The sequence below is a fragment of the Notechis scutatus genome, chromosome 1, assembly GCF_049901735.1.
Source record: "Notechis scutatus isolate UNSWTSFEM ecotype Mainland chromosome 1, rNotScu1.2, whole genome shotgun sequence".
NCBI classification, from domain to species: Eukaryota; Metazoa; Chordata; class Lepidosauria; order Squamata; family Elapidae; genus Notechis; species Notechis scutatus.
This window is the reverse complement of record NC_142009.1, coordinates 107,312,577-107,456,755: the sequence shown is the minus strand read 5'-3', so window position 1 is coordinate 107,456,755 and position 144,179 is coordinate 107,312,577. Positions and strand designations below refer to the sequence as shown.

The following is a 144,179-nucleotide window of genomic DNA, read 5'->3' as shown; positions in this document are numbered from 1 at the left end:
TCAACTGATCCACAGCTATGGAAGAAAGTTTAGAAACAACTTAACAAAAAAAATCAGTAGAAAAGGATAACATTCACAAATAAACAAACAACATGATGATATCACATTAAATTTGAAAGTTATGACTTTCATTTCAACTTATCGTTTCAAAAAAAATTGAGTTGAAAATTAAGATGATCAGCCACGATTTTAAAAAATGTTTGCTACAATTGTTTACTAAAAATTGTTAAATACTGAAACTGAAGGCAAAGCTGAATATGTTAAATAAGTTATCAAGTACTTAAATTAGGAGTTCTTTTAGTCTGGAATATGGAATATGACACAAAAACTTGTCCTCCTGTAAAAGAACTTTCAGTATTTCAACTTGTTGCTCAAAAACAGAAATTGCTTCCAAGAATGGGCAAATCCTACAGACTTCTCAACATACTATTAATACAATCTATGCCTCAAAACCATCTGAGTTACTTTGATACTTAATGAAATACATGAGATAAATAAAACCTGTAATGCACCTCAATCAAAAGCTCAAGAATATTTTTAAAATTGACATTTTTGGGATATTTCAAACATGTAAATCACAAACTAGAATTTCCATAAAGCCACATTTATGGCTTCATTGAATACTCCTTAAGAAGTTTAAATGATATTTGATATTAATCAAAAAATTAAATTTGTGGTGCATTGGAAAGAATACATTCAAAGAATGTACTTGAAAGGACGAACATCAACTTTCCTTATACTAGAGGTGCAAAGCCTTTTGAGGACTCACTGACCTGTATGATATGGACAGGTGATCATTTAGCATATGTGGGATAATGTATTAATGTCTACTAATAGATTTATAAGGAAATGTTTAAATGTTAAAGATGTTAATGTGATATTGAACTACTGTATATACTAAAGTTTCTAGAAATTCTATACTAGAATTTCACTGTTTATCAGGAATGGTGGTTGTACACAGCAAGCAGCACACTGAAGAGAAGAAATATATTAACAAATTGGAAAATTAATATTATTCAATTGGTCAAGGAATGGTTGTTGAAATTTTATGATTTATCTGTTTTGGAAAAGACAATATTCTCCACTAATCAAAAAATGCTCTCTCTCTCTCTCTCTCTCTCTCTCTCTCTCTCTCTCTGTGTGTGTGTGTGTGTGTGTTTATGAAAGCCAGTGAGTTGTAGTGTTTAAGACGCCAGACTAGAAACATGGAGATGGTGAGTTGTAGTCCTGCCTTAGATACAAAACAAGCTGAATAATTTTGTGCTGGTCACACTCTCTCAGACCTAGAAAGGAAGCAATAACGAACTACTCTGAAATTTTGCCAATAAAACTGCAGGCAATTGCCAAGAGCCAACTGGAAGACACTCAAAGATACAAAAAAAGATTCATATTTTCAGCTTACATTTTTATTTTTTACATTTTCTTTTTCCTTTAAAATTAATGATTGTTTTATTTTTAAAAAAATGAAAAACATTTTAAAATGTAATCATTGCACAAATTAAAAAAAATAATTAAAATAAAAATAGAATTCAGGGAATTGGAGCATATAATGAAAGATTATTAACACATTTCACAACCTTCTGAGGACTGTCTTACTTAGCTGCAATATGAAGCAAGCTCCTCTTCACACGTCCAAATGCATAATTGACATCAAATTTTGAATTTGACAACAACTCTGAAACAGATCTAAGACACATTTTAGTTAGTGAGAGAGCTGTATTTTCAGCTACTTTTAATAGGGACCAGATGGCTGTTGTGTATGACACATCACTGTAAGCCAAAGAAAACAAGAACCTCACCTTACTGCTCAGTTTAAAATTGAATACCCAGCTGAATATTAATTGCATCACTGGAATATTTAAAAACAGGATGTGCAAATGTTCCTTTAATTGTTCCACAGCAAATTTTAAGAGGCGTTGATTGCCGTGAAATATACCCACCTACTTAATTATTCTCAGCCCACCCTGTAATCCAGACAGCCTCAATATTTTCAGAAATTGTGGCACACATCATTAGTTATTAGTATTAAACATATACACTGCTCAAAAAAACAAAGGGAACACTTAAATAACACAATGTAACTCCAAGTCAATCACACTTCTGTGAAATCAAACTGTCCACTTAGGTAGCAACATTGATTGACAATCAGTTTCACATGCTGTTGTGCAAATGGAATAGACAACAGGTGGAAAGCAGAAGCAGTTAGCAAGACATCCCCAATAAAGGAGTGGTTCTGCAGGTGGTGACCACAGACCACTTCTCAGTTCCTATGCTTTCTGGCTGATGGTTTGGTCATTTTTGAATGCTGGTGGTGCTTTCACTCTAGTGGTAGCATGAGATGGAGTCTACAACCTATACAAGTGGCTCAGGTAGTGCAGCTCATCCAGGATGGCACATCAATGTGAGCTGTGGCAAGAAGGTTTGCTGTGTCTGTCAGCATAGTGTCCAGAGCATGGAGGTGCTACCAGGAGACAGGCCAGTACATCAGGAGACGTGGAGGCCGTAGGAGAGCAACAACCCAGCATCAAGACTGCTACCTCTGCCTTTGTGCAAGGAGGGACAGGAGGAGCACTGCCAGAGCCCTGTAAAATGACCTCCAGTCGGCCACAAATGTGTATGTGGCTGCTCAAACGGTCAGAAACAGACTCCATGAGGGTGGTATGAGGGCCCAACGTCCACAGGTGGGGGTTGTGCTTACAGCCCAACACCGTGCAGGACATGTGGCATTTGCCAGAGAACACCAAGATTGTCTGATTCGCCACTGGTGCCCTGTGCTCTTCACAGATGAAAGCAGGTTCACACTGAGCACATGTGACAGACGTGACAGAGTCTGGAGATGCCGTGGAGAACGTTCTGCTACCTGCAACATCCTCCAGCATGACCGGTTTGGCAGTGGGTCAGTAATAGCGTGGGGTGGCATTTCTTTAGGGAGCCACACAGCCCTCCATGTGGTCGCCAGAGGTAGCCTGACTGCCATTAGGTACCGAGATGAGATCCTCAGACCCCTTGTGAGACCATATGCTAGTGCGGTTGGCCCTGGGTTCCTCCTAATGCAAGACAATGCTAGATCTCATGTGGCTAGAGTGTGTCAGCAGTTCCTGCAAGACGAAGGCATTGATGCAATGGACTGGCCTGCCCATTCCCCAGACCTGAATCCAATTGAGCACATCTGGGACATCACGTCTCGCTCCATCCACCAATGCCACGTTGCACCACAGACTGTCCAGGGGTTGGGGGATGTTTTAGTCCAGGTGTGGGAGGAGATCCCTCAGGAGACCATCCGCCACCTCATCAGGAGCATGCCCAGGTGTTGTAGGGAGGTCATACAGGCACATGGAGGCCACACACACTACTGAGCCTCATTTTGACTTGTTTTAAGGACATTACATCAAAGTTGGATCAGCCTGTAGTGTTTTTTTCCACTTTAATGTTGAGTGTAACTCCAAATCCAGACCTCCATGGGTTGCTAAATTTGATTTCCATAGATAATTTTTGTATGATTTTGTTGTCAGCATATTCAACTATGTAATGAACAAAGTATTTAATAAGAATATTTCATTCATTGAGATCTAGGATGTCTTATTTTTGTGTTCCCTTTATTTTTTTGAGCAGTGTAGTTAGAATAGGTGTTCCAACAAGGTATGACCTGATGAATAGTCACAGCATAAGATCAAAGGAACATACGCAGTATACTTAAGTGACTATGAATCTGAGAAATAATGAGAGGAGATAAAGGATATCATGAAAACCCAAGGAGAAAAAAAAACTCCCCAAATTTCAAGTAAGATTGAGGTCATTTTCAGAATAAGCTATCGTAACAGCCAGAATGAAAATAAAAAGAAAAAAAGAAAGCACGATGGAATATAGATTTTCAATAGCAGTGAAGAAAGGACAAAACAGACCTCTTAATCAACAAAAGGAAGAATATAACAAAGAGAGAGAGACATCTTTTAAGAACATCGGAAGAACCATAAGAACCATAGGTTTTGAATGAATACTCAAGGATAATCACAGAAGAGATTGGGCAATTGCCCGTTTAAAGGAAGATAGAGCACTTTCATTAAAATCCTTTAGAAAAAGATTATAGAATGATGTGTTGATAGATAATATATTTGGGAAGTGATTTAATTGTACAGGAAAAAGGACAGCTAGCAAGAGAAAAGCACAGACATAGTTAAAATGCCCACTGAACTGTTTAAGGACTTCAGAGGCAGCACCTGATGTACTAACATTTTATGTTAATAAATACAGAACAAGACTGTGGCCAGAAAATTTAAAGACCAGCCAATATATCTGTACTGGAAAAACAAATGCAAGAGAATGTATGGATTATTGAATTCATTTAAAAAAAATAAGGTTTTGCTTAAGATATTTAAAAAGACGAATAAAGCCAAACATGGAAAGAAAAATGCCAAATGAACATGTGTGTCATGTTAACAAATGATGAACTAGAAAAATGTGATTATACTTGGCAAGGCTGAAGAAGTAGAAGGGAAAGAAAATACTGTAGATAAGGTAGATAGATTCAAAAGGGTTATGGGAATAATGTACACTGTTGGAGATAGGCTGATAGAGCAAACATTTATTCATGCAGTCACTAGGAAATGAACCCAACATAGTTACAAATATTTTTCATTCATTTTCCTCTCTCTGTTTCACTAATAGTGCTTAAAACAGTTCTACAAATTTTCTACTTTATATAGGAAACATCACTATAAAAGTTCTAGTTTAAATGTATTTATGGGAAACATTACTACACCCAAAACAGTAGTATGTTTTTTTATAAAATCTACCCAGTTTAATATGTATGTATACATTGAGAAAATAAGAGCAATGTGGTTCTAGCTTGCTTACCAGCAACTTTATTAGGTTATCACCTTCAAATAACCAGTTGTGAATAATTGCTTCATTTTTAAAAAATGAAATGAGAAAATATAATTTATTCAACACTGACATTTTCTTCAAATTTGGCTCTAAAGTTCTTGTAACACTTTTCTGGATTGCAAGCAAAAAACATTTAAAAACTATCACTTTTGTCAACTCTATCATGATTAAGATGGAAATATTTCATAATTCTAAAAGTAAAAAATGATATCAAACAAAAAACAGCGTTAGACACCAATATTACACCTCCATTGTATTAAAAAACAGTTCTTCCTGTGATATGCCTGAACAAATTTTCTTAAAGAGCTGCTTGTGAAGACTCACCTGTGTTGATCAGCCATAACCATTGGCATTAACGTGTAAACAGCAGTTTCACTATCTGTGTAGAAAATAAATTACAGCTATAATACATGTTGAAGTATAAAATGACCTTACTGCTTTGACAATATTGTAGAAGCAAGGAGGAAGTTTTGTCTGTACAAGTTTCCTTGTTACAGAAAGTAAACATAAATGTGTTAGTCAGTATGGTGTATACAGGATATTTGTACATTCTTCTTTACATAGTATTTGTCAAACAAGTGGAGCTTCTTTCCCATTAGGTACGCAGGGAATTCTTTAAATAGCATTAATACATTTGAAGCTACTTCACTCAGCAACTCAACAACATCCTCATCTCGAAATACTGTATTTCTGAAGAAGCAGTAAATAAAATGATAGTATTAACAAAAAAATAGAACCAAATGTGCTTCAACTATTTATCAACACGAATAATCTGAGCACAAACAGTGCAGTAACAATAACATTATTCCCTGGTAAGGAAAAATAAAATGAAAATTACATAGAAAGAGGATGTAAGGTTGACTCAGCCTTCCATCCTTCCAAGGTCGGTAAAATGAGCAAGTTGTATATAGGTCTAAGTGCTATTGCTATGTAAATTGCAAGTTAAAATGACTAGTGAATACAGAAAAATAATAATAAACTGAACTAGCTAGACCGCATGTAAACCTGTTGATGGCTCTCTGGGCCTGGGAGAAAGGATTTTCAATCATGTCCTCTGCATATTTTAAAAGCAGCCAGCATGCTTGCTGCTGACCTTCAGAAATAATTTAATATTGATTTATCCCAGAAGCATTTGGGAAATGATTCAATCCCCATACTATTTATGGTACTGTTGTTTTTATATTTCGTGCCCATTTGCGATTATCTACTGTGTATGTTCATTTTCTATTATGAACACTGAGAATTGCTTGGAATAAAAATACAACAAATAAAATTTTGATATGGTGTTATCTGCTATAACTCAGTCTTGTGCCATTAAAGATAATGACCAGCACTTTCAACTGGGCCCAGAAGCCTCCTGCTAACCAATGCAGCAACTATAACATTGGTGAAATTCTACATGGATCAGATTGTCCTACCCATAATCTGGTCACTGTATTTGTACCAGCTGCAATTTCCAAGCCCTCTGCAAAGTGCATGACAGTATCCATATGAGAATGATCAGGGCTTAAGTTACCATTGCCAAGGCATCTTGGACCAAGTAAGGGCATAAACAGAACATGTACAAAGTGCATTCTGGCCAGTTTCCACCTGCTGCTTGGGCAGCAGCCCAGAGTCCAAGTCACAAGCCATCTCCTTCAGGAGAAGTTCAACCCTGTCCAAGGTGCCAGGACAAAGGTTATTGAATTGTCTGGGACCTTACTGCCAAATACCAAGCTTGTCTTGGTTGACCTGAATGTGATCCTGTTTCACTCCTACCAGATCTTCACAGGCTTTAGCGCAGGATTTCCATACCATCTCTGGCTTGGTCCAGAGTGACAAAGCCTAACTAGGGGTTATCAACATATTGATGACACTCACTGCAAACTGATGAATGATCACACCCAGCAACCCTTTAAATTTGCAAATTAGATTAAGGAGAAACATGATAGCATATTGTCCTAACATTTAAATGCTTGCAAGAAGGGGCACAGCTCTGTAGAAAGAGAATAGAAATGAAGAGCAGGACAAAGGAGAAGAGGTTGAAATTTGAAGTAACATTCAGGCGTCATATCAAAAATGACCTGAAAATTAAGTCAGTATAGTAATAGCTACTTAAATGAGCAAATGAATTCCCATGGCTTGAGGTGTAAAGATAGCTACTAGCTTGAATAATTAGTAGAATAATTAGCAGATTCCCACTGCAAGCAAAGCTTCAGGCTACATAACCATAAAGAAGATCCTTTCCAATTCATTTATTCTTTGGCACAAGTTCCGAACTTAACATCTATGGAGATTCTCAGTCATCCAGGTCACGGTTGCCCCAAAGATGCTTTTTCAAGAGGCAAATGGACTTCCTGCTTTTTCTTTGAAGACGTTTTGCTTCTTCATCCAAGAAGCTTCTTCAGCTCTGACTGGATGGTGGGAAAGGGATAAAGAAGTTTCTTGGATGAGAAGCGAAAAGTCTTCAAAGAAAAACCAGAAAACCCTCTTGAAAAAGCACCTTTGGGACAAGTTTCCGAACTTCAGCACACTTTGTTCTGACTTTGCCTGGCTGAGAAGGAATTCCTGATGTATTTGATCAGTAAGTGGAAGAAAAGGAAAGGAAAAAGCTTCAGGTCAACCACTTCCCTTCAAAAAAAGCTTTTTGCAACACTTGAGTGTATTAAGGCGTCTCTAGTTTTCGAAGGAAGTACTTTTCCTCCTAGATCTCTCCCCCACCCTTTCCTTTTCACTCCTTCCTGCGATCCTCGACCTGCAAGCCACAACAGAGCAACCTCGCATCCACTGTCCCCGTAAGGGCGCGCTCTTACCCTCCGGCAGCTCGATAGTGCGGGCACGACGCAGGGACCTGGTGAGACGGTTCAGCTGCTCCATGGCTCTCTCCATCCTCGGAGCCAGGTCTCCTCCAACGCCCTCGCTGCGGCCGCCTTATGCCCGGCCTCTCATGCCGAAATCACGGAGCCCGTCAAGCTCAGCCCATGGCCGGCGGCACCACTAAGGCTAAACACAACCACGCTCGCCCGCCGCCGGTTCCTGGAATTCGAGCGCTTCTCGTCTTCGCAATACGCATGCGCCGAACGCCTACAGCAGGGACGCCATAGAGCTAAGTCAAAATAAACGGGACCACTCCGGAGAGGCGCATGCTCAGATAAGATCAAGGGGGTGAGGAAAGCTTCCGCCCTCAGTTCGTCCCAAGCTCCCTAGTCTAAAGTCTTGGGCGGGACATGCTACATCATGACGTATATATAGGTTATGATCCAAGCGGTGATACGGATACCATAATTCACCAAAGGAATCATCATAATTGCAGCGTGTATTAAAGCAGTATTTTTCAAACTTGGCAACTTTATGTGGACTTTGGCCTTCAAATTCCTCAGCTAGTTGGCTTTATGCAAGATTTTGCTAGAGTTATCAGACCCGTAGAGAACAAGTAAATGGCAGCAAAGAATTAGGAGTTTCCGTATGGTTTCGTTGTTATCTAGTGGTGGTCCAGATTTTTGCAGCCAAATTCATTGTGTGAGAAAGGAGTTTTTTCAGAAATTATAGCAGTACATACTAGCCTTAGAAAAGAATACACTGTATTTATCTCATAAATGTTGCTTGAGCTTCAAGCTGCATGTAGGAACGAAGGGATGAGAGACCCTTGGTATGTTCAAAAACTGGTTTTAGCTAGAATTTTTTGGCAACTAGAGACAAATCCTAGAAACTAATCGTTATTAGAGATAAATTGTAAATAGGGCAGGGGGGAATGTATTTTTAGGCATCTTGGATAGACTTTAACGGGCTGAGTACTTAGCCTATGAGGAAAGGGTGGGAGGCAAATCTGTGAAGGTGATAGGGAATATAAAGAAAGTACATTGATGGCTTAAGGTGTGTCCACTGTACCTGCATGTACATGATACACTCTTTGCAATATAGTGAAATAAAAAAATTTTTATAAGTTTTGGTTGGTAATCATTTCAAAACCTAGACAATGAATCTCACAATTGTCTACTTCAAGTTCTTATGATGATGTAAGGCAACTTACAAATAGATTTGTAAATTTGATACACCTAAGCTAAAACTATTTAAATCACATAAAGTTGTAGCATGATTTAGGCAATACTATACAAGTCACTTTGGGCACTAAAAAACAAACAACTTTTTCAACTGGATTAAAATATGTATGAAAGGCAATACTACAGGCATAATGCCAGTCACATGATCTGAGCTCTTAGCCTTAGGAAAGATCTATTCTGCAGCATCATTAGAACAAGGGAGATGTTTTTTCAGTATTTTTTGTGTCAACAATTTCACTTGCAAAAGAAGAGAATGTTGGAGTTATCTTATTTCCAAGGTAAACATTGCAGTTTTTCTTTTTGAAATAGTTCATTATAAGTAATAGGCTAACTGCCTTTTTTGCATGACGCATCAGTGAAGAAGTGTTATTGTAGAAAATGGCTACTTCTTCTCCTTTCATGTCCTGTAGTTCATGCTACCATATTTACTGTTTTATCCTAAAAATTAAACAACATGGCATTTCACGCTGTCTGAGGCTTTTTTAAAATAATGTACGGATTTTTTTAACTATTATATATGCACCCTCTAATTAATTTGCCTTCAGTTATATTTATTGAATGTTTAGAAATAAAAGGATAATATTTTTGTAGGTGTAGGTCATTAAATAACCTTTTTTTTTTAAAGCATCAGTGACTGATTTAATTCAACAAGTAATCCTATTGTAGTTTTCTCAAAATGATGAGGAAAATAATGTCAAGAAAGTAATAATGCTTGAATTTGTTTTACAAATAAGAAAATAAGAATTCTGCTAGATCAGATCAAAAGCAGTTCTAGTTCCCAAGCGGCCATAGAAAGGTATTAGAAGCTCATCAGGAACAAAATGAGGATACAAAGACAATTTTTCTTCAGGTTTCCCAGCACTTGATATTACTAGTAAAGGACATTGATCAGTTCAAACATGGTGCTAAGCCATGGTTAAGCTCATATAACATGGTAAGGTTGGATTATCACTGATTCTAACATTGTGGGAGAAAATGCTTGATCATCAAATTGGTGTTGATTCTTGACAATAACATACGTTTATTTTTTCTATGACTTTTTCTATAACAAAGTCTTTCAACAGTGCCTTCTTGCTGTAATTGAGTCCATCCATTTTGCTGTTGGTTGTCCCTTTTTTCTTTCCTTCCAACTTTCTAGCATTAGAGTCTTCTTCAAAGAGCTATATTCATAAAATCTGTCTGAAGTAAAATACTGTAAGTTAAGAGCCATGACTTGATTGATTGGTTGATTTATTTATTTATTTTTGACTACTCATTGTATTCTCCAACACCAAAGTTCAACTGGCAATTCTCTTTCTATCCTGCTTCTTCAAGGTCCTATTTCACTTCCATAGAGGAAGTCATTGCTTGCACAATCTAATCTTTTATTGGTAGACATATCACAGCATCTCATATTTTCCAAGGTCTTGGTTCCTTTCCTACCAAGTGGCACATTTCTGGCCTCCTAGTTCATTTACTGTTGATACTGCAGTAGTAAAAGTAGAAGCTATCCATCATTTCAGTATCTACACTGTAAACATGTCCCCTTATTTCCTTTTTATATAATCCCCAAATATAACATATTTTTTAGCAAAAAGAAGCTTCTCTCTATTTCTGTTAACATTTTGGCACATTTTCATGCTATACAATATCAATATTACTTGCAAGATAATTCTAAAATATTCTCTTTCTTTTTGTTGTTTAAGCCTATCTCATCTAGGAGCCAGAAAATACCCCCTTTTATTTTACAACAAAGCACATAATGAAAGGAACTCTGGTACATGTATTATGCAGGTATAATGACAAATTGGAATGTAGGATTGCACACTGAGTGTGTAATAGCAGGTGATTTTTCTAGATACAGTAGAGACTTATTTCCAAGCACTCAAGGGAACAATGAATCCACTTTATAGCAGACTGTAAGGTTAGTCCTAGTAGTTAATAAAAATTAAATATTTCTACTTTCAGCTTGTTGCAATTTAATTTTAAAAAGCAATGTTTCAAATGCAATGAATAAGTATCTTTTCTATAAACCTATTTGGAATCCACTCTTTGTTAATTGAAAACCATATTAGTACTCAGCTTTCAGAAGAACAATTTACTAATACTCAGATAAGATTTTTCTTTTCTTTTATAAAGCACTTGATTTTTTTTTTTTTTTTTTAAAAATAGTATGCACACAAAAAAACCTCTCTTTTTTTGAGCAGAAGTATTAAAGGGGTATTAAAATGCATTAGAAATATATATCAGTTTGAAATGAAGAACATATTGGTATGGGGTAAATAGCTTGAGAACTACACTGCACAAGCTAAGAAGAAACAAAACATGTTTAAAGGATTAAGAAGATTTTAAAATGTGAGCAGAATACGTCAGAGGAACCATATTAAGTGGACTTAACCTACTGAAGACATACTAGAACATTTTAAAATTATATTACCGGTAGTAATTTATTTATTTATTTAAAAATAGGAAAATATATTACCTGTAAAGTCTAAGAGCCTTAAGAGCTGTAGAGAGAAAGACCAGTCCATTCCCTCTTAATAATATGGCTAGGAAATAAGGGGAGCTCCTAAGTACCATATATAGCAAGTTATTAATATTTTTTACATTGCCGCTAGTGGCACTAGCATGCTATTCATTCAATTTATATGGGTATCATATAAGGGACGCGGTGGTTCAGCAGCTAAGAAGCTGAGCTTGTCAATCGAAAGTTTGGCAGTTCAGCAGTTCAAATCCTTAGTGCCGCATAACAGGATGAGCTCCTTACGTTGTTTCAGCTTCTACCAGCCTAGCAGTTCAAGCATGTAAAAATGCAAGTAGAAAATAGGCCACCTTTGGTGGAAGAAGCTTCTATCAGTCATCCTAGCAGTTCGAAAGCATGTAAAAAAATGCAAGTAGAAAAATAGGGACCACCTTTGGTGGGAAGTAACAGTGCTCCATGCGCCTTTGGCATCTAGTCATGCTGGCCACATGACCACGGAGATGACTTTAGACAGTGCTGGCTCTTCAGCTTTGAAATGGAGATGAGCACCACCCGCTAGAACCGAACGACTAGCATCTATGTGCAAGGGGAACCTTTACCTTTATAATATATTCTTTGTGTTATGTTTCCAGCGATAGTTTTCTAATGCTTGGGAATAGACTACAACATTTTATCTATCTATCTATCTATCTATCTATCTATCTATCTATCTATCTATCTATCTATTTGCTACTCATCTCGTAGTTCAGGCAACTCTGAGTGGCTTGCATCAAGATAAAACAACATGTAATAACAGTTATAAATATCAAATGGATTAAAATTACAAAAATTAAATTAAAAACAAGGGTTTGGGAAGAGAGATGGGATATTTTTTCTGTTATTGTACCAACCACATCCAGCCAGCAGCTTCTCCTTCAGGATGCCAGGTCAGCCAGCATAACCAGATTTTAAGAACTTTCCTGAAGACTAAAAGGGAGGAAGTGGATCTCACTTCCTGAGCTAAGATGTTTCAAAGCCATGGCAGGGAACATTCTTCTCCTGCGTCCCACCAGTCAAAACTCCTTAACTGATGAAGTTTGCAGTAGGCCCCTTCTACCAGCACAAGTGGGACTAGGCCAATCCCATTGGGGGAAAATGCTTCCACAGATAATCTAAACTGATGCCATAAAAGGACCTTAAACTATAACCAGCACCTTGAATTGCACCCAAAAACAGACTGGCAGCCAGTGCAGTTCACATAACAGTCGACCCTAGGAGTCTCCAAAACTACACTATTGCATTCTATACCAATTTTAGCTTCTGGATAGGGTAGCCCCATGTATAGCATATTGCCATAATCCAGGCAAAAGATGACCTGAATGAGTGCAGGGTGTTATGATCTAGAAAAGGGTGCAATTGGCACACCACATATGATGAAGATATGCAAAGCCACAACTGCCACATGCTCTTTGAGCATGAGTTGTGACTGTTGGGTATTGGGTCTATCTAGGGTAGTGCTACCCCATCCTGAACTAAAGATGATAAACAACATGTGTGAGATATTGCTGTCACTCAGATTCAGGGGTGGAATTCTACCGATTTGGTGAACCCCTTGCTTTGAAGATCAGCTGGCAGCGAACCAGTTCGCTGCCACGAGCATGCGGGCCTGCCCGTCTGCCCCTCCTCTTTCCTGTGCTTTATTCCCTTTTGTGAGAGGATAGCTGATTCGTGTGGCAGAGCGGTTTGCTCAGCTGTTTTAGTCACAGGGACTGCAGAATAAGCTAAGTATAAAACCTTTTTGAAATGCTGAGTGTGCGCGATCACCAAACCGGTTGTTATACCGGTGGAATCCCACCCCTGCTCGATTCCAGCCGCAAAGAAAGTATGGTTAATCTGGGTTGATCTGTACTTGAATAGACCATGAGGAATTTCCAGAGTTGTAAACTACACTGAGGAGTGAAAAAAGACCTCCCTAAAGGAGACAGTAGTGATACAACTGCATGGATGTGGCTACGAAGTTACCAAGCTTTCAACTCCACTCAAGAGCTTCTTTATCTTTAAGTTAATGTTACTACGGCCTAACACTGTTCTGTATCACCTTGGTCCAGGGGTGGGATTCAATTTTTTTAACAACCAGTTCTGTGGGCATGGCTTAATTGGTGGGCATGGCTTGGTGATCATGTTTTTGGCTGGGTATGGCCAACTCAACATCACTCACATTGAGGCACGCATCTCTTCGCCTGGCCTCATTACTGTGGGGATGCTGCAACAGTTGTAAGTGTGAAAAATGGTCATAAATCACTTTTTTCAGTGCCATTGTAACTTTGAATGATCACTCCACACAAGCAAATACCAGCAAAGGAGTGGGAAAAAAACTCCAGAGACGTTCCTGAGACAGGAAGTCTAGTCCTGCCAAGAATGTAATAAGGGTTAAAAGAGAGGCAGTTTCTGTAAGCAACACCAGAATGTTTCCTTTCTGCCCTCCTTACAGGATTAGGCCAGTAATTTCTTCTAACAACAGGTTCTCCAAACTGCTGAGAATGTTAATAATCGGTTTTAGCAAATAGGTGCGAACTGGTAGAATCCCACCCCTGCCTTGGCCCAAATGTGCATATCTGAAGACTCTTTATCTTCCCATCCAATTTTACTTGTATAGACCTGGACTCATGATCAATCATATTTTATTTTCTCCTTCTTTCTTTCTTTTTAGTAACTTGCCCAAAGAAAGTTTTGAAACTCAAAATCTTGCAATGATTTTTTATAATATCGGTTGGCATAACAAGATTATTGACTCCAAAGATTTTGGATGTTTTTTCCCTCATCGTCAGCCATATAGCTCTTTTTGCTTTTAATGTTCCCATATTCTATAAACGTAATAAAGTGGCCTAGCATGGATTTATTTGTTCTTCCAGCTTTTGGTTTTCATTTCTTTTTAAAAATGACTTATAATATTGCAGCCAATAACACAGATCATCTGAAAAATGCAAGTTTGGGCCTTTCTCTTTGTTTTGCTTACTTTACTGATTTTTTTTAAAAAAAATCAATTGACTTGAAATACTATCAATACAATTTCACAATGATGTCAGTGGGACCTTTGTATGCAATTAACTATTCATCTGGATGTGTTCACATTGGTGAATACTGGTAATTACAGTTCTGCTGCACTCGAAATCTCCTGTCACGGGACTCGGAATGCAAAAGAAATTTGTATCAGACCGGAGAGAATAACTCTGAAAGTCCATGAAAAGTCCTCAGACTAAAATTATTTATTTAGATAAACGTTAGAAGGCTAATTATATTAACTGCTATGCTAAGCTGTTGTGCACTGGTGTGTTTTGTTTATTTATGGAATGTGTATAATTTCAGCATATCTTAAATGGCAACCATTTTTCTCAAATTCCTCTTAAAAGCCCTATGATCCACTATAGAACAGTCTCATCAATACAATCCAAGGTTCTGTTAGCAAGTGGATTGTCTCCAGGTATTCCATGCTCAGTTAGGATTTCCCTCGTTACCAAATCATAGAAGTTCAGGCATGAGCATTTTTCATATCTCTTGTAAATGTTTACGTGTATATCATTTGTGTCATAAGGTAAATGAATTATGAACTCGGCAATAACAATGATTAAGAAGAAAGAAAAGATTACTGTCACCTTCTACATTATGTTGCAATGTTTCTCAAAATCCCTATAGCTGGAAAATAAAAATCAGGTGTCCCAGCAACCATTTTATAGTGTGGCTAACACTTAATTGTCACAATAAAGGGGCAAATGCTCAGATTATTTCTTCTTTCCCCAGTAACTAACCCTAACCCTCCAGTTGAAATTCTTGCATTGACTAAAAATTTAAAAAGAAAGAAAAAAAATCTTTGTTATATTTTTATCTAGCATTTTATAGCATGTTTTATATGTTATAAAATATTTTTAAATATTTTATATATTATATTCTATATTTTACCTTATAGAAAAATACATTTTATATTTTTCTATTCTTCATTGCCCCATTGGAAAGATGTTTTGTAAGTGAATATTACCTAAAAGTTGAAAAAGAAAGGGGGAATCATAAAGGACTTAGAATATATGAAGAGAGAAAGATTAGACATTTTCTCCTCAGCTGTATCTTCCCTCCTCACAGAGCAATGATCCTTACAGGGAAATGTTTCTCTTAGTATCAGTGGAGCCTGTTTTCTTTGCTAGGTCCAATTTCATAGAAATAACGGAAAGAGAGAAAAAAGAATGTGGAAAAAAGGTTTTTTTTAATGAGGTTTTTTTTCCCCCCTGGAAAAAATCAGGAAGCCTTAGAAAGAAAGTCCTTTCCCAAGAATACACTATTCTGCTTTTTTGCTTGTTTTAGTTCATGTGCTGGGCTCAAATAGGATGTCCTTGTTGATGTGTTAGTGTGTTTTGCAAACTGAGTCACTATGACATGAAGGAGTTTTAGATACAAACGTTTAGTCATGTAGACATTGTGACTAAACCACTGGCTTCTTTAGGGTGGTTTTTTTTTTTTTTCAATTTTCCAGACAAGCCTAAAGGCTGTCCTGTTTATGAAATCTGTGTTGTGATGGTTACATCAGGTGTTCTTGTGTATGTATTCAATATTACTATGAATGTATTGGATTCTTCCAGGCCTGGAGAATAGATGAAGTGGAAATTGTGGACATAATGCTTTGAGACTATTACTTGTCAGCAGTGTTGCCATGGACACAAGGGGCATGTCTATCAAGATTCTTTGATTGTTCCTTTGTTGTCTGAAGCAATCATTTTCATTTTCTGCTGGAAAACTCAGCTAAGCTACACTTATTTTTTACTGATTTAAGATGACTGTCATAAAGTGCTTTCCGTATAAGCTTCCTGATTACATTAGTTCCTAACCAGTACATAATTTGCATTTTGTTCATAATTAAATTTTCTTCTCTAAAGACAAATAAAGCAGACTCCATGAACACAAGCATTCTCCTGGTGCCTATTTGCTAAAATGAAGATGTAGTCTTTATGCTAGAAATCAATTTCAGGTTTCATAGAGAAGAGGCAATATCACTGAGGCTTTTTCCACCCACTTACCACAAGAGGTCAGCCGTGCTATGGTTTCCATTCAAAAAATCTACCCACAATAGTTTTAGAAATTAGATTTCTTGTTTTATATTAGTATTATAGATTATAGATTAGAAGTGTTTGATGATGATAGTGGTGGTGGTGGTGATGATGATGTTGATGATGAGAGTATTTTTTAACTTCAGTTTGAAATGAATAATAAGTACGCAGGAAAACCAGATTCAACCCCATTAAGCTATATAGATAGTCCTCAACTTGCAACAGTTCATTTAGTGACTATTTAAAGTTACATAACAGCACTGAAAAAGTGATTTATGGCTGTTTTTCACACTTACAACCATTGCAGCATCCCCATGGTCACGTGAACAAAATTCAAACACTTGGCAACTGACTCATATTTATGATGGCTGCAGTATCCCAGGATCATGTCATCACCTTTTGTGACCTTCTGACAAGCAGAGTCAACGGAGAAGTCAGATTCACTTAATAAATATATTACTAACTTAACAACTGCAGTAATTCACTTCACAACCGTGGCAAGAAAAGTCATAAAATTCACTTAACAAGTGTCTCACTTAGCCACAGAAATATTGGGCTCAATCAAGGATGGGTTTCTACCGGTTCTGTCCACCTCTGTAGAACTGGTAGCTCTGAAGAGCAGCAGACATAGAATTGGTTCTATGTCTGCTGATGTTTTTGCCCACCCGCTTGCCTGGGCTCTTACCTGATCTTTATTTCCTGATTTTTCAACTTCAGCTCCGAACAAGGCACAGCTGCAGTTAACAAACAAGAAAAGAGGGCTGTTTCAAAGGCTGCTTCTCTGCACGCAGCGTGCTAATGACGATTTACAGACGCACGGCTCACAGCGGGCAGGAAAGCTCGTAAATCCCAAACCGGTAGTTAACCCTGTCGTATCCCACCCCTAGGCTCAATTATGGTCGCAAGTTGAGGACTACCTGTATTTGGGTAAATACACATACATTTCTTATTGTGGATTCCCTAATTTGTTGTTTAGACATGTATACTTTCAAAGTACAGAGTCCTACCATGTTCTGCCAAATCTGCTTTTCCTGATGACACAGAATTTTGTTAATGCTGGAAACATTTGGCTTTTCTGATAAGATTCCTACCCCCCAAAAAATGTACTGCCTAGCTGGGATATAGAAAGCAAATAGTTGTGGAATTAAATGCTGTATTAAGTACTGAGTACCTCTATGTACCTCACCCAATCTTTCTGGCCTCAGAAATGGAGGAGGATGAGACTTTTTATAGATCATTTCTTAATTGCTAGAATTAGAGCAAGGATGCTGCTACAAACTAGACTAGTAAAAACTAGTAAAAAGGAAACATTTAAACTAGTAAAAATGAAATATCTCAAAAGCAGGAGGCACTGGCAAACTGTTTTCGTATTGCTAACAAAGGCTGTACATCACCAGGAATGATATTAAATTGATATTAGTTTGACTTCTTGAAATTCCTTCAGAGTTGGCACTTATAACATTACCCTCTCCAATTTTTTCCCTACAACAGATCTGGAAGGTAGGCTTGCTCAAAATTCATCACAGATGAACTTCCCTGGCTAAAGATGGGCTTAAATCTGGATCTCTACAGGTTCTAGTTCAAGCCATTTTATTAATTTCTCGCATTTATGTGGCCACCCACCTCATAAAAAGTGACTCTGGGTGGTGTAAAACAATCGTGAACTGCTACTCCTCATTAACTTGAAAAAGAATTTATGCTTTATGCCTCAGTATTAATTATCCTATCCTCCCACCAAGGTATATTGGATGCCTTTCTTATCACTTCCAGTTAGAATAGCAACTATTTTGACAGGGTGGGTGAAAATTGCCAGATTATGTTTCAACACATTAGAGCACTGTTTCTCAACCTTGGTAGTTTTCAGATGGGTGGACTTCAACATCCAAAATTCCCCAGCCAGCTGACTGGGGAATTCTGGGAGTTGAAGTCCATCCATCTGAAAGCTTCCAAAGGTGAGAAACGCAGCATTAGAGGGAACGAGGCTAAGAAAGACAGGGCTTTGCTGTTAATACAGATCATGGATACTGTAAAAATATTGGCAAATGGGCAGTGCTATCATAGGGTATGAAACCGTGTTCCTTTGCTAGCTACTTGTTTCTTAAGTTTCTCCTTTCTTCTTTCTTTCTTTTTTCTTTTTTTTAGGGGAAGTGGAAAAGAGCAATTATTTCACAAAAGCAATACATGAATTGGTCAGCAGTAAGAAAAAAAATCTGCATGCAAATATAGCTACTGACTTTAATTTCTCTTTACACAAGAAGAAAGTGCTTTATGACTGCATTCCTAAGCACATTTATCATGTGCAGTGAAGTTTCTGTACAAAGGAGCAAGTAATAATTATTCAATTATGCAGTGAAATGGTATAGGTTTATGACCTGAATAAGGACACACTATTTCTGACTATGGATAATATGTACTTTCATACATTTTTCTCCTTATCTGACTGGAGCTATACATTCTGTTAGAAGTTTAGCATGAATATCCCAATGTATTAGTAACAGAAGCATTTATGCATGAATAGCTTTAGTGCTTCATACTAAGGAAAGACAACATAGATGCATCAGTGGTGGGTTGGATTAAAACTGTACAGTCCACAAAAGTGTTGATTGCTGTTTAAAGGGAATGCTTTGGACACATCCTGGGAACCAGTTTAATCTGCTTTCTTCCTGTCTGGGAGGTGATCCAAAAGTGTGTCAGCATTATTTACTCTGTCTGCATAGCCAGCCTCTACTGTACTCTGTCTCATTAATGAGGCACTGAGTGGTGCTGCCCTAGCAGTTTATTGCAGGACAAACCAAGGCGAAGTGCTTGGTGGATTTCCTATTGGCAGGAATCCTTCCACAAATCGCCACAAATCTTCTGCAAATCTGGTGGAAAAAGCAAATTTTGACTGAAAGCTTCATTCCATGCTTTGGCTCCTTAAAATGATATTCAGCTGATGGTTTCTGTCAGACCTAAGTGCCCTTTTTCATTTCTTTCGTTTAAATTTCCTGCTTCTTTTATATTGGGTCTTGCCTGTTCTGTCTTTTGGAATTGTTCTGACCTGTCCTGGCTCTTATCATATCTGTCCATTTTCTTCACACCTTCTCTTCCTCCATTCAGTGACGACAGGTTGTGCTGGGGTGGCACTGCTTGTATAGTGTGCTGATGGATCACATAGAGTTGAAAGCAAAGGGGAAAGCAGGAATTGGTGGCCCCAGATGGAAGAACAAATTTGGGGAACCATCACAACCTGCTGATGTTTATGCCAATGCATTGGGCAGTATATCTGGGAGAGGAAAATATGGCTTCAAAGTTCATACTTTCTCCACACAGAATCAAGACATGGCCCAAAGTGAAGGGATAGATAGCATCCCAAGGAGCAAAGTTAGTTTTAGCCCAAATCCAGAAAGGCTGTACTGTATAGATCAGTAGTGGCTAACCTTTTGGTGCTCCTGTGCCAAAAATTTTGTGTGCGCTTGCATGCTTGCACTCGCGTGCCAGCACCCAGAAGGCAATGTGCGCGCCCCCACACCTCCTACGCATGCACGCACAATCCACCCACCCACCCACTGTCCCCTTACCTGCACTGCACCTCACAGCTGGATTTTGGCCTCCCGAAGGCTTGAGGAAGGCTTCTGCAGGCTTCTGCAAGCTTTGCAGGGTGAAAACTAGCCCCATTTCATCACTTCCTGTTTTTCCAAAAATACCATAAGTGATGAAACGGGCTAGTTTTTGGCCTACAAAGTTTGCTGAAGCCTGCAGAAGCCTTTGGGAGGCTGAAAAAGGCCTCAAACCAGCCAAAAATAAGCTGTGAGGTGTGCACATGCGCAATGAGGTAAGTTTGCCAGCAGCTTGCACGCCAGCACAAATGGCTCTGCGTGCCACCTGTGGCATGCATGCCATAAGTTCGCCATCACAGGTATATGTCAACGCTACTATAGGTATCCTCCACTACGACCATAAGTGAGTCCAACATTTCTGTTGCTAAACAAAACAGTTGTTAAATGAGCTTTGCCCCATTTTATGACTTTTCTTGCCACAGTTGTTAAGTGAATTACTGCTGCTGTTGTTAATAACAGTTTTTAAGTGACTCTAGCTTCCTCATTGACTTTGCTTGTCAGATTGCAAAAGGTGACCACACAACCCCGGGACACTGTAACTGTCATAAATATGAATCACTTGCCGAGTGTCTAAATTTTGATCACGTGACCATGGGGATGCTGCAAGAGTTGTGAGTGTGAAAAACGATAAGTCGCTTTTTTCACTGCCCTTGTAACTTCAAACAGTCACTAAACAATTGGTTGTAAGTCAAGGAGTACCTGTAAAATATTTTCAGTTCTACTCAGAAACCTATTGCCAAGAAAGTGGACAAGGCTCCCTCAGCTGTTAGTTCAGCCATTTGTATATAAGATCCATGCTCTTCCTGGCTTATTAAAGTTGTGCAGGGAAGACATGGAATTGGATCTGGGCAGTAGTTAACTCTGTGAAAAAGGATGTAGTTTCACCAGCTCTTAAAGAGATAGTGATGTTTTTTCAAAGGACTATTATTCAACCCAACCAAGCTTGGCAGTTTCACCCAGTTTCCAAATTTCCTTTCTTAGAGAAGATTGTGGAGAAAGAGGATAAGGTTAGGATTAGGATAGGGTTAGGGTTAGGGAGCTACAGAGGACCTTGGTTGAAGAGGATTATCCAGACCTCTTTCTGTGCTGTATTAGCATACTCCAAACCCTCGCAACTGATTGGTCCAGACGGACAGCGACCTGATTGGTCGAAACCCCGGCCGTGATTGGAGCGCTAAGAATCTACCGCGATTGGCTGTGCCGATCGCGGAGATTCAAAGCGCTGCCATTGGCCGCCGAGCCGCGAGCCAGCCCTATATGAAGGGCTGCCGCGGCTTGTATTTCCCCAGACTATTCCTATTCTAAATAAAGAGCTGAACTCACTAGAATGGTCTCGCGTCTCCTTCGACCCGATCTACCTCAGATCTAACACTTTCGATCAGGGTTCAGGCCAGGTTTTGGGAGTGAAATGGCATTGATCACACTTATGGGTGACCTCTGGCAGGAGTGGGATGGCAGTAGTGTATCCATCCTGGCTCTTCTTGATCTCTCAGCAGCATTTGATACCATTAATTTTTCTGGTCCGACTCCAAGAGTTGGGATATGGGGTAGATGGTACCATGTTATGTTGGTTTTCCTGCTTCTTTAGGGCTCATTTTCAGTTGGTATTGATAGACAGGGAGAGATCCAGGTTGTGGAACACCTCAGGTCAGTTCTCTCTCCTCTCCTATTCAGCAACCACATGGCACCATTGTGTGAGGTGATCTGTTGGACTGGGGTGAGATATCATTAATATGCAGATGACAACCAGCATTATCTCTCTATTTCAGGCCCCTTGAGAGGTGTCGTGGGTGTTTCTATCCCAGTGTCTGGAGGTTGTTCGGTTCTGAATGAGGCGAAACAGGCTCCGACTCAATCCTAGCAAGCCAGAGTGGCTGTGGGCATTTGGATCTTCTGGAGACATGGTTATTCCGTTTCTAGTTCTGAATGGGATGGCACTAAGATAGGTTTTTTCTGCTATAGCCCCTGACTTACAGAATATTCTCCCCGTGGAAATTAGATGGCCCCAAACCAGTTGCTTTTGCAAAGCTTTAAAAATTTGTGTATGTACCCAGGTCTGGGGCTCGGAATGTGTTAAATTTGTACTCACTGGTATTTATTTTGTGGATGTTTTTATTATTTATTTGATGAGCCACGATGGCACAGTGATTAGAGTACAGTACTGCAGGCTACTTCTGCTGACTGCCGGCTGCCTGTAATTTGGCAGTTCAAATCTCACCAGACTCAGGGTTGACTCAGCCTTCCATCCTTCCGAGGTGGGTAAAATGAGGACCCAAATTGTTGGGGGCAATAGGCTGACTCTGTAAACCACTTAGAGAGGGCTGTAAAGCACTGTCAAGTGGTATATAAGGCTCAGTATTGTTGATATTTTACTGTTTTAACTTTTTAAATAATTTTAGAATTCTAAGCCTCCAAATCACTTAGTTAATTAAACTGAATAAATAAATATTAGTCTCAATGACATCTCATGCTGCTGAAAGACCTAATATGTTCAGGAGACCCACACTCACTCCATTCAGGTCACAGTAGAGCAGCTAAGGTTTTAGGTCCTGAAAGCCACTGGTAGCATAGAATGGGGAAAGGATGATGTTGGCTATTCTTTGTTCTCACCTGTCTTGTCAATATCGGTGCGATTAGTTGCTGGTGTGAAACCAACAAACTCCTTTGATAGGAGGAAACACATCCACAGGAGAAGTAGATGAGGCTTATCCTTACACAGCACAGTAAGAACCAACCGACATGATGGCATATGATTGCATGCATAAACCATCTTTTAACAGATTAACAGAGTTGGAAGGGATCTTATGGCATATGATTGCATGCATAAACCATCTTTTAACAGAGTTGGAAGGGATCTTGTAGGTCTTCTAGTCCAACACCAAGGGTCTTCAAACTTGGCAAGTTTAAGACTTGTGGACTTCAATTCCCAGAATTCCTGAGCGAACATGACTAATTCTGGGAGTTGAAGTCCACAAGTCTTTAAGCTGACAAGCTTGAAGACCCCTGCCCTGCACCATTTCTGACAAATGGCAGTCCTGTCTCTTCTTGAAAGCTTCCCGTAAGGAAGCTCCCACAACTTCTGAAGCCAAGCTATTCCATTGGTTAACTGTTCTCACATGTGGTACAATTTACTCCGTGAAGCAAGCGACGGAGATTTCAAGTCAAGGCGTGGCTGCCTGCACAGAAATGTCACCTTTAACCATAGCGATCCCTAATATAATCCTGGTTCAGCGGATTCAAGGGTGTGCGAGTTGCGGGTCCAACCCCAACAATTAACTTGTTGTGGGGCGGGCTCAAAACGTGCTGCAGCCAGAAGACAGGGAAGTGGGACGAAGGCGTGCGTTATTTTTCTGGCAAGGAACGAGGGGCAGAGAGGGTGGGGGGGGAATATCCAAATTCACTGGAGTTTATTCAATCATCTCCACTTTCTGGATTCTCGCCCGACAGACCGACGGGGTTGAAGCTTGCGCTTCGGTACTCGGCGGCAAGCCCTCCTCAGGGGTTAAAAAGCAGCCTTCGAGGAGGCGTGGTTTGGGAGAAAAGAGAAGGGCGAAAAAGAAGCCGAGAAGATGCGCGGAGAATCCCAGCCGAACAGCCGGCATCGGAGGAGGCCTCTTTCCCGGCCGGGACCAATGCGGCACGCGGGCGAGAGACCTTATTAAGCAGGTGTTGCCCAAGCGGGTGGCTGGGCTGCGGCTCTGCTCAAGCCCAGTTCAAGCTTCCCCAGCCAGCCAAGCCTTCCCCCACCCTTTATCTGCCCATCTTCCCGCCACCGCCCCCTTCTCTTCTCCTCAGTATTTTGCTCCCTTTCTTTGGCAAGCCCCGAACCTGCTCGGCCTTGGAGTGACCATGGCGCGCGCGAGGTAAGCAAAGCCTTTCCCGCGGCCAAAGGGAGGGGCGTGGGGGGGGGAGGGGGCGCTCAAAGCGTGCTGCAGCCAGGAAGACCTGGGCAGAGGCGCCGAGAGGCGTGTGTTATTTTTCTGGCAAAAGGGGGAGAGAGAGAGAGACAGACAGACAGACACAGACACACACAAATTGCCGGTGGTCTACTTCCGGGTGTGCACCTTTATTTCCCTCCCTGCTGCCAGCGGCTGGAAGCCGACGGCCGAGTCTCTCTCTCTCTCTCTCTCTCTTTTTTTTTTTTTGCTCGCCTTTCACGGCGGGCGAAGTTTTCCTTCTCTAGCCCCCCTCTTTTTAAAAAAAAAAAAAAAAGCCGAGCTTTTTAGGTTTTAAAAGGGCAAGGTTGGAACCGATCGCCCCTTCCTTCCGCAGCGCGGCCGCCAGGGGGTGCCGTGTCCGTCCCTCTTGTGCCTTCCTTTTCCTTCGCCGCCTTGATCCGCGTGTGCGGTTTCTGCTTTGAACGTGTGAAAAGCCGGCGAAGAAATAAAGCTACGGTGATAGGAGGGGGAGAGAGGGGGAAGGCAGGGTGTTCAGGAAAGGCCACCCAAAACTTGGAGGGGAGAGTGCGAGGAAACTGCAGCTTGAAGGGTCACGTACGTGGGAAGCCCGAGTGCGAGAAGTGAAATAGTTTACATTGTTTGCGATGAGAAGGCGCGGTTGCTTGTATTGATGGCGAGTGCAAAGGATGGAATTAGTCTTTCGTTAAAGAGGCTCTTTAAAAAAAAAAAAATGCACCTCCTCTGGGTTTCTGGGGAAGGGAGAATGGGAAGGAGAAGCCTATCATTGTTTACGATCTTGTGTATAAATCGGGGTCCTCTGAATGGGATTTTAAAACGTAAGTAATGGGACGCCATCTTGGACTATTTCATGCATTAGAAAATGAACTCCGAGATCTTGCTTGCTGCTTTTTAAATTTTTTGCTCTTCCCCGACAGAACGTTATTTTTTTTTAATTGTTCCCAGAGTTGCTATATATACCGTAGTTTGTTTCATGCAGGTTATTTTGCAATAATACTATGTAGCGAGAAGTAATTCCTTGTGAAACAATGTATTTCAGATGTCTTGGAATGAAAGGGAAAAATAAAGTATCTTCAGCATATATTGTAAATCTCTGTCGTCTCTTTTGTAATCATGGTAGAAATCTAGTTAGATTAATTTGACAAGTATCACCACAAGGTACTTAAAAGAGATTATGGTGGGATTCTGTGTATGATGATTTCTTTTAAACAGAGAAAATGTTTCCTAGTTTACTGTACAGATGAATTCAAATTTATCCTGGAACACATTGTAGTGCATTTAGTTGACTTGGTGTCTTTAACAGTTGTGAATTTCCCAAAAGATTTCTATTTTTATTTCTGGCCAATAGATTATTATAGACAACAACCAAATTAAATAACCTCAGAAAAGAGAATGAAGCCAGAAGTGAATTATTATCTTAAAGATAGTTTGGCTAACAATGTGCAAGACATTAGGCATAGAACATCCAGTATAGAGATATATTCTAAGGATCAATATATTCAGTTAAAATAATGGACACGGGAGGGCATATGCTGCCTTCCAATAACCTTAACTATAGCTTAAAGGCAAAAGTGCTTAATAAAAGAAATATTGGTACTGTGATAACTATCAAATATCATTTTTCCAAACATTATTTACAATAAATATTATTAGAAAAACTACACATGCATGAACATAAGTTCCATTGTCTAATCATCCTAAATGCTTTTAAAAATTTTCTTCCCTCTGGAATACCAATTTATGTCTTTAATACAGAGCAGGATTTATTAAACAAAAAGGGTTTTTTGTGTTTTTTTCCTACAACATGTAATAAATAAATGAATAAATACAATAAATAAAAATTATAATTCAACCAAGGCAATGTATGAAAACTTTATCTGGTCATTTATAAACTGGATCTCAAAATGCAATGTTCAGAATTTATATTTATATATATATATATATATATATATATATATATATATATATATATATATATATATATATATATATATATATATATATATATATATATATATATATATATATATATATATATATATATATATATATTATATATATATATATATATATATATATATATATATATATATATATATATTATATATATATATATATATATTATATATATATATATATATATATATATATATATATATATATATATATGATTATATATATATATATATATATATATATATATATATATATATATATATATATATATATATATATATATGATTATATATATATATATATATATATGCAGAGATATAGAAGCATATGTATTTGCATAATAGCCCTTCCTACAACAGGATGCTGTATCTATGAAGTCGCTGGCCAAAGTGCTGAAGCAAGACAGCCATTTTGATCATTATTGTGTCCAATTGAAAACATTCTAAACTTTAGAAATTTTCCACTTAATTCCCTTTTTTATTTTTATATTTTCAACATGGTTTCATTTTTGTAAAAGGCAGATTTAGTTGCATGCCACATCGTATCTTATACCTTGATGCTGAACAAAGTGCTCAAATCTCTTCTGATTTTACATTAATTTGTAGAAATGGAAAGATTTTGTTTATTTTGATACATCCAACTAAATCCTCCTATAAAAAGAGGCTTTAGGCATGAACAATAACTTTTTGGATGCTGGGATTTTGAAAGACATGAAAGTTGATGTTGAGACTTCTAATAACGGATAAAGAGTTTGCATAAAACCTATATTAAAGTTTCAAGCAAATCACATCTAAAATAATATTGAAGAACTTAAAATATGGATGAGTAATTTTGTTTAACAGTACTAATTAAACAAAAATGTTATTTGAAAGCAGATCTGTACTAGTTCACTTTAATTTCCCACTTTGGTTTTTAACCAAAGGATTAAAAACAGGATTGCTTAACATCTTGTTTCTAAAAATAGAATAAATTGATCCTTGAATTTTTGAATTTTCAGATTAAAGGCAAAATGTGACAAACTGCAATAAAATCACACAGCTTATCTTAAAACCATTTTATTTTTTTGCCAAAACAAATTTGCAAAACAGTGATCTACATTATAAAGGAGCCCAATAAATGTCTGTATATTTTTCTAATAAGTATTAATATTTTATATGATTAGCATAACATCCCAATTTATAAAATCGAAGGTGGAAATTCAATTCTCTAAACTAGATTCAAAATCACACAAATGTAAGCTTCCAAAATAAATTTTCAACTACTGCATGTTTTGTAAATTTTCAAGTACTGCATGTTTTGTTTTGATATGGTAGATCAAAACCTGCACGCCTATGAAAGCTAATATTTTCCTTCACTCTAAAAGAGTTGCAAATATTAATGGTTTTCAATTTGTTATCCTATGTCATATATTAATTTTTAAGTTAATTACATCTGAAAAAATGCTAACATTTAATTTCCAGAGATGAAGTTTTTAACCAACAATTTCTTTATATATCTGTGTGAACATATTTTAAATTATGCAACTGCTTCATTAACTCAGGAAAAAAAAATCATTACATGAGGTATGATCTTTTAAACCAATGTTTTGCATAGAGTAAAACTCATAAATTTTAGGTTCCTAAAAGCAAAATTGCTTGCAGAAAATGAATAACTTAATATTGTGGACCTAATTTTAATCTTTCATTTTATATGAGAGTAGATAGAATTAAAGCCTAGTATCCTGCATTTATACAGAATTATTATATTTACATAAGTGTCATTACTATAACAAATATTACTACTGTTTATGAATTTAGGACTATTTTTCTCTTCAATAAAATATTAATGCTTGAAACACTAGATGAATATAAATATTCTGTGGGATTGTTTTTGTAACTGAAAATGTAAGATAAATAAACTTTATATAATTTAACTTGAGTTTGGGTTTAAAGTCCTTATTTTATATTTTTATTTACTTTATATTTATTTATATTTCATAGTTCTTAACCATCCATCTCCCTCAGAGGGATGCTTAGTAAAAAATAGCATAACAGAAATTAGAATAAATCATTTACTTAAAAATATGACTCCTATCAAAAATGAAATATACCCTTTCTAATAAAATATAACTTTACCGTATAGCTTATTTCTAGACATGTAATTAACCTTTTTGATTTGCAATGACCATTCAGATAAGTGCCTCTGAACTCAGTAGGGCTTACTACAAAGATCTGAGTATTGCTTTAGGTCCTTTTAGGAGGCAAACTGAAAAGTATCTGCATTTAAACATTTTTTAATGTTCATACATACTGCATTTTGGTAGGAATGATGTAATTTGATACTGTCTCAAAGACATTAATATTTTAGAAATAGATAATAAAGGACAACAATGATTTAGATGTTAATATTAAAACATAACATTAAAATATTATATTTTTAAACTTGGTCATTTTTTCTCTGAATTAAAAGAAAAATGTAGTTATGTTTCTTTTAGAAACAATGAGATAAAAACTTAAATTCAATTAATAGAACATGTTATTAAATATTCTAAAAATATTGAATGTGTTTCTCTATGTGTATTATGTTACATTATTGCATTAATTATGAGGAATTGTAGATAGGGAAATTATTTTTTCCCAGTTTAAATAGTGGAAAAAATTGGGAATAAAGTGTTTATTATGTTCAGGTTAAAAGTATGAACTGCATTTTTGACTCTGGAAATAAAGCTTCTCAACTGAGCAGTAGTACTTTGTTAAGAGAATATTCAATGATTGCATTAAATGAAAACAGAGAACTATACATAGAATAACAAATATGAAAAGAAGCATTGTTTTTAGAAAACATTCAGAAAACATCTTGGCAGCAGTGACATGATTTCACTGACAATCATCACTATGATTAAAGACAGCTGTTTGGCCATCACTATGAAAAATGATTGGACATTTATTGAAAGTAATGGATCTTATGGTGAATTGATTTTTTTTATTGTAAATTCACAATATAACTTCATTTGGATTAATCTGCTTTAATGACTTTGATAACAACATAAGAGATGATCATTCTCAGTTCTAACACATACTAAAAGGAAGAAAGTTAAAGAAGCGATACTATATCTGAAAAAGTAACACTAAAGATTGCAATCTGGCTAAGCAGAAGTATGTTATAAAATCTATTTCATGAAAAATGTTAAGAATATACATAATTCTTAATGTTCCATCCTGGTGTGAAAATCAAGTTAAATTTGGCATCATTGTATATTAAATCTTTAATTTAGATAACTCAATTGTCTTGAAATGGGAAAAAAAGCTATTCTTTATTTTTTATACTACTAAAAAGAAATTTTTAGTATCAATATCTGGCAGTTGAGAACAATTCTAGATTAGTTGAATTGTGTTTTGTTTACAAAATAAATAAAATATTAGACTGAATTTTCTTGCTTGGGAAATATATTTCAAATAGTCCTAATATTTCACTCTCTTATAAAATAAGAATTATGTTAATTCAAATAATAAAAAGAATAATTGCTATAATGAAAGATATTTTAAGTAGGTGACCATTTTAACACAGAAGTGGGAGGAATAGACAAATGGCAGAATATTGCTATAGTGTTTTATTTATTACAAAGTTTTCAAATATTGGTGAAGTTTTCCCATAATTCTGTTATTTATTTATGTATCATCTCACTTCAATGTGTGTATGATGTATGGTGACTTCATGTAATTTCAGTAAAGTTGATTTTTATTTATTTGAATTTAAACAGTAATTTTCCATTTGTAACTGATGTTTCAGGTAGCTAACAAATTTAAGCATAATTAAGACAGATTAAGGAATTATAATTTGAAATGTAATGGTATTTAAAACATCATAATGCTGAATGAAATGTTAGGACTGGACACTCTAAACACCTCCAAAATGACTCAAGAATCTTCTAATTTTACAACTGCCTTTTGAGTATTGGAAGAATATTATAATCAGGATTATTTTATTTACATTACCATGCCAGCCAGTACAATTTGAATTAGCAAAGGCTTCAAACATAACCTTATTTGAGGTTATGCTTAACTGTTCAATATTATTCTTTGATGAAATATCCAATTGAATAATGCTGCGCTAAAGACAGTGCAGACTTAATAATGGAATAAAGCAAGTCATATACGGCTTATGACAACTGCTGTATTTTGTGGAGCAGATAGACAGACATGCACATAGAGAAAAAGAGACAAAATGCAAATAATTTTTATTAATTGTCTTCTGAATATTTTCTTATTTTACTCCCTTCGCTGTTTACATTCTGCTATAGTTCAGCAAAATGATTAATATGCAGGCAGAACATGCTGCGTGGTTTGCATTGCCCAATAATGCAATCAGGATTTTGACTTCATTATTTTTCCTAGTGTCTGATCATGCCTGTGAGAAACTGTCAGTAGATTGTGTGGGTTGTGTTGCAGTTCTCATCTTTTTTTTCCTTCCCTTCACCTTATTTTGCTAGCAATGGTATCAAGGCAGGCTAGTGTAATACCATTCAAACACCAAATAAAACAAAGTGCTAGAATGTTCCAAACATTATTTTTATCTTTTTTCTTTTTTTAGTAACCTTGGTAGTATTTGCTGTAGGCCAAATTTTATAAATATCTGCTACTATTTGGACAATTTTTGTCTCTGATCTTTGGCTTCCTTTTATGTATCAAAAGGTAAACTTTAACCTGCCAAATGAAACTGAGCTGTTTCGTGGGAAATAGGACCTAGTTTTGAATTATTCAGAACAGAATCTGAGTACTGCATATTTGCTATGTCAATTATATACAGGGAAGAGATGCTGACCCTTTCTAACTGCAATTTAATTATATTTTTCTTTGTTCTTTCTAAAAAAGGGAAATACTGATGCCTTGAAGAAATTCATTTTGTAACATCAAAACATTTTCCTTATTGAAATAAAGGAATTCTGTTTCCTTATAACTATTACACACCTGAAACATATCCCAGTATCGTTGTTTGTCTTCCTATGATTAATCTTTCCTTTTTTGTTTATACTATTCAAGTTCAGTTTTGTTAACTTTGGATGAAAAATTTCTGTATGTTACCATTGTTTAATTCAAGACAGAATTGTTGATTTATAAATTCAGTCTCTAATTTATAGAATATAAAGCCTAGTGGAAAGATTTATAAAATAATTAAGCTTAGTTTCACACCATCTTTCATTTGCAAAGTAATTGAAATGGAAGGAGGTAGCTGGGATACACTTTAAAAAAAACAAAACAGAACTACCCAGTGGCTTGTCAATGTCAAAATATATTTGCTCAATTATTGATATATTGACATTTCTTAAATATGCAGGGCACAATAAGCAAACAAGCCCCATTAAGTAATGGAGTAATAGAATTAACACATTAACTTCACCCAAATATTATTGCTTCTATAAATCTCAAAAGAGTTTGAATAAAGATACATGGAAAGATTTATTTATTACCTATGTCATCTGTCTAAAAAGTATGTTCCTATTGCATTTTGCTCATATTTGACTAAAGTGAATGCCAACCGTTTCATGTATGTTTGTTGATCTGGCTTAAATATGTAATGTAGCATGGTACGATTAGTATATTCCACAATTAAAAAAGACTTTCCGCTTCTTCTGCAGTCATTCAGTTATTTTCATTAAAAGGTGAATGCCTTCTCTGGTGTTGCTTTGATGAGAGTACTACCTATTATTACATTTATTGGTTGTAATGAGTTAGGTAAGTCTCAACCTGTTAAAAACTTTATAGGTCACTTCATAGAGTCAAGAGCTGGCATTTTACAGCCTTCTAATGAGTTGTTAAACTAGAGAAGGGAGAATTAAAGAGAGGGCTCTGCTGGAATTAACATGGTAGTGACTGCAGCTCTCTGATTCCTAGGTCCTTCAGAAGACTATGAAATCCTTCTGGAAAGTTTCTTCAAATCCAGGTTAGTTCTTCTTTCACCCCACCCCTTCTCCATTCTGATTGTGTGCTTGTCTTAGCTGTTTGTTGTGAAGTGGAAATAGATACAGTAAATGAACCATAGCTTCCCTATGGAAGAAAGAAACCAAAAATACAAGGGTGCCTTAAACTTTGAAAGGGTGTGAAGCTGAAGAACCTTTCTGTGTAAGTGAAGGCTGTAAATCATGTAGCCTGGAATAGTAATGATCTGGAACCTAATCATTGTTCCTGTTTAAGATGATTCCCATTTCTGCCAATCTCACTTTCCCATGAACATTCATTCTCTTCTAGGGCACTAGAGATTCTGCTAGAACAGTACAGCAGTTGATTTTCCTACAAGTCAAATGTTATGAGCACTTATTTTTCTATTTAGAGAAAGGAAGGTTAAAAGATTTTCCTGTAAGACATTTGATATATGCAACAATAAATGAAACCTCCAGGGTTTTGTTGAGCTATATAAACACCTAAATGGAAGAGTTTTTAATCTAGATAGCATGCTCTCTTCTTTTAAACGGTTTAAATGTATTTGGAGAAGCCATACAAGCAGTACAAGTTCCTATGTTTCCTCACGAGGATGTTTATATCCAGCAGATTATCTCCCTTATTGGTCTTCTCTTTCTCCCCCTCCCTTCCCCAATGATCTGAGCATTTTGATCGAAATTGAGCTATCAACTCTTGGGTGAAAGAGGAGCCATCTTGGTTCTTTTCTTCTTTCTTCTCCATTCCAAGAGATGCATTTCTGGCTCAGCTGGCTGTGCTTCAGGCTCTAAGGCTGCCCCTTGGTTAACCGTTGCTGAAGATGACTTTCCTGCTCCTTGCGCGATGCCCTCACCCGGACGTGGGAGGAGGGCGGCGAAGTTTCAGTGGCGCATGCGCCCTGAACCTCTGAAGGTGTGTTGTTTTATCCCCCCCAGATGTTATAAGAATGAGCCCTCCTCCCCGCCGCATGAATTAAACGCGTCAAAACAAAAAGTTTTTTAATTTCACTTTGTCGAAATTTAAACACCGTCAAGATAGCCTCTCCCTTTCCATCATCTGGCCCCTTTTCCAGTCAAGAAGTTTCCGATTCTTTCGCTTCTTTTCCTTCCCACGTGGACCTCGCCCGTAAAGGAACCGGTGCAAGGCAAAACAAAGCAATACCTGAGCACAAAGCCTGGAGCAAGAATTAAGATAGAGCGAGCTCTAAGCGTCCTTATCCGAGGCAACTCCGCCTGCCTTTATGGGGAGGCGCTCATAACTCCCTCGCTCCTTTAATTGCCGCCTCCTGCCCACCGGTTCGAAGAATCCGACTTGGTCTCGCACACCTCTGTTCGCGACTGATCGGCTACCAATAGCTGGCAATCTCTACGCCTGGGCTGCAAACTCTTTCTTGCAGGGAAGGTCGAGACGGTGCCTGGGGATAAATTTTTAGGTTTTCTGAGGTGTTTCCAGGATCTCCTCTTCCCACCCACCCACCCTTTATCCGCTTCTCCTCGGCCGGACTATGAAATGAAGCCTTCCGTCCTTTGGCTGAGCCAAGCGCCCCACGAAATCGGTCTGGGACTGCAGCCTGCTTGCCGGACGCCCCGCGTCTCTCTCGCTCCCGAAGGAGCTTCTGCCCTCTTTGTCGCAAAACCACCAGTAGGAAGTGGCCGCCGGACACGAGCCACCTCTGATCGGCTTCCCTCTTGTTTTCCCCAGGGTCCAAACGCCCAGGAGTTTATGCCCCCTTCCCCCTCCCCCCGCCGCCAACCTTTGTAAAGCCGACCGGCTGTAGTTGCCCCTTCGCAAACCACTCGTCGAACTGCGCGAGTTTTCTGGCAAGGGAAGGTTTTATGATTTTTTTTAAATTAAAAAAACAACACGTATTTACCTTAAATATAGGGTTGGGTGGCACGATCTTTATTAAACCCTTTCTCCCCTTAACTGCGAGGTCTTGAATATAATTGCTGGGCAACAAGTTGCAGGGAATTCGCGGTGAGGGTAGTAGGCCTAGTTATGCCGGACTTAAGATTTCTGTTTGCAGAATCCATCGGTTTTCTTCCTCCTCGGAAAGAAGCTACAAGGCTTCTAAAACGAAGCGTTCTTTCCAGATCCTGTCCTAGAGAATGAATGAAATACGGTTTTCGTTTAAATTTTGCACGATAACCGTACTCAGTTTGGTTGTTTTTATTTTTTTTAAATAGTCCGATGAATAAACATGAACCGTAAATGAGTCCTGCTTTCTTACCAAGATCCATACATTTAGGCAAGGAGGCGGGCGCTCACTTGGTTTTGCATCTTTCTTTAGCAAGAAATCTCCGTGGGCGGGGAAAAGGCATCAGCTGATTTACCAATCCGTTTCTCTGCCGCCCTTTCCTGTTCCTTCTCCGCCTCCTTCTCGCGATCCTGAAACTCATCCTTGGCCACGAAGGTTTCCAGGCTCCTAGGATGACGATCGATTCTTGCATAATTGGAGCCCCGAGTTTCCACAACGCTGCACTTTACATTCACTCGTGGGCTCTCGCCCGACCAAAAAGTTTTGGCCTGCCATTCAGTTTCCCCGCATCCATCGATTACGGCTTAATTTCAGGTGCCTCCCCCTTCCCCGGAATCACAACAAGGATATTGCAACATTTTTTCGAGATGAGATTGTAATTTAACCAGTAGTAAGCAAAGAAAATAAGAGCTCACTCGTCTAACTTTCAACCTTTTGCTGAAACGTCCCGCGGTTTAAATGAACAGAAATAGGAGTAGCGGGGAACGTGTTAGGGGAACTTTAGAAGACTGGTTCTGGAGGTCTTAACTAGTTAGTATCTAATCGCACGAAATTCTGGGGCGCTGCTCCCATTGTAGCTACGTTTTAGCAAGCTACAAATAGGGTCTGGATCGCGTGGAGGGACCAGTCGCACCAGGAATTTCAGCATAGTTCCTCAATACACTGAAGCGGGCGAGAGGGGAAATGGTTGGCTAGAAGAAATGTCTTCATATCTGCCACACCCGATCCAATAACGGGTTGGTTTATATCGAAGTATAAGGCAATGGTCAAAACCGTGGAACACTTACAGAGTGCTTTAGTTTAAAAAAAAAACAAACACGAAGGAGCCCTGCGAGTGATCTACCTATAAGGTCACACGTTCTCCTAAGCCTCGCATTCACTTCGGTGCGGTTTCCAGGCAACCGGTAGTCCAAGCGGCAGGCGAAAGTTGGATGGGGAAGATTATTACGATTTTGTCTTAAAATGTGGCGTTTACTATGAGCTCAAAACTCCCTCCTCCCCCATTATTTAAAAAGAAAAAGAAACTGGATATAATGAAACAAAAACTGTCCCGGAACTGCATAATGCATATCAGCCAGCAACCATATGAAACGCCTGCTTTTAAATCGAGGGTTGAGACTCGAGTTAATAAAGTTGGACTTTCTCGCCACAGCCGCATTTTACTTTTGAAATGTGCCTTGGCCATTTGTGAAACAGCCGAAAGAAATCGTCTTCTCAAAGGTGTTTAAGGCGTCTTCTCTGGCCACCGTCCTTCGTGAAGTGAGCCGATTGCTTTTTCTGGATTAGAACCGCTGCCGCTGCTACTCTCCGTTTCGGAAAAGAAGGCTTTCCAAAGTCTGCAACAAAAGTCCCAAATGTATCCACACACCCGCCCGTAAAAACGGCTCTTTATCAAACAAACACACTATGAAAGCATTAGAGATAACTTCAATAAGACTTTTGTTCGGTGTTTTTATATATATATTTATATATTTATGGATGAGTGAAGACAAAGAGGGATGATATAGAAAGATAGATGGAGAAGATAGAGAAGATAGATAGATAGATATAGATAGATAGATAGATAGATAGATAGATAGATAGATAGATAGATAGATAGATGCGGGCGGCAGAAATATTATAAGCCAGCGCTATGTGGTTGGTGCCCCAAATAGAGATTGTATATAGAGAAGCTGCAGGAGATTCCAATGACAGTGGGGGTGAGAGGGTTGGGGGCGGTGAGAGAAAAGATGCTTCTCTTAATTAAGACTTTGTCTATTGACAAATAGTGAAAACGGTTGTTTATCCAGAAGAGGTGAAAAATGCAGACCCGTAAGGTTTCTCTGACGGCGCCCCCCGCTTTTTTTTCTTTCCGTTTCCATCTATCAAAGATCAGGTAGTTCCTTCTGGGGAAGGTGGCCTGAAGGAGGCTCTGCTGAAGTAAAGGTACCCCGAAGTCCTTCTCGGGGAAAGAGAGGTCGGAGCTGTACCTGGGAACCAACTAACTTAAGACTCCCACACATAACCCCTCCTGTCTGAAGCCCCCGGAGCTTGAAGGACACAGCCAAGTATCTTCTTCCCGGCCCTTCCAGAGGAGTACCGTCAAATCCCAGGCGACCGCTAGATGGCAGCCAATAGTTACAGCTTTCTGTATTTCTTCGCGACCTCTTCAACGTCCTTCCGTCCTAGTGTTGTAACCACACCGATCCCAAACCACCAACCTACTTCCCAAAATCCACCCCCACAGCAGGTGCAGCTGTCGCCGTCGGGGAAAAAAAAAAAAATCGCGCCGAGCCGTCGTTTCGCAAGTCGAGCTTCGGGGTTTCGCCGGATTGTTTGAAATAGCCTCTTTGCCTGGGAAGCAGAAGGCGGGGGAGGTGGGGTCGTCGTCGTCGGAAACTTCACGCCTGAAATGCCGATTTTTTTTTTGAAGGAGGAAAACTGCGATTTTTGTACCGTTCAGATCCTCAAGTCAGGGCAGCGCTTTTGGGGGTATTGATTTTATCGCCACATTCCTGCATGCACGCTCTGAGTTTGTGGCTAGGAGTGGGGGGGACCGTGATGTTTTGCAGGACAGGAATAGATGCGCCGAAAACATGTGACACCCTTGGTCGGACCGCTGTCCCCGACTTTAATTCTGCTAGTACTGGAGGCTTTCAAATTTCAAGGCTGGTGGGCAGTCATTTGAAAATCCGCGTGTTGTTTTTTTTAATATTGTGCAACCCGCCTGCAGCCTGTTCTTCCCTAGCGACTTTCATATAGGGCAACGCCTTCAATACTGTAATTGCATTTATGGCGTTTCTCAACTACAAAAACAAAATAAAAAGGTCCTTTAAGTCAAAAGCCTCTGCAAAACCCAACGATAAGCTTTGAACCAAAGGTCACATATCTTTGGAACAGGATGGAGCTATCGGGTTCGTTTCGCCTAAGACTTTCACTTACTACCCCGTCGACTCAGGCATTGCGTTTCTAACGTCCTCCGTGCGTATAAATTCTAATGGACAGGTGTATTAATAGGATGGTACGCACAGTTTCCAAGTTTTGCAAGTTTTTTTTCCCTCAATGGTGGTTTTAGACGTATAATCAGAGATACTACGCAGATTGACGTTTTTATAAACTTCAGTTGCTAAGAAATACTGTCCTTTGTGTTATGACGATGCTTTTGTTGTCTCGGCTTTTAGAGGGCGAGGGAAAATCTGCACAAAGTAGCGCGCAGGTGAACGCGTCAGGCAAAACCTCAAGAGAGGGATCCAGGCATGCAGCCTCCCCACAACGTGAGCAGTCAAACTTGCGAATCCATTTTACGGGGGGGGGGGGGGGGGCTTTAAGGCAAAATGACTCTTCGTTCTGAAAAGATAGCAGCCAAATACTTTCTTCGGGGCACAAGGTTCAGGGTTAGGGTTCCTTAAACCGAAAAGAAGCCAAAACTGCCCGAGCTGCAGCAAGAAACAATCTCGCCTTTGGACGGCCTGCATGCCTCAAAAGCATGTTCCATCAGCCGGTAATTTTTTTAGTTCTCCCAAATCCTTTGAAGGCTCTTTATTCTCCTTGGCAAAGAAAGGTGCAAATGTTCTTCTTATCTAGTTTGACCATCTAGCCCCTGGTAACAGGAAGGCATTTAATTAGTCAGCTCAGTCCTCTATTTCTGGTAAGTAAAAGCGTTTTAGGTTTTTGGTCTCTCCGCGTCATCTTTTTAGGAAAATCTCTTTTAGGAAAACCTCAACAAACCTTTAAACTCTTGGAAAAGCCGCGCTCTTTCTTCCTTCGAATTAAAGTTTCGCTTCTTTTCGAGCTGATTTGGAAGGAAGTCCCGTTGAATTGAGAGCATTTCTTTCTAAGCAAACGTTCCCGAGGCTGGGCTGAGACCTGCGCCCCGATCCCGATCTTCAGGGATTCTGCGCCATTTAACTATCCCTGTTCCCGCTTCCCTGCGCGCTGTTTGGTTTCGTGAAAAGCTGCGCCGGAGAGGAAACGAGGAGGGCGGGAGGAGGAGGAGGAGCGAGAGCTGACCAAAAGAAGGCGACCTCCAGCACCGAAATCACCAATGGGGAGCTGACGGTTGAACCTGCCAGAGGAATGCCGCCGTGGACAACGCCAAGCCCCCTTAAATGAGAACAATCTTGACATCGCTACGAATTAACGCGCGGTGATGTTCTCATGGCAGGAAGGTACCCTGCCCACTTCAAACGGGGCGCAAGGAAAAGAGGTTTGCACCTTTTCTCTCCCTGAAACAAACCCTTACACAGTAACCCGGGAGTAAATAGGCCCCTTTGGTTAGTCTGGAGGTCCTTTCACTGTTTGTTCAGACTGTCTGTCGCCAGGGTTTAAACCAACAACGGGCAATCTTGTGATTTCATTAATGAAAGAAAAAATACCCGAACATTCAGGACAAATTAGAGCGAGAGGGCGGGAAGTGGGTGACAGAACCTGTCTGGATCTTACAGATAATTACAGATAATCAGAGTTGGAAGGGACCTTGTAGGTCGTCTAGTCAAATCCCCCCCGCCCCGCAGGAGATTCTACACCATTTCTGTCAAATGGCAGTCCAACCTCTTCTTGAAAGTCTCAAGTGATCTAGCTTGAGAAACGGGCGGTGGGTATTTTGAGGGGAGGCCAAAGGGATTCGGGATTAATCCTGTTCGTACCCATTCCAATGGAATGCCGTACACGTGTGTGTGTTTTTATAAGTGCATACGCAGCTGCGCGGCAGAAGGCGAGCGATCCCAAGCGCAATGCCAACCAGCGGGACTCCTAAGGAAGCGGTCTTCAAAAGAGGTCCTGTTGTTGGCTCTTCAAAGGATCGGAAGTCACTTCGGCGCAGCGGCAGGGGAAAGCTCGCGGGGAAAAGTAAGATTGGGCTGCCAGCGTTCCCGGGAGCGTTCGACCCGTCATAGAGACAGAGGCGTGCACTTGTCGTGAATACCCCGATCCCTCCACCCTTTCCTTCGCCTGTGTGTTGGCCTGAGGATTCCGCTGAATTTGGAGCTCTTTGGGGAGATAGATGGCTTCTCTCCCGTGTAATTCGTGTACGGGGTCTATTAACATGTTACTTTACTCGCAGGTAAAGCCTGGACTAGATAACATTCCCATCGGAAGGGGTCCGTTTCGACAGCAATTTCTGCCCCAGCTTCATCCTTTTTTGTTTTCCGCCTCTCCTCCTGCCGGCCAGTCCGGAGTTTCCTCTTCACTGGCGAATTCTCGTTTCGCCTTTCCAGTCTCTCTCTCTCTCTCTCTCTCACCCACCCACCCCGCCTCGGGAACGATCGGCTGCCGAGGGAGGTTCGTTGGACGCTGAGCTTGCAAACTGACCTCTTATTTAGGAAGTCATTAATCACATCCCCTCCCCCGGAACAAGACGGCGGTGGAACCTGTGAAGCGCCATCCCGCTCCCTCCACCACCAACCAACCCCCCCACGCCCCCGCGCGCGTAGCACCGCTTCCCTAAATGCTTTGAAACGCTTGACTGCCTCGCATCCTGAACCGAATTGAGATGACATCGCGTTTCCGGTGGGGCTTCCCTAATGGACGAGGTACAGACCCGGCAAGGCGACTTTGTCCCGAACAGGCTTGATTGACCGAGTCTACACAAGGCAGACCTGCCATAAGCACCTTCAGACTATCAGAATTCTTTTATTGGCCAAGTGTGATTGGACACACAAGGAATTTGTCTTGGTGTAAATACTCTCAGTATACATAAAAGAAAAGATACATTCGTCAAGAATCATAAGGTACAACACTTAATGATAATTATAGGTACAATAAGCAATCAAATCATACTAGGAAACAGTCAATATAGATCGTAAGGATACAAGCGACAAAGTTACAGTCAAACAGTTCTGCGAAGTATGCAACGCGTATTTTAATGCTCGCCGATCGTTCGAACAGTTGGTGTGTTTTAGCAATGTAAACCCTATTATCAAAAGAGGCTTCGATGCTATGATTTATTCTCTGATGATATTCCACAGAGATATTTTTTTCAAAAAAAAAATCCCTTCCAACAAAAAGCACGACCGAGACGGGAATAAAATGGCAGCACTGCAATGTGGTTATTATAAAGAAAGCGGGACCCCAATAATAGATCTGCGTTTCAGGAAAGCAAATTCCGAATTAAAATGGGGGGGAGGGGATCCTAATAATTAAACCGAGGTTTCTTATTCACGAGATGTACCATATCACCAATCGTTCGTCTTGAGATGATTTAATTTGGATTCCTGCACCGAGTGGGCTTGATGATCTTAGTGATGGATTCATGACCAATTCTGTTAAAGGTTACAGTCATACGGCATATACACTTAAATGGCAGTTAGACCCATGAAGTTCAGGTAGTTTTACTTCGGGGGGGGGGGGGTGAGCGCAGGCCTCCTTGGCCCAAATTCTGCGCGCAGTTAGTGGAAAGGAAGGCGGCTGACTTCCAGGTAAATGTGTGTGCCCAGAAGAAGCAAGACTGCGCCCCCTATTTCTTCCCGATTCCAACGGGACTGCGACCAGCACGTCCGTACAACGATCCAAAGCCCACCTCCCACCCAAGTTTACATGCAGAAACCATTCCCAAGTTAAATTAAAGCCACCGATTGCCATTTAGGTTAAAATAAATAAATTAAATAAATAAATAAAGCTCTTATCGCCCGATTTGTGGATCAGCTTCCGAGCTCTTTCCGGCGGCGCTTCCCAACCTCCCGGGTCCCCCGCCGTTACGAAAGTTGCGTGGAGCGAAGGGCGATTTCTTTGCACGCGCGTCCTCCCCGCCCCCGAAAAAAAAAAAGGCTTTCGCTCCAGAGAGCGCGCTCTCTACGCTTGGCTCGCGCGAGGCAGGCAGGCCGGCCGGCGGGCTTACGTCCCGACAAAGAATTCCCCACCCTTAACCAGCGTCACACGGATCTACGTAAAGAAACGTGCCAACTCGTGGCACGGGGAGCGGATTTTCAAATTTCGTTGTTGGTTTCATAAATTATTCCGGCCTGTCAGGGCCGTTAGAAGCGCCGATTGGCTATTCGTGTTGTTGTTTTTTTGGAGGGGGGGGCAACTTCCCTCCCCTCCCTCCCCAAATCCCCTTAACTCGGAAGACCCGAGATGAAATTAGTAGTAAGAAGGCATGTAATTGAGCGAGTCACGTGCAACGGGGCCCCAGAATCGCAGCCAGAGCATGGACGGCGCTTTGGCCTGGGAGGTGGGGGCGGGGCAGCCGCAAGCTCCCCCAAAAAAGAGAGCAGGGACTAGATAAATAAATAAAAGCGGGGGAAAACGCTCAAAATCAAGATGTTAAGCTAATTGCGGAGACCAATTCTCCCGACCTGGAAGGGAGGGGGGAGATACTTTTCCGCCTCGCTACTTTGGAACAGAAGGCCTATAAAGCAACATGGCCGAAGGTTATCCCCCTTCTTTTCCTGGGTTGCTTTTCTCCCCCCCCCTCCCCCCTTTGAATCGTCGCCTGGCTTTCCTTCTTCTCTCTCCCGTCCTCTTTTTTTATTTTTTAAAGGAAAGCCCTTTAACTTTCGCTTTAAAGGAAAGGGCAGTTTAAAGGACAGTTCGTTTGAAAGGAAAAGCACGACCAACAACGGCCACGAAATGGGAGATTGTGTGAGTGTGTGTGTGTGTGTGGGGGGGGAAGAATCCTATTGTGGCCGAGATCTCCTCTGTGTCGCTCTGCGCCGCCCACCGCCGATTCACCCGAGTTGAAAAGCCTTCGGAGGGACCATTGTCCCTATGTGATTGAGCAAGCAATCGCTGAAGGCAGAAAGGGAAGGGGAAAGTTTTATACACCTGCCCCCCCATATATACACACACACACAGCCGCTCCATTCGGCTCTAGTGAGAGTCGTTCCAGCGTACAAGAAAGGGGAGGGGGAGGCTGCCGGAGGGAGGAAGAGCGCGAGAGAAATGAGCCCAGTTGGAAAATAACACCCGGCGCTCGCGGCCGTTGGATGGGCTGTTCCAAGCGGTTGTGCAATCGCCTTCTCCCTCGGCTCAGTCGCCCCCCTCCCTCCCCGCCCCTCCTCGCTCGCTCCCTCCCTCCCTCCCTCCCTCGCCAGCCAAGACTCATTCGCCTGCGAATTCCTCTGGGGAGGGATGGGATCGGTGCTCAACCAGCAGTATCCAAGTAAAGTATCGTTTTCTGGGGTGGTTTATGTGGCTGAAAGATGGAGTTAAAGGGCAGGATCGCACGTATGTACAGAACAACGTGGGGTGGGCTGGACTGCTGCTGCTGTTGCTGCTGCTGCTGCTACTACTACTACTACTACTGTGTGTGCGAGTGGCGGGGAGTGTATGAAAAATAGAGCCTGAGTCACAGCAGATGCTGCCTTTCCTTCGGAGATGCCCTTCAGCGTTGCATTATTATTGTTTCTTTCGAAATGCGGTTTATTTCCTCCTACCAGATCCGGGCGTGGGTGTGCTTGAAATGTTGGTGCGCTTTAAATTTTTTGTATATACGTGTGGGTCGGAAGGGAAGGGAAAAATAGCTCGATTTCGTAACGTTGAACGTGCGTGTGTGTGTGCTTTCCGTCCTTTTCTTTAGCAATCGCTCTTGTGCAGCCGCCAAGGAGATGTTACTAGAATTTAATTCTCTGCCTGTGTGTAAGAGAGAGGGTGTGCGAGTGTGTGTGTTCGCGTGTGTATTTACGTAGTTTCTTGTGTTTCCCCCAATCCCTCTCCAAATCAGCGGGGGCGCGTAAAAGTGGAGATGAACCCGGAAATTGCCGGAACAAGAAGAGGAAGAAGAAGAGGAGGAGGAGGAGGAGGAAACCCAGGTTTTGCACGGAACAGGCCATTGCAAGTGGTTTAATGTGAGAATGGGATTCGGATTTATTTCCATGCTCAACCGCGAGGGAAGCCCTTTGGAGTCTCCGGTTGATGTCTTTGTACACCAAGTAAGCCCTTTTTGTTACTTAAATTCTCACCTCGGTCCCTTTTGCTAAAATTAAGCGATCCTAGTTCCGTTTAAGATTGCTTCTGTTTCATGTGACCCAAACCGTGTTTGCATAAATATATATTGTGCCTGTTCTGTTAGGAACTAATTTCAGGTAGCAACAGCAAAAGTCCCAATGAAATCAGTGTATTGAGAAAATACCCTATTTTCTCAATAAAAGCTAATAAATACCTTCCCAATACAAATTGTAGTAGGAAGCCTTGGTTGTTGTTGTTTTTTTGTTTTTGTTTTGCTTCCAGTGTAATTCTAGAGGAATTTTGTAATCTATTAGTCATCTGATAATTACCCTTTACTGAAATTGGAGCACGAGCAAATCAGGTGTAAACCCTGCAATTTTGTGCATGTTGATTTGAACTTAAAGATTCTGCACACAAAACATAGAACTTACTTAAAAAGAAAACATTAAACAATGTTACTTTTTGTGATAATACAATGTGTAAATAGTACTTGTCTTGCTCTGCTATTTGGAAACAAATGGATCTCATATTGTAGAATATGACATATCAAAGCCTAATTTATGTTCAGGTATGTGATAATCTGTGAGAGCAAAATATCTTTTATAGAGCAACAAGGCTGCTCAGTCTTTAAGCCTCAAAGTTTAGAAGTGCAAATAAAAGGTGATATTATCATACATATTTATGTTCAAATAAAGGTGTGATTCCTTTTGCATGTAAAAGTCCATTATGACTAACAACAAACAACAGCATAAAACTGATAATTCAGTTAACTATTTTGGACACGTGCCTTTCACTTTCTCTTCTGTCCTTGATTATCTAAATCCTAAAAATCAGGAATTAAATTTCGAATTGTACTATCCCATAGTTAGTTCAGAAGGGGAATGAAATGCATACACATTCCTGAAATTCCTATGCACAGTTGTTAAATTCCTTTTTATTTTATTTTAAATCCTTCATTGAATGTAGGAAAACCTGGGCTTTTGATTGGGTATATCTGCAAAATTTCAATAATATTTCATGTGAATAAATCTGTGGGTACTGCCTGTGGGTATTTCCTAGACAACGGAGATATATTTTTTTCTGTGTCAAGTTTGCTGTCTTTCTTTTTTTCTGGTTTGAGCAAAATTTTAAGATGATCCATTATGTGTGGTTTTTATTATAATTTGGGTGATGGGGGTGGAATTCATTTGCAATAGAACAAGGTAATAAAAACCAGTAATTTCAGGTATAAAAATATTTTCTGAGGCAATACTTTAATTGAATTCAGTGAAATGTTCTGGAATAAGTGGTGAAAGAATTGCTGTTGCTGCTACTCAGAATATTTACTTTGCTTTTCCCATGTTGTTACAAAATTAATATCACTTTAATGAATTGTTAAGGTGGCATCTTGAAACAAAATTAATATTAATTTAACTATAAATATGGAGACTAAATGTGAAATATTTGATTTTTTATTTACATGAATTTGTTTATTTGATTTAATCTACAATCCTCATAGTTTTCAGTGCTGATTTCTAATGGCATCAGGCTTCTAAATTTCTCTCCCCTCCCTTTTTAAAGTCCTTCATGTATATTTGTATATATAGAGGAACTGAATGTATATGTGGAGTCATATTATGCCTGAAAATCAATCTCCCCAAAATCTGTTAAAATAACATTTATGTAAAAGACACCTGTAGTTTGATTATTCATACATTGTCATGTTGTAAGGTGCTGTGTATCTTGCTAGGCTTTTGACATTTTGTGTTTATATGATCACAAATTTTAAAAAAGTAAAACCAAAATATTGTGGGGAGGGTTGATTGCAATGGCAGTCGGGAGAACAAACTGTATTAGTCTGTTCCATGCACACTTGCATTGATCAGTGTGGTTATTGATAGGTTGCAATAATTAAATGAAAGTTATGTAACGATGTAGACTTGGATATTTTTTTTAAAAAAAAAAGCTTGATTTCTATATTCCTCTTTCATCTATAAGTCTCTGGGCAAGTACTATTTTTTAATCTAAGATAAATGTGTACAAATCATGATCAATCCCATTTTACAGATTTGGACTGTAGAACTATAGCAGGTTAGATAGTTTTCTGTACATATGTATTTTGCCACTTCTTAGTTGAAACAACTCTTGACTTTATAAGTGGGCTTTTTAAACATTCCAATCAGAATTCTTCGCAGAAGTTGGACTTTTGTGTGTACATGCATACATACATTTGAACCTCCTTATGCCAGATTGAAATTTAATGTTCTGTCTTGTCTATTAAGCTGTTGTAGAGTATGAAGAGTAAAGAGAGAGTAAAGAAACCTAAAAATTCTGTAACAGACAAAATTAATCCATGAGTTGGAAACATCCTTGTAGAATTCAGTAAGCAACAAAAATAATCTATATAGAAGAAAAGTGAAGTGTATAGGGGCGTTACTAATATACTGTATTTAGATAATTTGAAAAAAAAGCATTTTAGGAATACTTCCATATATATGTATGTGTGTGTGTATTTGTGTGTTTGTGTGTGTACACAGACACACACACACACACACATTTGCAAATAAGTATAATGAATTATTCCTGATAAACATTGAATGAAATGGGGGTTTTATGATATAAAAATGGAGCTTTTTTTCATTATTGGGTTATAAATATCTGGAAGGATATTTGAAGCAAAGTATTCCTCCGGCATTTCCAGTAACGTTGATTAAATCTTAACTTGCAGAAAGAGTGCAGAAAGAGTGTACGTGTGCTCTGGGGAGCTGCTCTTCTGGTTTCCAGCGCTCCCACGTGCGCGAAGACCAGTTGTCTGGCGCGCATGCACACACCGGAACATGAAAGAACAGCTCCCAGCACATGCATGCATGCCAGTCACTTGGTTTCCAGTTTCTAATGCACATGCACACATGAAGACTAGCTGGCTGGCATGCATGCACGTGCCAGAACCCAGAAGGGCAATGGCTGGCATGCCCGGAGAGATGGCTCTGCGTACCACGTCCGGCACATGTGGCATAGGTTCACCATCACAGATCTACGTTACAGATCTCTCTTTTGAATGCCAAGCCAATTGCTGGTAAAATATCTAAGAATCACCATTTAATGGTGAATGGTAACTTCCGTCTGGTATGTATAATGGAGACTTACCTCCATGTAGAATTGCCTCTACCAGATGGGGGGCATAGGAGTTTAATCATAATAAATAAATTGAAAGTAGAGAGAGAACTTCATCTTGCTTAGTTCTCTACAGTTCTCTGTGATGTAGCTGGCTAGATTTGGACAGCAAAGTTGAGAATCTGGGTTTGGGAGCAAATCATGGTTGGTTTGTAAGAATTCCATTTTGCTAAGAAGAAATTGTCTCAAACATTCTGCCAATTCTAAGTTCCTATCACTGTAGGGACAGTTGTTCTGCTGATGTCTGTTATTGTATCATCTATCCAGCAACATTAATACTTGGAACTAGTTTGCAGATGTTAGAGGAAGCATGTTGCAGTTTGTATAATCGTTTGAAAGTGATACTTTGAAATATGCAAGAGGGCAGAGACACCCTTCTGTTTGGCTTGTTAAAGCAACTGTGTCTTTTTGGGGGCTAGCACGGAATAAAATGGCTATGCGTGCATAGGCATGTGAAGATAGCCGGAAGCAGCAGTTTGGAAACATTTTAATAATTTAAAGAGATGTTTTATATATCTGCCATGTGTTCTGAAACATCTGTTTTGAAAGATTTACACAGTTCTGGAAGGTTGTCCTAGGTTTCCTGGTTGGACAATTTAATGGTCCAGAATTCTGATCAGTCAAGGGATATCCAGAAATTCTTGCCCACCTAGGTCGTCCTCAATTTACAACAGTTCATTTAGTGACCTTTTGAAGTTACAACATCACTGAAAAAGTGACTTATGACTGTTTTTCACACTTATGACCATTGCAGCATCCCCACATGATTTACATTCAGATGCTTGACAACTGACTCATATTTATGACGGTTGCAGTGTCCTATAGACATGTGATCCCTTTTTGCAGCCTTCTGACAAGGAAAGTCAATGGGGAAACTAGACTCATTTAACAACCGTGGTACTAATTTAACAACTGCAGTGATTCATTTTAACAAATGTGGCAAGGAAAGTCATAAAATGAGGCAAAGCTCACTTAACAAATTTCTCACTTAGCAACATATAGTTTGGGCTCAATTGTGGTTGTAAGTTGAGGACTACCCATATAGATATGTCCCAGTTAATATCTGTTCCCTTGTCAATCCACAATTAAAACAGCCTCAATTTGGATTTAAGAATTGGGGTGGGGTGTGATGAATACAATCCAACCAATTTTTTTATCTTTTTTTCTATTTGGGGATGTTGAGGTTGTAGACAACTAATTCTCTGGCAAGATGCCCTCCTCCCCTCCCCCATTATAAACTGGCCAGGATGTGCTTGCCCTGTGGAAGGGGGAAGAGAACGGAGGCTTTCTTGTGGAAAGTAGATGCTCCTTCCTATTTAAAATGAAGTGCTTAGAAATCTCTTATTTAAAAAACCCATCTCTTGATTTGGGAATTGATTGACTGACCTCACATCTACTAAGAAGAGAGGATGATCTCAAAGTACAGAAGACATCTGGGAGATCTGGACTTATTTCTGTCTGTTTCTGGTTGGGTTTGAGTCATCTTAGTAAATGATCTCTGCCTGAAAATGGATGGAAAGAAATGGGTATTTATTCACAGAAACATTATAGTGGATTTCATTAACCATACACATGATTACTGGTAATCATTTACTGTTTGAAATTATTCTAATCCTTTTAGTTGGATATATTCAGGGGGTATTGCTGGGAACTACTGTTTATATATGATGTGTTGATCTGTGGTGTCTCGTGGAATTATGCCTTGTCTTCTTAGTTGCCAAACATCTGTGCATAACCTCTAGAAATACTGAAGTGAGTGCCATTGATGTGCTGATGACGGACAGCTTATGTTGTCTTCCAGCTCCAGAAAACAATTGACACCATTTGATTCCTTCCTAAGTTCAGTTGTAGAGTGAACAAACTGCAGTTAAAGCCAGATGAGACAGAAGTGCCATTGGTCAGTTAATCTTAGGAATTTGGATTCAGGGGTTTTTGGTTGGGGTTTTTTGTTTTTTTTTTTTTTTTTGGAATCACGATATGGATCTTGGATTTTCTATTATTTTTTCCCATTGTAAATGTTGAGACTATTTTAATCTTTAGTCAACTGAGCACATAGTTGACAAGGACTAAAAAGTAAAAAGGTCAAAGGCTGAAAGCTGCCCATTCCAGACCGTTTTAGTAGAAATCAAATTTAGTGCTACTTATCTTAGGTTTTTTTTTAAATGTATGAATGTATAAAATGTCTCAGTGAAGGTGATGTTTAAGTAGCATAGAAAAGCAACACCCAATGCAACAATAACAACAAAATACCAATATAGGAAACAAAAGCAATACAAAATTCAATTCCAGTTAAAAGTAACAATTCATATAACATTTCTGGAACCAAGCTTTAGAATAATTTCAGTTTAGACAAGTAACACATGAAGAGGAACTTGTGGAAGGAACTTACATCTACAGTTTGTGGTGATTTTCTTCCATTGTCTTTTAAAATATGCTGGAAGTGAGGCAAGAGATGAAGACAAGACAATTTATCTGAGCTTCTTATTTCCCAACTGTTTGTAATAAAGGTAAATGGTAAATGCTTCCAAGATAATTTCCACACATAAATTCAATCTCAATATTAATGATCAAAATTCTAATTTATTTCCTCTTGATATCAGGAAAATATCTACCTCAGACTCCTAGAACCGACTGGCTGGCTGGCTGTATAACGATCATCTAGTGTTTGTGTGTACACACACACATGCACACATACATATATAGATATATCTATGATGTGTGTGAGAGAGATATACATAAATACAGAGTGTGTGTTTATATATAAATATATGTACGATGTGTGTGTGTGTTGTTTTTCTATTTGTTTTTAATTTTATGTTAGCTGCCCAGAATTATTGTGAGATGGGTGGTCATATAAATTAACATAAACAAATTCAATATTCAAAATGTGCTTTACGCAACCTATAAACAACATACAATTTATTCAATTGCAACATTCTCTCTTTTCTTTAACTTTCTGGCCTGTGGGGTGGGATGGGGGTCCCAGCTATTGTTTTTCAGTTTATTTCAGTAAATTATGGGTTATGTAATATATTAACACATTACTAGGTCAAGATGTGCTTTGCTTTGCAAAGTTAAAAATTTCCATTCTCCAGGAATGCATCCCATGACAGTTGTCTTTCCATAACTCCATGCTTTCCATCTGTAGTTTTGCTATGACTCTTTATTAAATGCATGTATAAAACAGCAGTTAAATCAATAACCACCTGGAATCAAACAAAACACAGGGCAACTTTCTAATAACATTGAGTAGGTTGTCTCTTTTTACTCTTTCCTTTTGTTGCAACTCTTTCCAGTTTGCTAATACAATATTCATGCTCTTTATATCCCCCAAAGTTATGTTTTAGTCCATGTTTCTAATTAAACCGAGGTGATAAATATTAATGTGATCAAAACACTAAATTTCCTCAGACTGAAATTCTAAACTTCACTCTTGTATGTTGCAATAAAAGCAATTTGCTTACCCCTTAATTAGATGATCAAATAACAGAAGTCTCTTTAGACTTAATCTGCTGTGGCATTCTTAAAACAAGCGGTTGTATATAGTTGGCCATCCTGAATCTAATAATGAAGAGGGCCATTTGCAGTCCCCACATTTTCTTTTTGTGACCCACAAGCCACCTATAATCTTGATTTCTGAAAACTAACCAGAGATTCCGATTTCTGAGGTAGGAAGCAGATAAAAAACTGTACTGTAAGTTCCTAGGGAGATTTTTTGTTTTCCTAAAATGAACCCTGTGAAATTTCCAACAGTAAGCAGTCTCGCTAACATTTATGATGTGGCCCTTTAACATCCTGACCTGCACTCTGAAAAGTTAAGTGTGACTTTTGTTCATCAAAGCATAAAGTGGAGAATATTCTAAATCAGACTTGATTGTTTTGCTCTATTTCACTGAATTAATTATTTTTCTACCTTTTAATGCAGTTTCAAATAGTAACTGATATTTTGGCTGCATATTGCATGATTGGTTCTAAGTTTTAATGTTCAAAATTTAGGAAACTGATGTGTTAAGTAAAGGATAGAACAAAAGTCTTGTTTATATTATTTCTTTTGTAAAAAGGAAGTTGTATATTGATATGCATTGCATCATCAATAGTATATATAGGAAGGGCAATGAAGTTTACCACAATAAGAGAATTGTGGTCTTAATTATTTACAAGTAATAATTGTTTTTAGTTGTGTTTAATTAAAAATTTAAATGGTTTTATAATATGTTTTCATTGTTTATTATATGCTATCCCGAGTCATTTTGTGTGAGATTGACAACCATACACATTTAATACATAAATAAATAAAATGTATAGCCAGATTGTTGTGGGATATTTAACCATATTTAAATAAGATAATTTATGTATATAGGATTGTGTAGTTTTGATCCCAAAGCAATCAAAATCAAGCTGTCATGAAATAAGTCTTACTTATTTTTAATTGTGTGATTTTGCATATTTTTCAGAAGTCTTTTGTAGTTTTATTGCCTTATTTTATCAGTAGTCATGTGGCTTATATACTGAAATATTTACCATGCTACAAATTAACAAATTGACTACAGGGTATATAAATGCATGAAGGTTTACATTTTATTGATTGTAATAGGCTGCTTGAATGATGTTCTTATTTTCAAAATAATTATTTCAGCATTGTAAGTGTAAACCTCTGAATATAAATTGGTGATCAGTAATATGTTGATAGAGCAACATTTCCCATCTTTAGCTATTTCATAGTGCTTAGAATGGGACATAGATCCCACTGGACCTGTGTTACCTTTGGAGAAATATCTCTCACTAATGGGTCCAAACCCCATCAACAGTTAGAGCTCTCGTGTTTGAGATTCTAGACTAGAGCGCTCGCCAACCAATGGGCCGCGAGAAAATTTTGGTGGGCCGCAGAGAAATGTCATTCCCAGAGCACCCCCAAAGCAATTAATCCAGGCTGCGCAGGAACACAAGGCTGCACTGCCCACAAGGCCTGCAGGAATGCTCCCCGCCCACTCCTTACCAGGTAAAATTGCCTGCTAAATTGCTATTTTTTCCAACCATCAGCTGTGAGATTTAGATTAGCTAGGAAGCAGGAAATGGTTGGATTTCTTGCTTTCTAGCTAGTCTTTAGATCTTCGGCTCTGCCTTTAAACACAGCCAAATCTCCCTTAGGACTGAAGGTTCTATTATTCAGTGCAGACTCACAGCAAGCAAATTTTATGTGACAGACTGAGCTAGCCAATGGCAGATAGATAGATCACTGAATGAATCTGTGATTCTGTGAGCAACTCAATCTGCCTGTTTGCTTTGCCTGGTTTTGGGTAAAAGTTGCTCTTTTTTTATAAAAAAATATCAATAGTTACATACATGGTGTGTTGTGAGTGAATTTTCTGAGTTTGCTTGCTAGCAAATTTTGTGTGACAGACTGAGCTAGCCGATTGCAGATAGATAGATCTCTGAATGAATCTGTGATTCTGTGAGCAACTCAATCTGCCTGCCTGCTTTGCCTGATTTTGGGTAAAAGTTGCTCTTTTTTAAATAAAATATTCAATATTTACATACATGGTGTGCTGTGAGTTAATTTTGTGAGTATTTTATGAGTTTGCAAGCAAATTTTATGTGACAGACTGAGCTAGCTGATGGCAGATAGATAGATCTCTGAATGAATCTGTGATTTTCCTCCACGCTGCTGCGAGAGCCCAGGATGGGTATGACTCCTCCTGATGAAATCATCAAACTGGGTCCGTCTAGTATAAAAGTAGCAGCCTGTGGGAGAAACCCCCCAGCTTTGACTCAGCTTCTTTTGATGACCATAAGCTGGTGTCTCTGAAAGCAGTTTAGTTAGCAGCAAAAGCGAAAGCTATCTTCATCATTGGCATAGCTCCCAGGGAACTGGTGCAGGTGTGCCTTCAGGAGAGTGGGTCTCCACTCTCCTACAACGCTGAGGATTCGATGTTTTCTTCAAATGAGGGATACTGTAAGTAGGGAGTAACCCTTGATCCTCCCCCACAGTCTTCCCTCAGCGATTTCGGCCTCCACGTTAGTAAAGATCACATCGGATAACAGTGCCTCTCAGCTGATCGTAAATTTTTACTTTATTGCCAATTTTGCCGTTAGGGGCTGTTTACAGCCTAAGGAGCGGTTTAACCCCTGTGTAGCCTGTAGCTCTTGCGAGCTGCCAATTTGGAGGCTTCTTCAACCTCACGTGGCGAGCGGCCATTTTGAACGCTTCTTCTTCTAAAAAAAGTAGCGAGTGGCCATTTTAGGTGGCATCATCCCCCAAAGGCCAGCTTCTACTATTCATAAGCTCCTATTCAGGCTACCGCATAGACGACACATAGTGAGGATCGCTTCCAGCACCTTTGTGTGTGTTTATGCATACTATGGATCAAGACAAGGCCCACACAGAGCCTTCAGGCCTAATCTCTCAAGGCCCCCAAGCCGGCAAAAGAAAGAGAAGGAGACAACGCTTCTAGTCTGTTCAAAGGGAGGTGGCGGCCAAGATTAGGGCCAAAGCTTTGGGCCCTAAGAAAACATCCCAGGCTGAATTAAAGGCAGAGAAACGAAGGCATGCAGCCTTAGAAAGGCAGTTCAACAAAACTATTGAGCAAATGAGAGGTCAACTACAACAGGCTTCCCAACCAGCCAATCCTCTAGTAGTTCAGCCAGCTACTTCTAGGGAGAGGGAAGATACCTCAGCTTCTCTTAGCCACCTCCAATCCAGGTCCCCAGAGTGACCTGAAATCCAACCAGGACCTCAAGACTTGAGCAGGTCAGGTTCCATCTTCGCCCAGACTCCTTGGGATCTTTCTTCATCTATCCCATCCATGGCCCAAAGCAGCTCTCGATCAAGACTAGAGGCCACTTTTACTCCAACAGCAGCAGGTCTTCGGCCCGCGGATCCTCCATCGAGTGGCAGATCTTCTGACATCAACAAAATAGTCTCCTTAGCCATCAGAGAGGGTCTGGCAGAAGGGCTTCAACACATCTTCAGGCCTTCAGACAGACCTCAGCCTTCCTTCCCGGCTTTTCATCTAGTGCAGATTCCCCAAAGGGGACTACCTCACCATGTAGAACAAAGGGCCCATCTTACCTATGCGGAAGGAGTGGACCTCACTCAGGGAGAGTATGAGGAATCATCTGAGTGCAGCCCTTCCCCTGATTCTGATCTGGAAGAGGGAGAAATCTGGTACCCCAACCTCTTGGAGGAAGAGGAAGATCTGAGGCCTGATAAGCCTTCTTTGGCTTCTGTATTCAAATCCACTTTATTCAAACCTCTCCTACACAAGACACTGGTAACAGCCCAGTTGTCAGCGGAGGAAATTGCCCCCAAGCCTCAAGTGTTACAATCAGTGGATGGGGATTCCCTCTTCTCCAAACCCATTGTTCATTTGGAGGTCCTTCCTTCCCCCATCATCTTTCTTGACTTAGTCAAGGAACAATTTGCCTTCCCCACTGCAGGCCCCCGTCCATCATCCCAAGATGGTCCCAACGTGGTCCTTCCTTAGCTATGGCTCTGGCAGTTCCCCCAGTAGGCGCCCCAGTTGTGACCTCCTCCTCAAGCACTCCAACTGAGCCTGAGGACATACTAAAGGCAGAGGACAAATGCTCCAAACAAACACTGAAGCATAACCATCAAGCCTCGGCTTGGGCCATCCGGGCCTCGGCTTGGGCCATCCGGGCCTCGACTGCTGCATCATTTTTTACAAGGTCTTCCATCCGCTGGCTATGTCAACTTCAAGGCCACATACCTCCATCAGACTGTAGGTCACACCAAGACCTCAATAAGATCATAGCAGCAGCAGAGTTCTTGGCAGATGCCACCCTCAACACCGCCAAGTTCTGTTCCAGGGCCATGGTGTCATCAGTGGCAGCTAGGAGACTGCTATGGCTATGAAATTGGCAAGCGGAAGAAAGTGGAAACTAGCTTCTGCCCCATGTACCAGTGAGAAGCTGTTTGGAGATGCCCTTGACCCATTTGTTGTTGAAACAAAAGACAAAAGGAAAGTCCTTTCATCAACAGGAAAGAGGGCAGACTTCCACCATACCGGCCTCCCTCATTCAGGCCAGAAAACGCTTCTTGCTTCTCCAGACCTCAGAGGGCGTATTCTCAGCGTCAAGATCAACGCCATGAGGCTACCGGCAGACAACAAGCTGCGGGTAAATGGCCCTTTCATGGGGGAGGGGGTCGCTCCTTCCGTTGCTCTAAATAATCTCTCGTTCTCCCCTCCCATCAGAGGTCGTTTGGCCTCCTTTGCTTCCAGATGGGAGGAGTCAATGACAGATGCCTGGGTACTCAATACAGTAAGGTCGGGATTACAATTAGAATTTTTATCACCATCCCCAGAAAAATTTCTACTCTGCCCTGTTTCCCAGGACAGTTCATGAAGGACACTTATGGAATCGGCCGTTAGTCACCTGGTCGATATAAGGGCCATTCAACCAGTCCCTGAATTACATGTGGATGTGGGCTTTATTCTTGGTTTTTCGTGGTCCCTAAGGCCTTGGGGTGGCGAGCCATTCTCAACTTAAAATTTCTGAATGAGTTTATCCCATATAGGCGCTTCAAAATGCAGATTCTGCATTCTATTCTGGAGAGCGTTTGGGAGGGCGATCTCCTCTCTTCCATTGATCTCACGGAGGCTTACCTCCACATTCCCATCTGGCCTCATCATCGCCAGTTTCTCCATTTCTATTACCAGAATTCCCACTTCCAGTATCGGGCCCTTCCTTTTGGGCTCTCGTCTACCCCAAGAGTCTTCACAAAGTTACTGGCGGCATTGGTGGCTTCGCTCCAGTCTGTTCCAGTGAGGATCCAATGCTACTTGGACATCTTGATCCTGTTGTCCTCCACCCACTCTGACCATCAAGATCTTCAAACCACTCTCCATTGCTTCCAGTACCATGGTTTTTCCATCCACTCCAAGAAAAGACATCTCTTCCCAACAACCAGATTGCTCCATCTGGGAGCCATCATCGTCACAACTCTGTGCCAAGTTTTTCTGTCTCCAGCCCGAGGGCAGAGCCTTATCGAGATCATTTGACAGGTCCAACATCAACACACGGTCTCCCTGTCGCTGTTGTCCAAACTTTGGGGCAAAATGATCTCATGCATAGGCATCGTTCCATGGGCACAGCTACACTCACGGGCTCTACAATGGTTCCTGCCCCCCTTTCAATAAGCAGGAACCAGCCACACATCTGCCAAGGTCCTGCTCTTTCCAGAGGTCTGCCGTTCCTTCAAGTGGTGGCTTTCCCTAACCCTTTTGAAGGGTCCCCCGTTCAAGGAGCCGGACAGATTGATCATCACCACCGATGCAAGTGTCCTGGGTTGGGGAGCCCACACGGAGGGTCTCATGGCTTAAGGGATCTGGTCCCAGTTAGACAGGACTGGGCCCATAAACTGGCTAGAACTCAGAGCCATTTATCTAGCCCTGAAACATTTCAGGGACAGGATAGTGGGTTTCCATGTGTTAGTGTTGACAGACAACATGGCTGCAAAGGCGCACGTCAACCGGCAGGGGGGTACAAGGTCCAGGGCCTTCATAAGGGAAGCCGAAAGGTTGGGGAGGTGGGCAGAGAGTCTATCACAGCAGACCACATCTCGCAGGCTGATTGGCTGAGCAGGAGCCCAGTCGACCACGCAGAATGGTCTCTTCCCCAGTCCATTTTCAGGGATCTCCCTCAGGTTTGGGACCCCAGAGGTAGACCTCTTCGCCTCTCCCCAAAACGCTCAAGTAAACAGATTTTTCACCAGGTTTCCTTGTCAGGGAGCGGAGGGGACCAATGCACTTTGGAGCAGGTGGCCCACCGGTCTCCTCTATGCCTTTCCCCTCTTTCCATCATTCCGGCGGTCATTTGGAAGATGTTGGAGGAACTGGCAGAGCTGATTCCCCTAGCCCTCCATTGGCCCAGGAGACCCTGGTTTGCAGATCTGGTGAACCTGTCTGTAGCCACTCCTTGGAGGATTCCAGACCACATGATCTCACTACATCAGAGGACACTGCTCCACCCAGATACCCAGTGGTTCAAATTGACCGTGTGGCACTTGAGCGGCAACTGTTAAGAGAAGCCAATCTCCCCGACCAGGTCATTCTTACTATCCAGGCATCTCGTAAATCTTCTACGACATGTATGTACAATGCCACCTGGAGGGTTTTTTGTCATTGGTGTCATAGGGAAGGTCTCTCTCATACAGTAGCGGGGGTCCCACAGGTCCTCCAGGATGGCCTTGACAAAGGTCTGGCTCCTAACACTTTACGCTGTCAAGGAGCGGCTCTTGCTTCAGTCATCTCCTGGGATTCCTTTCCTTCCTTGTCCCATCATCCTTCAGTTCAGAGATTCTTAAAAGGGGCTTCCAATCTCCACCCTCCTGTGGTTCACAGGTTCCCATCCTGGGACCTTCACAAGGTCCTCCAGGCCCTAACAGAATCTCCCTTCGAACCCCTCAGAAAGGTGTCCCTTCAATTCTTGACCTTCGAGGTGGTTTTCTTAATAGCCATCACTTCAGCTAGAAGGGTATCAGAGTTGGCTGCTCTATCTATAGGGCAGGACCTCTGTACTTTTCACGACAATCTCTTCGTTTAGACCCTACCTTTGTACCCAAAATAAATTCTGTATTCCATAGATCCCAAGACATAGTAGTTCCTGATTTTTGTTCCCGTCCACACCACACCTTAGAGCGCAAGTGGCACACCTTAGATGTTAGAAGGACTCTTAGAATTTATATCAAACACACTTCAATGTTTAGGAAGACAGAGGCTATGTTTGTATCCTTTCCTCCTTCCCACTGGGGGAACAAGGCCTCTCCTGCCACCTTAAACAGGTGGATCAGGGCTTGTATCGCACAGGCCTACAAAGCCAAAGCTCTGCCAGTGCCACACGGATTGACAGCACACTCCACTAGAAGTGCTGCAACTTTGGCTGCCTGGGCCACCCAGGCACCCCTAGAGGACATTTGCAGAGCGGCTACATGGACATCCCTGTCTGCGTTCATCAGACGTTACCACCTGGATTCCTAGCCTTCACAAGCGTGGCTTTTGGCAGACGGGTTCTTCAGCGACTGGTGCCTACTTTGGAGTGAGACCAGACGAGGACCCTCCCGAGGACATGAAGGCTTTGGTATGTCCCATCCTGTGCTCTCACAGCAGCATGGAGGAGAATGGGCATTGGCAAATTTACCTGAGAACGCTCTTTCTATCTATGCTGCTAGAGAGCCCAGCCCCTCCCTTGTTGTGTCCGGATTGTGGTGAGGTGTGTTATGGTTCACGATTCTGTTTTGGCTTTCAGAGACACTCACTAAAGTCTGTCAAGTATCTTCACCAAAGCTGGGGGGTTTCTCCCACAGGCTGCTACTTTTATATTAGACGGACCTGATTGATGATGTCATCAGGAGGAGTCATACCCATCCTGGGCTCCCTAGCAGCATAGATAGTAAGGGCATTCTCAAGTAAATTTACCAACTCCCATTCTGTGAGCAACTTAGTCTGCCTGCCTGCCTGCTTTACCTGATTTTTGGTAAAAGTTGCTCTTTTTTTTTATAAAAATATCAATGTTTATATAAATACACTGCTCAAAAAAATAAAGGGAACACAAAAATAAGACATCCTAGATCTGAATGAATGAAATATTCTTATTAAATACGTTGTTCATTACATAGTTGAATGTGCTGACAACAAAATCACACAAAAATTATCAATGGAAATCAAATTTAGCAACCCATGGAGGTCTGGATTTGGAGTTACACTCAAAATTAAAGTGGAAAAAAAAACACTACAGGATGATCCAACTTTGATGTAATGTCCTTAAAACAAGTCAAAATGAGGCTCAGTAGTGTGTGTGGCCTCCACATGCCTGTATGACCTCCCTACAATGCCTGGGCATGCTCCTGATGAGGTGGTGAATGGTCGTCTGAGGGATCTCCTCCCACACCTGGACTAAAGCATCCCCCAACTCCTGGACAGTCTGGTGCAACGTGGCGTTCATGGATGGAGCAAGACATGATGTCCCAGATGTGCTCAATTGGATTCAGGTCTGGGGAATGGGCGGGCCAGTCCATTGCATCAATGCCTTCGTCTTGCAGGAACTGCTGACACACTCCAGCCACATGAGGTCTAGCATTATCGTGCATTAGGAACATTACATTGTGTTGTTTAAGTGTTCCCTTTATTTTTTTTGAGCAGTGTATTTGTAATATTTACATACAAGTCAGTCACATAACCACCAAGCCACACCCACAAATTAGGCCACACCCACAGAACCGGTTAGTCGTCCCTGGGATTTAAAATTATGAGTTTGGTGGTCCCCGAGGTCCAAAAGGTTGGCGACCCCTGGACTAGACCATTCTGGAGTTGGTGGATTTCTTCTCCATTAATTGGAGTTGAGGAAAAAAGTTGGGTAAGAAACAGAAAATGAACATCCATGTATTCATTTCTTGGCTGATATCTATAGACAAGGTGAATATCCTATGTTCACCTCTGTCTTTCTATTTTCTCACAATAACAACCCTGTGATGTGGGTTGGGGTGAGAGAGTGAGTGACTCAACTGGCTTTCACGGCTTTGGCAGGACTTGAACTCACAGTCCCCTGCTTTCAAATATCTTAACCTGTAGATCAAACTTCTCCCTCCCTCTCCTACCTTTCATTTTCAGTCCTCTCTTCCCAACATATTTTGGAAAGGGACCATAAATATGTCTTGCATTTATCTACAAGTTCATTTACACTTAACCAGTGGGGGCTCTGCTCATAAGTTATCCCAATTATTGAAAATTAAAACCAAGTATGGGAAGCAAATCCTTGTCTTATGCCTCTGGGATTTGTTTGTTTTGTTTGTCTTCTTTTATATACTTTGTTGGGTTTTGCTTGCCTTGGTATCAATGTTGACTCCTGGTGATTGTGTGGATGAGTCCTTGCTGTTTTATTGGCAAGATTTTGCAGAACTGATTTGCCATTGCCTCTTTCCTAGGGCTGAGAGTTAGTGACTCATCTAAGGTGACCCAGCTGGGTTCATGCTTAGGCAGGAGCTAGAACTCACAGTCTTCTAGTTTCTACATTGCTACACCAAACTGACTCCAGTATTTCTGCTAATTGACCAAAATTACCTCAAGTATAATGGGTGAAAAATTAAAATAATGGCTGTTCATCCATTATGGGTAGAATAAGAAATTAATATTCTTTTCATGCTTTCTGGGGGGGGAAAATTAAGTTTTTCCAATTTTATGAAATCACTCTATGCATTTGACACAAGAAAATATTGTTTATTATGTTTCATTTTTATTTAATGTGGTAAATTTCCTGCATAATAAAAGGTTCTCTTTTGCTTTAACACTCAAAATGTGTGTGCAAAAAAAGAGAACCGCCACGGTCATTGCAAAATTCACAAACATGATTCTCTGAGATCTTACATGGTAGCTCAAAGACCAGCACCAGAATTTCTTCCATGAATAAATCTGTGGTCCAATCCAATTGTTTAATGCATTAATGATGATGCTATCTGAGGAGATATTTGGTACTAGAAAAAAAAAGGCCAGGTACATATGCATATATTTTTTGAAATTAAATGGAAAAAAGAGGTGTTTGGTTTGAAATTAATATGTATGATACCACTTTAGATTCAGGCTTAGTTGTCAAGGTTCTTCTCCATTCACATATTGGGCAAGGTCTTACAATGCTATCATTATCTGAAACTTAGGTGTATCCAAATCCCTAGAAAATGGTATTCAAAATCAAAGTGGCAAGAATGCAGACCGTTTCATTGTAGAAAAATACTGTAAAGGAGAAATCCAAACTATTGTCTCTATTTTGGTCTATATTATTTATGGACTGCTTCCCAATTGCAGCTAGGTCCTTAGTCAATATCCTAACATCTGATCACTTGCTTGCTAATTAGGTTAGCAAATTAAGTTGCACAGGAAAAGTGCTCCTGTCAGGAAAAGGTGTAGAAGTAAAACCCAATAAGGATACTTTCAAGTTTATTGATCTGAAGTCAGATTAGTGGGGCTTCAGAACTCTTTAAAGGCAATTGGGACTTCAAAGTATTGCCAGTTTAGCCAATTCTTTCTTAAAACATCAATTCAATAAACGGTGGGAATTTTGTAAGTAACTCAGTTTAATCAAAGTTGACCAGGAAGTGAATATGTGTTTCTTTCTGGGTGATCTCCCAAAGCTTGGCCTTTTAGATATGTTAAATAATTAGGAACATGAGAATCTTCTTCATGCAAAAAGTCAAACTGTTGATTCATTTATAGTTCAGAATTATCAGTACTATTTTTTCTTCTTCTTGGGCTGCATCTAGGGTCATAAAGGACTGACCATAGGGGGTCTGCCAGTGGCGGATTAGGGCTCACTTGGTGCCCTAAGCACTGACAAATCTTGGTGCCCCCCTCTTGTACATACTGTACAAATGAAGCCAAGCTTAAGCTAAATAAAGTTTTTGTGGTGCCCCTTTGGGCCTGGTAGCCTAAGCATGTGCTTAGTCTGCTTAATACACCACTGGGGTCTGCCATTAAGCAGTGGCCTCTTTCAGGATTTATAACTGGCTTCAGTATCTATTGAGAAGTATGTACAAAAAATCTGCAGGAGCTGTAATGAAACTTAAATACATTCCCGGCCTTGCTGTAGAGATTTTGGGAGAAGTCAACAGCAGAATAGATGGCTACATCCTCTTTTGACAAACTGAAGTACAGTTATCTTTCTGTCCAAAAATAGCTATGAAGTCTAAGAGATTCAGAATTAAATCTATACATATTCTCTCTCTCTCCCTCTCCCTCTCTCTCTCTCTCTCTCTCACACACACACACACATTTGGACAATTGGAATCCCCCCCCCCACACACACACATATTCTTACATAAGGGCTGTAAACCCCTCCCTCTCAGATTTCAGTATGCAAATGAAACATTATTGCAGGCTCCATATATTTTATATGGATTCCGTATAGCATCCTGATCTTTTTTGCTGCCAGCTTCTGGAAATCTTACTTGACACCAGGGGGTGGGATTCTACCGGTTCAGACTGGTTCAATAGAACAAGTTGTTATGATTCTGCGCAGTTCAGAGAACTGGCAAATCGTGCCCCTGGTTGGTCCCGCCCTTCTCTGCCCACCCCTCTGCTCCCTGCCTAGTCACTCCTTATCGTGCATGTGCGACATCACGCATGCCCGACATCGTTGACTGCATTCTCCCCGCTCAGTCACTCCTTAAGGTATTTTTTTAAACTCCCGATGATCAGCTGTTCCGACAATATGCTGTACCTTGCTGTCTTACTGCTTCACTCAGGAAGCTTCCCTGAGGCTTAGGGGGCAAAAAGGGGCACGGGTGATGGTGTTGCGACCCCCCCCCATGCTCCATTTTTTACTTCCTGGGCCTCAGGGAAGCCTCCTGGAGCAAAAATGCTTTTTTGCCTCCTGGGCCTCAGGAGGAGCACGTGTGTGTGTGTGTGTGTGTGAGGTGCTGCAAAAAAGAAAGAAAATGAAGACACGCCCACCCAGTCACATAGCCATGCTCACCTAGCCACGCCCACAGAACCAGTAGTAAAAATATTTCCATCCCACCCCTGCTTGACATGCCTCTCACTTCTGTATCAGGCATTTTTCTATCATTTTTTCTATCCGTTTCGAGGAAAAAGTATTACAAACTTTATATCCCATATCCACAGTTTTGCTATTAAGTATTGTAGGTTGACAGAACTATCTTCCACAGGCTAAAAGTTTGCAATATTGAGTAAAAGTGGTTGTTACGTGAATTATTCAGTATAAATCTTCCAGGAACAACTGTCATGTGTTCTGCACTTCCTTAATTGATGATGGAACTAGAAAGGGAGAATGTTTCTTTTCCTCTTCTGTCTAGAAATCCTTTAACTCAGCCACAAAAGTTTCAGAGACTCCAGAACAGATTTTATAGGATATTAGATGCTGCAGAAAATTCCATTGCCCGAATGCTTTAACACATATTTTACTTCTAGATATACACAATCCACACACAACTAGAAAATATTTTCATGCATGTTTCTGTACCCTTGGCCATTATTCCAAATCCTATGGTTCCTTTTAGCCAAGATAAATATTTGCAAACCCTCCCATAAATTCCTAGAGCCCCATTAAAGTAGATTTTTTTTCTATCCCAAAATGTAGGTCCAATTATACTTTGGAGTTCTGCTAACTATCAGATTTTCAAAAATTCTGTGAAGCTTATATAGTAAATCTTATTTAGAAAACTTGCATTCTGGATTAATCTATGAAACAATCAGTTAAATTGATAACTCACCATTCTTTTAAGTCACATCTCATTTATTGAAAGGTTGGATAGAAAATATAATTAGAATATCACTGTTTAAACTATATTATTTCACACCTGGTTATAAAACCTACCTTAGGAGAACAAAATTACTTTCCATGATCTTTTATTCTGCTTTCATTTTGTATCTGTAAGGCTTAGTTGAGATTAAAAAGGTAAAGCTTTCCCTGTCCAGTCGTGGCCAATTCTAGGGCACAGTGCTCATCTCCGTTTCTTGGCCAGCATTGTCTGAAGACATTTTCTGTGGTCATGTGGCCAGCATGACTAAACAAAGGTATATGGTACACTGTTATCTTACCACTGAAGTGGTACCTATTTATCTACTTACATTTGAATGCTTTTGAATTGCTAGGTGGGCAGGAACAGTAATGGGAGCTAACCCCATTGCACAGAGCTTGGGTCTCAAATTCAGGTTGTCAGTTTTCCAGTTGACAAGCTCAGTGTCTGTAACTATGGCTAAGCCATCACTCCCCCTTAGTTGAGATTAAATGAATATTGTAGAGGTAGTTGATATTAGCTCAACAATATTCATTTTGACATAAATGAAGGCATTGAGAGTTATTTTAATTGTGCCTGCATTGTAGCTCACAGGATTCAGGGAGCCAGTCTTGGGAAGGCTTCTTTGGTGCAGCCATCCAGGTTGTATTCCACAACCACAACAGTTTGTCACAAAAGGAAATGGCCATACACAAACTGATGCCCTCCAGATTTCTCCCAACCCACATTCACTCCTTTTTGAACATTTCTTTTTGTATGTCTTGTTACTTTTGGTTCTCCCTCGAGCCGCTCGGAGCATCCAGAGACTGGGATGTGCTTCTGAGTCCTCTTCTTGCAGGCTGAGCTTTAGATGAGGAAACGCTCCGCCCCTCACGTGGTATTGCGCAGCGTCTCCCCAGTCTTTTGCTCAGCCTCGAAGAGTCAGGCTGTGTTTTCAGAGAGCTCCTTGGCTGATCGTACATTTCTTGCCTATTTCTTGCCTATTCCAACTTCGTCTTCATAAGGTTTGCCTTTCCTTCCTCCTCCTGCGCAAAGGGTCTGGACTTAAGGAAAAATTTCCCCGTCCCTGGGGCGGCTGTGGGCTCGCAGCGCGCAGCGCGACCCCCCACCCTTATCAGATCGCGTCGCTGCCTCCGCGTTGCCTTATGGCACGCATTTCTTTGTGCTGGATTCCCCCCACCCTAAACGCCGATCGGGAGGGTCATCGCCCCTAGGGCCCTAGGAGCTGAGCTGACCAGCAAGCCCTCCTTTTCCGTCCCGAAGGCGTCCCGACGGTTCAGCTTGCGGCCGCCATTTTGGCTCCGCATCGTGGTCGGGCGCCATTTTCAAATACTTAGCTGCGGTGAATTGGAGCTCCAGGCCTTGGGTTAAAGCTTAGCTGCCCATCTCTTCCACCTGGCCCGCTCTTTTATTACTTGTTGGCCTCCCGCAGCCCGTTTGGGCGAAGTTGCAGCCCCCTCCGGTTTTCTTTTTCTTGTCTGGAGGCCTGCTGCCAGAGGCCCTCTCTTCAACTCTAGGCCTCAGGCGTTTATTTGACTGATTGGCCTGTACTGAGATACAGTTCTCCCTGTTACGGTTACTGTTTATATAGATTTCAAAAACAAAAAACAAAAAACACCAAGAGTTCAATTCCTGATAGAGGTTTTAATCCCATTGAAAAATCTGTGGCTACAATGCATATTATCCTTGATTTGCAGCAGCTTGTTTAGTGACTGTTCAAAGTTACAATGACATTGAAAAAAAAAAAATATATGATATTTTTAAAACCAGGGCTGTATAGCTCCTGAAGCTAATGTATTGCATATTGTCACCTAATGTGAAATACAAATACAAAAAAAAAAAAAAATTCCTTTTGTACATCAATATTTCTCATAGATATATGAGGTATACGGAGAACCTGTATATTCACCTGGTATAAAACATAAAAATAAATAAAGGGAGAAGAAAAATTACAAATTAGAGTATATATATTTCTGTTATCTCTGTACATAACAAATTCCAAAAGGGGGAGCGGGCCAGCTTCATCGTCACCCGGCCTCATCCAGGCCTGATCTGGGCGAGCCAACCGCCCTTGCTAGTATTTATTATCTAACATGGCAGACGACAATCCCTCTAAACGTCCTTCCTTGAAGGCTAAGGCAAAGTCCCACTACTTGCGCAGGCAGGACAAGGAACCTAAGGGCTCTAGACAGGACAAGGAACCTTCCAAGGCCTCCCAACGTGACGCCTCAAGGCACCACAAAGCGTTGGAAAAAGAGTCTGACAGGCGTTCAGGGAGTCTCGCCCGGGCCGTCAATACTTCCTCCTCCAACCACTTTTACACCCACTGCTGCTGGTCTGCGCCAGGAGCGAACCCTCTACCTCCGAGGTTCCGCCTCACATCAGGGCTTGGATGGAATCAGCCATCCGCCAGAGCATTACAGAGGACTACAACACATGACCAGATCAGGCTTCTCTCCATGAGCCTCCGAGCACGACTCTTTATCCATCAGATCCCTTCCACAACCGGTCCCCCGGTTGATCAGGTACTCTCTCAGAGGGACAGCCCTCCTCCGGTTGGGGCCCAGGTGGAGGAGGAAGGGGACTTTGGGGATTTCAGGGAAGAGGAAGAGACTCCCAGATGGGATCCTCCCGCTACAGTGAAACCCTCTTAGAGGCTGACATCATGGAGGGGAGATGTCGGAGGAAGGCACTTCCCCGACCAACCCACTTTTGGGGGCTGTTCAAGCCGCACATGTTCAAGTCCCTCCTCCTTAAGGCCAAGTATGTCTCTGGCCTTCTTCCCCAGTCCCCTGCAACCTTCCCCCTCCCAGAGGGCCCGGAGGACTCCATTTTCACCCAACCAGTGGTGGAAGCTGAGGTCATCCCTTCCCCTTCCATCTTCGTGGATCTGGTAGCGAAGCAACTCACCTCCACAGGGACCCCTCCTACACCCTCTAGCCAAGACAAGAGATTCTTTAATCTCGATTCGGCACTATCTAGCCTTCTGAACATTCCGGAGTTGATGACCCCATTGTGGGTCTGGTTTCTCCTCTACCCTTGTGAGGCCCTAGAGGCCTCGAAACCTGATGACATGCGGGCCGAGTTGGCGCTGCGCAGGGCCCACCTATATGATGCCTGGGCCATTAAATCAGCTATGGCCGCTTCCCTTTTCACAAGGTCCTCTATCCGGTGGCTACGTCAGCTCAAGGAACACGTCCCGCTTCCAATCTCAGAGCACACCAGGACATAGCGAAGTTAGTGGCTGAAGCCGAGTTCTCGGCTGACGCCACTTACCAGTCGGTAAAATTCTCTTCCAGGGCCATCACACGCCACGTCACGGCTCGCCGCATGCTGGCTCAAACACTGGCAGACGGACGTAAAGAATAAGGTCAAGCTGGCCACTGCTCCCATTAAGGAGATAAACTGTTTGGCCCAGCTTGGAACCACTGTTGGTCGAGGGCCGCAGTAAGAGAAAGTATCTACCCCCTTCCCGCCCAGATACCCTAGACCCCCTTCCTTCCGATCCCAGGACCGCACGGTCCCGGGCGACAGGACCAGGCGCGGTGGCAGCTACAAGAGACCCTTTCGGGGATCGGGAGGAAGGCCCTACCGCAGAAGGTGGAGCCTCTTCCTCCCTCCCCATTGGCGGCCGCCTCAGCCACTTCGCTGCCCAATGGGACATATCCACATCCGATGCATGGGTTAGGGACACAATCAGGTTTGGTCTCGCCCTGGAGTTCAGGTCCGCCCCCGATTATTTCATCCCATCCCCCTCCTCAAGGGATCCCTCCAAGCGTGCACCAATGGATGCAGCCATCCATCATCTTCTTGACATTCAGGCCATTCAACCTGTCCCTCCGAATCAGAGAGAAAAGGGCTTTTACTCCCATCTCTTTGGGGTGCCCAAACACTCTGGGGGTTGGAGAGTCATCCTGGACTTGAAACGGCTCAACCGTCACCTTATCCAGCGTAGGTTCAATATGCACTCCTTGCAATCAATTCTTTTAGGCACCAGGCGGGAGACTGGTTATCTTCCATAGATCTTCTGAGTCATTCCTCCATATTCCAATCAGGCCCTCCCATTACAAATTCCCCAGGTTCTGTCATAATAGCCTTCACTATCAATACGTGGCCCTACCCTTTGGACTGGCCTCGGCCCCGGACCTTCACCAAGGTCCCGGCGGCCCTGGCGGCTTATCTCAGGAGCGTTCCCGTCCGCCTCCACTGCTACTTGGACGTTATCCTTATTCCTGTCCCCGTCCAAATCCCAGGCAGTCAGGGATACCAGGGTCACCCTCTCCGCCTTCACGGGCACACGGGTTTCTAGTCAATTGGCAAAGAGCCAACTTACCCCTTCCACCCGAATCAACCTCTTGGGTGCCATAATTTATTCTGTTTCTCAAAGAGTTTTCCTCTCTCCGGAGAGGTTCCTTAGCATTCAAGCCCTGGTCAAACAGAGCAGGCGTTCAAGGAGGGTGGCCTTGCTGGACCTCTCTGAATTGTTGGGCAAAATGGTGTCACCCATCTCTATTATTCCCTGGACCCGTCTACACAGTAGATCCCTCCAGTGGTTCCTGCTCCCGTTCCAACGATCCGGAAGAAGCTACTCGAAGGCCAGAATCAGGGTCCCTCCAAGGGTCCTCACGTTTCTTCTCTGGTGGACCAATCCCGCCATCAACAGAGGCCACCTCTTCGCGGAACCTCAATGACTCTCCGTCACTACGGACGCAAGCCTGTCCGGTTGGGGCGCTCATCTCGACTCGCTCTCGGCACAGGGCAAATGGTCGCCGACCGAGCAGAGGTGCAGCATCAATTGGCTAGAGCTTCACGCTGTCCATCTGGCCCTGTGCAGTTTTTCCTCAGATCCGCAAACATCACGTTCTCGTTCTCACGGACAACGTCACGGCCAAGGCCCATATCAACAGGCAAGGGGGCACCCAGTCCATCCAGCTAATGAGGGAAGCCGAGCGCCTTTGCCGCTGGGCAGAATCCAACCTCCTATCTCTAAAAGCCGAACACATCTCCGGATAGACAATACTCAGGCGGACTGGCTGAGCAGGGCCTCGGTGGACCAGGCAGAATGGCGTCTCCATCCATCCCTATTTGAGGAAGCGTCCAGAATATTCGGCCTTCCGGTGGTGGACCTTTCGCCTCCCCTCCAACACTCAGCTTCCACGGTTCTTCTCCCGGTATCCGTCTCACCGGTCGGAGAATCACAACGCCATGTGTTGCCCATGGCCCCCAGGGCTCCTATATGCCTTCCCTCCGTTCCCGTTAGTTCCCAGAGTCATACAGAAACTCATACAGGAGAGAGCAGACCTTCTCCTGGTGGCTCCCTATTGGCCCAGGCGACCGTGGTTTGCGGACCTCCGCTTTTGTCGGTAACGCCCCCATGGAGGATCCCCCAGACTGGGTCTCCCTCTCTCAGGGGCCCCTTCTGCATCCGGAGCCTCAATGGCTCCAGTTAGCCGTCTGGAGGTTGAGCGGATCCGCCTGACTAGTGAGAAGCCCTCAGTCAAGTCATCGACACTATTTTGGCCGCCAGGCGACCTTCCACTACACGAATTTATGATGCCACTTGGAAGGGGTTCTGCAAGTGGTGTAGCGGGTCTCAGATTGATCCCCTCTCTCCCTCTGTGGCTCAGATCCTAGAATTCTTCAGGAAGGCCTTCGCAAGGGGCTCGCACCTAACACCCTGAGACTACAATTTTCTGCCCTCTCAACCGTGGTCTCCTGTGATAACTACGGTTCCCTTTCTCATCACCCCCAAATTAGATCTTTCCTTAGGGGCGCCACCAACCTGTGCCCTCCCACTGTTCACAGGTTCCCCACATGGGACCTCAACAGGGTCCTCGTTTCTCTTACTCGTTCCTGTTCGAGTCTTTGAGGGATTAATCCCTTCAGTTTCTCACCTTTAAGGTAGTTTTTCTAGTAGCTATTACTTCTGCTCGTCGAGTTTCGGAATTAGCAGCTCTGTCAGTCAGGAGCGATCTATGCGTGTTCCATGCAGACCGAGTGGTCCTTCGTCCCGACCCCACCTTCCTACCCAAAGTCAACTCTCCCTTCCATAGGTCACAGGAACTGGTTCTACCAAATTTTTGGCCTAGGCCCTCCAGGGGCAGGGGCGTCCTCTGGCACTCCCTAGATGTTAGAAGGGCCTTGCGTATATATATTAACCGCACTCAATCCATGAGAAAGTCGGAATCCCTCTTCCTATCCTTTCAACCCAGGTCACTGGGGCTTAAGGTTTCTCCTTCCACCATCAGTCGCTGGATCAGGGCCACCATTGCGAGGTGCTACCTTTCCCATTCCCTGCCCGCTCCGGGTGGAATAACCGCCCATTCCACCAGAAGTGCAGCCACCTCGGCGGCCTGGGCCACGCAAGCCCCCATCACTGACATTTGTCGGGCAGCCACCTGGACCTCTCCGTCCCGTTTATCAGACATTATAAAATAGATACGTACGCCTCAGCGGAGGCCTCTTTGGCCGACGGGTCTTACAGGGGTCATCAGTGATCCGGAGGGGCCTTCGGGCCAGACGGAGTCCCACCCGTAGGACAGCCCAGCTTTGGTATGTCCCAGTCTCTGGATGCTCCGAGCGGCTCGAGGGAGAATGGGCGTTGGTTCTTACCTGATACGCCCCTTCTCGGCGAGCCGCGAGGAGCATCCAGCCCCACCCTAATTTCTCCGTCTGGTGGGGACTCTTGCTTCAGCCAAGGAGCCAATAGTAGATCAGAAAGAATTAATAACCTCTCTTCTCGTTATCGCAAAAAACTGGGGAGACGCTGCGCAATACCACGTGAGGGGCGGAGCGTTTCCTCATCTAAAGCTCAGCCTGCAAGAAGAGGACTCAGAAGCACATCCCAGTCTCTGGATGCTCCTCGCGGCTCGCCGAGAAGGGGCGTATCAGGTAAGAACCAACGCCCATTTTGTCCTTCCTTTTTTCTTGAAGGTAGGACTTGGGTTTTAGATTGTTTACTGTCTACTACTATGACAGCTGTAGATAATGTGCTTTATGGACTGCAAATTTACTAGGAATTTCACTGAATCAATGAAGCATTTAAAGGCCATTCAGTAATTATGTTATTGACCACTTTTATTCAACTCATGATTTGTTTGTTTTTATCATATTTACAGATCACCCATCTCCCTCATAGAGTAACAACCTGATGTTGTCATTCATATATATATATATATATTCTTAAGTTTTCGCGGTACTTACATGTATGTTCTTCAGCTTTGTTCGGGTATTTTCCCACGTCATTATAGTTGTGCTTTTAAAGTTTTAGCACGTTTGGCAGAATCTCATCTGCCATCATCAGGCTTCTGTATTGTGTTTGTCTGTGAGTCAGACTTTTACAGTGGTCTGACTCACAGATGAACACAATACAGAAGTCTGATGATGGCAGATGAGATTCTGCCAAAACGTTGCTACAACTTTAAAAGCACAACTATAATGACGTGGGAAAATATCCGAACAAAGCTGAAGAACACACACACACACACACACACACACACACATATATATATATATCTGATTATAATCCTTTTAACTATGGTCAGAAGTGAATATTCTTAAGCCCCATATAATTAGATTATTCTGTTTTGTCCTGCGGTATTTTGAGCAATTGAAATAAATAAGGACTGGCCTGCTACTAAAATAACCTACAACTGATTTCATTAATTTTATAAGTGTCTTGTAGATTGAGTGATTTGATCAATCTTTGAAATACATTATAATTGGTGGAATTTATATATAGGGTGAAAAGTGGTTTACTTCATGATGCATCTTTATTTATTGCTGTCATTTGTTTTGCCTGCAATTCTAACTGATCCAGATTGAACTTGTGGATAAAGTGTTTATTTGACTATAGACTAAAGAAGGTTGTTTGTAAACATGATAGATTGGTTTATGTAGAACTCTTTTCCAAGTTTGTTTTGACCTGCACATATGATTCAGGTCAAGCCTTGTGCTATGCCATGGAATCTATTGAATAAACCATATTAAGCAGGGTTTACATGGCATTTATGTTCAGATAATGATAGTTGGTTTTTGTTGTTTTCATGCAGCATTATTCAGGTTGCAAACATCCAGTAAGGCTCCTTGCCATGTTTACTACTTTTCCATTACAGGAACTCTCAATTTTTCCCTTTTTTAGGCTGGTTGAAGTGGTTTCTCCATTTGCATAAAACCTTTGATGCCAAAGGCACTTCCTCATAGTTCTATTTCCACTCCCCCCCCCCCTTCAAAGCAATTTGAAATGAATCTGCTGATTGGCTTATTTTATTTTCCACATTCTAAGCAATTCTTTAACTGACCAACCAGAGTCTGCAAAAAAAAAAAATGCAGCTCAACTCATGCCCTACCCAAGTAATTGCAAGCTACTACAGATCGGGCAATAAAAATTCCCTTATCTCCATCCTAGACAAAAAAAAATTGAAACAAAATAATAACTCATTCTTTTTGCACAAGGATATAGAGCCTATACTCTCTATTTCCACCTATACTCTACTAAAGTAATCATGCTCCCCCCCCCCCCAAAAAATCTTCACTTGCTCTTTCATAAAAGAGAAAAGCATGAAATAAAGCCAGAAGCCAGGCTGCCTAGCAGTTTGTCTGCCTGCTTGTCCCTTGCCTGCCAAGGATAAAATAGGCAGCAAACCTCTCAATTTCATACTTAAGACCCACCAACGTTTGCCAAGGCAATTGAAACCTGGGAACCAGGAAGAGGGCTGAGGCAAAGATTATGTTCAGTGAGGAAATGAGCAATTCCTCATCTCTGCTAGTTTCAGTACAAAAAAGGGGTGAAAGTGAACTAAGGAAGGATAGGGCAATTTGAGTAACACCTCAGCTGAGTCAGACATAAATTAGCTCATCTGCCAAACTATTGTCTAGAGATGAGAAGCTGAAGCTAATATCTTTTAGCTCCTGATTGCAACAACGTGCAAGTTATGTGCACGGCTTCTAAGAGTCTTTCCTCATCCGTTGCACAGAGAGATTTATGGTGAACTGCAGCTACCATGTGTCCAATCAAAGCATACATTTAAAAAACAGTAAAGATTGCCCATTATAAAACCTGTTCTTTTGTAGTTTTTTGTTCATGTTAATTGATTTACTGTAAAAACTTCAAATCTGAAAAAAAAAACTAATCAAGTATCCCTTAAAAATAAAGGTTCCCACACACATTCGTGCTACTAATTTCCAGCTCTAGGGGCAGTGCTTATCTCCGTTTCTAAGCCAAAAAGCCAGCACTGTCCGAAGACATCACTACAGAAGTCACATGGAGATTGTTACTTTCCCACCAAGGTGGTCCCTATTTTTCTATTTGCATTTTTTAAGTGCTTTCGAACTGCTGGTTAGCAGAAGCTGGGACAAGTAACAGGAGCTCACTCCATTACATGAGGCTAGGGATTCGAACTGCTGAACTGCTGACCTTCTTATCGACAAGCTCAGCGTCTTAGCTACTGAGCCACCACATCCCCTTAAGCATCCCTAAATAAGCATTAAAATGAACATTGTCCATGCTGTCCGTTTAATCATTTTTTTCTCACTCATTCCAGTTTTGTGCTCCAACTGCAAATTTTCTTGATCAAGCCAGGGAAGTGATAGTTTACAACCCACTGTTTTCCTACATATTAAAACTTTGGTGTTAATTATTGTTTGTCAGTTAATGTGATTATTTTTTATGAAACCACAATTTATTAAGTTATTTTTATGAAGCCCTAATTTATTATGTTATTAATGGGATAGCAAATGCTTCTAAAATAAGTAGTATACTTTTTTATACTTCAGCTTAAGCCCTGGGTCTTTTGCAGGTAATTGTGAGAAATATACAGTTTTTCATTGGGTCATAATGAATAGCATTTGAAACATCCAATTTCAGTCAGGTCTTGAAAAAAATAATTCCAAGATATCTTGTCAAGAACTGTCTTTGCAGTGAATGTATTTTGCCTGGGACTTGGTTTATTGTGAATAATGTGGGAATAATTGTCTATCAAGTAACTGTATAGAATGGCCAGAGGTTTATATAACACTGGGATGGTGAAGCACAGGACTATTGTGAGCTGTTTCTGCCAACTACTGTAAAACATTTTGCAAATTAAAGGGTTGAATCCAATGGTGTCATGCTTAAATTAAATTCAGTTGAGGACCTGTATACTGCATGAGTCAAAAAGAGGGCTGTGAAAATATTTACAGACCCCTCACATCCCGGACATAAACTGTTTCAACTCCTTCCCTCAAAACGACACTATAGAGCACTGCACACCAGAACAACTAGACACAAGAACAGTTTTTTCCCGAAAGCCATCACTCTGCTAAACTAATAATTCCCTCAACACTGTTCAACTATTTACAAAGTGTACACTACTGTTACTGTTAATCTTCTCATCACTCCTTATCACCCATCCCCTCCCACTTGTGATTGTAGGACTGTAACTTTGTTGCTTGTATCCTTACAATTTATATTGACTGTTTCCTAGTATGATTTGATTGTTGATTGTACCCTAAGACTATCATTAAGTGTTGTACGTTATGATTCTTGATTCTTAACTAATGTACCTTTTCTTTATGTGTACTGAGAGTATTTACACCAAGACAAATTCCTTGTGTGTCCAATCACACTTGGCCAATAAAGTATTCTATTCTATTCTATTCTATTCTATTCTATTCTATTCTATTCTATTCTATTCTATTCTAAAACAAATCCACTGGAATTAGCGGGACTTACGTTAATCACGAGTCTGCTCTGTTTGTTTAAATCTAAATTCAACCCTTAGTATTATATCAAGTCTAAGTAATCACAGAAATTTAGGATTGCCCTTTATGTAGGGAATATTAAGTTTATCAGTACCAGCATAATACAGCAAAGTTAAATTATCTTTTGAAATCCCTTTTAGTTTCAGGAGACATTTATTTGATTGTCTTAAAATCAAAAGATAATTTTGACAGGAAGAGTGTGTTAGCGAACCTTAATGCTGCCTCTCTCTTTTCTTCTTAATATTTATTTTGTCACATAAATTCAGATAAAACATGTTCTACGAAAGTCACAAAATAGCTTTAACCAAACCGCTGATGAAAACAAATGCTTATCTCTGCATCCCAAACACACAGCCTTGGAGAAAAATCTTTTGGGTCACGTGTCCTTCTGGTTATCTGAGCTATCAGATACTACTATTTATTCAAGAAGCCTTTGAAATGTACATAGGCTGGGAGGGGGAAGAGAGGTGGTTGTGGTGTATCTCTCTGTGTATGTGTTCCTTTTTTTAAAATGGCAGCACAAGTTGAGGTGATTCAAAAGCAAAGAGGCTGTTTTGTTTGGAAATGATGAATTGATGTCCCAGCTGAAGTCTTTGATTGTAGTGCTGGGGTTAGATAAAATGCCTGAATAATTACTCTGGCTGCGGCCTGGAGAAGATGCAGTTTTATATGTTTGAAAGATGGATGCATTTGAAAGATTGAAGTGGGCCTCTTGGTCAGATTAACTTGCAGCCCCATTATACTGGCCCAAGTCACAAATAGTGCAGAGCTGTGCTAATACCAGGCCTTTGTTTCTTTTTCTGGCCAGGAGTTTATGAAATGCCCTCTCCCTTCTCACCCCCACCCACCACCCCCCACAAAAAAAGAAGGAAAGAAAACCTGCTCTTTTCCTTTCAGGGCCTTGGATCACATGACTTCCCCCTCGCCCCTCCCGCCCAAAGTTGAGGGGTTGAATCAGAGGCTGATTCAGGGATCAGAAATCGTATTTTGACATTCCGAACAAATCTGGCTGAAATGGCTGGTAATTGAATTCATAACACAGGATGCAAGACACTTGCCTACCTTAATGGATGTTTATCTTGAAATCCTAGCACAATCTCTCTGAGAGGAGAAAAGAATATCTTGCCTTCCTTTTTCAGCCAAGGCTTAAGCTGCAGAACTCAATAAGATTGTTCAAAGGAGGACGGGGAGGGCAGGGGGAGAGTGAAACCCCAGCCAAATCACTACCCTTCTTTCAAGTATGTGCATTTAGGGTGGGGGATGGTGGAGGGAGAGCATATGGAGAAATGTTTCCTGTTCTGGTACCTTTGTGATTAGTGAATTTTGTTCAGAATGTGCCTGACTCTGCGTGTATGGAGAAGGGGGAGGGCACTGACATTCCTACCCGCATGTGGCTTTTGTGGGGGAAATTGGCAATGCCTTTTCTATCAGAGCAGAATCTGATGATACAGGTAAACACATTTTGAAACAATAGCCTTTTGGGTCCTGTCGTTTGCTTTTTTTATGAAACACAAAAAATGCAATACGTTGGGTGGTGTATTTTTTTTTTTTAAAGATCAATGCTCAAGCCAAGTTATTTCCTGCATAATTACACTATTTTTTAAAGATGCTTTGTGTAACCATTTACAGTCCTAGTTAGTCTCTTGCCTTCAGTGATTTGGGCCATATTTCACTTAGAAGGATCTTAACAATGTCCTGTTATTTTTGTTTGTCCTTTCTGTTGACATTTGTTTTCTGAAGGTCATAGATAATAAAGTTAATTAGATTGATAAATGATTTGATTATTTAAACATTTCATTCACTTCATTCCATCTGATTTAGAGTTGTAGCGTACAATAAATTTAGATGAAAGTCTGTTATAGATTATCTAGCAAAGATTAATTATACATAATACACATGTTTCATCTCTGGCTCTTGTGTGCATCACAGCATACAGGTGGTTGGTGCTATTAGTTCGTATTTGAGATGGGATAGAGCCAAAGACCATCAGTAGCAGTTATCTATGTCTAGTGTTCCTTTGCTAGCTGCTGAGAAAAAAAATCTTTGCATGCTGTCTTCTGACTGTAGGTTCTGCTTTCAGGAGAGGCATGTATGAAACAAAGCAACTTTCCTCACTACAATAAGAGAATTGTGGTCCTTGTAACTAGTTCCAAATAATAGTTACATTTTTTATGTATAGTTATTTGTTTAAGTGGTTTTACAATATGCTTTGTTTGTTTTATTGTACACCATCCAAAGCCATCTCCTGTGAGGTGGTCGGCTATATAAGTTTAATAAATAAATAAAAACAAAATGTTTCATTTGGAACAAACTAACCCCATTTAGAATGTTCTGCCAGTTCAACACTCTGATGAGAAAAATCACAAAGTATGTTCTACTTTCTTTTTTTTTAAGAATAAAATGCTTCAATTATTTTGTCATTGTAGACAATGGGAAGTTGAAAGAACCTTGCTAATTTTTCATCATCACCACAAAAGAATGTGGGGTGGCAACCTATACAAAATACTGTCTTCCTCTCAGCATACAAAGTGGTGAAGAGAGTGGTTTTTTAAAAAAATGGATTAAACCATGTTTAAATTAGCCTCAGCAAACAACAGTAGACACTATTAAGCATGTTTCTTATGCCCTGGTTTGGCTCAACCACAATGAATGAACACATTCCAAACTTATGGACAACATAACAACAACAAAAATACATTTCTCTGGCAGAAATGTATTTTGCAGAACAAGCAAAGCAACATCTTTTTTAAATTTGCAGTCTTACACTATAATGGCACACCAGTATTCCAAATGTACATTTGAATTGGCAGAGCTCCACAATGCAACATATTTTCTGTATTTGCAATCCTAAAGCACAGCTCACACTGGACCCACCAGAACATGGTTATTTATAATCCATGAACTATTAACAACTCTCCCCCCACCCCACCCCCAGGATAAAAACAACAAAAAATTAAATCAGTAAATTTTCTTACTAGCCAGGCAGAAATCTTTTCTTTGGGCTCAAAGTGGTTCTCGGTCTCTGAACCATGTGCTGAACTGACTCCTCTGTAATTTCAATCTTCCCCCAACTAACTCTAGCCAGGAATTAGACCTTTGCTTTTTTTTAAATTAGCTAATGTGTGTTTAGAGAATCTCAAGGATTTTGAAGTAAAACATACCAATCGGGGAATATCAGGTCAAAACAAAGGGCTCCATTTTATCCTGAACGTGGGATGAGCATTGAGAATCTTAAGTACAATATTTAATTATTTTGGTAACACTGCAAAAGCACTGTCAGTATCATATTTGACGTCGGTGTTTGTGCTAGCCTACCTACATGGAAGATTAGAAGCTTTAGGTTTACAATAATGATTACTTCATTTTATAATGATTCCTTCATTTTATAATGATTATAATTATAATGCATAGGAGTGTTTGTTTTATGTAATAGTGAATGATTCCAGCCTACACTTTTTAGAATTGAAGCTAGCTTTTAGGGAGATAAAAGGTTTACTCAGAGTTTACTATGTAAATCAGGCTAATTTATATGTTTATTTCATATATCATATCAATCAGATGATCAGATAACATTAGAAGAATCTACAATAAAGGGAAACTTTACCAAACAAATACAAAGATATACAATCAGTTTTCCAGTCAGTATTCAAGTAATTTTCTTTTAAAATGTGGTGTATTTCTTATAATTCTAGTTTGAAAAATGTTGCAGTGTAGTTTTAAAAAAATTACAGTATTTTCTTAGGCCAAATATAAGATCACAAAAAGGCTAGGTTGAAGAACATCAGATCTCATCAGATTAAAAAAAAACATAGCTTTACTAGTTAATTTGTAGGGAGGGGGGTGAGAGTTTGTTTTTGATTTTTGTTCTGTTTTGTTTCTTGTTTTCCCAAATTTTGTTCTATTGTACTTTACTAATTTATTTGATTCTTTTTGTTAGTTTTTATTGTTTTTATTTTTATTTTTATCTTTTGTTTTAGATATGGTTTTACATTGTGTAAGCTGCCTCAAGTCGCCATGGGCAAATAGGCGGCAATATAAAATAAATAAAGAAATAAATTGCTTATATACTCAAGCATGATGATGGAATGTAGAAGTACTGTACTTTAAAAACAGGCAAATCAAAACAAATTGTTTGATTTATTAGATGAAGGCACCTCCAAAAATACATTTCCAATTTCAGTGATAAATAGCATGCTTTTTCTAGTGCCTAGAATTCTACGTATTTTTGGAAAGTCTTAGCTGGCCCAATAAGACTTTTGACATTTTAATGCCTAGTGCAGTTTATTTTTTAACATTATCCTTGCAACAGTCTGAGTACTTTTTTTTTAATCTATTGAACTGCAGTCCCAACATCCTCAGTCAGCATGGCTGGTGGCCAGGAATGGGTGAAGTTGTAGTTCAACACAAACAAAGTCACTAAGTTTAGAAAGGTTGAGATAGTGCCTTCTTTTATAAACTAGATGACTAAGTTTCTCTCTCTCTCTCTCTCTGCTTACTTTCCTTGTAGAGTTTTGTTATGGGGGAAAAACAGAAGATAGTAGTGTATGGGCTTCCTTGATCTCTTTTTAAAAAATTAAGTTTATTCATAATATAAAATACAAATTAAAATAAAGATATTAGGGAAATGGAAAAGGAACAGAAAGGGGAAGGAGAAGGGTAGAATAAAAGGGAGAAAAAAATAACTTTTAATCAGAGAAAAAATATATCTAGTTTTGTTTTTACTTCTTGAGTTTGTTTGAGACATAAAAAAGAAATACTGACTGGGATTTGCTCATTAGATCAGTTTATTGTTACAGAAATTGTTCTTTTTCCTTTTCTTTCCTCTTTCTCTTTTTCCTTTCCTGTCCCTTCTTGCAATGCTCAAATGCAAAAGGGGAAACATTTTTCTTTTTGTTTTGTTTTTAGTTTGCTTTACTAGCCCTCTGCCAGCGTAAAGGGAGCTCGGGGGTCCACTTGGGCCCCATTTTCAGCTGTGATGGCCTCCTGCAGCCTTCTGCCAGCAAAAATTGGGGCCCTGTTTTTGCTGGAAGAGGGCTACAGAAGGCTGTGGTGGACGAAAGTGGAGCCTGGGAAGGCTGTGTACACCCCCCCCCCCCAAGCTTGTTTTCTCTGGTAGAGACACCATGGGTGGGGCAGCCCCATGGGCCAGATCTAAGCACCCTTAGATGGCCTTGAATTTGACACCCCTTGTCTAAGGTTTCCAAAGTCATTCTTGCCTTATATATTTTTATTCCAAGCTACAGAGGAGATTAATGAGATTTTGAAAACATTTATAATTAGCTACTGCTTAGTAATGTTTTCAAATAATACTGAATGTTTTTGTTTTAGGAGAAATCTAATATAAGGGTGTTTGTTTTTTTTAATCGGGTAGAAGCCCCAGTGAACTCAGCAGAATGTGTATTCAACTCGATCTGCACTAGTGTTTGATCAAACTTTGATGAAACCTGTTCATTGTTGTTCGACATCAATTTGTGGGGTGGAAATGTCACAGATGTATAAGGGCTTCCCCTTAATACTTTATTTGGTTCTATTCTCTACTTTCTGGGCCATCTGTTTCTAATTGCTATTTTACAAATTTTGCTGGTCCTTCCATCATGTTTTCCTTTGGACCTGTGAAACTAGTAGCAATTTCGTTTCAAGCAGCCAAGCCCATTTTTCAGGATTATTATAGGGCAGTGGTGGCTAACCTTTTTGGGCTCCTGTGCCAAAAATTGTATGCACACTTGCATGCTCGTGCTTGCAATGCGTGCCCCCCACACCCCCTACGCATGTGTGCGCAATTTTTCACCCCCACTGTCCAATCTTTCACCCCCACCCAAAAGGCAATGCGTGCCCCCCACACCCCCTACGCATGTGTGCACAATCTTTCACCCCCACCGTCCACTTACTGGCACTGCGTTTCACAGCTGATTTTTGGCTGGTTTGAGGCCTTTTTCGGCCTCCCAGAGGCTTGAGGAAGGCTTCTGCAGGCTTTGCAGGCCAAAAACTAGCCCCATTTTGTCTCTTCAGGTATTGTTAGAAAAACAGGAAGTGACAAAACCGGGCTAGTTTTCGGCCTGCAAAGCACCTGCCAAAGCCTTCCTCAAACTTCTGGGAGGCCGAAAAAGTCCTCAAACCTGCCGAAAATCAGCTGTGAGTTGCATGCATGCACAGTAAGGTAAGTTTGCCTGCAGCTCACATGCTGGCACAAATGGCTCTGCGTGCCATAGGTTCGCCATCATGGTTATAGGGAAAATAGGAGGACAGAGGTGTATTACGTTTGCAGTTTTGAGTTGTTTGTAAAAAGGTAAAGGCAGATTATATATAAAAACTTGAAGAGGATGGTCCCTACAGATAAGGGCTGATCAATCTTGGGCACTCAAAGAATTGCGCATATAAGATCCATACTGTGAGAGCTGTATTGCATACCAGTTTGCTTCTAAATGCAATTCATGATGTTAGTTAGGACTTTTAAAGCCCTACATGGCACAGGGCCAGGTTGCCCCATTACATCAGCTTATTCAGTCCTGTCAAATAATTTCCACTGGAAGAGAGCCTTCTCTGCCATTGCCTTGACCCTGTGGAACAATTCCCCACCCCCACTCTCCTGGCTTTTCAGAAATGTCTAAAAATTCTGCCATCTTGCTTGGGGAGAGGAGCACACAGCCATAAGACTAGTTAGCATTCTGAAGATTCTTCCCATCCTTTTAATTCAATTTTAATAGAAATGGCACTTAGACTTATATACCACTTCACAGTGCTTTACAGCCCTCTCCTAAGCAATTTACAGAGTCAGCATATTGCCCCCAACAATCTGGGTCCTCATTTTACCGATCTCAGAAAAAGGGAAGGCCAGTCAGAATCGAACTGCTGGCAGCTGGCGGTCAGCAGAACTGCATTCTAACCACTGCGCCACCATGGCTCGTAATGCTGAATTTTGACTATTCTTGCTTCTTATTTAAATTTTTATAGTCAGTTTTTATATTTTTAACATTTTATTTGTGTATCACCAGCGTCCCTCTATGAGGGAAATCGCCAGTTTCAAAATATGATAGATAAATAAATAAAAAATAAATACCCACTCAGCCCAATCTTTTTGGATGGAGAGAACTATCAGATTTAGTCAATCTGCCAAATGCCATGAAGGGCTTTATAGGTTATATAAGAGCTATAAATAAGGGGCTGCAGGCTTCTCCCCCTCAACCAAAACTATCCACAGAGGAAGGGGGAGAATCATTATAAAACTCTACTAATAGGACAATAGTCATCAATTTTGCTACTTTTGGGGCAGTAAACTACAAGTGCAACCAGATCCAATTTTACCCCAAACTCTCTCTGTTCTATACTAGTGCAGTCTCAAATCCCTGAGACTGCCTTGCAAACCAACATATTGGTTTGCTGTCTGTTTTTAGTTTTGGACTGTATTATTTACCCCCATCATGGGCTGTTGTCTTTAATTGTTGAGTTGTGTGCCACCCAGAGACATTCCATTGAGTGGCCATATAAATTATTTATAAAGAAATTTTAAAAATACAGTTTCCAGCATCTGACCAACTTGGAGGTATATGCAGTGTACCGAAACACACTGAAGATACTGTTTTATGGTCCACTGATATTAACAATGCTGTTAATGAATTTTACATCCTGCTTATTATTCTCTGTCATGACAAATGCTAAATAATAGTTTTAGAAAAGAAATTAAAGTTTTAGCTCTCAGTGGTATGTGAGTTGACGAATATACAACAGTCCTGAAGATCGGAAATCCATGAATTACTGCATTTTTTTATTTTTTAGAATAGCCTTTTTATTTATCTTTCTGACTTAGTAAAGGTTTTGTTTCAGATGATTTTTTTTTCCCATTTATGGTCAATGACAAGATTTTCATTGAGATAGAAATTTTAGAGCATTGTTTTGAGATTAAGAGATATAAACAATTTCAAGTCAGGATGAACAACTTGCTGTATTTACTGTGTTGATAAACTATTTAAAAACCAGATGGAAAAGATTTTGTTTTGTTTTTGCCTAGCATGAAAAGCTAACAAAAATGGGGATTCTAAATCTGTGTTTTTGTTTGTTTGTTTGTTTTTTAAAAGAGAGAGTAATTTTTTTTCCTAATTTTTTTGTGTGTGTGTGTGTGTGTGTATGAGTATTTTCCTAAGATATGAAAAGTTTCCCCCATTTGTAAAACTCTAGCCCTAATATCTGCATGAGAGGAAGGCATAGTAACATTAAACCCACAATTTTAAAATGGCAACCTCAGGTCTTCATTTGTTACCATGTTGCCTTCTCTGGTACAGCAAAGCAATAAATATCTGCTTAATTCAATCAGCAATTTATGGAGTTCTTTGCTAGTGAGTAACTTAGAAAGTAACCAGCCATTGCTCCTTCTAGTCTTTGCGAAAGAGGTTTTAAGGTCAGTGGTTCAAATCTGGTTTATGTCAGGAAATGTTAAGTATACATGTGTTTTTCATTCTTTCAACTTTGCCTGTAGAAAAAAATAAACCCTGGATTTTTCAAAGTTCAGCTGTAATAGGTCTTTTAAAATATATATTGATTGCGTGTGTGCATGTGCAACTGAAATATGTAATCTTTGATTTTCACACACTCAGTGAGTTGTAAAATATGTTGACTTGTCAGTAGTGTATTAGATGTACAATTATGAGTGTGAGGATTGAGGCCCCTACAGAAAAATCAGGGCAGTGTCTGGATTCAGTTCTTCCATATGCAGTTAAAATGTATAGAAGCTGAAAATGAGATGTAGTGAAAACCTTTTGCTGAGTATATACACATTTTGTTTATTTGTGGGTTTTTTGGTAATAATTTCACTGACAGTATAAAACTCTGATTATTTTTACTGTTCAGCTGAAATATTGCAGGTGGGACAGAATGGAGGAGCCTGGGATTGTGCAAACATATTGATATACGTTTCCTAAAATGTTTTAGGAAATAATATCTGGATTCTTTTTGTTTTCAGATTGTGTTTTTTGTTTTATTGCATTCAGTTTACTTGGTTAAATACACTAACAATTGTCATCCAAAAACATTTGAGTTTTGATCAGAAATACTAATATAACATTAATAATAATAGTGTTTGTTATTTTTATGTGGTATGTATATCAGTGTTGTAGAAAACCAATGGGCCCATATGACAATACACTTACAATTTAAAGGTTAGGACTGAAGGAAAAATGTAAAGAAAAGAATAGTGAAGTGATTAAGGAGAGGGGTGGGATTCAACCGGTGTTACTACCGGTTTGATGACTACGTTTTGCGTGTAAAAAAACCTTAAGCTGTGCTGCGCAGAGAGCTGAAAAGCGCAGTGTGCAGGTGCACAGCATTTGAAAAGCCTCTTTTTTCCTGCTTTTTCAACCTCAGCTGTGCCGCACAAAGCAGGTAAGGTTGAAAAAGCAGGAAATAAAAGGACAGGTAAGAGCCCGGGCGGGCGGATGGGCCAAACAGCAGCAAACACAGAACCAGTTCAGTGTCTGCTGCTCTTCAGAGCTCCCGGTTCTATAGAGCCATGCAGAACCAATAGCATCCCACCCCTGTTTAAGGGAAAATACCAGAACCAAAAGCCAGTGTTTTAAAAGCATTGTTACAACTGGGAAAATATTTTAAGAGGAGAGGATTTTGTAACAAAAAGAAAAGAGAGAAAGAGATCTTTATTTTTAAGCAACCAACCAAGCCATTAAAAGAAGACATTGAGGTTGAATTGCAAAAATAAAATAAAATGCAGTGCAATACAAAATTTAGGTTTGAATCTTAACAACTAACCTTATGCAATAATGTGTTAGTCTTTAAGGTTAACTCAATAGAATTGTTGTTTTTGGGTGCAAGTGGAAATTTTAAAGTGGATCTACTGGATTAAAAAGATTAAGAAAGACTGATAATGTGTGCACCCCTGAATTAAAAATGCAGAGAATGAAATGAATGGAAACGAATGGAATTAAGACATTTGAAGCAAAAGAGACTATTAATCAGTCAAAATACAAACACAAATAAAAGAATGAGATTAAAGTGTGTGTGTGTGTGTGTGAATAAAACCATAAATTAAGTGAAATTAATTAATTAATTAGAGTTCAAAAGGACAGGCAAGGGCTTTCTTGATGGATAAGAGTAATTAAAGGAAATGTGAAATGATAGAAATGAAAGATATGTCATAAAAATAGAAGTTATCAGGGAAATTAATGGAATTACTTCTGTGAAAAAGTTAAACCCAGATTAATAAAAAAAGGAAAGCTAAAGTGGGGAGGGGAGCAAAGATTTCAAAACTTATCCACGAAAAGAAAAAGAAAAAAAAGACCAGATATCCAATGTCTCTTGTAAAGTAAGCATGTAATGATCATGGAGAAAGACAATATGAACAGAGTGAACCTTAAGACCCCTCGGAGCAAGGAAGATTTTATCCCCTGACTTTCACTACCACTGTTACTGAATAACGCCTTGGTTGTCCACATGGCAATGTGTTGGGATTTTCATACCAGTGCCAAAGAAGACTCTTGGCTGTCTTAACATAGAGTTTGGAGGGGTGGTGAGATGGAGGCAATGAACTGAAGCATCCAAGGACTTGGGGGGTTAAAATCTGCTAGATGGCAGGCTCAGTTTCCAAACTAATTCTTTGTTACACGTGAGCAACATTGATACACAAAAGAGTCAAGATTTGCATTGCAGTGCTGCACTGTCTGCATTGCAGATGCTGATCTCCCCTTACACATGTTTCTGGTGGGACTTGTCTGGATATACATTCCCATTCTGTGGAACATCATCCACTATCACCCCATTCCAGATGAGCCTGGCTCAATTAATATCCTTCGACCCTTAAAATTTAGTAATAACAAAAGGTTTAGGGGGTCTTGCAGAAATGGGGATTTAATGAGTTGGGCTTCCCTTTGACTGCAACATCCATGCTGTCCCTACCCATTTTAGGATTTTTTTTTAATAATAGTAAAATTTATATTTTACCATTTTTTAATTTTATTGGTTTTTTAATGGTTTTATTGGATGCTGACCAGAGAATCACATTTCTGTTAGCTGAGTGGCATATTGATTAGATAGATAGATGAATGGATAGATGGATAGGTAGGTAGGTTGGTAGGTAGGTAGGTTGGTTGTGTTCTGCCCAAGGCTTCCAGGCCATAATTACACACACGCGTCTTTTAAAAACAAGGCTTATTTTATTGCAACGCTGGGAATTGTTTTCATTCCCAGCCAGAATTAATCTCAAACAGTCCCCTGAAATAAGCACACACCTGTCAAAAACAGAAGTATCAAATGAACTAGAAAAGAAACCAACTGAAGTACAAAAAAAACCTAACAGAAGTACTAAGAGCTTCAAGAATGACTCTGAACCGATCAAACTACTTTGCTTCCTGCAAAGATATCATCATCTTGGCCTGACTTTTATAACTTATGGAAGGGGCAATCACCTCCCAGCCTTACTCCTGAGTCGCCCCTTTTGTTTCAGCTGCTCTCACCTTCTAGCAGCTCTGAGCACACATGCACTGGGAACAGGCTCCCTTGGGTCCTCTGCCTCGCTGCTACCAGACTCCGAAGGCTCCAAAGACAACACCCCACTCCCAGATGGTCCTGGTCTCATCTCTGCATCAGATGCAGGACCCTCATCCAAGTCCTCTTCAGACTCCCTGACTGGTCCCTGTTCTTCCCCACTGTCTGATTCTGCTGCCATCTGCACCGGATGCCGGCGAACCACAACAGGTTGGTTGGTTGGTTGGTTTTTCATTTAAATGTGATTTATTATAGCAGCTTAGAAATTTGCATTAAAATAGGTCAGGTTCTTTGATTTATCCAGCTAAGCTGAAGGATACCAAGAAACAAAAGCATCCAGCAGTGTGATCGAGAGATCACTAGAACTGGACCACAGGCAGCGTTAACACCCAGCAGGGTTTCTCAGTTGTGTAGCTGGATGCTAGTTCTGCCTGCAGGCTGATTGTGGTGACTTATCAGTTGCATTTTAGGAGGCCAGGGCTGCCTCTAGATGACTTCCCGGAATCGGATAGATCATGAGTGTTTCATCCAATGGGATGGTTGAGAAACCTACTCCTCCAGCAAGACTATGAAAGAGCCTCATGTGATGGGAATGAAACATGAGCCATGTGGCATGAGCCGAGCAACTCTCCTCATTACCAACCCCTTGAGAGACACTCATGAGTAGAAGGATGCTAAATTCAAAAATGGCACGCAAAACAGGTTCAGTACATTGGGCAGATGACCCTATGTACTCTTTTATAATGGCGAGGAGCCTGATTGATCTATGTGTAGGTGCCATTTCACCATAAAAAGCAAGGGTTTATGCATTACACACACAAAAAAAGCAAGAAGCATATGGAAAACTTAGTAGAGCATAGTTTTTTGTAACCAAATAAACGCCTTACAAAATGAAAAAGAGCAAAGCATGGTAATTCCCATTAATGAAAGCAGTCTAAATTGAAATGAGTCAGATGATGTCTCAATGGAAATAGTTCTCTGTGGACCTGCAACTCTCCTCTCCTCTCCCCTCCCCAAAAGCACGAAGGTCCATCTTGGAACATTTTCATAACTCTCTATACGTAATAGGATATTACTAAAGCTGGAAAGGAAGAGCTATAATTCTGCCCATACGTCTCTGCCTTGTACTGTGTGGTCTTTTGGCATGGGAAAGAGAACAGTCACTTCTCCAGCATTTCCTAGAAACACTGTTACAAGCCGTACCATCCAACATGTTGCCCTATAGCTTTTCTTCCCTCTTAATTTCCTGCCTATGCTTTGTGCTGCCTGAACAGACCCTTCCAAGTAGCTCCGCATCCCCCTTGCCATTAAACATATTCCTTGCGTGTCCAATCTCACTTGGGTATAAAGAATTCTATTCTATTTGGTCACGCTGCAACATATATGGGACATTTTAGGGAATATTTAAGGGGACTTCCATGCAAAATACTGATTTTGCTCATGGAACATTCATAGTTCCATAGAAGTAACTCTGGCTGCTAAACATTCCCTCCAGCTAGCCAGGGGGAGCATGGGTGCCAGACTTTTAGCTAATGCTTTCCACTCCCCTGTTGTCATTGCTATGTATTACATTGAACTAGGCTGATGTTCTGTGAAAGTTACTTATGATGGTCATCAGGAGAAAACCAAGGTGAGTGAAATGTTAATATAGGAATGCAAATCAGTTTCCTGCATAAGTTAATGGAAAGTGAATAGCTGCTCCATACCAATTTAATCTTAACTACTAAAAAGCTGGCTGAGTCACTGCAAAAAAATGCATACTGCTGCTCAGATTTCTTACATTACAGTTTTTATAACATTTATACATTAATTCCAGTTCAACTATTCATATCCTGTTATGTAGAATTACTCTTACAGTAGTCACTATTGTGAGTTCTCTTGTTCAGGTACCCGTTATATGTTTAAGCAATGTCATTTTAAAGAAGCCAAAATACAAATTAGATTATTCCTATTACCTCTGGCAAACTTTCAAAAAAATACTTTTGGCAATTTTTGTAGTGATTTAACCAGTTTCTGAAATTTTGTTGCAGCCACTGATCAAATGGTCAAGTCTTTCATCCTTTTTACTACAACTAAGACAATACTTAACTGTTGTTTATTAATATGATGAATTTTCACTTTCATGCAATTAGTCAGCAAAACCTATTTCTTTCTTTAATGCACCTTATGTTAACAAGATCCTTGTGGGGTTTTGTAGGCCTTACATTTTTCAAGCATTGACCACACATTGGCTTGGTATTCCAATTAACAAATTGGTTTTCAATGGTTTATTTCTATATTTCTAACTTTTACTTTTAAGCTTTCCTTGATTGACTTCCTTCAGTAAAGGTGATTGACTTCTTTCAATAAAGGTTCTTCATTTTTGTTAATGCAGTCATTCAAGCCAGGTCCAAAAAGTGCTTCTCCCTCCCCTTTCAGGGGGCAACTGGACTTTCTTGATTTTTCTTTGAAGATATTTTGCTTCTCATCCCAAGAAGTTTCTTTAGCTCTGACAGGATAGTGGGGAATGAAAGGATTTCTATTCCTTGCAGACAGCTGGTCATTTGCATCCTTTTAGAGCAGAGTTTCCCAAACTTGGCAACTTTAAGACTTGTGGACTTCAACTCCCAGAATTCTCTAGCCAGTGCTGGCTGGGGAATTCTGGGAGTTGAAGTCCACAAGTCTTAGAGTTGCCAAGTTTGGGGACTCCTGTTTTACAGGGTCGTTGAAGCACTTGGAGGTTTACCTCAGGGTCACCTGAGTAGTGCTCCTGATTCCTGTAGTCTGCAGGGTTTTTTTCTTCTGGAAATCCATTCCTACTCCCATACCATTCAAAGGCTGTTCATTGTAAAATTGTTAGCTAAAAGTCTGTAGAGGTTCTCAGTCATCCAGCTCACGGTTGTCCCAGTGGTGGTTTTTTCCCCCTCTTTTAGGAGGCACCTGGACTTTCTTGAGTGGGGACTGGAAGCATAAATCCTTCCATTCTCCTCCATGCTGCAGTGAGAGCCCAGGATGGGTAGACTCCTTCTTATGATGTCATTAAGCTGAGTCTGTACTTGTATATAAAAAGCCAGCCCCCAGGAGAATCCCCAGCTTTGACTCAGCTTCTTTAAGTCACAAGCTGTGTCTCTGAAAGTGTTAGTGTTTTATTCAGTGATTTTCTACAGAAGCTACCCTTGCTTCAATCAGCTCCCGGGGATCCAGGCAGCTGCAACTTCAGAAGAGCGGGGCTCCATTCTCCTGCAACGTTGGGATAAACGTTTTCCCAAGCACTGCTAGGCAAGCAGGGAAGCGTCTGAGACCTTCCCCATATCCACAGTTTGTCCGATCGTAAAACTGATCAGCAAACTGATAACAGAGCCAGCTAGCTGATGGCGTGGGAGGCAATCTCTTCCTTCACTGGCTGATCTGATCGCTCGGGGCTTGCAATAGTCTAAGGAGCTAAATTCACTTCTCGGAGCCATCGATGAGCAGCGGCCATCTTTGAGTGCAGTCTCTTCAGACACAAGGTGAGCGGCCATTTTAAGTGGCTTGGTGGCCATTTTCAGGGCTCCAAACACCCAGTTCCACCCTCTGCCATCCTTAAGCACTTTTGAGAGTCATTCTCTCAACGCTTCAACCTTACTTATTTTTAAATGGATCAGGACAGTGCTCATGCAGAGCTTTCCCCTCCAGTGGAACAAGCCCTCCAACCCACTAAAAGGAAAAGACGCAGACAATGTACTGCTCAGAGGGAAGTGGCTGCAAAAATCAGAGCTAAGGCTCTAGCCCCTAAGAAGACAACTCAGGCTGAGTTGAAGGCAGAGAAACACAGACATGAGAGACAATGTAACAAGACTATTCAACAGATGAGAGGGCAACTGCAACAGGCTTCCCAGCCAGCCGAACATCAGGGTTTCCAGAGAAGGCCCCCAGGAGAGGGGAAGTTATTCATGGAGCCTTTGGATCCCCTCTGTCTGGTCCCCTGAGGCATTTGAGGAACAACTAGATCCTCAGGATTTCAGCAGGTCTGGGCCAAATTTCCAGCAAACTTCTGGGCCCTATGCCCCCTCTTCCCTCCAGAGTTCAGGCCTCCCAGATCAGGCCGGAAGCCACCTTCACACCCACTGCAGCTGGCCTTCAGCACTCCACTACCTTTGATAACAGGCCCAGGGAGATCCAAGATGTTGTTTCCTTAGATATTAGACAGGGATTGGCTGAAGATTTTCAACAGATTCTTCGGTCTCTGGAAAGGGTTCAGGCCCTTCTCCCTTCTCAGTCTATGGCTTTCTTACCTCCACAACAAGATTTCCACAGACCCAGAGACCTCAGGGTCCATTCTTCACAGGCAGAATGGGAGGAGTATGAAAGGGAAGAGGGCGCCTCCCTATCTGAACACAGTTGCTCCTCGTTCAGAGCGTGAAGAGGGCGAAATCTGTCATCTCAATCTTTCAGAGGAAGAAGACTCTCGTCCAGATCAGCCCTCCTCTGCATTAGTCTTTAAACCAGCCCTCTTTAAACTCCTACTTAGCAAGGCTCGGTCACTGCCAAGCTGTCACCTGTGGAAGCAGCACCTGAACCACAAGGGGAACCCTCCGGGCAAGGAGACTCGCTCTTCTTCATACCAGTAGTGCACAGAGAGGTTTTGCCTTCTCCCCTTTTGTTTCTCGACATGGTCAAGGAACAGTGCAGTTCCCCTTCAGCAGGTCCTCATCCATCATCTTTGGACAAGCAGTTCTACAATGTCAGCACATCCCTAGCCAACACCCTTGCAGTGCCCTCAATAGACACTCCGGTTGTGGCATCATTCTCCTCTTCTGGCACTTCCACCGAGCGAGAGGATGTCCTTAAACTAGACGACAAGCGTTCCGAACAGACTCTCAAGCACAACCACCAAGCAGCTGTGTGGGCTTCGACCGCTGCATCATTTTTCACGAGGGCATCTCTACGATGGCTGCACCAACTGCAGGACCGATTGCCTGCCTCTGACCTCAGGTCTCATCAGGACCTTAACAAAATTATAGCAGCGTCGGAATTCACTGCGGATGCCAGCCTCAATTCCGCCAAATTTGCATCAAGGGCCATGGCATCTTTGGCAGCAGCAAGAAGGCTTCTGTGGCTCTGAAATTGGCAGGTGGAGTCACACCGCAAATGAAAGCTGGCAGGAGACTAGCTTTTTGGCTAGGCTCTAGAGCCATATCTCATCGAGACCAGAGATAAATGTAAAATTCTTTCCTCCTCGGGGAAAAAAGCTGACTATCGCCCAGCTCCTTATCGCCCACCTGCCTTTCTGGTGGAGTCCACCTCCCGCTTTCCTTGGCCACAGAGGGCGTATTCTCAATGCCAAGACCAACTTCAAGAACCACCTGGCAGACAACAACCTTCTGCTGGTAAATGGCCCTTTCAGGGGGGGGAGGGGGTCGTGCCTTCTGTCGCTCTAAGTAATACCTCGTTCTCCCCACCCATCGGAGGTCGCTTAGCCTTCTTTGCCTCCAAATGGGAGGAGTCAACGACGGATGCCTGGGTGCTCAACACTGTTAGGTCAGGGCTACAATTGGAATTTCTATCATCACCCCCAGAAAAACTTTTGATTTGTCCCGTTTCACGGGACACTTCAAAGGGAGCCCTTATGAATTCGGCCATTCAGCACCTACTCGACATAAGGGCTATTCAACCAGTTCCCACCTTTCAATGGGGACGTGGATTTTACGCTCGTGTTTTCGTTGTTCCCAAAGCCTCGGGGGGTGGGGGTGGCGAGCCATCGTTGACCTAAAATTTCTCAATTTGTCAAATACAGGCGATTTAAAATGCAGACGCTGCATTCTATCTTAGAGAGCGTTTGGGAGGGCGACCTCCTCTCTTCCACTGATCTCATGGAGGCTTACCTCCACATCCCCATCTGGCCTCATCATTGCCAGTTTCTCCGTTTCTGTTACCAGAATGCCCACTTGCAGTATTGAGCCCTTCCCTTCGGCCTCTCATCGGCTCCAAGGGTCTTCACAAAGATTCTAGCAGCATTGGTGGCTTCATTCTGTTCCAGTGAGGATCCAATGCTACTTGGATGACATGTTGATACTGTCCTCCTCCATCCACTCGGCCCATCGAGACTTACAAATTACCCTGTCTTGCCTCCAAAGCCACGGGTTTTCCATCAACACCAAGAAGAGCCATCTCTCACCCACGACCAAACTGCTACACTTGGGAGCAGTCATCGACATGACTTTGTGCCAGGTTTTCCTGTCTCCAGATCGTGGAAAAAGCCTTGTCGAGATCATCAGCCAGATTCAACAACAACAGACTGTTCCACAGTCGCTGCTGTCCAAACTACTGGGAAAGATGGTCTCCTGTGTTGGCATTGTCCCGTAGGCAAGGCTTCACTCCCGATCGCTCCAATGGTTCCTGCTTCCCTTTCAACAAGCAGGAACCAGCCACTCGTCAATCAAGGTCCTGCTCTCTCAACAGGCCTGGCGGTCCATCAGTTGGTGGCTCTCCCTGTCCCTCTGGAAGGGGCTCCAATTCAAGGAACCAGACAGGCTAGTAATCACCACAGATGCCAGCCTTCTGGGTTGGGGCTCCCATATGGAGGGTCAGATAGCTCAAGGGGTTTGGTCCAGATCAGACAGCATCCATCCCATAAATTGGTTAGAGCTCAGAGCTATCTCTCTGGCTCTCAAGCATTTCAGAGCCTTGGTGACCGGCTCCCATGTTCTCGTGTTGACGGACAATATGGCCGCAAAGACACACGTCAACAGACAGGGGAGAACGAGATCCAAGGCATTTATGAGAACGTTTGGGATTATGGGCAGAGAAACACCTGCTGTCGATCTCAGCAGATCACATTTCTGGAGTCGACAGTTCCCAAGCCAACTGGCTGAGCAGGAGTTTAATCGACCAGGCAGAATGGTCCATTCCTCTGTCCCTATTCAGGGATCTTTCCCTCAGATTCAGAACTCCGGAGGTGGATCTCTTCTCCACTCTTCAAAATGCCCAAGTCAACAGATTCTTCACCAGGTTTCCTTGCCAGGGAGTGGAGGGGACCAATGCTTTTTGTTGCAAATGGCCCGCGGGTCTCCTCTACGCCTTTCCCCCTCTTCCCATCATTCCGGCAGTCATACGGAAGCTGTTGGCGGAATGAGTGGAGCTAATTCTCCTGGCAGCCTATTGGCCAAGGAGGCCCTGGTTTGCAGACCTGGTCAACTTGTCTGTGGCTTCCCCTTGGAGGATCCCGACCCATCTCATCTCCCTGTACCAAGGGGCCCTGATCCATCCGGAGCCCCAGTGGCTCAAGCTGACCGTATGGTGCTTGAGCGGCAGCGGCTAAGGGAGGCTAACTTCCCAGAGGGGGTTATCCTCACCATCCAGTTGTCTCGCAAACCTTCTACGAGGCACCTCTATGATGCCACCTGGAGGGTTTTCTCCCAATGGTGCCTCAAGGAGTATCTCTCTCCTTCCTCAGCCCAGTTGGCAGAGGTTCTTAGATTCCTTCAGGATGGCTTGGAGAAAGGTTTAGCCCCCAATACCTTACGCCGCCAGGTAGCGGCTCTCTCCTCAGTTCTTTCATGGGGTTCGCTTCCTTCCTTGTCCCATCACCCCTTGGTCAGGAGATTTTTGAAGGGCTTCCAACCTACACCCTCCTGTGGTGCACAGGTATCCTTCATGGGTCCTTCACTTGGTTCTTAATTCCCTTACGAAGCCCCCCCTTTGAACTCCTTAGAACAGTGTCTCTCCAATTCCTAACTCTAAAGGTAGTTTTCCTTGTTTCTATCACTTCGGCCAGAAGGGTGTCAAAACTGGCCGCCCTTTCTATCAGGCAGGATCTTTGCACCTTTCACAATGATAAGGTTGTTCTCTGTCTGGACCTCTCCTTTATCCCAAAGGTTAACACTTGGTTCCATTGGTCCCAAGACATTGTGTTACCTGACTTCTGTCCCCTTCCACACCATGACTTAGAGCACAAGTAGCACACTCTAGATGTTAGAAGGGCTCTTAGAATTTACATCAAGTGCACTTCCCCTTTTAGAAAGACAGAAGCCATGTTTGTCTCCTTTTCCCCTTCTCACTTGGGGAGCAAGGCCTCTTCTCCTACTATTAGCAGGTGGGTCAGGACGTGCATTACAAAAGCCTACAAGCACACAAGCTCTTCTGGTACCCCATGGTCTAACAGCGCACTCTACCAGAAGTGTGGCCACTTCAGCTGCCTGGGCCACCCAGGCATCCTTGGAAGAGATTTGCAGAGCGGCCACGTGGACATCCCCATCTCCCTTCATACCATCTGGATTCCTTTGCCTTGGCGACGGCGGCCTTCAGCAGATGGGTTCCTCAGCGAGTGGTTCCACCGTCCGAGTGATTGGCCAGATGAGGACCCACCCATGGACATGCAAGTTTTGGTATGTCCCATCCTGGGCTCTCGCAGCATGGAGGAGAATGGGCGTTGGTAAATTTACCTGTGAACGTCCTTTCTATCTATGCTGCGAGAGAGCCTAGCTCCTCCCTTGGTTCATCTGGAGATGGTAAGACATGTTAATGTATTGGATTGTTTGCTTTCAGAGACACTTCTTCAGTCTGTCAAGTATCTTCGCCAAAGCTGGTGATTCTCCTGGGGGCTGGCTGTTTATATACAAGTACAAACTCAGCTTAATGACGTCATAAGGAGTCTACCCATCCTGGGCTCTTTCACAGCATAGATAGAAAGGGCATTTATAGGTAAATTTACCAATGCCCATTCCCCACCATCCAGTCAGAGTTGAAGAAGTTTCTTGGATGAGAAGTGAAACGTCTTCAAAGAAAAAAAGAAGAAAGTCCAGTTGTCTCCTGAAAGGAAAAAAAAGCACCGTTGAAAAAACATGACCTGGATGACTGAGAATCTCTAAAGAGTTTATGCCATGTTTTTCTTCCTTCACAGTTTGTTCCACTTGTAGGAGTTCTCAGCCCCCTACATCTCTTAGCAAATACAGCTGATCGATATTGTTTTTTGGGGTTGGAGCATGATGTATCATTATTAGTTTTATTGTTTTCTGATCAAAGTTTCAAACTTCATCTAGGTCCAGTCAATTCTTGCTGCATATTGTACGAGGGCTATCCACAAAATAAATTACATTTTGCGAAAGAAAAACAAAGTGTAGGAAAAATTTTTTTATTATATACACTTGAAAGTGACACTTAAATACTACTTTTCAACATATTCACCGAACAAATTGAGGCACTTATCATAGCGGTGAACAAGCTTTGTAATTCCATTGTCATAAAATTCAACCGCCTGAGATTTGAGCCAGTCAGTCACGCCCGCCCGCAGTTCTGTGTCGTCGTCAAAGCGCTGTGTTCCAAGCCAGGTCTTCATCCTTGGAAACAAGTGGTAGTCGCTGGTGCAAGATCAGGGCTGTAGGGCAGATGAGGAAAAATCTCCCACTTGAAAGCATTCAGGACTTCTCGAGTGCCGTAGTTCGGCTATTTTTAAACTTAATGCACCATTGGCGCACTCCACCTTCAGTGATGATGTTGTCCCTGTACACTTCATACAGTTGCTGAAAAATTTCAATCGGTTTATGGTTTTTGCCAACAAAAACCTTATCACTGATCGCACCTCACAACTCGCTGGGATTTTCAATTGCAGCACACATTTCAAACGTTTGCTGTGAAATAACGGGCAATGATACGAACCTCCCACTAGCATGACTAAATGCAGACTGAGCGGCGGACGCACAGACCAAAAATGGCCACGCTTAGCTCCGCCCCTTCTTGCTACAGATGAAAATGTAATCTATTTTGTGAATAGCCCTCGTATAATAGGGTCTATCTAGGTATTGATTGCATTGATTATGTTTCAACCCTTTAGCTTTGATTTCAAAAGTTTTTGAACTCATTTAATATATTTGGCAGAATTACTTCCTTTGACTTAATTCTGTAATAAATTGGTAGCTTTTAAAAGTCCCAAATATTTATAACCTTCTTCTGATGCTACTGTCTTTATCGAGTAGTCAAGCTCTATTCTATCATCTTCAACAATTTTGTCTTCTGTTATGGCTGCAGTTGCACACTTGTTGATCCCAGATTGCATTCCAGTATCTTTGTGGAATTTCCAGTGTTTTTTAGCAAACAATCCAGCTCAGCCTTCATTTTTCCAAATAGTTTTAAGTCATCTATATGGAGCAAATGCAAAAATGTTATTCCTTTTTTTTAAACCATACATTTAATGTATATCTCCCCAGTTTGCCTTGTTCAAAATTATTGTCAAAGGGTCCATTGATAGTATAAAAGTAGCAGTCTCCAACCTTTCTGGGGGGCCCAGATGGGCAGTGGCAGGGTGCAGTGGGGAGGGGATGACTTTGCATGTGCAACCTAATCTTGCAAATGAAGCTTTACATCAGGGGTGTCCAACCTTTCGCCTTCCCTGGGCCACATTAGAAGATGAAAATTTGGTTTGGGCCGCACATATAATAAGTTATTATAAAATAATTATATTATAAAATTATATAATAAATTATAAATTATTTTTATTATTTATTATTAATTATTTATTAAAAATTATTTATTTTTATTAATTTTCCAGCCAAATTTTGCGGGGGGAAGAAAGCTCACCCGCCTCGCGCCTACCTCTCCTCCTGCAAATGGCCCGCTGGATGCGGCAGGACTGGAAGGCGAGGACCGGGAGGCTCGGTGCAGCAGCGGCGGCGGCAGCAGCGGGGCAGCGGGGCGGGGGCAGAAGCAGCAAAGGCGGCGCCCGCCTTTCTGTTGCTGCTTGGCGTGGCGCCGCCTCGCCCCGCCTCGTGCCTGCCTCTCCTCCTCCTCGCTGGCTCTTGCCAGAAGGTTGGGTGGGCACTGGGCCGCATGCGTCCCGTGGGCTGGGTTGGACAAGCCTGCTTTACATGCTTGTCCACCACTTGCACGGCCTGATTCCTTTTTTTTTTTTTTTGAAACAAATTTTATTGATTTTGAAGACAAACAAACCATCGTTAACCTTTAAATACATAAAACCTCCATTATTAACTTTACAAGTCAAATAAAATATTATTTTATACAACATCATTCTGCTTTTCACCATTTCAATATCATCCTCATTCCTCTCTGTCTTGTTTAACATTATTCTCATCCAACATTCCTCCGAGGTTTTATTAATTCTCAAAGAAAACATAGACATACAAAACACAAAAACATAAAAACTTCTTTTAAGAAAGTAGTTTGGCCCCAGATTACCTCTCTTTGTATGGACTTCAATTAAATTCGTGCTCATCTTATATACCATTACCTAGCTTATTTACCATTCTATGTCTTCTATATAACTTCTCCCCGCTTTTCACTCTTCTTATTTCTATTTTATTTAATTCATTTTAATTTAAATCATTATATTTATATTTTTGTCCATTCTCCAAATTATCCATTTATCTCATTCCCTAGAGCAAAAAAAAAAAAAAAAAAGAATTTCTCCTGAAATCGCTGATCAAGATATGATGCCTTTCTATCCTCCCCTAAAAATATTTAAAATTCCCAATCTGATTCTGCTTAGTACATTCAACCTACTAACCTCTAAAGAAAAATAAATAAATCCATAATAATTAATATAATTAAATAATAAATCTAAATTTTAAATCTTATAACATTCCAATTGTCTATTTCAAGAAACAAGTGCTACAATAATGAGTTTATAATAAGATCAAAACAACAGTAAATTAAACTTTTTAATTAAACTCAATACTTTAAACATTCCTTTTAATCTTTTATTAAATTTTAAAATCTATCATTACTAAACATTTCAATATTTTAATCTTTTATTAATTCTTATAACATTCTAGTTTTCTATTTCTAATACAAATACTACAATACCATCTTATGTACCTTGCAGAATCTTCTTTTTAAAGAAATTATACATTACCCTTTATCCCTAAACAAAATTCCTTTTTCCCATCTTGTTTTATACCTTTGTGGCTTTTCCTCCCTTTCCCCTTCCTTTCTTATCCCACCTAACCTTTTTTCCTCCCCCTTTAGCTTCCCTCTCTGTTGTATTCCTTTCTCCTTTTGCTCAATAACATTAACATTGAGTTGGTTTTGCATCTTATTTTTTCCTTTCTTAAGTATTTTTTTAGGTCTTAAATCCTTCATTTTCCTTCCTTTCTTTCTCCTTTCTCTCTTAACTAAATTTTTAGATTCATTGAAGATGGCGTCTTTTTCTTCTTCTTCTCCTTCCATTTCCTTCATCTGTTGTTGTATTTGATAATTAACAAGCGCCATTTCTAAAAAGAGAACGGCTTTTTTCACAGCGTCCTTTCTTTCTTCATATTCTCTAAGTTCATCAACAGATAAAGCCATTCTTTATTCTTCTTCTTAAAGCAACCAAAATGTTTCAAAAATTAGAGCAATTCCCCAAAGTTCCAGAGAGAGTCAATCAGTCCAAACAATACACAAAGTTCTCACTTTTTCTTCCTGGGGAGGTATCAAAGGAAAGGAAAAAACCTCCAATCTATACTTTAAAGCCTTGTTGCAATTAATTTCTGGTCTCAAGATCTTCAAGGCATCCCTCCAACAAAATCTTAATTAATTATATATATATATATATTGTCCTCTTCCCACTTAAAACAAGAAGCCAAGTTTTTACCTTTTATAAAAAAACAACAGGTTTCTCAATGGCCATTTGTTGATTCCATAAGGAAGGAGAGTGAACTTTCCTTTCAGCACTCAATTTTGCCGCTTGTAATCTTCCTCTGAAACGAAGTGTTGTTCAAAAACCATAGTTCTCAGGATTAAACGCTCTTAAAATCCTGGGTCAGCCAAAAAACTTTCTCTTGACAATTTTCTCCTCTCTTCCTCCTGCTCAATCTTGCCCAGCTGCTGGCTTTTTGAGGCGGCCATTACAGACCGCTGCTCGACCGTCTTGGGAAAAGGGGTTTTGCCGGCTGGGAAGGGGTCTGCAACACCCCCAAACCCCTCACCAGCTCCTCCTCATCTTCGGCTGCCTCTTCGTGGCAGCCCCAGCCTCCAGATCCGCGGATCGGAGACACCAAAGCGGCTAGCGTGGCAGGGATCACGCAGGATGGCAAATCCCTGCTGCTGGCGAAGCCGACAAACCGGAAGTCCTTGCACGGCCTGATTCCTAACAGGCTGTGGCCCAGTACCGGTTCATGGCCTGGGCGTTGGTGACAGTGGTGCGATTCAAAAAAATTTATTACTGGTTCTGTGGGTGTGGCTTGGTAGGTGTGGCAGGAGAAAGGATACTGTAAAATCTCCTGTCAGAGGTGGTATTTGCTGGTTCTATGAACTACTCAAAGTTTCCGCTACCTGTTCGCCAGAACTGATCAGAACCTGCTGAATACCACCTCTGGTTGGGGACCTCTGTTATATAGAATAAAGATGATGATGAGTCACACTGGAAAAATTCCATGTTTAATTTTTATTTCTTCTAATTCTTCCCATCAGCCATCAGCTTTGTTTGCCAAAGTATCATTGAAATATTCATAAACTGCCAAATGTTCCTTTTCTTTGGTTGTTTTTTTAAATCTTAAATTCTCCATCCTCTTTCCCCCCCTTTCCTTTTTCTTCCCCACATAGAGTTACTTGTTCATTAAAGATGACTTCTTCTTTGTCCCAGTCTTGTTTTGCAGTCTTTTCTTGTTGTTTCTCATAGTTCCAAATCTCCATTTCTAGAAATTGAAAAACGAAGCCAAAGGAACCCTTCCCTTCTTGTGCATCTTCTTTGTACTTTTTAAGTTCCATTTTCAATTCATCCAAAAGTAATGCCATTGTAGAAATTTTTAAACAACCACCCGATTGATTTTAGTCATTCAAATATAATAGCCAAAAAAAGTCACCAAGTAATCCAAATACACACAAGCTGTTTCTTTTTGCTCTTTCTTTTTTTTCCACTTTCTCTTCCTGGGGTTACTATTTAATTGCAAAGTTTCAGTTAAAATGTATCTTTTAGAAGTCTTATTGAAATTTTACTTTAGATTCTTTTAAAGTCCAGGCAGTCTCCTCCCTCTTCCAGATCCTGCCCTTATTCTTTTTCTCTCCCTTCCTGCTTATAGAAGAAAAAGTTTTTGATGTCCAGAAATCTTTATTGTCCCTTTGGCATTTAGTTATAGTTTCAGCTTAATTGCCTATTGATCCCAAAGCGGATTTTTCCGATTTCTTATTCTTAATTGTCGATATAAGGAAGGAGAGAGAAGGAAAAAAAAGTCAAACCTTTCCCTTTTCACTTTCTTTCGCTGCTTCCGACTCTTCTTTGGGAGCGATGTTATTTCTTGTAAAATTTAAATTCCAGGGCACCTTAGTTATTGCTTTTTCAACTTAGCCCAGTCAGCCAAAACTTTCACTTCTTATCTTCCTCCTGCACATTCTTTTCCGGTTGAGATCTTCTTTGAGATGGCCATTTCTGACCACCGCTCCTACCGCCTTTGGGAAAGGGAGTAATGGCCAGCTGAGGAGGAGAGATGCGGCTCTCCTCGACCCTGCTGGCAGTCTCCCCCTTCTTCACCACCTCTACGGGGTGGCTTAGCCCCGAAGCCAGCCGGCTCGGGGCGCTCCAGCGGCAAGCCCAGGCAGAAACTGCGCACGATTGCGGATTCCTGTCTGTCGCCGAAGCCCTTCAAACCAGAACCATAGAAGTATGATATTTAATTGAAAAGTAATGTGAAAAATGTTAAGACTGCAATGAATATTAATATTAATGATAGAATTGAATTGGAATGGAATGTTGTTTTAATTATATACATTTATAAAAAAAAAAATTTAAGAATACTGTGTGTAGTTTAAGAATGTACCAAGCAGAATCCGAATGGAAGTTATGTATTATATTGAGTGTTATAACTTTAGGGGAAAGATATAAAGGCGTCATACTCCAATCAGTAACTACAGGATAATTTTTGTTTAATGAGAAAAGATAATAGACAATTGAAACAGGACAGATAAAAAATATAAATATAATGATTTGAATTGAGATGAAATAAATACAATAAAATTGAGGAAACTAAAAGAGGAGAGAAGCCATGTAGAAAATGTAAAATTGTAATAAGATATGGAATAGAATATAAAAATGAGCATGAACCTGAATTTGTGTCTGTATGAAGAAATGTAACCCGGGATTATGCTGCTTTTAAAAAAGATGTTTTATTTGTATTTCTTTTCTTTTTGTGAAAACTCAAATAAAATTAAATAAATAAATAAATAAACTGCCAAATGTTTCTGCTGATTCCAAAAATTTTGGATCTTTTTCCAATCTAGCTATGTGGAACAGAATTGAATGCCTTTTCATAGTCTATCCAAGCCATAAAGAAATTTATCCTTTTTAAAAAATTATTTAAAAAATCAACTTAACCAATCAATAACTGGTCTTCCATTCCCCTCCAATCTTTGTAGCATCCTTTTTGTTCTACTATTTTTATTTGCCAATACTGTCCTTAAGCATTGAATTGCAAGCTTTGTACATTTCTTTAATATTATTGAAACGTAAGATAGACAATAATAATAATAATCAGACATCCTAAATGAATGCAGTGCAAATGATGCTTATTTGATTCACTGTATTACGCTCCAGTATTTATTATGACAACTTCAGTCTCTCTTTAAAGCAATACTAACTATGAAGCACATCCCAGTTACCAATTGCCTTACATTAACTTTAAAAAAAAAAAACACGAGAATTTCATTCAACAGTATTATTTGGTAACCCTGTCAACATTTTTTTTTTGCTCTATGCAAATCTGGGCTAAGAGAGCTTTAATTGACAAGAATCTTGTCAAGAGGATTTTAAAGCTGAATGGCAGCTGCTGCATAGGACCCCGCAGATGTGGCCATATGCAGAAGTGCTTTCTCTTGTTAAGGTCATGAAAAGACTTTAGACTGCAGAAGAAACTAAAGAGGAGTTTGCGACAGAAGCATTTCTTCCCACCCCAGCTCCAGGCTGTATCCCATACAACATTTACAATTCTTTTCATATAAGAGTTCAAACCTGAAGTCTTGGCTGTATTATGATTAAAGTGACTGACATGTTGCTTTCAAACACGACCCAGAATACTTCCTTAAGTTGTGTGTGGTAAATTGAGCTGTACTCTTAGAAGCTTGATTCAGAAATGTAATCTATGCCTTGTGATGCAAATGGTTTGGTGGTTCATTATGTTTGTATTAAGAGGGTTCTTACATGTTGGCTGGAGAAACATTTCCTCAGCTAAGCTTTGGGAATCATAAGTTCACTCCAGTATGGAGTTAGTAAACAGGAACCTGGCAGGCTGCGACTGTTAACAAGCCCATAACTCCTAATGCCATGAATCCTGAACATGCTTGATTGCTTGTGGAGACAGAGAAGTTCTCTCCAAATTTAAATCATGGAACAGCATAAAACAGAATACATCTTTTGAAGAGCTTTTATGCTCAAAATGTGCATTAACAATATTGTGAAATTGCTAAGCAAGCTTACTTAATAATATGATTTAGCTTCAGATCAATGAAATAAGAAATGGAGAAACATATAGGATACAAAGACATTTCAAAGAAAAGTCCTCACTTTCCTTTCCATGCTAAACCAACAGGTGTTTAAATTTTGACTATAAGCCCACAAAAGAAAGGAAAGTCCGAATTAAGCCTCATTATTGGAGCCTTTTCTCTCTTCTGTGGGCACCTGCTAATAGGAGTGAAACACAAATACCAAGAAGAGAATAGGCTACAAGTGTGAGCCCCAATGTGATTTTCCTTCTTTCTGTGAATTTCAGTCAGATTCTGAAGAACCCCCTGACAGAAGTTCTAAGCAAACATTCAAGTGACTTGGCAGACTTGGTGGAAAAGATCTTTTTTGAGAGAAGGCGCTAGATGGCATTTACAGGAAAGAAGCAGATTTGGAGAGAGTTAGAAGTGAAGAAGCTTTGAAGTTTTTGAGATACAAAACATTTTCAAAGAGAAGAAACCAAGATAGTCCAGTTGTCTTTTGGAAAAAGCACCTTTGGGACACCCATTTTAAACCATGACTGATTGGCAAATGTTGGCGTAATGAAAGAAAGTGGGCATTACCACAATATTGTGAACTTAAATTTTAAGAAAACAAATAATTTGGGGAATATTTGTGCATTGACAGTGAAGTATTATCATGTTTATTCAGAAGGAAGTGCAACTAAGATGAGAGGGTCTTGCCTCTAAGAAAATGTGCATAGGATTATAGCCTTTAAACCATGATCTAGACCAGGGGTCACCAACCTTTTGGACCTCAGGGACCACCAAACTCATAATTTTAAATTCTGCAGACCAGACACCCTTGGAAAATCCCCAAAAAAGTCTGCAGGAAAATTCCCCACCCAATTTTCCTATCGATCGATCATTATTTGGGATTGCAGGATACCAGCTCAAGCTCCGTTCTCGGGGAGAGAGGGAGAGAAAGACTTTTGGCTTCATGCAAGGAAAGTAGCAGAAGCAGCAGAAGTCTTTCTTTCTCTCCCCCAAATTCCACCAAAAATGGTTTTTGTGAGACTTGTTGCACCAGTGCAACCTCTTGGAGCAGGATGTCTTGCAGGGTCCCAAAGACTCATTTCTGGCAGAGTTTGGGGGAGAAAAGAAAGACTTTTGCTGCTTTCCTTGCATGCAGCCAAAAGCAGAAGAAAGAAGCAGCCCAGGAGCCAGATGAGGCAATTGAGACAAGTTCCCCCTCCTTTCCCCCCTCCCTACCTCGTGTTGTTCACAATGCAAGCCTTGTGTTCCTACGGGCCATGTGGGCAGCGTAGCCTTGTGTTCCCACGCAGCCTGAATTAATTGCTTTGGGAGCTGCTTTGGGGGTGACATCTCTCTGCGGACCACGAGTGGTCCCTGGCCCACTGGTTGGCTTTATCTAGACTTTATTTTGTCAGATTGGTTTTTAAAATAATTTTTGTTGATGCCATTGTTGTTTTGAATCAGATCAAGTTCAAAGAGCTGTTGTTAAATTGGTAATTTATTGATGCAACAGTAAGCCATTAATCTACTTTACCATTGCATGTAAACATAGGCATTGTCACATTATAGTTAAACTTACCCCTACATTTCTTTTAGCAGTTTTTTTGTCTGTATTGTTTCTGAGGCAGAAAATCAGTTTTTTTCCCCTTTCTGAACTTGAAAAGTAGTTTTGATTTTGAATGTTTTTTAGTAATTTTGATTTTTAACATATATACACATAATATAGCTATATCTACCTACCTTTGTCTATTTTATATTAAACTCCTCTTGGAACTATAGTCATATATCTTGTGTGTTTAAGAAGCACTCAATCATCATTGTGCTTTTATAGAAATAGTGCTTTTTTTTGTTTGATAATCCTTGCTCATAATGATGTATTGTATGTATGATTATGTAATCTCTCAAGTCAATTTCTGACTTCCACAGAAATAAATGTAAAATAAGTTTTTGCAGAAGTCTTTAGATCCAGGTCATGGTTGTCCCAAAGGTGCTTTTTCAGGAGGCAACTGGACTTTCTTGTTTTTTCTTTTGAAGACATTTCACTTCTCATCCAAGAAGCTTCTTCAGCTCTGACAGGATGGTGGGGAATCCTTTTGCAGAAGAAAAAGCTTCTTCTGACTGTGATAGCATGTGCAGAGAATAAATTCAGCTGACCATACATTTCTGTCATAATTTTAAATTCAGAGAAATAAGTAAGAAATTAAACACGCTTTGAACTTTTTTTGTAGGAAGCAAGTGAGTGAATTTCCTCATCAGCCTTTCCATAATTTTTCTATTTTTTTACCCTGTAATCTGTTAGATTTCACCACTAGCAAATCTAATATCAGAAATTAAATCTAATGTTTCTGGCTTGCTGTAATCAAGCTATTTTAATTCTTCCCAGTTCACCTATTTATAACTTTCTCTTTCCTCATTTCAGTAGGTTACCTTCCCAAAGAGCTATACAGGTAGTCATTGATTTACAGTAGTTTGTTTAGTGACTGTTCAAAGTTAAAACGGCACTGAAAAAAGTGATTAATGATCGTTTTTCACAGTTATGACCATTCCAGCATCCCTGTGTGATCATGTGATCAAAATTCAGATGCTTGGCAACTGGTTCATAATTATGACTGTTGCTGGGTCCCAAGGTCATGTGATAACCTTTTATGACCTTTTCACAAGCAAAGTCAATGGCGAAGCCAGATTCACTTAACAACTGGGTTACTAACTTATCAACTACAGTGATTCACTTAACAACTGAAGCAAGAAAGGTTGTAAAGGGGAGCAAGATTCACTTAACAGATGTCTCACTTAACAACAGAAATGTTGGGCTCAATTGTGATCGTAAGTCAAGGACTACCTGTGCTGCCTATGTCAATATTTTTGCTTCATTTTTTCACATGTTAGTTTGTCAAAGTGACTTCATCCTATTTCTAAGATGGTTATTCACCTCATAATAAAGGAAGGCCGTTTGTGGGAGTGTCTGGTTCTTTACCTGATATTTTAGGGTTTAAAGATTGCAACGGGGAAGGGTATGATTTTTCAAATCTAAGGAGTTAAGGAACTATTATTATAGGTTTTATTCAGGGATAAAGATTGAACTTTCTTAAATGTCTGAATTCAGATTGGAACTAAATCCTAGAATTTCATTGCTGATGCTCTTTGTATGTCACACTCCTAGTAAGAATATCCACTGTGGAAGTAGTCCTCAACTTGCAACATTTAGTGACTGCTCAAAATTACAAAATTGCACTGAAAAAAGTGACTCTTATGATTATTTTTCACAGTTATGACCGTTTCAGCATCCTCAGGGTCACATGATTCAGATGTTTGTCATCTGGTTCATATTTATGATGGTTGTAGTGTCCTGGGATCATGTGAATAGCTTTTGTGGCCTTCTGACAAGCAAAGTCAATGGGGAAACCAGATTCACTTAACAATTGGGTTATTAATTTAACAACTGCAAGGATTCACTTAACAACTGTGGCATGAAAGGTTGTAAAATGGGGCAAAACTCATTTAATAAATGTCTCATTTAACAACTTAAATGAGCTCAATTGTGACCGTAAGTTGAAAATGCCCATAAAGCTCCAATGGGGGTGAGGGGGAATCTAGAAACAGAAAACATTACATACAATGGTTTTATTTTCAGTAACATTCTATCTTCCTTTTTAAAAAAATTATCACCTTTCCTTTGCCTTCATTCAAACATTCATTCAGCCTATGCAAGGTTTTTGGTGGTACTGGAGATATTGGTTACCTTCTTGTATGTCCCGTCCCCCCCTCAAATTCCCAGACTGGCCCACATTTTTGGAATGCCCAGGTGTTTTGCCATACAGGTCCACTCCATAGCTGAACCTGTTTAACTTCTGAGATCAGTCAGTTGGAGGGGTGCCACTAACTATGGAGACAGAATGAAATAAATTCATTGCAGAACGAGATCTTCTAGATCTCTTTCATTTTGGAAATCCTTTTGAATAAATGTGCTTGTGTATCCTATTTAGAAGAAGAAGAAAGTATCTAAATATATTTACACAAAAAGTCATTTCTTGACTCACAACAATGACAAGCTAGTATGATACTATGGTTAGAAGGTTGGGAAAAATCGGGCAGACCAAATTGTAAAACTCTGGGTGATTTAGTGGCAGTTAGTATCTCTCCACCAAACCTTTTCACAGTTGTTCAAAAGATTGGGCAGAGTGATGACAGAATGATGGCAAGAAATCATCCTCATGCTTTTTTTCCTGGGGAAAAAAAGGAAAATAATAGGAAACATAAGTAATGATGCTTTCACTTTAGTATCTAGTCAGTTTTTCGATATCTGGTATCGTTCAGATTGTACTGAGACTATTCCTCGCAGAGTTTTTCAGCTGACACAAGCATCAGTTTTGGAAGTTATAATCCCATCTCTTTAAATTGTGGAAGACTGCCCTAATCTGAGGCTTTGGGGGTTTTCTTCTCAATTTGGCCTTTTCATTTGAGGAGAAAGAAACTTGATGTTGCATAGCTGCAGAGATTTAGAATGCCAGCCTATGCAAGATTTAAATGACAGTTGTATAACAGGGCTTTATTTAGGAAATCTCACATTCATTGTACATGGCAGGGGAAAGTATAATAGGTTTGGCTAATATAATCCTGTTTTGATTTTGACAGATTTTAGTATTTTGTTTTTCTAAGTCTATGGTAACTAAGAATATTTTTCCTATTCACAGAGCAAGCTTTTCATGGAAGGATTTAGAAGCCTAAAAGAAGGAGAACCAGTGGAATTTACTTTTAAGAAATCTTCCAAAGGCCTTGAATCAATACGGGTAACAGGTCCAGGTGGGAGTCCCTGTTTAGGAAGTGAGAGACGACCCAAAGGAAAAACAGTACAGAAAAGAAAGCCAAAGGGAGATAGGTAATGGAGTTACTAACTTTTTCTATATTTGCACCTTTTCTGAACGTGTTTATTTCTTAATTATTTGTGAATAAATGTGCATCACATGTATCAGACCCAGTTGGTGGTATGTGAATTGCTTGATTTCAAAGATGAAGACTGGGAAGTCTCTGGAATTTACATGCTTCTGAGCTTTTGATTCATCCCAGTGATGCAAGTTGACTTGCTTTAGGTGAGCAAAATTAGTTTTTCAGATGTTCAGAAGCATACCCATCATAATTATGATTTGCCTGGTCAGAGTTAAGTCCTTACAGTGCAATGGTACTCAAATATGGGTTTATAAAAACTGGATATTGCCCTTCAGCATCCAGTTTTTATCAGTCAGTTTTCCCATGTTGGCTGTGTACATGTATAATATGTGTCTCAAAGCTTCTTTAGATGTTTCCAGAAAATAGGTTCTACACTCAGAAGAGATCAGAATATCAAGAGGGGGGCGGGAGAGAGGGAGAGAGAGAGAGAGAGAGAGAGAGAGAGCATTGTATATGTTTATGTATATATAGTGTGTGTTTCTGAACATTTAATTGAAATTTGGTAATGATTTATACTCTGAATTTATGGTTCTCTAGTAATATAGGGACTTACATGATGCCACAGTGCTATAGAAACTGGAAGACCACAACTTGTATATTATGACAGATATGTAGTCACTGATCTTTATGCTTGCTTGTTTCAGTTTAAAATTGTCTTTTAATGCTAGGGCAACAGGGTAATCACAAAACTTGTGAGTGAAAGTCAAGAACAGATCTGCTGCTTTGGGCTTGCATGATTGAACAAGGCTTATACAGAAGGAAAAAAATTGAAGATATTGAAGATAGACTGAACTGCAAATGTAGAAACACAATAGTATTATAAATGAAACATTCTTTTAAAATAAAGAGACCCAGCAATGATACTACACTTATTTGCTTGAGATCTCATGCAGATATTTGCTAAACCCTTTTTATGATTTTCTACACCACTTTCTTTTACAACACAATAACAACATGGTCTCTTTCAATAAGTAACTGTTCCTATATTCTAGGACCAAAAACATTTTGATTTAAGGAAAGAATAATTTCCAAGCTTTCTACCATGCAAAAAAAACCATGGCTGCAGTTAAATTTTTAAATGCTTTTTATTTATATTTTTATATTTTTATTTATATTTTTTATTTATTTTTCACATTTATGAACTGCCCATCCCTCTCAAAAAGGGGCACTTAAATACTTAGTTCCAATATTTACACCTTTGCACATTTGTTCTTGAGCTGCAGAGCATAATCCTGTGTTTAACCAAAAATTACACAGCTACAGTATTCCAAATTCAGGGGCCTCCTGAGTCCAATGTGTGATCAGACATGTCTTGTCTCCACTGAATAAAAGAAAATCTGTTTTATATTATTATGCTTTACCCTGAACTTGGGCCAATCCAGTAAACACTTCTAATGCATATTAAAAATGCTAAAGTTTCTTTCATTTTTCTCAAAGCCAATTGATGCAGTGGTTGATTGGTTGGAATAAGTTAGAAGAGATTCACTTTTAGGTCCACCATCAACCATGGAATCTCATTGAGTAACTTTCAGCCACCGAATCTCTCCAGCCTGTCCTACTTTGAAAAGGGGATATAAATTTAACAAGCAAAATAAATACATTTGTTGCTGAACATATTTGCTTCCCCCCCCCCCTTTTTTTTTTTTGCATTCATCTATCCACTTCTCTTGTTTTTCCTGGTGGTCCAGCACAGTTTGCTTTGCTCCCTGGCACCATGTATATCACAAACAGAATTAATGGCCATTGAAATAGCATCTTTAGATGAGAAGGGATTAAGAATATTGGATTTCTGCCCAGATGGGGTATATTAAATTTTAGGAAAACATCATAACCAGTAGAGATACTTAATGTGTATGAATTCATCAATGCTGTCTATATACTATTAAATGTTCATTGTCATGACATTTAACTCAGCAAAATAGTGCATCATATAGCAACATTTTTGAACCAAATATATTGTGGGTTAATTTATAGAATGTGTCCAAATCTGGGACTCCCAATTGAATAAAATTTAGGGATGTTGTGGCTGCTTTAGTGCTACTGAGTTGCTGCTTTCACCATTTTAACATTCCATGACAGTTTCTCAGCCAGTCTCACAATCCTCACTTCTTCCCTCCATCCAGCAGCAGCCACTTGCGTCCCTGCTGGAAAGGGAAGGATGCTCCCTTCCAGGTTCCCATAAGGAAATGCAGTGGGGAAGCCTGTAGGAAATCACAAGTTGTTCCTGCTTTACTTTGTTTTTTGCCTGCCATTGGTTATTCTATTCTATTTAGGTAAAGAAATATCTCTGAAACAATGATACAACAGGGCAGAGTTGTCTAGTTCCATATTGTTGCTACAATCACAGCAGGGATATATTCTTACAATCACCAGGAATCTAATTTGACACAAGGAAAAACTTTACTGGATAAAGTGATTGGGAACAGTCCATCCATTGAAATTGTGACTGTATACATTCTTGCCAGTGTGAGGCACAAAAACCCAGGCAAACTGAGGGCATGGGCAGCTTAACCTGTAAAGTTATAATACAAGAGACAGAACAAAACCTTTTCAGAATATAGGTTTGAATTTAAAACAGCTGTCTTAAATTGCAGCTTAAATCAAGGATCTTAAACTCATTTAAGCCAAGGAAGTGTATACGTTATAAAATTGTGTTTTGTGTGTAAGAGTGGAGTGGGGAGAGTTTTTAAACTTCGTGAAGAAATATAGAGTGGAAAATCATGACTAAAACTGGGTGTGGATGACAGTTTCAGATACATGATCTCCAAAGTTTTATTTATATATCCATGGTTTCTGGAATTGTGTTTTGATGATCTGTTTTCCCCCCCTCCCCTTTTTTAATTCTTTTGTCCCCTTCTATATTTGGCTTGCATGTGACTTTTTGTAAAAGGAATTTCTCAAATTGGGAAAGATTTTAGGAAGGTTAAAATAGTACTACAGAGAAGGTGAGATTTTTTTACAAGCTTCTAATTGGGTTAAGCTTGCCTGCTCATTGTAGAGAGAAAGATGTTAGAAAAAGGGAGAAAGAAGAGTCTTTTTTTCCATTCAGCGTTATTCTTACCTTACATCTGGAGCCTCTTTTCATAGTCTGTTTCTGTTGGTCATCTTTGAGGTGAATCAAAGTACTTTGCAGAGGACCAATGCATAATTCCTGGTTTATTTTGTCCATGCAAAATATGAAAAATGAGTAAATTGAACCTATCAGTTTGTTCCAATTTAGCACCTTCTGTATTAGGAGCAATGACACACACCATATTGTATTGTTGGGGTGTTGTTGTTGTTTTTTGGTAATTTACTTACAAACTTGTAATCCTAGTTTATTTTCTCTTCACATTCCAGAATAAAAATCTCAAGTTTATAACTTTGACTTTTTATAGATTTAGTTTCTGGTATGCATGTAGCATTGAATAAGCCATCTGTTAAGCAGGCTGGGGAGCAATTATTATATATCATTGTATAGATACTAATTATACATATTAGTGCATTATTGACTGTAAATCAGTATTCTTGGCAAACAAGATATTTAATTTTAATTTTAACAGTTCTGAAAAGGTGATTTTGACACTTAAAATAGCCACTCAAATGATGGATGATTTATGGTTTATAAGTAATATTTATAGATTGCATTAATACAAAATGTGGACCTTGGTATGTCTAGTTATTACACTTTACATTTATATTTCACTTAATTATGCAAATGTGTACAATATTAATAATAAAATTGACAGCGATAAGATCATTATCACCAACAATCCCTCTTTGAGGGAGATAGGCATTTTAAAAGTTAGATGATAGATAGATAGATAGATAGATAGATAGATAGATAGATAGAATGATGATAGATAATGATAATGATAATAATGAGACAGAGGAAGAGAGATAGAGATGGGAGATGCAAAAGGAAAAGAAAGGAAATCAGCAATATCACACTGATTTTCAATTTCAGAATGATTGTCCCTGAGAAAAAGACAATAGAAAATATGCATCTTCAAGAACATAAAGTTGAACAGATTTCTTAAACAAACAAACAAACAACCATAATCCAGTCTTCTGAAAATAAAATATAGTACTGATTATGAACATCTTCCTTTAAAAATAATTTAATCAGTTATTTAAACAGTGCCTTATCTTTGGTCTCAATTTATAATTGTAAATTTGTTTTGGTTCTAGTGTGTCATAATTAATATGAGAGGGTTAAATTGCTTTGTGCATTGAACGCTTGATTTCATTCAGAAGAAACTTCTCTTTTCCCCTTGATATTTAAGAGTTTAAGGAAAGGCATTTTTGTTAGCATGTGCGTCAGATGGACAACCACCCATCTCTCTTCAGCAGCTGCAAAATGTATGTTAATATTGATCATTCTGTTTGGGATTTTTTATTTTTCTACTTGCATGTATGGTAAAACAGGCATCACTCTAGAATCCGAGGGAGCAAGAAGGGAATTTTTCATTGGGTATGAGGAATCTTTAGAAGACTGCAAGTCATGCCTTCAGCTGTATTTCCTCCTTTGGGGAAAAAATGTGTAGTAGAATAAAACAAATAATCATAACTTTGGGAAGCAGATCCCCAATTCCTGCATAATCAATCATTCCTCATGTCTACAACTTAAGGATCATTAAAGGCTTCCTGGATATTGCCAATCCCCACCCCCAATTCAGCAATAGAGCTCAGTGGGTGGCCTAGATGGCAGTTCCCTATTTATCAAGCTGCTGGCTTACTTCAAAATGTTTGTTACACTCACATCACACTCCCTTCAGCTCCATAGGAGACAAACATAAGAGCAAATGCATTATTTCATAACTTTAAAGACACTAAGTTAATTTTTCAGATGGTCCATGGGTCAATAAATTGCTTTTTTAAAAAAATCTGGAAGTCTTTATCATTTTTTCTGAGTCGTTTTGGGATTTTGTTTCCTGTGCTGGCCTTGTGTCTTGAAAAGATGCCCACAACCCTTAGGAAAGAGGAAGTATATTATTAAAGGTAGTTAAAGGTTTTCCTATTCTTGGCAAGCTAGATTGACCTGCTACATGAATCTTGTTGGATCATTGCATTTTTTTTTTAAAAGAAACCAATGTTTGGAAATTTACAGCATGGAAATCACCCGATCTACAACTGAATACTTTAACATTATTGGGTGAAACAAAACTAATATATTATACTCTGGAAATAGTTTTAAAGATACATTTATGTACATACATATCACCATTGTATCCTTCTAATGCTAATATAGCTAATGCTATAACTCAGAGAAACTAATGAGAATTGAAACTAATGTATCATTTTAAAAATTAAAAGGTAGATTACAAAATAACTTAAATAATATAGACTAATGTTTCAAATTTTCTCCAACTTCTTTCCTCTCCAAAGGAGTTATTTGATTATAATTTTTAATGAACAAATTATAGTACTATGCAAATCACTTTAAATACATTTAAAACTATGAATGGTTCGGGCACATTTCTGTAAATATAATGGATTTGTTCTATCTTAAGACTTATTTGGTCAGATTTTTGAATTTGCTGTTTAGTAGTTTCTATTGTAGAAGAGAAATCTTTCAGGCATGAATTGGTAGTCCAGATATTTTCCAGCCTGTCTCTTCTAACCTCTGACCTCTGTTCCTATAAGGTCAACATTTTAGGGCAGGAGATTAGATAGTTTCAAGACTTGAATAGAGCTGCAGAAGGAAAAAAAATAGCACATTTCAGTTGGAAACAATCTCCAAACAAATTTTTAATAAATAATTTAAGACTAATAAGCTAATTGGGATGAATTTGTATATATAAAATGAGATAAAGATGGAAGTAATTTATACTTTATTTAGTTTCTTAGCAGCATCATAAAGAGGATTTTGGGTGTACCGGGTGTGGGTGTGGGTGAAGTAATGGGCAATATAGCTAGGAATCTGGTCTTGCAACTTCTTGTTACCCAATTACTTCCCACTCATTAGCTGTAGCACTAACACTAGTCTCTATATTTCCAGAATTCCTAAGATTGTGTGCTGTAATTGCTTAAATGTCTAATAATTAAACCAAGGTTTCTTAGTTTAATTATGCTACCATACAGATGCTTTCTGTGTAATCCTGGGGTTATAAGAAACATTTTTCATGAACAACATGGGGAAAAACAATACCTGCTTTTCTGTAGAAATTTAAAAGTTAAAAATAATGGTTCACCCAGCAGCATAATTATGTTTTAAGATGTTTTCAAAAATTGTGATGCAAAAAATCAAGCTCCTTTTTACGTATCATAAACATTAATAAAATATATTCTAGTTTTACATAACTATATAGGCAAATTATATGCAAAAATCTTTTTTTCTATCTCTCAGAATTTGAGTGACATCATTTTAGTGTACAGTGGCTTGCCTGCTGAAATGTTTGTAAATGATTTTAAGTTACATAAATTAAAGCTGATCTCTTGTGCACATTAAATATCTCTGTCATAATCTTGCTAAATAACCTTTGGGAAGCTGCTGTTTCCCTACAGACTTCCTGTTTCCGTCTGATTTGCAATATAGTGTGATGAAGACAGTTGGAATCCTTTCAAGAGAATTACAAGGATTAATGCAATAAGATACATAAAGTGGTCTGAATTCTTGGAATGTTCTTTACATTTCCTCTTTTGCTATAAGTAGAAATATTTGTGTTAGTCCCACCATGTGGTGAAAAGCCAATTAGACAGAGCTGAAGTACATGGTAGAATGGGATAAGTCAGTCTCATGGAATAAATACATTTTATAAATAATTGTAAACAACAACCATTTTAAAATTGCCAATTAAATCAAGCGTCAGTTTTTGTACATACCTTTCCTGAACTAATAGGCATTATGGTAATTGTTTGCTATAACAACAAATGTCTTTGTGGTTTTGCTAGTGGTCATAAACATTTATAATCTGATAAAAACATAAACTGCAGAGCTTCCATTGTTAAAAACAATGAAAAAGAAGCACCAGAGGATTCTGAAGAAATACAGATTTATATTATAGAACCTAATGCCAATAAACCATTTCTGGAGTCTAGAAAAAAGTTTGCAGTGATCTCTCGTAGGTGTAATAAATCATTGGTTGATTCCAGTATAGTTAGGTCATATTTTTTAAAAGAAAAAGTCTCTTAGAAGTTGCTAATCATAAATAGGTTCTGAGTTTAGTTTAAAAGAAGTGGAGAATTTAATATGTTTGTGTTACATTTGGATTTAACTTTAAATCAAGGTATTTTTTAAAGAAATCATTACAATAATTAAAGTATTGATTTTTCTGACAAACTTTCCACTGTATGGTCCTCATTAGTTTATCCTAAACCTCTTTTTCAAGATGTCTTTAAAGAAGCTGGTTCAGTCAAGTTATCAAAATGAGGTTATACATTCTTCAAATATTTTCAACAATCTGGGGTGATAATTTCGTTTTGTTATGAGAAATGTGTGGAAAGTAAGAGATTAGCTAGATTTGACTGTTTCTGTTTTGTGTGATGTTGATACCATTCCATTGAAGTTTATAAAAAGTTAAACTCTTGAAAATGGTTTCAGAAAGCTTTATAAGGGGGCTTAGGGCTCAAAACTAAAACCTAAGCATTACAAAAATTGGCATTTGAAGAGTATTTATGAAATTGCAGAAGAATAGCTTAAATATATTTTCTTACAATATATACTGTAAATCTCAGTTTTTGATCCCACCAACACATTATTATAACTGTATACCATTTCCAAAATGTCAGTTTGTCTTTCTTATGCCACTTACTCAGGCATTTTAATTTAGGAAAGTAAAACCATTTTGGTTGATTTTGGTGAACCAGCACTTATTTGGTTGAGTTTGGTGATACAGCTCTTTTCCTTGTACAACTTAAAAATACAGGGAAGTATGATTCATTATTGAAGGATTCGTTCTTGAAAAATATTTTTTTGCAATAATATACATTTCTAAGCTCAATATAGCTGAGGTTTGTAAAGCATGAAGTTGTTCTCACTTATAATAGAAGCACATTGTGAAGAGCTATAGAAAAAAGTCTTAAGAAGCCATTCTAAATCAAGAGTTTCAAGAAATTCTTTACTCAACAGTATCTTCAATTAAAGATGGCATAGAAAAGTATTTTTGAAATCCAAATAATTACAAAAAGGATGGGTATTGGTGCAGAAAATTAATGAAAACTAGTGATTAAGTGTAAAATGTGCTTTTAAAAATATTTCTAGTTGACTGCTAACCAATTAGGTTAAATCAAAGTAACATTTTGGGTATTATTTCTGTAATCAGTATCAATGAAACTAAAACTTAGTTCTGCTGCATGCAAGCATAAGGCAAATAAACATATGGAGGGAAATACTGTGATCTATAACATGCTAGGCATGTACTTGCAGACTGTTCATTCCACATACAAATATATTTTTTCCAAACTGACATCTCTACAACTGTCAAAAAAGCCTACTGAAATAAACACATTTAGAGTTGCAGAACTCATAATATAAAACTATGTGAAAGAGAGGGGGGGAGGGAGGGAGAGATAAATAGAAAGAAAATAGGAGCTCCTTTAGGGTTTTTCTCCCTTCCTTCATCCAAACTGCTTAAATGTTCATCTACTACCATTTTCATATATTTCATATAATAATGAGCGCATGACAGGGCAATTGTGTTGCTGGATCAACAGAAGCTTTCATTTTTGAATTGCCTTCTCGAATGATTAAATACAGAATTTTTATCTTTTGATATCTTCACAACTAAATCAATTTTAGTATTATGTTGTGCATTGTGTGTATATAATTCATTGAATAGTAGACAAAGAAATTTTAAAAACCTATTGAAAGTCTTTAAAATCTTTCGTTAAAATAAAATCATTTGAGATATTGATTCAATATGGAGGGCTATTTTTGATCTATTAAAACAACATAATTTCCCAAACATTTAGTATTTGCTACATTTTAAACACAAAGATTCTTTTGAACTTTAAGCATTCTAAATTCATGACTTTCAAATATAATGAAGAGAGAAAAAGATAATAGAAGTTGCATATAAGGGTTTCAATTTGGTTTTTAGTATGTGCGTACTTATTTATTACTATTACTTGCTCTCTGGGTTTTGTTGGTTGTGAAAGTCATTTATGAAAAGAAAGGATAATTCAGATCAGGAAACAATTTTCTCAGCAAGATTGAAGACCTGAGCATGGGAAGATGTAGATAAGGCATCATATAGATTTATAGGAGATGCTTAAAGGCAGCAGAGCCTGATAAGAGCTTTGTTGTTGTGGTTGAATGTGGCTACAATACGAACTTCTGGTCACAGGCAAAATATGTAAATTTTTGGCTTCTTTTGGTAGGTGGGGGGAATACAGGTTTCTCAAAAAAAAAAAAAAAAAAAGCAAGGCTGTTTATCACAATCCATACTTTCTAAATTGTTTCAGTTTAGAATTAAGAAGATGAAGGCAATTGTTAATGGGTTACCGTTGGCAAAATAGATCTTTCTCCCTTTCAACCTCCGTTTGTTCTCACTGGCCACACTGGGAGTTTGGGGCAGAGCTGAAGAGTAAAAAGAAGGATGAAGAAGTCCTATTGTGCAAGGAAAAGTTCAGTTATAGGAAATGGGAGGAAACAGATTTTTAAAAACTGATATTAAACAAGGAAAGCATTCCAGGTTTTCACCCTATCTTCATTCTTATTATCTGTCCTTCATTCACATTTTAGTCTTGGAAAGTTAAAACTCAGATTTTTTTTTTAAAAAAGTATTATTAAGCTTTTGAATTTCTTATAAAGAAAATGTATATAAAATGTTTTATAGATAGCACTTACCACCTGCTAGGTTAGCTAAAATGTTTAAAAATATGTCTAGCAAATGTTGGAAATGTAACCAGAAAACAGGCATGTATTATCATATGTGGTGGACTTGTGTTAAAGCAAAAAAAATTGGGGAAAAATGCATAAGTGATTAGAAAAGATGATAGGAAAACATAGATTTTAAATCTGTTTTTATTAGGTATAATATCAGAAAAACCTGATAAGCAAAGTATATATTTAATATTGTATGTCTTAACAGCAGAGAGGATTATATTTGCACAACGTTGGAAAAATGAAGAAACTCCGCGAAATGAAGAGATAATTAGGAAGATAGTAGATTGTCCAGAAATTGACAGACTTACACTGAAAATTAAACAGAAAGAAAACACAGAATATTATCAAACATGGACTTTATTTTACCAGTGGTTGGAAAAAAAGAGGTGGAGATTAAGAATGTAATATGTACTGTTAAGCAATTACACAAACCCAGACAACATGATGTTTATTAAGCACTAACAAAAGGTAAACAATAGAAAATCAATAAAATCTTTTTTAAAAATCTGCAGGATTGCCACTCTCTGAAGGTATCGGTATCTGCCCATTCCACCAAATTAAATATATTTGGCATGCTCCTGGTCTCTTCCTTGAAAAATCAACAGGATCTAGGAAGTATATCTTTTCTCTTTCTTTCTTTCTTTCTTTCTTTCTTTCTTTCTTTCTTTCTTTCTTTCTTTCTTTCTTTCTTTCTTTCTTTCTTTCTTTCTTTCTTTCTTTCTTTCTTTCTTTCTTTCTTATTGTCAGGCATGCATTTGATAATATATATAAGTATAAACATGATTATTAATACATGAAATAGATACGAATATTATTAATACATGAAATAGATACGAATAAAAGGGAACATTAAGACAGGGACTTATGCACACCCCTTACCAGACCTCTTAAGAATGGGGTGAGGTCAACAGTAGACCGTCTGAGGTTAAAGTGTTCGGGGTTAGTGGAAGAAACCACAGAGTCGGGTAGAGTATTTCCAAGCATTTTCCTGGAAGTCCCTGCCCTATGGAACATCATTTCTCTTGAGATCTGACAGGCCTCCACCTTCCCAACCTTTTCGAAGGGAGAGTTTGATGTAGTGGTTAAGGCACTAGGCTAGATGCTGGGAGATTATAGTTCTAGTCCTGCCTTAAGGGTGAAAGTTGGCTGAGTGACTTTGGGCCAGTCTTTCTTAGCTCATCCCAGCTCCCAGGATTGTTGTTATGGAGAAAATAAGAGGAGTATTAGGCATGTTCATCATTTTGAGTTATTTATAAAAAATAATAAAGGCAGGGGATGTGTATGTGTGTGCTGAGAGTGTATTGGAATTTGAAGACTATAAAATGGTGGTATTGCTTGCAGGAAAGGTTATACACATTATACTGCAGGTTTAATTGCCTTTTTTAAAATGATGCTTGGTTTTAGACAACTGTTGTGAGCTACTCAAATTGTGTTTCTTAAGACAAGAGATCACAGAAGTCTTTTAAGTAAGTAAATAAGTACATACATACATACATACATACATACATGTCAATAAGATCTGATGTCCTTAACAAACATCTACAACTATTTAGTTAAGTTGCCATATTCAGGTCAGTAAGGTTTAATAGCATTTTGCACAAAAAGCTAGTCATTGACCTGCAAATTTGATTACATATTCTATTTTTACTGGAATTACTATTTTTACTTTTAATAAAACAAAACAAAAAAAAAACCTTTATAGACATCAGTAGCCTTTGATCTACAGTAGAAACGAAATCACAGCTATGAACTATAGGCAGGTATTCCAAATAAGAGACTAGTAGCCTGGCCTACCAATAAACAAAAAAGAAGGTAGGAAAATATATGCTAAATGAACATTTGTCATTAAAGCTTTTAACAAAGTCCAATCACTCTGGGAGGAGAAAATAGGCAGCTTTTTGGAGTCAAGCTTAACCTCTGAAGGCAAAATTAAAATTAAGGATAACACTTCATGGAAAGCAGAGTTATTAATGACAAATAAGGAGACAAGATTGTGCCTTATTCAGATTTGGAGGTATTAAAAATGCAAGCAGATAGTATGTCCTTGCAGGAGGTTGCCTAGAATAATATATATATATATATATTTAAAGTAGATTGCAAGATTGCAGAATAGGAGGTCCATGATGAAAACAGCAGTAGAATTCCATGTTAATAAAAGGGAAGGAATTCAGCCATGTAAAAATGCCATCAATTTCCTGTTACATCCAGCACCTTTCACTGGAGAGATCAATATTTTGAAACAACGCAATTTCTACAATGCTTTTTCGGTTAGTAAGTACTGCAACGTCCTTGCAATATGCTGGGCCAAGAACAGAAAGTTTAGAAATTACTGTGCAGATTCATTAGGAAATCATTGGTTCTTTTGCTGGAAGATTCTTGTCTCTTTTTTTGACTTACAGAGCAGCTGTTTGCTTTATCAGGAAGGAAATTTTTGCTCATGGGTCTCTGACATAATAGATGGCAGACTTAATAACATGAGTTTGGGTGTATTTATTTACTTATTTATGAAAAAATGTGAAAAAAAGAAACCTGGTTTTCAATGCCATCTTTTTTATGACCTATTGTTTGAAAATGTTGTCTGGCAGTTGTCAAGGTCAGTGGTTTACTGCAAAAACACCCAACAGTGCAGTTTTCCTATAGATGATTTGACTGTTTTTCCCTCTTCCAAAAAACAACAGCAGCCCTTTTGTACTATTTGGAGAGTAACTGCTTGCTGGGTCAGCTGAAGCAGATCTTGTACAGTTGGGTAACCCACCATCAAACCAGTTAAAAGAAACAGCAGAAGACAGTCTGCCACAGATGTGGATATTTTTTAAAAAAATAACATGAATTTCTTGAAAGGGAGGTAGAAGGGAGAGAGACAATGTGAAATGCTCAAATGGAATGTAGCAATAGAACAAAACAGAACAGAATAGAATAGAATAACAGAGTTGGAAGGGACCATGCAGGTCTTCTAATCCAGCCCCCTGCTTAGGCAGGAAACCCTATACTATTTCAGACAAATGCTTGTCCAATCTCTTCTTTAAAACTTCCAGTGTTGGAGCATCCACAACTTCTGGAGGCAAGTTGTTCCACTGGTTAATTGTTCTAACTGTCAGGAAATTTCTCCTTAGTTCTTGGTTGCTTCTGTCCTTGAATTATAGAGTCACTTCTTGCTACTAGCTGCTGTAGTAGCACATGGGTTCTAAAATGTGAAAAATAAGTACAGATAGACAATTGTTGAGTTGTGTCCTATTTTATGATCTTTTTGCCACAGTTGTTAAGCAAATCACTGCAGTTGTTAAGTGAATGTTAAGGGAATCTGGCTTTCCCATTGGCTTTGCTTGTTGGAAGCTTTTTGGCAAGGTCACAAATGGTGATTGCCTGACCTCAGTATAATGCAACTGTTGTAAATATATCTGTTTCCAAATGCCCCAAATTTGATCATGTGACTGTGGAGATGCTGCAATGTTCATAAGTGCAAAAACCAATCATAATTCACTTTTTGCAGTGTTGTGACTTCGAACTGTCACTAAACAAATGGTTGTAAGTCAAGGACCACCTGTAGTGGAGGACTAACTATACATGACACAAGTAGCAAGTATGGCTTTTATTTCTTGTCCCTTTTCATCTTGGTTTTCTTCCTTTTTAAATTAAAAATCCCCTTCTATTGATTACAATTGGGAAAAGATAATGCCCATGGACTGGTATATATATTTTTTCTAATAAGGGCAGGATAAAGATTTAATAAATAATAACTGTATACAGCTGTATTTCTAGCATCGTACTCTTCTTGTGGACCAAAGAAACGTACATTATTCAAAGTTTTGTTCTTCTATATTTTCCAGAAAAGGTGTTTATTTTTGATAGCAGTAAGTAAAAACAGAAGCAGTATTTTGGGAGGAGAACTATTTTTCATTTTGTATAGCACTTTCGACTAAGCATTTGATCAGTTTCAAATTTGCAAATATTTGTTTCCTTATATCTGCTGAAACATGCTTTTGATTACAGTTGCTTGTATGAAGTCCCGTGGAAATATCTAAAGAAAGAATATTTTTGTTTGAAGGAGAATGACGAGGCAGTCATCCATTGATTAAGCTACCCTTTGTCTATAATACCATAGTATAGACCCGTGAGCTTTTCCGGGTAGAAAGCTCACCGGAAGCACTTTTTCATCAAAAAAGATGGCGGCGCCCAGCTAATGCCGGTACCGGGCCGCGCCATAAAAAAGGTTGGGGATACCGGGCCGTGGCATAAGAAAGGTTGGGGATCACTGGTCTGTAATACCATAGTATAGACCCATGATGGCAATCCAATGGCATGAGCCTCAGCCAAACTTACCTGCACTGCACATGCATATGCCTCCCAGCTGAATTTCGGCCCATTTGAGACTGTTTTCGCCCTCCCTGCGGCTCAAAGGAAGCCTCTGCGGCGTCGGGAGGCTGAAAAAGGGGCCTTCCAGAAATACCAGAAGTGCCAAAACAGGCCCATTTTCAGGCTTCGAGGCTCTGGGAGGGCAAAAACAGCCTCCCCCGGGCTCCCGAGGCCCTCTGGAGGCTGAAAACAGGCACTTCCAGTATAATATTGTTTTAAAGGCAGGAGGAAATATCAGATTAGGTGTGGTCAGACAGTACAGTCTCTTTAATGTTAATTTGACTGTTTTGTCACTAACTATGAACTACTAAAGATTTTTTGGGGGAAACTTGTTCAGTGTTATATGCATGCGTGCATGTATATATGTATGTATGAACATACACACTTAGTGCATAGATAAATAGCACTATGGCAGTTTTTTTTTTAAAATTTGTCCCTCCCCAATGTTTGAATTATTTAGACTTCTCCTAGAATCTCCATCCTCAGAGCTTTTGCAACCCATTTGCCAGTAACAGAAACTGAGGAAAGTTTTTATTGGTGATTTTGGTACTGTTCATGCTATTTGGGGAACTGTTTGCTTTTAAAAGAGGAGAAAAACATCTGAAACGACATGCGACTGATTCAAAGCTTTCTACATATTTGTCAGAGCAAGGCAGTTTCAGAAAGCTTTTCTGGAAACACAGAAGTGCAAATAGGGCTTGCCATAAATACAGGTGGTCCTCGACTTACAACAGTTCATTTAGTGACTGTTTAAAGTTCAATGATGACATTGAAAAAGTGGGTTTGCAAACATTTTTCACACTTTTGACTGCTGCAACATCCCTGTGGTCACAAGATCAAAATTCAGACACTTGGCAATTGACTCGGTTGGGTCGTCCCAGGGCAGGTGATCACTTTTTGTGACCTTCTGACAAGCAAAATGAGGAAGCCAGATTCACTTAACAACTGTTACTAAATTAACAACTGCAGTGATTCACTTAATAACTGTATCAAGAAAGGTCGTAAATGGAGCAAAATTCACTTAACAATAGAAATTTGGAACTCAATTGTGGTTATAAGTCGAGGACTATCTGTACTAAATATTTGGTGGAACTTTGTATCTTACCATCTATTCTGTAGTATCATTTTTTTTCTGGAAGGCAGTAACACAACCTGTTTATCAATCATAAAATACCTATTTTAGTGCTCTGCTACAGCATTACGGATTTTTTAAAGAGCAGAAATAACTTTACCATGTCTCTAACACATTTTGTAAAGTATATCAAAAGTCATATTTAGGGTTTAATGAGTATAATAAACTAACTCAGGTAAACACACTGAGAACTCTGCTATTTAAACCCTTTAATTTTCCAATTTGAATACATATCTTCACCTTCATGAATGGTACTTTGTTATTTGCAATATATTTGTGACGTTGTGTGCCTACAATTAGTTCTCTGCTTTTTAAGATCCTTAGGTTTCCAAGCAGTGCATAAGTAGATGATGGATAACTAATATGTACTCATCTATATGTACAAAATGAGAAGCTTCCCTGGGCTAGCTGGCTTTTGGTCATTTGGGAAGGTAAAAAATTAAATTGAGTAACATAGTGCCTACCCTAGTGACTTATTAAATGGATTTCTATATGCCTGCTAACTGATCTGCTGATGAAGCCCTTTAGCCTACTTCAGCACATTTAAAGAAAAATGTGTGGAGCAATACTTGTGCTTATATCTGTATGTGGGCCTAACAAAAATGAGCTGGCCTCATCTAAATTCCTATTGCTATGGCTTTGTTTTGTTGAACCTTGTATATTTCTTCCTCCTGCTGAATAGAATTCATTTTCAAATAAGGTTATATCACACGCTGGTTTTTATTTTCTTCCATCAAGAAGCACAGCAAAACAGAATTCTTTACTTAAATTGTCTTAACTGAGTATATACTTCATCTTGTTTTAACTAAACTAATCAGGTGAATGGAAGGGACGTCTTTAGGTGAACAGAGATGTAGAAAGCCAAAGTAATAAAGGTCTGATACTGACCTTTATATAGAAGGTACCCTATAGAGCAGCGGTGTCAAACTCGATCAAATCAAGGTTGTGTTTGGCCTTGGGGGGGTGGAGGGGGAGTGGCCAGTTTGATGTCACTCATGTTGGGGACACCTGTGATGGCCCTAGCGCTCTGCCAGCAAAAACAGGTTCCCGAGCTCTGTTTCACCTGCGATGGCCTCCTGCAACCCTCTGCCAGTGAAAACGGAGCTCGGGAGAGCTGCACGCAGCCCTCCTGAGCTCCATTTTCACTGGCAGAGGCACCGCGGGCCAGTCCTTCACTGTTTCCAGAATGGCCCCGTGGGCCAGATCTAAGTACCGCCCCCCCCAGGCCTGATCTAGCCCCCGGGCCTTGAGTTTGACACCCCTGCTATAGAGGTTGATAGATATCCTGACTTCATTCTCCCCACTCCCCTATAGGGAACATACCCAGAATCATTTTCCTTAAGACTTGGAGAGGAAACCAGTTTGTAAAATGGTTTATGCAGCAAGCTTGGCTGTATGGCTATATCATATCAGTTTTTCCTCTGTTTATCACAAAGGTTTTCATGAACATAGTCATGGTCTGCTTTTGGACAAAGGTTTATGCAACTATGGAGTTGCACAGTTCTAGAGTAGCACTGCTTTGGAATAGTGCTCAGCCTATGTTCACAATGAGCTCACAATCAGTTGATAGCCAGGCTTCCTTTGAAGAGGATCACAAAAAGTTGCTGATCCAGACCTGATCATCAAGCTTCATTTAAATTCATGGGATGCTTCTGTGTTATAGAAATATTTCCTATTTCTGTTATTAAGTTTATATTACATACTTATATACTGTTCAACATTCATCAGTCATAATAAAAATGGGGCTTGGTGTACCTCACTGGGTAGGGAAAACCTTTTGGGGGGCTGCTCACCATACCTCTGATGGGAGGGCACCCGCTAGACATGAGCTTTTGGGGTCCTTGCAAGGAGATATCCTACATCTCTTACTGTACCCTACATTCATAGGTACCCTATTCTGTGAATTCCCTGCTAGGTTTAGACTAGAGGGAACTTCCTGACTTCCAATGGGGGCATGTTTTCATCCATTCAAATCCTTCTGCCAAAATGGGACTGAAAAAGAAATAAACTAAACTGAATGACTTAACCCAAAACAATCCTTGGTGAAAATCACATCCCAGAAAAGATTGGGGAGGAACTTCAGGTCTCAACAAACCTTTGAAAGGAATCCTTTCTTGTAAAAACCATAAAGCGCAACTAAACCAAACTTTCACCTAATAGTCAGTCTAAACAAAGTGAATAGACTATTACTGGGGCAAGTTTGGATGAGAAATAAGGTTAATTTAATCTATTGTTTCTATTTCTTGTTCATACAAAAATGTACCTAGTCACAGCTATATTGTGATGTAGTTTCTTCCCACCCCGTTAGTTTTGTAACTTTAAATGTAATGTTCTTTTATTATAAAAAATACAAGGCTAATATGCAAACTCCATTGAAATGAATGGGAGGTGAGAAAGCTGCTTTTTGGAAAGTTCCTACTGTTTCAAAAGCATTTGCTCAGCAATATTTGAAGACTTACAGTTCTTACGGGGAACATAAACAATATGGGGCTGGTGCTATCTGAGCTTGGTGTACTTACAGATACTTTATTGCCCCAACTTGGTTACATCATTAGTGCTGCTAAGGACTGGAGATTGTTCTCAGTTTATATTCCTAGTGTCAGTGTTGGTGGGGTTGGTCTTGGAGATTCTTTGGTTGGGCTGTTTATCTTTGGCTTGTTTGGCAGTTCCTTGATTGGGGTATTGTTTACTTCTTGATTGTTGGTTGGAGGTTAATCTTGGAGTTAATTCATGCTCATCTGAGTGCTGAGCTACAAATGATTTTCCTTGAGAGGGTGATTTTTTTTATTTCAAACTCCAATCTATAGGAGAAAAATATTGTTGGCTTGGAATTAAGATATCTTTAGATAGATAGATAGATAGATAGATAGATAGATAGATAGATAGATAGATAGATAAAGATACTTTAATGTATACGGTGTAGAAGCATATTTCTTGAAATATGATTTTGATCATACCTTTCTTCATCTTTAAAACTGTTGTTAAAATGACCTGGTTTCCTCTGACAATAATTTTTGAAATAACAGTTTAAAGCACTTCAAGGATGAGGGGAATGATCAGATGGTTGCTGCCCTCTAGTGGGTTATCCTGAAACAGATTAAAAATAAAATCACACAAAATAATTATTTATTGGAAGTACGTTTCTTTTATCTTCTTTTTTTCTACATGACTTTTTCTTTCTGCATTGCATATATGGGTTTTACCTAGCACAGAGTTCCTCATCATGATAGTTGAGACATAGTACACAATGTCCCCAACTTACGATCAGTTACTTAGTGACTATTCAGAGTTAGAAAGGACCTTGAAAAAAGCTCCCTACAATCCAGATTTGATGCGCCAACACCCACATTCACCCACTCTGGAAATGCAGAGAGGACCAGGGGTCTTCCTGCCAACATTCTTCCCTCTAATGAGCTCTGATGAGATGCAAAGATGTAGAGATGCAAATCCATATCTGTAAATGCACAGATAATTACTCAATGAATCACAGCAACCTGTCCTTCACATTGCCTTTCTCTCAGTAACTTATTCACAAGAAAACCATTTCCTTTATCTTGGTTTAGATATTTTCAAAACACCCACAACCCTCACATATTTTTCTTGAGCTCTGTAATGTTCTCACAGTAATGCTTTTGCTGTGACTAATTTGCAAAAAATTTACTTTGGTATAATATACCTCAAAGCTGGGAAGCATTTGAGATTTCACAGGAGGTTCTCAAAAGTGTTCCTCCCTCTCCTTTGGAAAAACCTTTCTGTGAGAGCTCAGTATCCCCCAGACAAAGTATGATGATGTATTGGTGGTTCCAGCAAGGAGGGAAGCATGAGAATGAGAACCAGTTGGGCCTAGTAGTTAAGGCACCAGGATAGAAACAGGAGGCTGTGAGGTCAAGTCCTGTTTTAGCCATGAAAGCCAGCTGCTACAGTAAGTGACATTGGGCCAGAAGTGGTATTCAGCAGGTTCTGACCAGTTCTGGAGAACTGGTAGCAGAAATTTTGAGTAGTTCGGAGAACCAGCAAATTCTACCTCTGACTGGAGATTTTGCAGTATCCTTCTCCTGCCACGCACACCAAGCCATGCCCATAGAACCGGTAGTAAAAAATTTGAATCCCACCACTGTATTGGGCCACTCATTCTCTCTGCTAAACCCACCTCACAGGGTTGTTGTGGAGAAATAGGAGGAGAAAGAGGTGTTGGATGTGGTGTGGCCTTGAGTTATTTGTAAAAATAATAAAGGCGGGATACAAATAAATTTAAAAAACTTCAAAATCCAATCCAATTTCAATTATCTCAAAATCTAAGAGATGGCAATTGCAGGCTGTTGAGCTTTAAAACTTGCTTACAGGTTGTTCTTTTTTTTAACTTCTGTGAAACAAAAATCAGCAGTGACAATAAATTGATGCATCTTTTTTAATTGATTTCCCTCCCCCCCTCTTACCATGGTTATCCTTCAAGGACTTTACATTTCCAAATTTGGTGATAATGGTCTCCTTGCCTATTGCTATTATTTAAAGTTGAGAATCAAACATTTCTTTTGTGAGCCTATTCAGTAAAAGTATATATATCTCCCTGTTTGTGTTTTGCAGATGCTACAATTGTGGTGGCTTCGATCATCATGCTAAGGAATGTATTCTACCTCCACAGCCAAAGAAGTGCCATTACTGTCAGAGCATCATGCACATGGTGGCAAACTGTCCGCTTAAAACTGTTCCACAGCAGCCCACGAGTTACCAGGGAAGATATGAAGCTGACACTCAGCCATCCACATCAGCCTTCCTGAGGGAAGGAGGAGGAGGAGCCTATGGCTACACTTCTCCATCCTATTCTCTAGAAGGAAGGCCAGATATCTTACAGCATTCAGGAAAGTCACCTCAAGAAGCTGCTTCAAGTAAGTTTTCTCCATCGCCTGAAGAGCAAAACCGGAAGGGACCATCAGTTCAAAAAAGAAAAAAGACTTAAAAAGCTTTGTCACTGCCTTTCATTACCTCTTGGGATGTCTACCTCATTCAAGCACAAGGAGAATAATCTTACGTATTATCCTGCAACAAACCTCAAATTTTAACTACTGTTGTGGACCAGAGGTCTTTTGAAAACAAAAAACCAAAGCAAACCAGTCACTCCAAGTAAATTTCAGATGAGTTTAATGGCTAATGGGTTTCTAAACTGTTTGGGCATCAAGATCTCATATGATTTTTAAACTTAGCCTAAATTATTATTGGGCATATATTCTTTGCTTCTTCCCCTCTTTTCCAGAGCAGCCCTATAGAATGATGGAAGATTATGCTTCCTTGGCTGCTTAAGTTTTCTGTGGTTTATCTTAACCATATTAGTTTGGGGGGGAAACAGTTATAGTATTTGTTAATTCTAAACAGCAATTAATAAGAAATGGAAGTGAGTTTTTTTTAATTTCTTCACAGCCATCCAGGGGCTGGGAAGCAGCACATATACCCATTGTGCACAGAAACTCATTCCTGTCACAATAAACCATCTGATATTTTGATGTACAGACTAGCCCGTTGCCTGAATGTATACATTAAATACTATGATTCTTGAATTCATGGGAAAGTAATAGTTTTGAGTTTTAAATGGATTTTTTTCTTTAATGATGCCTTTTTTAATTATAAAAGAGAAAGAAAAGGGGAGGGAAAGAATTGTAACCATACTTTCCTGAGTATATAGAGTCACCATAACCACGGTACTGAATAGATCAATACATCCTTGTAGGATTCAGGGAAATTGTAATTCCCTCAGTGGAAAAGATGGAAGAAAGTTCTTAGTTCTTAACTTGAGAGGGTAATGCCTTGGTTTAAAGATGCCTCAGACTTGCCACAAAGTTTTAAAGAATTAAAGGATCTTCTCCTTTTTTCCTTGCCCTCCCCTTAGACAATGAATGTGTTATCTGAAATACTGTATCAACTCAATATGATTTATATACAGGTTAGGTGATTGCATGGGAAAATGTATATGTTAAAATAATGGTTTAAAGTGATATTGAGACGCCATTTGGACTCCCCTTTTGCAAAACTTGATTGCACTCATCTAGTGCAAATCTTGAGGATTATGAAAGTGGTGGTGGTGGCAGCAGTAGCATCTTCCAATTTAGTGTTCGTGTCACTGGACAGATTTCTATAGGTCTTTCTAAGAAATGGGTTTGGGACTTTTAACTTCCCAAAGATCAATATTTGATATTTACAGTGCAATCCTGTGTAAAGATCTCGGTGGCCTCAAGAAAAGAAAAAATAGTGTATAGGATTGCAGTCTTAAACTTATTTAATTGCTATATTATGTAACAGTAATTACAGTCTGTGTACATGCTGAATTATTTAAAAGCCTACAGAGTTGCCCAGGTGCTTGGAATTTAGGGAATTTGTTTTTAGAAATGGAAATTAGAAAGCCAGGTAACTGGCAATACATTTGTCCTGTCCTGCTCATATGCGCACGTACCACAAGGGTTTGAAGTCTTTATTGAGGCTTCATCTGCCCCGAATAGTATTCCCTAGGATTCACCTCACACAGGAACCAGCGCAAAATCCAATGAGTCCAATTCTCAGTTGCTTGTCCAGTCACTCCTCCAGCTTTCTTGGCTTCTCCTCCTGCTCTTGCCCACCCCTTCCTGATGCCAGCTCTTCTTCGTCATCTGAACCAGCTTCTGAGGCATCCATTACACTATCCCCCTAGCATGGCCTGCCCCCCCTCGACCTCCATGGATCAGTTTCCATAGACACCAGAGGTGGAACTAGCAGGCCAGATAGGGGGCATGCACGGCCTCAGCATCTTCCCAGGATACGTCCTTAGGGCCCCTTCCAGTTGATCAGGTACTGCAACCATCTAGAGTCTATGATACAGGTCACCTCCTACTCCAGCTGGCCCTCTCTGAAGTTCCTGAAACCAGGTCTTCCTTGTTGTCCCAAGTGACTTCTGGGGCATCCATTACAATATTATTTGATCAGGATCAAATTATCACAATTTTTCCACTCTCCCAAGAATGAGCTAGAATCAATTTCTTACCCATTTCACCAATTTTGGAGCAGCTGCTGCTGTTGATACCGTCAAAAGACATATGAGCTAGATGTTAAGTCCTGTGGACCATTGCTTCTTCCTTTTAAAATTAATTTTGAAGAAATACTTTACCTAATTTATTTGGCAAATTAATGTAAAAGCAAATATAAGTAAAAGAGATCTGTGTTCATAATATAATTTGAACCAAATCTTCAGATTTTCTTCGATTAAGTCATGGGTGTACAGCATTTTGGCTTGCCTGGGCTGCATTGAGTAAAGAGGAATTGTCTTTGGTCCCATATAAAATATACAATTTAGTTAATGTATATAAATCACATAATAAGGTTTAAAGTTTACAATTTTGTGGGGCCGCATTACTTGCCGTCCAGGGCTGCATGTGGCCTGTGGGCCATGGATTGGACACGCCTAGGTTAAGTCATTGAGAATCTCAAGGCTTGTTTCTGTAGGCTCTGCTCAATCTGAGACGACATTATTACCTGCAGGGGGGGGGGAAAACCCTCTAAATATTGTTGCTTATACTGCTGTCACCACTATCCCACTTTCCTTCAGGAAAATGGCTCAGTGGCCTAAAAGTAAGCCTAACTCTGATGATGGAAATTTGCTTGGAATCCATGGCAGTGCTGGAGGGAAAGAAGAATCTTGGTTGTTTATACGGATGTTTTCAGTGAACCTCAGTGCAAAACGGGGTGTTTTGGTTTTTTGGATTTTGTTTTGTTTTTGTTTTGACGATACTGAATGTGATGTATGTATAGAGAACTACTTCCTTGCCCTATGCAAGGATTGTAAACTTATTTAAGTTATGTAGACAAATCAAAGTGGCATTGCCTAATCTTTTCATAGGTATAATAATGGTTATAAAACAGTAACAATGGCAAGGGTAAGGTCACTTTGAAAATATAAACCAAAGTTTGTTGACCTTTATTTAGAGAGTAATATGGAAATGGTGGATTTGAAAACAGGCCATTCTCTGTTTAGCTACTTTAAAATTTCAGAACTACTTTTTTTTTTTTTGAGTGAAATAAGTAATTCCAGCAGCCACAGACTAAATTGCTAAGAGAGCCTAGCAGATCTATCTTATTATTAAAAGTTTACATTTTATTTTTGTATATTGGAGGATGGTCACTATTGCAAAATATCCTTCTCAGGACAAAGAACCTTGCTCAGGGAAAATGGCATGTAATTATTGTTTTTCTTTTACAGATTGATTGCTTGTTCAGAACAAACAAAAATGCTTTGATACTGCTACATACTGTGCTATTATATACATATTATGTGCTAATGATAATAACTACCTCTGTTTACTAATGAGTTTCTTATGACTCAGATATCAACTTTTTGCATAATATTTTCCTTGTAGTGAACTGAACACATTACAAGCATGGCTGACCTTCAGGGTTGTGGGCAGGGCAATGTATTCCCATTCCTGAATTTCTAAGCCACATTGTTAATATAGGGAAGAATATAATTATTTCTGTTTACAGCAAACAACTACCTCATGCTTACCTCAGAAGCAATACCTGCGTGTTGCTCTGGCCTTAAATGTGGCTTTTAATTCTATGGTACATACCTCTACTTTTAAAAAAATTGCTTGTGCAACATATACATATTACAATGATGTTTAGTTTTGAAAATGATGCATCTCTTTGAAATAATATAAGACTCTCTAAAAATTTAACTTATTCTACCTGGTTGACAGAGAAAGAGGTGCTGTTGATATGCAAGCAGGATTTTCTGTTCCCTCTAATAAAGAACCAGCATGTGGGAATTAAATAATTATCTCATTATTCCTGGATGGCAAGAGAATTGTTAGGTTTTTTCCTTGCTCTCTGTTTATAAGATATAATTATCTGCTGAAAGTAAATAATCAGTTATATATAACAACCTAGCAGACTGCTAGTGAGAGCAATACTATATTTATCCCAATCAGTATGTTTGCCAGTTTCTAAGGAACATAGAACAACCATATTGTTCCAAAATAATGCACTCCTGGGTTTAATTGCTTTGATAATGGGCAGGCTCCAGCAAGAATTGGCTGCCCAGCCCTGAGTTTTTGTCTGGCCTAAATAATCCCATGGCCCAAATTAGGCAATCTCAGAGCAGAAAGAGCTTTGGGTTTCAGCATGCCTCCCTCATTCCCCTCCTCGACTCTGTCTGCAGACCCAAACACAATGGAAGGGTAGTGTGATTTGTTAAATCAAGATCCATTTCCAACTGGTGAACAACAATGAGACTGCAGTCTCGTATGATGTCCGAATAAGGAGACTTGAATTAATAAATCACAGTCCTTTGATTGCAAGAGTGGGCTGATGCCCCAACTGCAGCCATTCCTGCCCTTCCCCCCCTGTATGTGATGTGAACAGGGAAGCATGATCTGTACACAGTGGCCTCCCATCAAGGCAGAGAAAGGTGGTCAATGAGAGAGCCCAAGAAGAGTGCCTGGAACAACCACTCTTCCCACCTCTTTGCCTTCAGAGTCATGGTGAAGGTAACAACCAAAAGGCCAAAATCCCCAAGATGCTGGGAGCACAACCCTACTTTCTCCCCTCAGGTGTAACTGCACAAGGTATAAATTCAGTCAACTTTACCAAGCTTTGGTTTAAGGACCTTCAAGCTTTAAGGCAGGAGAGTCAAACTTGCTTTGTCATGGCAGTGTCACATGACATATCGTGACTTTTTTTCCCTTCGCTAAACTGGGCGTGGACTTGGCCACCATGTGACGCATCTGGCCCACAGGCCACGAGTTTGACAGCCCTGCTTTAAGGCATTTGTTTTGCTCTTTAACTTGCCCACCCTCAAAGTACATGTGCCAAGTCCTAAGAATTGTGAGCATCATTAAACAAATGCTAACGATATGTGTGCAAATCCGGTTTGCACTTTTTCAGCCACCAGTATAAAGACATAATAGCCGAGTAGACCAACTCTCTGAAAGTTACTAAGTGGATAGTAAATATAAAAATACATGAGCACAATTCATGCTTAAATGATAGATGCCAATACCTTTAAAGCTTTTAAGATTTATAATTTTACTGCAAAATTAAAATATTTTATTTTAAATCACCTTGTTTAGGAATCACTGTTGCTTTCAACAGCATCCTGAACTCTTGTTGGCATCAAGCTTTATGAAACTTTTTGAACTTTCTAATGTGACTAAGCCAAAACTTGAAACAGCAAGTCTGTCATATGAATCTCAATGGGACTCTCACTTGCACAAATGTTTTCTTTGTCTCCTGGCCCTAGAATTGAGGCTTTTGTGCTCCAGAACTGGTCTCATATAGTGAAATCAGTAGGAGCTGTGCACACTTGACTAGCAACATTAAAAAAAAAATCTCAGAGGGAAAAGATAAGAGGACAATTACTTAGGTCTTGTTTGATTGTACAATTAGCTCTATAAGGATGTGATTCTTTTGCTAAATACAGGCTACTCAGTTAAAAAGATCTTAATTGTCTTAGTACTACCCCAAAGTTACTTCCTTTGTGTAATTTTGTGGATAGAGACCCATAAAAGTGTTATAGACCTGGTGACTTTTGTATGAAAAAAATATAAAGTGGAAAAATCTCATTAAGTCTTAAACTAATTTAAATTAATTTATCTGTGAGAAATGTTTATCAAAAAGAATATATGTAGGTTTTTCTTCCCCTTTAGTTGTGATGGAAATGAATGTCACTGGGAAAAATGTGTGCGGATGCGCAGGATTTAATTTTGCTAGATGTCTTTAATGAGATTTGATGACTTTGTCTATGGTCGCTTTTAAAGACTTGTTAAATGTATCTTGTTCTGTTTTATATCATCAGCCTTTTGAAGATAGGCTAATAGTGTTATTCTGCCATCATGACCGGTTGGCGACAAGATGCTGACAAAGGGAGCTTCAACAATTTTTCACAATGCCCTGCATCAGGCCAAACGTGTTGAAAATAAGCAATGTGTGAATATAAATTCAGTCCTCTGATGCAGGTAGATCAGACCCCTAACTCTGCCGCATCTATACTGTGGTTGAGCAAATTCAAGGTTTTAAGAGTGTATTAATCTAAGCTCCATTTTCAGCATCAATAGTTTATAATTTATAACCAGGGAAGTAAGCATCAAGCTTCTTTCCCAAGCATGCAGCTTGCTCATGTGGAGGTCCAATGTGGCATCCATCACAAGAAAATGAGAATGAAATTGAATATAAGAAGAGTTAGGACATTTGCTCTAAACTATTGCTAACCTGCAGTGGCAAACTAAGAAAAACCATTACAATAGTGTCTACCTCTTTCTGTTTCCTACTTCTTAACAATATGGCTGACAAGTATTATCATATTGACTTGAATTTGTATATTACTCTAGTGAATGGATTAAATAACCAGAGACCAAAGTGAACACAATATCTGTGTGTCTTGAATATTGTCTTTTTATCTAGTGTTTTTAAACCTGTCCTCCATAGAATATAGATTACCTCATGGTCCATTTTTAATTCATTATGTTGTTTACATATAATAAAAATAAGTCACTTGAATTTTGGGGTCTTTTAAAAGAGAAGACAGTGATGAGGAGGTTGGGAAAGATCATGTTTCTACCTGTTTACTGTCTCTGTCTTGTTGGAATGAAGCACTGATTGTCTTTCTATATATCCTGTATTTTATACCTTCATTTAATGCCTATTGCTGAATGTTTAGTTCTATCAATCATCCATTTGTGACTGAGGTTTAAAAGGATTATGTGATGAAAAATAAAACATAACATTGGCATTTACCAACAATTTCTGAGAGTTTAAGTATATACTGAGTGGGAAAACATTGGGCACAGCCCTAAATGGTTTCTGTCCCATTTACAAATCATTCATTGGCGTAATTCTTCATGTTTGAAATTGATTACGATGCTCACCCTTTTTAATGTTTTCAATAAATTTACAATAGCCATAATCAGAGGTGGTATTCAGCAGGTTCTGACCAGTTATGGAGAACCGGTAGCGGAAATTTTGAGTAGTTCAGAATACCACCTCTGACTGGCCCTGCCCCATCTATTCTCTGCCTCCCGAGATCGGCTGGGTCTTCTTTTGTTGCCCTGCACAGGAGAACAGAGCTGGAAAGCAGGTTAGTGGGCTGGGGAGAGAATGAAGATTTTGCCTTCCCCTACCATGCCCACCAAGCCATGCCCACCAGGCCACACCCACAGAACCGGTAGTAAAAAAAATTTGAATTCCACCACTGGCCATAATCCTGTTTTAATCTACTTTTATTGTAATCATTTTTTCTCATACATTGCACAGGTAACATTGTTAAGCAAAAGGAGAAATCCAAGGAGATTATAATCCCAATTCCATCAAGGATGGACCCAAGAAAAATTATCTAGAGAGCCTTATTGCTTTATATATGTGCAAGCTGCTTAGAGAAACTTTTGTCATTAGAAGACAACATATTAGAAGGTGGATGGATTGTATGGCATCCAAATTAATCCAATAAATCACCACCAGATGGATTTGTAGCTGGCTGACAAACTGTACTCAATAAGTAGGCCTTAATAGTACTACATCCACATGGAGAGAAGTAAGCAATGAGGTACCACAAGGCTCCATCTTAGGCCCAGTACTCTTCAATATCTTCATAAATAATGTAGATGAGGGAATAGAAGGGGAATTTATCAAATTTGCAGATGACATTAAACTGGCAGGAATAGCCAACACCCCAGAAGACAAGATCAGGATCCAAAAAGACCTTGACAGACTTGAACAATGGGCCCTATCCAACAAAATGAAATTTAACGTGGAGAAAACAAAGTTTTACATTTAGGCAGGAAAAATCAAAGGTATAAGTACAGATTAGGTGAGACCTAGCTCAAAAACAGTAACTCTGAGTGGGACCTTGAAGTCCTAGTGGTTGATCACTTGAATATGAACCAGCAGTTTGCAGCAGCAGCCAAAAAAACTAATACAATCCTGGGTTGTGAAAACAAAGGCAAAGAATCAAGATTATGTGAAGTATTACTACTGCTTTATAAAACCTAGTAAGACCACACCTGGAATTTTGGTTGCCATACTACAAAAAAGATGTTGAGACTTTGGAAAAGGAGCAACCAAGATGATCAAAGGCCTGGAGACTAAAACATAAAGAACAACTGCAGGATTTGGGTTTGGCTAGTTTAAGAAAAGAAGAATTAGGCGTGACATGATAGCATTATTTCAATATTTGAGGGGCTGCCACAAAGAAGAGCGGGTCAAATTATTCTCCAAAGCACCAGAGGGCAGGACAACAAACAAAGGTTGGAAACTGATCAAAGAGAGAAGCAAGCTTGAATTAAGGAGAAACTTTTTAATAGTGAGGACAATTAACCAGTGGAACTTGCCTTCAGAAACCGTGGGCGCTCCATCACTGGAGGTCTTTAAGAAGAGACTAGACTGTCACTTATCTGAAATGGTATAGGTTCTCCTGCTTGAGTGGTAGGCTGGACTAGAAGACCTCCAAGGTTCCTTCCAGCTCCTACTATTCTATTCTAAATATGGTCAGTTAGTTATAAAAAGAGATTTATACAGAAACAATAGAAAAACCGTAAACTATGCCAGATAAAACATCTCACTCAACAAGGGGAAGAAAACCCACTGGGCTCCATTAACATTCTTTTATAAACTGAGGGAAGAACCAGATTTTTAAGAGTTCCAAAGGGCCAAGAGGTCCGACACTATCCAACTTCACGTAGACTGTCTATCTTGAAGGAGAAAGCACATCTAGATTCCCCCCAAAGGACCTGGTGTATGTTTACCCTGCCAAATTTTGCAGGATGGGTGGAAATCATTTGAGAAAGGCAATTCCCAAAGTACCCATGAGCATGTGCAACTAATCTGAGCATGTACAGCTAATAATCTGAGGTGAAAATCCAAAAACCTGTAGTATATATAACCCATGAATAGTGATTTATGTAGATGTTCCATGGTGTGCCTTAATCTGCCATCTGCCCAAGACAAAGTCCACGTTTAAAGGATGGTGTGCTGCACTTTTCTCTAGAAAACAATTCTTGAGACCCAGTTTCTCATTAAAATAATTTTAGCCTTTTTACAAGATGTTATCAAAATATTTTCTTAATATTCACTTGAAATCTCAATTTAAATATAAGATGTAACTTAGATGTCCTAAAGCAGTAGAGAAACAGATGTCTTATCTCCATTAATCTATTAATTTTGTTAATAAAATAAGTAATGTGGGTTTAGTTGGCTTTTCTTTAAGAATAGTGGTCTCTTGGATGTAGTTACAGTATGTATTAGTATACCTATTTACTGTATTTTATACTGCTTTTTTGTCAAGGAAAGCTATCGGTGGATTATGATTCTTTTAAAAGATTAGCACTGCTGTAAAATAACAATAAAATCAGCAAACCTTCAAAAATATTGCAATCCACCAAAGTTTCAGTAAAACACCCCAGGTTTTGTTTAACTTCTAGCACTCATGGATAGAACTACCTGTATTTCCCATAAGATTGAACAACTGCAACTGAAATCTGTTTCGCTTTGTGCAATAGGCTGCTCAGTAAGATAACCAACTTCTTGTTGAGTTCACACGGAAGAAGGGTAGTCGTTTATCTAAGCTGCCTCTGTCCTCCCATTGGCAAATCTGCCCTTTCCAGATGTTGCTGAAATGCAGCTTTCAAAACCCCAGTCAGCCTTTCCAGGATGAAGAGGTGCTATTCTGCACTGCCTAGCATCAGTCGGTCCTCAAGAGCCCAGATTTTCGCAAGATTTCACAGTGAAGGTAGACATCTCAGAAGTAAGCATAAGGGCTGTGCTGAAGTGAGGCATGGCGATATAAATGGTGGTGTATAAAAAGTTGTTCTCCAGGCTCCTCCTTTACGAGAACAATTTTAAATGATAAATGATGCGTTATCCCCATAATGTGACTTCTTAATTTCAGAGATGGACTTAATCATTCTCTGAGTAGAAATTCCCATTGGACTGCTGTGTTTGTCTATCCCCCTTTCATTTGATGATGAGCTACAGACTGATTTATGAGCTGACTCTGAGTAAATGACTTGATTTATGGCTGCTCAGTTCCACTCCCTGACGGAATCTCACTAAAGCATGAAAAATGCCAATGAAGTAACTTTTAAGTTGAAACATTGACTGGCAACCTATTCTGTGGATTGTCATAGATAGCACTTGTCTTGGACTCAGTTGGATGCCAGTCTTTTCTGGTAGCAAAGATAAAGGCTTTCCAATTGTGTCCAATTCTAGAGCAGGATACTCATCTCCATTTCTTAGTTTAGGGAGCCAGCATTGTCTGGAAACAATTTCCGTGGCCGTGTGGCCAGCATAGCTGAATGTCAAAAGCACATGGAATGCTGTTACCTTCCCACTGAAGTGGTACCTATTTATTTACTTGCATTTGCATGCTTTCCAGCTGCTAGGTGAATAGGAAGTAACAATTATTAAATACCTAAAAAAAATTCACCCAAACCCTACTCTTCAAAATGAATGCAAACACAAACTCTTAAGATTATTGGCCTCACCCATTCACTTGTGATTGGTTTTAGCCATGGTTTTTCAACCAAGCCAAATTGGCAAGATTCATTCTTAACACACACACACACACACACACACACACACACACACACACACACGAATTGTTGGGATCATGTAGCTTACTAAATCAAATATGTTCCAATCCAATTCAATCCCATTTGTTTTAGGGTTAGGGCTAGACAATTGGTGGATTTTATACAACAAAAGAAAACAGAAATATAACTCATACTGTGATGTTGACTGTAACTATGCGTGCCATTTGAGGCAAAAATATTAAGGACAGAGGAAGACAAAAGGTGGGGTGCCTATCTTTTCTTTTTGTCTTGCTTGAAACACATTTTTGGATTACAACGGCCACAACCAATAAACTCAGCAAAAATGGAGGGGAGGTTCGCTAGATCAACCTGAAGAGGGAAATTTTTTGCCAGATTTGCATCAGGAAATGATGGATCAACTGAGCTGTATCACTTGATACTAAACTGACAATTTTTGAAAAAAGAATGGATGAAAGATATAAAGATGAAAGAGTAGATGAAAGAACAAGAACATGAAAAGCTCTGTAAAAAAATGTCTGGAGATGTAAACCAAATTCATGATGGAGTGGAAATTTTGGGGAATAAGGCAAAAATTACAGACAGCTGGAAAGAAAACTAGATAATCTGAGTATTGAATTGAGAAGGAATTTTATTTGAGATTTAAAGTAATCAGAGGATTCTGGTGAAGATATTAGAAGAAAGATTATTGAGGTTTTAGCCATTTTTTTGGATTGGAATGAGATGGATACAAAGGCAAACAAATATTAAAATATATACAGTAGAATAATACTAGATTTGCAAGAATGTGAAATGTTTCAAATGATGTTTTAGTGTGCTTTAACAGAAAGAAGACAAGGGATCAAGTTTTGCAGCAGCATTTGAACACAAAACTGAAGATTGATAATACAGATATAGTTGTTCTTAATTATTTTTTGACTGAGATATTAAAGCAGAAAAACATTTCATTTCAATGAGGCAAATTGGAAGGTGTGATTTTTACCGTGTTTCTCCAACAATACGGCCCCCCCCAATAGGAAGACCCAGCATGTTTTCTAGGCATAAAATGAAATTAAGCCCCTCCCCCCAAATTTAGGCCTAGTTTAAAACGTGTGAAATTGGGGGGGGGGGAGGCAGGCAGGGAATTTGCCATTAGGAGTGCCCTGCGGGCAGCTACGCCTCACCATCAGCCACTCCTAACACCATGGTGGAGCATGGAGGGCTCCCTTACCCCTCCCTTACCCGGGTCAGCAGGCAGGCGGTGTCGGTGTGGATGTCCGGCAGCATTTCAGCGGCTTCTCAGGCCTCCGTAGCTTCCACGGTTCCCACCAGTGCTGGCGCCTTTATCGCCAGTGCCATCTCCAACAACAGCATCTGAGTCGCTCCCGCTTTTCCCCTGTCCCCGTAACAACAGGAAAAAAACCATTTTGAGGTACCTGGGAGCGCTGCGCACTGTGTTTTGGTTTAATCCCGAGGGGCTGGGTGGGCGTGAGAAGAGCCGACTGAGCGTCTCTGCTGCTGCTACCCTTGGTGCTCCAGCCTCGGGCTCTGCAAGTTTGCAAAAGTCCCGGTGCGCAGCCCTTTCCTGCATTCCAAGCACCCAGGCCGAGCTGAAGCTGTCCCTCTCTCACCAGTGCCTTCTCCAATAACAGCGGCAGAAGCGGCAGGAACCGTGGAAGTGTTTCAGCCGCTTCTCGGGTGGGAGAGCCGCCTCCATAACTTCCACGGTTCCCGCCGCTGCTGCCGCTGTTATTGGAGACGGCGCTGGCGAGAGAGGGACAGCTGCAGCTTGGCCTGGGTGCTTGGAATGCAGGAACAGGCTGGAGCACCAAGGGTAGCAGCAGCAGAGATGCTCGCTCGACTCTTCTTACGTCCACCCAGCCGCTCGGGATTAAACCAAAACGCAGCACGCGACACTCCCAGATACCTCCAAATCTTTTTTTTCCTGTTGTTACAGGGACGGAGGGAAAGCGGAAGCGACTCAGATGCTGTTGTTGGAGACGGCACTGGTGCGTGGGGGGGGGGGAAGAGAAATTAATTCACCCCCGAAAAGATGTCCTAGTCGTTTTTTCGGGGCTCAAAAAAAAAAAAAAAAAAAAAAGACCCGGCCTTATTTTGTGAGAACACAGTACTTTTAAACAGCAGAGGTTTTGACTGAATTGTGTCCAGAAGGGGAAGAAATTTTGAGAAAAATTTAAAGAGGAATCAGAAGAGATTCAAATGGAGGTGTCAGGAGAGTAAACAAAAAACTACAACAGGAAATGAAATTGTGTTTTGCAGCATGCTGTTTGGTTTGGACGTATGATTGGGTGCTGCTGACAAATACAAAGCTGTAGTTAGAACAACAGCAACTCAGTTTTGAGTGTCATGGATATTTGTGTATAGCAAAGTTGAGGTTAACATGGCTATTAAAAACTATTATCTTAGATGTGCCATATTGAGAATATGGAATAGATAAAATAAAGGTTGTACCCAAAAACATTATTTGTGGTCTCAGCACAAGAAGAATTTTACACCCAAGAAATAATAGGCAAGCACAAATACTTAACTTATTGTCAGATGATAGAAGAATGTAAAAGGAGAATGGAGAATGTAAAAATCAAGAGGAAAAACTGGTGGATACAGATGTCAGTGGTTCCCTTATTTATATTATTTATTGAAGTTCTCTTCAAATTTATGTAGGAAATGTCAACAACAAGAAAGGACATTTTAGTATGTTTATTGGATGTGTAAAAAGAACCTTAACAAATTTGGATTCAAATACACATACTGATGCAGAGAATGTTAAAGTGTTTTTCTTTGGGAGTTGAGGGACAAACAGTTGAAAAAAAAATCATGGAATTTTGTTTTTATATTTGGTAACTGCAGCAAGATTATTGTATGCACAAAGATGGAAAGATTCAGCATTACCCACAATGGAGGAATGGTTGGTGAAGATGATGGGACTCTCTGAGATGATCAAATTGACTTCTTTGATTAGAGAAAAGACAATATTTCAGTGAATTGTTCACTGGAAACCCTTATGAATGTAGATTTATGGCTTAGATTATTAGACAGGATAGTTTATATAGAAAGAAAAAAGGTATGAAGTTACCATAGTTTAGAGGTAAATTTATAATTGTACTTATAACTGCTGTAAAGAAGATTGGAAGCTACTCTTTTCTATTTTTCTTTTACCTTTTTTCCCCTTTCTTCCACTTCTTTCTCTTGGATTTCTTTCTATTTTTTTTTCTTTTTGTTACTCTATATTAGTTTGTATCATCTTTAAAAATTGATAATTTTTTTTACATATTTGTGAACAATCCTTCAGGCCTGCAATGTCTGAAATAAGGTAATAAACACAGTTGCAATTTCACTTAGTGACTGTTTCACTTAACAACTGAGTTGTGGCTGCTAAATAAGGATGACCTTTTTAATACACATTTAGGATTAACTGTACAGATCACTTTCTGTACTATAGGGCTTTAGAAAAAAAGAGACATTTTCTAAAAGTAAGAAAGGAGGCTAGAGTTGATTTTGTATGGTCTTAAGGAGGGTTAAGAGAGAAATGAATAAGCTAAGCCTATCACACCTACAAAATTCTGGGTACCCATTTGATGGCAACAAAGAAATCAAGAAAAGTCCAACCTTTCCTGCTACCACACGGCAGGCTTATTTGCAGTGAAGGTATAGTATGTTTTTATCTAAGCATAAAAACGTTTTATCTAGTTTAATATGCCTACCTTAATGACATGTGTGAACCAGGCAGTCATATTGTAATATATTATTAATCATACAAGCACTATGGAGTTTCAGGTAAGATTAATTGTAGTAATTATCCTGATTTCATATACTTATAGGACTGGGAAGGGACCTTGGAGGTCTTCTACTCCAACCCCCTGTCAAAGGCAGGAGTCCTTATTAAATCCCAAATGGTTGTCCAATCTTTTCTTGAAAATCTTTGGCAATTTCAGTCTTCTGCTCTCAGTGGTTGATTAACAAATAATTCTAAACTTTCCTGTGTTTTGGTTTGGAGTTAGTATGATATGTGAACGTAGCCATTATGATTCAGGTTTTTCCTTCATCAACAAAATAGTAGTTAGAAAATCTTGATTTAGTGATATATGTAAATGAACTCAATATTTCTTAGACTATATACTTACACGGTTGTGTTGAGGATAAAGGAGTAAGGGGAATACTTAATTCTGAATCACGATTGAAACATGCAGCTCTATAAAACAGCCCATCTGGATAGCAATTAACTTTAGAAGATGTTTGTCTGGATATATGTGCATTATAAATATGCACATACTGTTCATGATCCTACAAACATAAAGATTCTGTGGCTCAGAAATGTTTTGTCTGTTCCAATAGGTCATTCAGTGGGCATTTCTGCAAATGCATGTATTTCTTGTACATTTTGTTGAATGGGTTGAAAGGGAACATTGGATGGACAGCCAACCCTGACATAGCTCTTTTGTGCTGTAGATGGTTGGATTAATCATAGTTTCTCTTAAGTCAATACATAGCTGAAATGTCCATTCAGCATCCGCTTTTACTACAGAGGATGAAGGGGAATTCATATCACAAGAGTGCTTTGAACAGGAAATCAAGCTATGGCCTAAGTATATGATTAATCTCTAAGGGGGAAATGAAGGAGGAGCATTAGAAACTGAACTGCAGTCAATTACTACAGCCGGATGACATTCAACTCAACATGATCACAAGCCCTATGGGCTAGGAAGGCCTCTTACATACATCTGCAGTCATCCTGTCTGCTGGACCCTATTTCGGAGAGACACAATGTGAGTTCTAGGACTATACGTGCCACCTTCTTAGGGGTATCTTCCAGAGCTCTAGTTATAAATGAAACAACAAAAAAGGATTTTTTTTAAAAAAATGCTTATTTAATTCACTTTTAACTGGAATGCTTTCCATCAAATATTCTTTGTTTTCAGAAAAAAAATCAAAGAAGCAAAACATCTTACAAGATATACACTGTGTAAAAGTAGAGGAATACCTTCACTCTTAAAGAGGGGAGGTTGGAAGTCTTGTAAAACCCCATGTACAAGGACATTAAATAATGTAACATCTAAGGCTCTGGGGTTAAGGAATGCTGGATGGTATGTACACCATACTGTTGGCGTCTATATAGCCTTCCTGCAATTTGAAAACTTCGGGACCTGGATAGCTAATGCCTTGTACATGATCATCTAAAATGCAAAGACAAGTTAAATTCTTGGTGGAAAGCTTGAACCCCATAAAACAATATTGGACTATGTCTGACTCATCCAAAATAAGATAAAACAGCTCATGTGGTGCCTGCTTCCTGGTGGTCAGTTTAATTGAGTTCCCTGTCAGCCTGACAGAAAAACAATATAGTCCTTGAATTTACAACTTGTAATTGAGCCCAAAATTTCCAAGGAAGATAGTTAAGTGAGTTGTGCCCCATTTTACAATTTTTTTAACCGTGGTTGCTAAGCATAGTTGATAAGTGAATCGTGAAGTCATTAAGCAACACCCATTGACTTTTCTTGTCAGAAGGTTCCTAAGGTTGCAAATGACAATCCTGGGGATGCTGCAATTATCATAAATACATGCTGATTGTCAAGCACCCAAAGTTTGATCACATGGTGGTGGGGTTGCCGCATAACTGTGAAAACTGGTCACAAGTCTTTTTTCATTGTAACTTTGAATGGACATTAAACAAAACTTTGTAAATCAAGGACTATCTGTAACCTGGAAATTTTCACTTTGTTTATTCATCTGCACAGGACCAGGTGAAGCTCAGATGCTGATCTTACTTTACAGGCTTCAATAAAGCAGAAAAAGAAAAAGGAAAAAAGGATGGTCTTATATGATCTGAGAACTTGATAAAAACATCCAATCAAAAAGATACAAAATCGTTAAAAATGAAAGATTTAATAAAGGTGAAACTGAAGATACCCAGAGAGGTGAAACAGGCACTAATACTAATATGTACTCCAAATTAATAAAATACATATTTCAGGACTTTCTGGTAATCCAGAAGAGAGAGCTGTGGGGTTTAAATTACCTAACATATAAAAACAACTATAGCTGTTATAACTATATGTTATAGCTGTTTTAAAACAAGGTGGCCCCAATTTTGATTGAACAGGCTAATGTTGGCAATGTCTTCCATCTCATATCTTCCACCTACTTGTCTGCTAGGTAATGCTACTGTTTACAGAAATTAGAAAGACTAGGAAAAATTAAAATGGTTATGAAGACATGCAGAAGAAATAAAGATTTGATTTAACAAATACTTTCATAATCATCAGATTTGAAGCCGGCAGAGGAGTTCGCTATTCTTTTTTTAAAGAAACCAAAAACAGCTCAAATGATACTATTGTCACAAAAAATGCAGATACTCCAATTCCTTTTGGAATCTGTGACTGAACTAACATTAAACCAAGACTGATTTTACTATTTATGCTAAAGGAATGTGGTTGACTGATTTGTGATTCAGTGGTTGTGGGATCCCAGCCCATGTGATTGGGCATTCTGCGTGGATTAAGAAAATAAAAAAACTTAGGGTTATAAGTGCAATGCAAAACTACATAGCAGTTGCTTATGAAAGAGAAACATCATACTCTGTGAAGAGTATAAAGCTGGGAGAAGTTGCCTTGATTTATACAGGTACAGGGAAGATAACAAAATTCACTTTGGAAAAGAAAACAATTGTTTGAAAATCCAGTTACCATTAGAAAGGACTTCCCAGGGGGCTTGTACCAAAACAGAAACAATACTGCCAGCATGTATGAAGGAAAGAATATCTAAAGACCATAGGAATTGAATCTGAAGGAAACTTGTGGCATAAGGAAGCTCCTAACACTATTTCTGCTGTGAGCGATTGGTTAGGATGAAGCCTGGGAAAATGTGGAATGCCTCTTATGGATTGTAACTAAGTAAGCTAACTAAGCCAATATGATTAAGAGATACATGAAACACAGAGGTTGCATTTGTATTGTGTGATTAAACCAAAGTGTAAAGTATAAATCAGCTTGTATGATTTAGTGTCTTCTATAAGTTCAAATCTTGGTTAAGCAAACAATGATTTAGTATGCTGTAGAACTACAATCATAGTTAAAACGCAGACGTACTAAAAGGTAATACCAGCCATCAACTTTAGAAGAGAGTTTACATTAATTGGGAAAGGAGAGCATCAGCAGTAAAGACTAAAATTGTTGCAAACTTATAGACTTCTACTGATTGGATCTAACTGGAACAGAATCAGGAATAGATAAGCTTTTGATCTGCACTAAAAGGGCTCTTCCTAAATTTATTTATTTATCTGATTTGTCAATCGCTTACAAGATATAAGAATAGACATGAGTATGAATATAGGAAATAGGTATGAATAAATGGGGACAATAGGACAGGGACGGTAGGCACAATTGTGCACTTATGCACACCCCTTACAGACCTCTTAGGAATGGGTGAAGTCAATAG

The 144,179-nt window shown here is 39.7% G+C and overlaps 2 protein-coding genes across 3 annotated transcripts in view; one reads left to right on the top strand and one right to left on the bottom strand.

The window, feature by feature from the left end:
* The window catches only part of HACE1 (HECT domain and ankyrin repeat containing E3 ubiquitin protein ligase 1), a 45,572-nt gene extending 37,537 nt beyond the window's left edge, over positions 1 to 8,035 (bottom strand). Inside the window, exons 1-4 of one of the 2 annotated variants that reach the window (XR_015745274.1) lie at positions 7,677 to 7,938; positions 5,209 to 5,263; positions 1,597 to 1,686; positions 1 to 15 (exon numbers count right to left, since the gene is read on the bottom strand). The exon at positions 1 to 15 is cut by the window's left edge and continues 90 nt beyond it. Coding sequence is in view for 1 of the 2 variants with exons in the window: in XM_026666610.2 (XP_026522395.1) it covers positions 1 to 15; positions 1,597 to 1,686; positions 5,209 to 5,263; positions 7,677 to 7,752 (236 nt within the window). In the remaining variant the exon portion in view is untranslated. Of the gene's footprint in view, positions 16 to 1,596; positions 1,687 to 5,208; positions 5,264 to 7,676 lie in introns of both variants that reach the window. The other variant, XM_026666610.2, reaches the window with a different exon arrangement.
* Positions 8,036 to 38,810: 30,775 nt separating this feature from the next.
* On the top strand, positions 38,811 to 128,697 carry LIN28B (lin-28 RNA binding posttranscriptional regulator B). The gene is given in 6 exon segments (XM_087950281.1): positions 38,811 to 38,925; positions 41,555 to 41,655; positions 42,631 to 42,766; positions 42,769 to 42,944; positions 105,649 to 105,833; positions 125,779 to 128,697. Coding segments are annotated over 6 exon segments (1,086 nt in total). The 3' UTR covers positions 126,152 to 128,697.
* Positions 128,698 to 144,179: the final 15,482 nt, after the last annotated feature.